Below are 121,896 nucleotides of genomic sequence, written 5' to 3' on the forward strand. Positions count from 1 at the left end.
GAAATTTTAAACATATTTGCAAATTAGTTTTCTAATTAATTCTTGTTGCGTAGATTTTCACATTGAGTCCTTGGAATTTCTAAAACTAACTTATTATTTTGTGATTTTTAAGTTGTTAAAAAGAGCTCTCAAAACTTAAATTTTATTTTTAATTCAAGGACTCAAATTAAAAAAAAAAATAGTTTAACGAGGTAAGTAAAAATATATAAATAGTTCAGATATTTACTAAATTAAGTTAAACCATAAATTTAATTTTTTTATGATAGAATTTAATTAAAAATCATATTCTCTAACATTTTCTAATAAAAAACTGCTGTTGTTTCTTTAAGAATAGTTGAACTAGTTTTTTTTTTTAAATATAAAATACTTGAATCATAATTATTTAACTTTTTTACTACATTGACCTAGTTATTATGTTAATAATACCTTAAAATTAATTATTATTATTATTCTTAACGATATTAATAAATATTAAAAGAAATAGCTTTTTCATTAACTTATACATTAAGTTTAGTTACGAAGAACATTCATGGTAAACATAAAAAGAAACTGAAAATCTCAATTCACATTGTTAAAACAAGAAATGATGAATAAAAGTACATCACAACAATATAAAAAATCTAGAAATATAAATAAGCGAATAAGTACAAACGTGCATATGAATGTGTAAAATCCACAGGAAAATGTTGTATTTAAAACAGTAAAGATGAATTACAGTAAATATAAAAAAGAAGTAAATGAAAATATAAAAAAGAATAAGATTAAAGTAATTTATAAAATATGGTGAGAAAGAAGTTATTATGATAGTTTAAAATGTGGGAGAATCTCTGATAAACGTGGACATGGAAACCTGTTGATGGCAGGTGGAGTCATCTTTTTGTAAACTGTATAATTTCAAGTACCCTGGTTCATGATTTTCTCCGCCAGTCTCATTAGTGAGCTCAAACCCTATATATACGCATCATGTTCATCGATTTCCATGTACAAAAACCAGATCGAGGAAATAGCTGTTGTAGAGTACCCACTATAAAAGGAGAGAGAAGAGGGTATTCAGATTGTAGATTACTAGATTGTAGTGTCACTCGCTCACCAGAGTCTAATAGAGAATAGTGCACAACAGTGGAGTGAAGTGACTGGCACATAGAGAGACTTAAAAGAAGTAACGGGAACCCCACTTTTCCATCTTCACTTTCCTGTTTTTTTACCCTTTATTCACTGTACTTACACAGTACAACGTTTATGTCGGTTTGTGTGAGTGTGTGATAAGGGTCTTTCTTTTGGTTCAGAGAGAGAAAGAGGAATGAGAGAAGGAGAAACGTGATGAGAAACGAATATCTCCCTTCTTGCTGGTTCTGGTTTTTCTATCTCTGGTTAGTGTGTTGTGAGTGGAGAAAAACCCTCTCAGCAAGAGAATTTTTCCATTTCCTGGAAAAGGAAAAGATGATATTTGCTTACCCTTTGTTTCGTTTTTTGTTTTGGAAACAGTGCTTTTACTGTTTTGCCAGATTTGTGTGGATGTGAGATCTTCAATCGTTTTCCCTTCTCTGACTCTCACGAAGACATTGACTACTCTTCCTATTCTCTCTCTCATTCTGCTACTTCTTTAACACAGTTTCTCTTCCGTGATTTCTGCTTCTTCTGACCCTTTGTTTTTTTTTTCTTTTTTCAATTTTCTAGCTGTTTATTTCTCCTGTCCAGTTAAAGTTATATGGAACTCATTCTGTGTTCTAAGTCATATCTCTTCTCACCCTTTTCTTTGTCGATTTGGTTCCTTTTCTCCTTTAGCAGTTGTGGCTCTGATACTGTTCTTTGGTCGAAGCTTTTGTTTCTTTGGGTTCACCTTGCGGGAAGAACCGGAGAAGTATTTAAGTGAAAGATGCAGTTAGTTTGGTTGTTTCATGTTGTTGCTTAACGAAATCGACCCTTTGATTTTTGTGCTTATGAATATTACATTACATGCTCCTGTGTGATTTGATCATACTAATTACTACATTAGAGTTTTTCTGCTGTGTCCGATCATGATCTTTATATGCAGTGTCTTTATCGGTGTATCTATTGTTCATCTATTTTTTGCATGATATTCAAAGGGTTAGAAAAAGGACACTATTCTAGTATGATGAAGGAAAAATATTTTTTGAGTACTTTGAGACTTTTAGGTCCTAGGGTTAGGGTTCTTGTAAAAGAAATGTGTTTTAATATCTTGGAAGCCGATTTCTCTGAAGTTGTGGAATGATGTCGGTTAACTCTACATTCCTTGGCAGTCTGCATGCTAGTTAAAGATGATTATAAATTTGTAATCCTTAATTAATCATTGTTAAGTCTTTGAGTGCTTGACAGAAAATGGTTCCTTCTTTCTGAAAAAGTATACCAGGTTTAGTCATACCCATGAATACTACTTAAAGGTTGCCATAGTATTCAGATTTTGTCACTATCTGCATCGTGTTTATAGCGTTTGTCAATATGAATTACAGTTTCTTCAATCCTTTCATTATTGTTAGTGATTTCCTTCTATGCTTAGTAATGAGCGCATTCTATTTCTGTCGTCATAGTTTCATCTATGTTTGATGAATTTCATCTGGAGTCATATACTACATATGTTGATTTATTATACTTTAATGCAGCATTTTTGCTTGATCTTGGATTAAATTAATTGCCTGTGGATTTCGTGAATGAAATGTTATATGAAGATTCCCACACATTATATATAGTCTTTGAAATTCTAAATTTATCTGTATTTTTGCAGCCACTCAATAGGTATTGTCTCATTTGATGTCATTTTGTTCGATCTTAGATCTGATGGAATATTATTGTTGTAACATTCTTGGTACAGAATTTTCTTATATGCAATGTACGAATTTTGGACTGATAATAATAATAACAATGAAGGTGTAGTGTGAAGAATAGTTTAAGAGAGCTTCCTTCAGTCCACTCATGGATGGGTAGAGGGTTTGAATTATCTGCTGACTCATTCATTCAAACACAATAGAATTGGCATCATGGTATGCTATTGTGAATGTGTGAATGATGCAGGAGGTAAAATTCATCCTTTTCTTGTCTTTGCTTGGACTGAAGGGAGCTCCCTTTTGGTATTTATGTCATTATATATTTCACTAATTATGTTTACTTTTTCTTCATCTTGTTTACCCTCTCTATACATTTTTGCTCATCATTTCATTGATTTCTTTTACTTTTTGGCATGAAAGATATTTCCAATTTCACATTTGAATGTCTTCTATCAAATCTGAAACTAATGGTTTATTATAATCATGATTTGTTATATGGTTGTTGAAAAACTTATTTTACTGCTTTATTTTCATTATTTAGCTATCTCAGCAATAGTTGCAAATTGTCGTTTAAAGAGTTTATTTTGTTATTCTGCTTATTCCCCTTGATTTAGTTCATGTATTGCCAGAACGCATCAACTAGGATGGTTTTTTTTTTTTTTTTTTTTAATTTTTAAATGGGTAGGATAAATTGGCAGGCGAAAAATCTAATTAAGTGTGTTGAATATAACTTTTTTCTCACCTTGTGTTTTTAATTAAGCTGAAAGTTTATTTACATTGTTCTCAAACTTTTAATTACTTTAATTACTAACATATTTACACCCTCTTTGCTTTAAACCCAAAAGCTTAGTGGGTATTCATGTTATTGTTGGATTTTGGGAAAATTTGTGGGATGAATTAAGAAACAAGTAGGGCATTTTTATTTTCAGGACACACTTTAACATAGGGTCTCTCATAACATCCTATTTTGGTTGTAATTTATAGAAAATTTAAATTTAGTGTAAAGATAGTGCTAGTTTTTTTATGGTAACTCATAATAATTTAGAGAAAATGTTCCAATAAATTCTTTTCTATCTTTTGAACTTTGATTGTCAATTTGACCCTTTGTTGTGGGGCTGGTTTTCTTTCTTTCCCTTGGATTTGGGCTGTTAAATTCTGTAGATATACTGAAAGTTTTGGTTTAGGTAACATCTCACCACAGTATTTTTGAAAATTTATATAGATTTTCACTAATCCTTAACAGTATTGGATTAAGGGAAAAAAATGGGTTTGTTTGGTAGAAACATACAAGACATTAGTAATTATCAGTTTGTTGTGTGTGAAAAACAATTTTGAATGTTTTACTACATATGAAGGTAGTGGAAATGGAATTATGTTATTACCTTTCTATCACATGATTTGTCACACAAGATTCTGTATTATGTAGGGTATTATTGATAGTTCAGATTTTGTACATATACATTAAGTTGTCATTATCCTAAACAGTGACGTGGACCCAATATTGTCTCCTAATTATAAAACTACAATATACATGCATGGACTATACAATACTACATGAAAATTGATCTTCCACCAACTATGCCTTAATTCTTTATTGGCTATGCATGTATTAATATCTTCATATATCATTTATGCGAAAAATTGTTTTCATTGTAGCCTTTCTCATCTAATTTATCATGTAATTTGAAGATTTTATTTTTTGATGATTTAGTTTTTATATATATAATTTTAATTAATCTGAAATCAATATTTGAATATACTAAGCTTAAAACCTAACAATCAAACCTCTAATATTTATTTACAAGTTATTGATTTTAAATTCTCGTACTTTATTATTTGAGTCTTAGGAAGTAATTAATATCTAATTTCACCAATTTACTATTTTTAGTCATTATTTAGTGATTATTTAATAGATGAGATGTCATCCAATCATAAATACATGCCTGTATAGTGTCCAATCAAAAACAGGAATATAATAAAGTGGAAGCTTTTATATTTAACATAAATGTATTTTTATGGATTGATATTTGTCAAATTTTAACATTTAAAAAAAAGGTGTTTATATAAAATAATGTTGATTAAAATGTAAGTTTTTGTTGATTAAGACAGTGTTACTATGTAAGATATATTTAAAATAGATAATGAAAGATGATATAGGAATTGATATATATATATATATATATTTATGTGTCCAGTTCTTTTGGATTCCTATATAAAATGGTTTATGTGTGATAATAATTTAATTTTTACTTCAATGTTATTTAATATAGTTATGTTAAGATTATATGCATGTTTACTATTGCTCATTGTTTGTAATGTTTTCATTGAAGTTTTTCTATTTAGAACTTGGTTTAATTTCCAGCGGGATTATTTATAATTGTGTATTTACAATACCTATGAGTCATTAGTTTCATCTTTGATTAAGTAATATATATTTTTTTTGTAATTTTCTCTTTATTTAGTTTAATTTTAATGAACGTTAGAATTGAGGTTCTTCTTTAATGTTTAATTATTTCAGTGTAATTTTTTTGACGAACAATATTAAAATCACACTAATATTTGAACCGATTATGACTTAAGATTATTCAAAAATTATAGTTTTTATTTTATAAAGTAAAAATCTTAATTTAATTATCACTAAAATTTCATATCAAATATGTAAGTAATTTTTATAATGTATTTATTTTATTATTTAGGTGTAATGTAATGGTTTACAATATATATTTGGTTTTGTATTTGATAGAGAGGATTCTGTCTGTCACATGTAGTCTTAACATGTATATCCCACTATGATATCAATGTTGCTATGATTACAATTGAGAATTTATGATGTAATATGTTTTATGTTAAGCTATCAGTAAATGATGACTCTAATTGTAGTAAATCAACTTTTTTATTCTAAGAATAAAAAATGAAGACGTTTTTCAGTGTTAAATCATCAGAAAATTGGAAAGGTATGTAGAATATCCAAGTTTTTCTTTTTTAGTACGCTTCCTTGATATTTTTTATTTTCTCCTATTTACTTTTTACTGTTGTTATTTATTAGTCAAAATATGTGATGAGTACACTAGGTAGACTACAGCTCAAAGGAGTCTTAGACTCCTGAGGAATTATTTATTTATTATATTAGTTTTGGGTCGCTAGAGGGTTCTGAACTCTGTCACAGATACCTCAGAAATATACTACCTACCTACATTGATTGCAGTGTAGTGTCTGTTATATATATATATATATATATATATATATATATATATATATATATATATATATATATATATATATATATATATATATATATATTACTCTTTTACAAAACACCAACAAAAGCAAACCTTGGTCTGTTTTGGAACACAAAGGTTTGGCTCTTAGTTGGAACTCAAAGACTACCATCTGCATAGAATAGGGTCAAGTTAGGCTGTGATTGAACACATTTTACTGTGACATGTCAATTTAAGGTACGTGTTGTTGACAGAACAATCATAATAAAAGGTGCACTATGAGATTGAAAAAAAAAACCCTGGACTATGGATAGATAATAATAAAAAATGAGAAGAAAAACACAGCATTTTTGTGTGCAAGAAATTAAGAATTGGCCTAGCGTGGTTGGTTATATAGTGTCTACTGTCATTGTCTTTTAACTTCCTTTTGTGAAAAGAAAGAAAAATTCTCTGTTGTATGTATAAATGGTCACGATGAACCTTCTAGTGTTGCAGTGTCTGAAATTAAATATTAGACGTGCAAATAGGATCAGAAACGGTGTCTTCTTGTCTATCATAAATGGGATCTAAGAGGTTGGAACTTGGAGCTATAAAGTTCTACTACTATTATCTTGTAAATTTATAAAGTTTAACCTAAACTAGTGATCATATTTACTTATTATTCTTTACCATGGAATAATAGTTTCATTGATATCTTACAAAGAAAATAATAGAGAAATTATTTAGGGTTTGTATGTGTGAGTATTTAGGTTGTTTTGGACTGGTAAAACAAAGCAGATGTTGTATAGGGTGTCATTTTTGGCATTTTTTATGTATGATATTTTTTGGGTTTTTAAAAGGTTTTGGCAAAAGTATTTTTCTTGAGGCAATGTACTTCCAACTTGAGGCAATGGTTCCAATATGAAATAATATTACTTAAGTACGTTTGCATGTGTTTATCTGAACTAACTTAAAAATTAAGTCAGTTTGTTTAGGAGTTCGAGGTGCAAGTACACTTGAACTGGATTTTTTACATTTTCTTCACTGTTTAGTGACTTAATGACGGATGTTTCAAGAAATGCACACTATGTTTATTTGTGCTTACTGTTAATTAAAAGAATTCTCTCGTAAATCTGAAGAGGATTTTGCCCTAATTCTTGGTCTCCATTTGTTAGAATCTACCAATATTTAAATTTTATTTTAGTGCAGGACCACTACTTTTGGCCTGTTTGGTCAGCACTGTTTTGGGTTTCACCAGATTCAGAGTGGATTTTGAAATATAACACTTTATTGCTTGTAGTTTATTCTAGAAAAATATATTTCTTTTATTTTGTCAATTTTATTATTATTTAATAGTACACTACAGAAATATTATATTGCAAGTATTATTAAAAAATTAATGAATTATGTTTATTGTTTTTTGTTGCTTTTATGTCTTTTAGCAGTTAATTCTGAAAATTGATATTTTCACTTGTAATAAGAATAAGTTTCAGAAATCCATGTATATGCTATTAACAGATAATAGAATAGAATGGTAAAATTCACATTGAGTATTTAAATTATTTATTTAACTAAAACTTGTGTATACCTTTGTGGGCAAATGGGTGAATTGTTGTTACATTATTATAAGAACTGTAATGGTTTATCTTCTTATATATGTACAACAATCTCTAATATTATATCGTGTTCTTTTTTAGTGCCTTATATTATATCTACTAAGAAAATATATTAAAATTTTATCTTCACACAAGGTAAACTTTTATTGTCAAATTCTGGTCACTGTATTTCTCTACTGATCTACATGTGGGATGATGCTATTCACTGCAGCTCTAACCATAACTTATTTCCTTTTGGGTTGCATCCATTTTACTTATTTTCTGATAATGCTTGTTTTAATGATTATAATTTTGTATTAACAGTTAATGTAATGATTAAATATTTTATTTGTAGATTATCTCACTGCATCTGGTATAATACAAGAGTGTAAGTTTTCACATATTTTTCCTACATTTGTGGTCCAATGAAAATTTGAATGATGTTGACATGAGTGCATGCATGCATACAATAATTTTTATGGTAATGCAAGTGGGAATGCAGAGAGGAGGAAAGAAGCAGCAGTTATGGGTGAAGGATTCTTGATTTCATAGGGCAAACAGCAGAGGAAGAAAGAGAAAGGAAAACAATAAATATAGGTATGAAGAAAAAGAATCCCATAAAGACAGACAGCTACATGTGAATCCCATGGTAGGGTTTCAAAATGAGCATTCATGGTTTGTTGGCAGAGGCAATAGCATACTCCATAACGTGCGGTGGAATTGTACCCTAATTTGGTTTGGAAAATGACTTTACATAACACTCTTCCATCTTTCTGTGTAGGGGCTAACTTACGGATGCCATGTGTTTTGTTTCTATGTCATCTGGCCAACCAAGATTTTTCAGTCAACATCTTTTTCAAATGTATAACAATATATATAAAATATATAATAAACTCAACATGATTTTGTAAATTTTATATTAGAGAAAATACTAGATTTTGGATGACATTGTCTTTTCCACCCTTTTGGTTTCTCCACTAAAATTTTTGTAAAAGGTTGATTCATGAAAAAAACTAATTTGAAATTTGTCATAAAAAAATGAGAATCTTTTTGATGAAATATAATGTTGGTTTAATACCTTCTTTGATCTCACTTTCGTTGGATAATGTTAATGCAGTCCTTATTTTTAAAAGTGTTTGGAATATAATCACATTTAGTAAAATTTGTGTCTAATTTGTCCCTTCCGTTAAATATAACCAAACGGAGTTAGTGCGTTGATGATCTGGCACCAGTTATTCGCAACGTGTCAATATATTGTTTTGTACGCACTGCCGTGTCAATATATTCTTTTCCTTCACGGCCAAACCCAGTTTTGGGTTCTTCTCATTTCTTTGTTCATTCTTTCTCTTAGACAAAAGTCAATCTTGAGGCTTTTTGTCTCACATTAGAAGCGTACTAGGGGAGCACGAGCACCCACCTTCATCTTCTCTTCACTCGGTTTCTACTTTGTTTCGCAGGAGGGAGACAATGATCTCTTTTACTTTTGTTTTCATTCTGGTTCGTGCCATAAGGGGAGAAGACTTCATTTCTCTTCTCTTTCTTGGTTCTGGGTGGGGGTTTTTGCACGTTGGGGATGTGAGTTCAGGTGGCTAGGATGCGAACTCCTTTCTCACGGCACAGTGAGTCTTGCAGCAGCGGCGCCTTCGCGATGGCTCGATTCATGACGTATTCGTGGTGTCAGAGTCCCTGTTTAATGGTGTTGTCGTGAAGAGTGGACTGACGTTTCGTGGTGTGGTGTGGTCTCCGTTCTCCGGTGTTTCTCCGGTGTTTCTACGGTGACAAGGCTTGCGTGGGGATGCATCGTAGTTTTGAGGATTCATACTATCATTTCTGGTTTGTGATTTGGGGTTGTTCTCGTGGTTCTATTATTCTTTACAGGATGACGACCCAATGTTGAGGGTTTTGATCTTGTAATTTGGGATTTTGATTTTAGGGTTTTCGTATTTGGGATTTTTTCCTTTAAAGTTTTTTTCTTGATTTTCTTGATTTTTCTGATGTTGTGATTGAAGGAGTTGGGAATTTTGTTTTCAATTTGGATTATGGGATTTTCCTGTCCTTGCTTTCTCCTTTTGGAGTTAGGGTTCCTACATTGGGTTTCTAATTCTCATGTTTTTGGGTTTTGGTTGACGGTGGTGATGCAAGTTTGCGGCAATGGGGGAGCTGATGGGTGCGGTTAATGGGTGCCGCAAGGCAAAGTTGGACTGTGGTTGATTCAAAATTTGGACCCATCTTAATTAAACACCATATATTTAGTGAGTTACACGTCAGCATGCACAAAACAATATATTGACACGTTGCCGTGTCAGATCATCAACACACTAACTCCGTTGGGTTATACTTAACAGAAGGGACAAATTAGATGCAAATTTTACTATACATATTCCAAACACTTTTAAAAAAAGAAACTGAATTGACATTATCCAACGAAAGTGGAGGCCAAAGAGGGTATTAATAGAAGAGGGTGTGGTGTAAGATTTTGTAATAAAATGTATGACTATATCTTATGTTGTGATATCAATCATGCTTTTATAAAAACATTTTTAATAATATTTTGATATAAAATATGTGTGGTTCATTATTTATTTATTATTATATTGATGTACTTTAAATTTAATAAAAAAATTAACGCATGTTATATCAAAATATGATAAAAAAATTTGTGTTAATATATCATTATTTTTTACAAAAATCTTAAATATTTCGTATAAACTTGATTAAGTAAAAATTTGTGTTGTTGTTATGATGGTGAAAAGATTTATTTTTAGAAGATTGTGTTTGGATGAGGTAGTTTTGAAAAGTAATTTATTTATTTAAATAATTTAATTTTTTATATTAAAATAATTTGTTTGGATAAGTAATTAATATAAAGAAATTGAAATTAATCTTTTTAAAAAATTATTTTAAATGAATACAATAAAATAATTTCAAATATCTTAAATATTAAAAAAATTTGAAATTTTACATTGTTTCACTCCACTTACAAAAGTTAAGACAAATAAGTTAATGTTAAAGACTTAAATGAGTTGGTTTGAACATAGTTGACTTGGATTTAGTGCATATCGAAGACTGAACTGATTTAACATAAAAGGTCAAGTCGATTTTGTAAGAATAGAAAATTGAGGCGATTTAATATAAGCAAAAAGTTAAATCGATTTAGTGTAGATAGAAGGATGAGTTGATTTAGCCGAGACTTAAAGTTGATTAGATTTGGTTAAGAGTGAAAGACGAATCAAGCTGGTAATGACTGAATAGTCTGAGATAAAGGTTGAAATAAGTTGACTAAGAAAAAACAATAACATCATTGTAGGCCATAACATGACTTGAAACGAAATTAAGGTGTTTTGATTGAGTAGTAATAATAAATTTTAACTGTGACACTTAAAAAAATAAGTCCCAATTTTAATTGTTTGCAATGAACAAATGATCCTTAAGTGAGTTCGTCAAATAATGTCACTTGCAATGAGTATGTAATGTTTGAAGTGACGTTCATGAGCTTGATAACAAAGTGACTCTCAAGCATTGTTGCTTACAGCGAAAATGTAACCTTAATTAAACCTTGATTTTACGACTTTGATACTTGTTCTACACTACCTTTTCCAATTAACCATTATTCAAAGAAAGAATACTTACCTGGTTCTTGACTAAGAGAAAACAGTTTCCAATCCAAAGCATCCTCAATTTGTACACAAGCAAATCAACAACAAAAACTAAAAGGATTTTAGTATTTTATGCTTTCTCCAAACCTTTACTGTATTTAGATGCTTTTTCTTCTAAAACATATCAGACGCTTTCTCAAGATTCACATAAGCATCAACCTTTCTTTTATATTATGTAATCTAAACATTACGGATTAAACAATCTAACTTTTCCAAATTAGAATATTTGGAAGAAAATAAAACTATAAAATTATATAATCTCTACCAAACCAAACAAACCCAACTTTTTGAGGCGCTTGTCGAAAGGAGGCCGCGAAGGAGCCTCTTTTGCTGGCCCATAAGAGCATTACCTCTCCATAGTAATTTTCTTTTTCACTTCCAAAGCTCTATTATATATATTTCATTGCTATCAATTAACATGATTTTTTATTTATAATTCTAGAAAATATGGTTTAGAAAGTAGATATTTATATTATTTTTATATTAATTGTTAGAAGTTCTATATTGAACATTGATAAAGTTATTTTAAAAGTATATTAAATAGGTGTAAATTTTATTTTGCAGTTTTAAAATTTATTTTCTATTTCTAATATAATATCAGAGTGATAAGATATATTTTAATAAGATATATTTTAATAAAATTTATCTTAAAAAAATTTATTGTTTGTTTAATTTATTATATCACCCCGTTATTGAAATATTTGTTGTTTATTAAATATATTATTTCATTTATCATTAGATTATTATATTAAAAATATATAAATGAATATAATTTTTGCTTGTTACATTTAAAATCTACTCTCTATTATTAATGTAACACAAAAATGATAACACTTCTATGCAGTCTCGTTTAACAATTTCCTACTTGTAAAGACCATCGACTTTAGTTATAATCGTTAAAAAGAAGAAGACTAAATTCAATCACAATCTTGTATACTTTGCCAGTTGGGCTAGGCATTTTAGGCCTAGAATTCATTAGATTGGGCCAGATATTTAAAGGTCCACTTTTTATGTCGGATCACATCTTCCTGCACCTCCATGATATCAACCTGCAACTCCACAAACATGTGAAATGACTTACTGCTCTTAATTTTTTTCTCCATCTTCTTCCACTGGTGTACCCCTTCCTCCTTCTTCCTTTCCCGTACCGGCGTCTCTCACCCCCTTCTTCCTTCACCTGCACGACACCTTCTCTCACTTTATTACAATTTAGAATATTTTTTATTTTGTATTATGTAACATAATATCTGGAACACAAAAATTATATTATTGTGTATTTCAAAATTCAAAATAAGAGCGTAAAATTAAAATTTTAAAATGTTTGAGCGTGCAGGATGAAACTAGGGAGGTGCAGGAAGTAGCAGCCTCTCTTTTGTCATGGAAAACTGTATGTGAGATTTACTAGTTATTCTTAATTTATTGAGTGAAGCACATTCCTTACTTTTTTAAGGAATTAAAACATATTCCAGACCAAGTCTTATATTGTCATATTTGGAGACTGACTCTTTTAAATGCTTGATATGTATAAAATCTTCTTTATATGTATATAGTCTGAAATCAAACATAGGTAAAAAAGCTTAACTTTTTTTAATTTGTTTTGGATTTCATTGGAAAAATTTTAACAACAAATGATTCAAAAGCTACTGGTACCACAAGTTTGGAGTGTGAATAGATTATTATTTTTTAGGGGAAATAGTAGTGAAGCTATACCACATGGTATAATCTGGAATAAAAGGTTTGAAGTGAAGACAAACCTTGTATCAGTGATAACTTTATCTCATTTCTCCACCATACAATTCACAACACTTAATTTGTGACGAACTTGTGCTACTAATGCAAGCTAACATTTTCTTCTATCTTCCAAAAGACACCATGAACCCTTCTCACATTTAGTGACAAAAGAGTACTTGATGAAATAGAAAAGAAAGAAAAAAAACATGTCATGCAGTGGTGGTAGCTTGGGTTATGGGGGAGCAACCTGCTTGAGCAATGTTCACCACACAAAGAAGGTGCAGCAGCAATCACTGAGAAGCAGTTTGATAGGCAGGAAAAGTGGTGGAGTGATGAAGTGTTGGAGAGGAAAAAATGGTAATAACAGCAAGAGTTGGAAAAGGGTAGGAGTTGTGCAGTGTAGAGGGATAGGAGACTTCGTTGGAGGAGACTTGATATGGCTAGATATTGATCGTTGGCTTTCAGATGTTGAAGAGCACAAAGCACTTGCAATATACCCTCCTCACGAAGGAGGCTATGAGGGGCGTTACTTGTCACGTCTCATACGTCAGGGCTACTATTTCCTTGACCTCTCAGCTCGTGGCCTTGGTGACCCTGAAACCACCCTCACCAAGATTCACCCTGTTTGCCCTGTCAGTTCTTCTTTTTCACAACACTCTTGTTTATGATTCCTTAACCGAATCACAATCACTTTTAACTTGAAACATTGAAATTTTTCAAATGGTTTCGTGATGAATTTCAGGCTCATGTTGGAAAGCAGCCAATAGCAAGGTGGTATTATCCTCCAGAAGTTGATTTCAGATTAGAATCATTGCCACCAAATGCCAAAGGATTGGTGGTCTGGATACTTGAAGCCAAGGTGTGAGGATTGTGGCACTACTTCTTTACTTGTTTTCCGTTAACAATTTTACTTAACATACAATTACAGGATATAACTCACTGTCATCTTTTGTTATGTGTTGTCTTCCACAGGTTCTCTCTAAGGCAGAACTGCAGTTCCTAGCTTTGCTGCCTACACTTAGGCCTAATGTGAGGGTCATTGCAGAATGTGGAAACTGGTAAAGCTAACTTTTTTAACATTTACTTATTCTAGTTAGATTTTATAGTTTTTCTTTTGTTAACTATCAGTGCTTTCTGCTGCTTGAGAACTTGAATTTGTCTAACTAAGAAGGGTTTGATAAGAACAACATGAAACATAGTACATAAGATTCATTTGTTTTCACTAAGAACTGTAGAACTAAGGAGAAGAGAACAGAATATAAGATTGTTGCATCCATTCTATAACAACACACACCCCAAATGCTTATCAGATTTTTACCTTTGTATTGCTTTGCTTCCTGTTTGATATCAGTTTTATGTGATGATCAGGAGAAAGTTTATGTGGAAGCCACTGAAAGAAATTGCAGGACTAACTAGCAGTGAGGAAGCTTAGTTAGTGGTGCTTCAATGTTGCTTATCATTCCTTATTTCCAACAATCAAGTACAGATATTCATTTTACCTTATCCAATTTAAGGCTTTTTATAGCTCCAGAGAAGTGACATATGAAAGGAAGACACAGATATAGGAAAAATAATTTTCCTTGTAAATAATTAGATTTGTCTGTCATGAGTGACCCTTTAATTCTCAAGGTTTAATTTTGTCCAAACACATACATTTCCTCAAATTCCATTGTGAAATTGTTCAGAATCATTTATTTGATCTAATACTTAGTCCTGTCTCTTCTTCCAGTGTGTTTTAAGTTCTAAACAGTATAATGGTGGCTTTGTTATGGTGTAGTTTCCTGCAATTTCATAAACACTTGAATCACTTTTTATATTCTGTATTTTTACAATTGTTCTACTAATCCAATAATTCTATACTAGAAATAGAGACTAGAAATAGATTAAACACTTTCGAAACAATTTTTAATAATAAAACCGTGGAATCAGATCTAGACTTAAAAAAGATATAGAATGAATCATGATATGTTAACACTTTTTAACAAATTTTTATAATAGATTATTTATCATTATTTTATTTTATTATTTCGTATATTTTTGAAACGAAATGAACATAGTAAAAAAGTTATAAAAAAAAGAGTTAAAAAAACATTTTCCATATACAATATCTATGTTTTGACTCTAACTCTGAGTGGTGATAGACTGCATAACTAGAACCGCAAATTTGAAATTTGTTTAACAAAGATTAAGTTCAAAATGTTAGTTTCTAAACAATTTTAATACTTTGTTCATCTTAAAATAGTTTTATGTTAATTTAATATGGATACAGTAATCAATTGTATCATTAAAAAAATAATACAATATCATTCGTCCTTAAAAACAAGATACATTTATTTAAATTCTACAAGTTATGTTGAAGTGGAGACATCTATGCAAACATTTATTATTATTGAAAGTTCTCTAACATGATATAAAATGCTAAAATATAATAAACACGGGTTTGCTTTTGGTACCACTCCAAAAGACCTCTTATCATTGGAGATATCTATGTGTATATAAACCCTTGACCAGTCCTTATTTCACTCAATGTGGAACTTTGTTTGCACTCCAACATCATCTTCAACTTAAAACAAAAAATATATATATTCTCATAACATCTTTTAATTCAATTCACTTCATCAAATTATATTTCAAAACTTTGAATCATTTAATATTTAATGTAAATTTTAATTATTCTCAGGGTTGAGAATGATTTGATCTTAACATTAAACCAAAATCAATTTTATGTTTTCAACTCATTTAATTGTTGAATGAAACTTTTTTCACATCTAACTACAATAAAGTACTCATTCATCTATGACCATCCACCCCTTCATCACGTTAACACAGCACCTTATAATGTCTCAACAAAATTTACAATCAAGTACAATAATAATTATATTACCATTTTATTCAACAAAAAATTAATTTCAAAGTAAAAATTATTTACACATTTCAGTTCTCTTTACAACAAAATTGTTTAGAGTTACACGAGAAACAATTTATAACAGAGAAAAAGTTGGAACAACCTAAATACTCTAATAACCTAGGGGGAAAACATTCGAACTATCAAGACATAAATCAAAAGGTAAATTAGATGAGAGATTACTTTCATACTATTACATATGTAAAATCTTATAACATTCCTGGAAAATAATAGAAAAAGATAAGATAGAGGGATTTGTGGAATTGAAAAGGACTTTCTCCAAAGAAAAAAAATGATAAAAGCTTAATCTATTTGGGGAAAAGATAAGAAATTAATTTTAAAAAATAGAAAAAAAGAGAGAGGGAAGAGTTTTAATATAACAATTCAATATAACAATAGTTTTCAATGTAACATTTTAATTTGAAAATATATGTATACAATAATTATTTCAATCTACTTATACAAATAACATAAAATAATATAAAAGGGCACATTTATATTATAAATAATCTTATTCTATATCAACCTAGTTTAATTATAATTGTTAATCTAATAAATTCAAATTATTGAAAAACTTGTTCATCAACATTTCACTAGTGAAACTAACTCCTCCATATGTGTGATATACTGTGATTGTTGATCAACCATAATTATAACTAAAAAAACTATAACGAAAAGAATATATATATATAATAAAATATAAAATTGAGATATAATTTGAAGAAGTAGCTATTAAAGATTAAAATCATTTTTGTTAACTATGTGAAGTTAAAATGAAATTTATCAAATCCTTTAACAAAATCCTAGAAAAAACATGATACTAAAAACATCGGAGAATGCGACTTAAACCACTTGCAAACAAATAAATGAAAGTGATTCAACCTTTGTAATTGAAGATCCCATAAATAAGGTTCATATAGGTAAAATAATCACTTATTAGTTATGTTAGCACTAAAATTGATTTCAAATAAATTATATCCATTCTATAGTGTGCGTGAAAATGCTAGATATTACATTAGTGAATAAACTTTGTAATAAAATTCTATGGGGTTTAATAATTTTAGTCTAATAAAGTTTTTAATGATTTTCATTTCCCTTACAAGTGGTGTATGATTTGTAGTATACACTTGATGAAATTACCTATATGAGTGTCGATGGGCTACTTATATGAGGGTCGAGGGACTGCTTACTTGAGATCTTAACAATATATCTAGAACACTCATAAATACCAAGCACGTGTATCGCTTAATAAGCATTAGACAACGATAATGACAAGAATTATGGGGTGTATTATGATTGGTAGACCGCTAACACACATTAAGTGTTTTTGGTTCATAAAGCTTGCTATACTAATTACATTGCATGTTAAGTTTCTCAATGTAAGACTAGTTCATATAACTTGCTATACCAACTACGATAAATCACATCTTATATGAGATCCAAAGTTTTCTTCTTTCGTTCTTTTTATCTCTTATCTTTTGCAATAAATGGAGGATTGTTGTAAAAGCTAATTCTTCTATCTTGTTTTATAACATAAGAACATAATGCTTTGAGTGTTATAGAAAAGGTTCACATGTGTTTTCTGTAACATCACGATTTTTGGGATGTCTCGATTACGGGTAAAATTTAAAATTTTTAAAATCATAATACCATCGCGGAAATCCATTTATATAATACTAAAATTAGTAAAATGAAAGCGAAATAAAATAAAACCCGATTACATGGTTTCTAACACTTAGAGTACAAAAACTTTAAATAACACAAGTCTTTTTTCCATTCTTGCCTCTCTATCATGCATCTGGAGCATCTGCTCCCATACAACCAAAAGTTATACGATCATCGCAAGACACAAACACAACAAATATGGGTAAGCTACCATAACACAACCAATAACAATAAAATCTGTACATATAAAGCAAATGTAACTTAATAACAAATCCATCATCTACAACGATATCCTACTAACATAACCATTTATACACCATGACCATTATCAACATCACCATTAACTATATCATGACTATACCGTCAACGTCATCCTTATCAACACCGTCTCCAAACACATTGTCACTACGAATATCATCACATGTACCTCCATTAGAAACAATTTCATCATGAATCCTTCACCATCAATAACAACCTGAGCCTCTACAATACCATAACTCCATAATAAAAAGAATTAGTCACACTCCTGTATCCTACTTCAAACCCGTAGCCTCCCCACAGATCCCCTATAGCCTCTCCTATAGGTCTGCTCGAGTAGTCCCGCCTACCTGGCTAAGGAATATGTTTCCTGCCACACAAGGACAAGGCAAACACCATTACCTCCATACAAAAAAGGTTCAATACCCGAGCACCACCTTTTCACACAATGCCAAAGAAAGTCTACAACATCTTTAGAGCTCGTAATTCCCAAGTTAGTCTTTCTGATGGAAAATATAAGTCAAAATGAATAACATCACCATCTTTATCCTAAAAAATCACCCTACTAACATAGAAATAAGATAAAATACATTAAAACAAGAACATAACAAATTTTCCAAAATCCAAAAAAATATGTAATTAAGGTATAATGACACTTGAAAAATAATATCATGTGAATTTTTTTACAGCACAAACAATTATCTCCAAAACAAAAACTTAACTCAATCTCATAACATTGTACTACAAAAATATATAATAAAAAAATTAAATACATACTTAAAAAAATTCTTTAATTTGATATAATTAAAATTATAAACTTAGGCTTTGTTCACTTTAGAAGATTGATTTAGGGGAGAGTGAGTGGATGAATTTGAGAATAAATTGATTGTTATTTTTTTGAGTAGATTTGAAGATGAGTGAAAGTCAATTTAGAAGTAAAGTTTGTAAAAACTAGTGTAAGATTTGACCGATGTGACAAATAAAAAAAATTGTTTAATTGGTAAAAATTGAAAATTACACTAGTGCAGCGAGGGGCTTTTACCGCGGTTATTTTTCACTATACGTCGCGGTTTACGAACCGCGGCATATTCAGCCGCGATAGTAAGTCAGAGACTTTATGCCGCGGTTCAGAACCGCGGTATATAAGTTGCAGAATATGTCGCGGTTGTTCAAAGAACCGCGGCCTAAATCCATTTTAAAAAAAAAAAAATTTTTGTCCACTATATGCCGCGGTTGGGGTTACAACCGCGACATATTCCCCTGCAGTTTTTTAAAATTGCAGGTCTGTTTTTGTGATATCCACTACCACAAAAACAGACCTGCATATAGTAATGTCTTGAATCTCTGCAAAAGACAATTCATATTAATTAGTGTATATGAATTCAACATTTGGGAAAAAATCAAAATTTGTTAAAGTTATCAAAATTTGTTAAAGTTAACACTAATGAAGAAATCATGTTAAGAATGTAAAAGGGCATAAATACCTGGAACAGGGGCGGCGAAAAAGCTTGGTGCAACAAAGGGGAATGGCAGCGGAGAGGAATGACAGGCGTTTCAAACGATTTTGATCGGCTAAAACTGTTTTTTATCGTCAAAAATGGGAAATGACCGAACAATTTTGAGTTTAAACGGTGAAGAAACAAGGAACTGAGATGGGTGGTCGACGGGAGAAGAAAACTCGAAGTCCAGAGTGTCTGCGCGAACAAGACGATATTGTTCCAAAGTTTTATTTTTTAACTCTGACTGGGGAATCTACCGCGGTTCACTACTTAACCGCGGTAGAAGATGGCATTTTTAAAATTATTTTGAAACTATATGCCGCGGTTCGGCGGCAACCGCGGTAGAAGATGGCATTTTTAAAATTATTTTTAAACTATATACCGCGGTTGCCCTCCGAACCGCGGTATATTCCTCTAAATATTTCAAATTCGTTTTAAATTTATTTCAACACAACTGTCTCCCCAACTGCCTTTCAGAGAATTTCAGAAGTTACAGGGGGTATATGCCGCGGTTCTCTGGGGAACCGCGGCATATACCCCCTGTAACTTCTGAAATTCTCTGACTGGCAGAGAAGTTGAGACGTTACAGGGGTATATGCCGCGGTTCCCCAGAGAACCGCGGCATATACCCCCTGTAACTTTTCAAATTCTCTGACCCAGTCAGCACCTGCAATAAATTGGCAGGGTATATGCCGCGGTTGTGCAGAGAACCGCGGCATATACCCTGTTATTTAATTTTTTATTCATACGTGGCGTCAAAGGCAATGGTTGACTGGGGTATATGCCGCGGTTTCCAGTAGAACCGCGGCATATATGTTCGTTTTATTTACAAAACTGCCACCGCGCACCATTATGCTGCGGTTTTCGTTGAACCGTGGCATAATGTGCGCTGTAGAAAGCCTTTTTTTTACTAGTGTTATCAAAATATTCTTAATAGTAAAAGTAATATAAAATTGTAATTGTTAATATTATATATAATTTTAAAAATTATTATAAGAAAAGAAAAAAATAAAAATTAATTTTTCACATGAAAAAAAATTCTATTATTATTATTTTATTATTATTATTATTTTATTATTATTATTATTATTATTTTCATATTAGGAATAATACAGTAAGGTGTCATCTCTCAAATTCTTCCTTTCATTTACTCTTAAATCTGTACAAATAAACAAAAGAAAATCCTGTAAATCTATCTCTCCACATATTTTTAAATAGTAAATTTGTGCAAGTAAACACAGTCTTAAAGTTCATATATAATCCCTAACCTTGACTCCCTTACTTCTCTTAAATAATATAAAACTTTTCAAGCTATATTATTTTACATATTGACATGTAATTTCTTATTACCAATCCCTAGACGAGGTGCTTCTCCACGGCATGTTCTTTCCCCACTTCTAAAAATCCTCGCCGAAAAATAAGAGAAAAAAAAAAAACCGAGGTGCCTTTTCTCATTACTACCCTTATGACATTTCATTTATTGCCACTTTAATAGCAGAAAATAGTCAAAGCCCACGAATTTAAGAGAACTGGACCCAAATGCCTGCGCAACAACACGTACTCACCGAGGTGTCCAGCATGCAGCCCAAAACATCAGATGTCCATGCATTGGTCTTCTAATTTTCACCAAACACCGTCTGAGATTTAATTATTTACATCTAACTCATTTATTAAAATGATACCGTAATAATATAGGGATTATTTATTGGATGATAAGTTTACTATTTTATTTCAGCAAGTGGGCTTAAACTGAACATGATTCCTGTCCTATATCAAACCCCAAAACAACAACAGAGCTTGGATGTGACACTTTGATTCTCAGTGAAGAGAAGGTGTTCTCTAACCATGCAGCTTCAATTTGATTCTCAGTTTCTTATGTCTATTCTGTTTCTTTCTTTTGTTGGCTTGTTATGTTATTTGTACACTTCTTTTGTGGACAAGCCAAATAGGCTTCGTTCTAAGCTAATGAAGCAAGGTATCAGTGGCCCACCTCCAACTATTCTGCTTGGCAATATTTTGGAGTTACAGAAAGCTCGCTCTGCCACTTCAAAGTCTTCTTCTTCTTCTTCAAAAGTCCCTTCCTCTCACAACTGTGCTGCTCTTCTCCTTCCACTCTTTGATAAATGGAGAAACGAATATGGTATATGTCTTTCATTCTTTTAATATATGGAGTTCATTACTCAAAAATCATGAATCAAACCTATCAGTAGTAATACAATTTCAAAATTGCAGGGGTATTAGCTGAAATAAACTGCTTAGAGGTGTGACATAGATATATTGGAATACAATTTCACTACTCTCCAATCAAACTATTAATTGCATAAATTTTGAGGAGTATGAGTATATGATATCTTATACTGCTCTTGTATAATCATATAAATGTTATGTTAATGATAATTTGTACCTACAATCAGTATTCTGTTGTTTAGATCCAAGTACATAATGCAGAATTTCTCACCTTCTCCTTGTGGACTGATCTGTACACTGATTTTGCAAATAGTTTGAGTGATTTGAGAATCACCATGCTTCAATTTTCTTGTGTAAACAGGTCAAGTGTTCATGTTTTCACTTGGAGCCATTCAAATAGTGTGTGTGAACCAACCAGACATAGTGAGAGAGGTCACTGTCTGCACATCCTTGGACTTGGCGAAGCCTGCATATCAACTGAAACACATAGGGCCTTTGGTGGGTCAAGGCATTTTAACTTCCAATGGGACTAAATGGGTTCATCAAAGAAAGATCATAGCTCCAGAACTATACATGGGAAAGGTTAAGGTATATATAAGGTTTTCTTTTTCTTGATATTCATATTGATACTTGATTTCATTGACTCTTAACTTGAAATAACTTTATTTGATGTGCTTCCAAGGGAATGATGAATATAATTAGCGAGTCTGCTGTATCTGTGGTAAACTTGTGGAGTAATAGAGTAGAAGCAGAAGGTGGAGTTGCTGACATCAAAATTGATGAGTGCATGAGAAACTTCTCTGGTAATGTTATTTCAAGAGCATGCTTTGGAAGCAATTATACCAAGAGTGAAGAGATTTTCTTGAAACTCACAGCTCTCCAAGAGTTATTGTCCTGGAAAAATTTATTCAGACGTATCCCTGGCATGTGGTACAATACCGTTTTTCCATAGCATCACGAATATTTTTCTGATATTGTCCTTTTTCTTTTTCAATTTAAGAACAACTTATGCATGTTACAGCTACCTTCCAACAAAGACCAATAGAGAAATATGGACATTAGAAAAGGAGGTGAATGAAATGATACTCCAGGTGGTGAAGGAAAGAAAGGAAACTACTTTTGAGAACGACTTGCTGCAAATGGTTCTTGAAAATGTTAAGGACAGTAAGCCAAGTAAAGAGGCCATTGACGATTTCATAGTTGATAACTGCAAGAATATATACTTGGCAGGCTATGAGACAACTGCAGTTTCTGCTACATGGTGCCTGATGCTGCTGGCCGCAAACCCAGATTGGCAAGATCGTGTTCGTGCTGAGGTGACAGAAATTTGCAGTGGTAGAATCCCAGATTTTAGTATGCTTGGTAAGATGAAGCAGGTAAGGATCCTTAGGCAGCATACACTACAAAAACAACTCATATATCCTTTAGCGTAACATAAATTGTTTTATACAAATTCTAACTACTCTATACAAACTCATAATGCCTACACTAACAAATTCATATTCATTTCTGTTAGACAAAGAAATAGCTGCTATGCTTAGAGTATGATACCTAATTGTTTTTCATAGTGATATTACAGTGTAGCATCAAGCATAACTTGCATTTGTTGTGGCAGCTAGCTATGGTTATTCATGAAGTATTGCGGCTTTATCCTCCTGTGACTGTGGTGTCAAGAGAGGCCTTGAAGGACATGAAATTTGGGAACCTTGATGTTCCAAAGGGGTTTAACCTTTGGATAATGGTAGTAAGTTTGCACACAAATCCTGATATATGGGGAGATGATGCCTACAAATTCAAGCCAGAAAGATTTGCCAATGGAACCATAGGTTCTTGTAAGCTGCCACACGTGTACATGCCCTTTGGGGTTGGTCCACGAGTGTGTCTTGGACAGAACTTGGCTATTGTGGAACTTAAGATGATCATAGCTCTCATATTGTCCAAATTCACTTTCTCACTCTCTCCACGCTACGTTCATTCGCCCACTGTCAGGTTGCTCATAGAGCCTGAGCATGGAGTCAATATCTTGGTAAAAAAAATATGAACTGTTCCTTCTAAGTAGCAGTTCTGCTAAGAGATGTAGCATTTTGGTGAAATAAGTTTTCTAAGCATAATGTGTTCACGTTATGATGCATGAAATCTTATAATGCAAAAATAATGCCGGTATTTGTTTCACTAGTTTCCTATTTCAACTTGTAGAAGAAAAGCAATAAAAACACTTATCATTATGCTTCTAGAACCTACAATTATGACCAATAATTTGACAATTTGAACAAAATAGAGTCATTTTCTTATACTCAACATTACTACACAATTATACGAATACATATCTCAATTAATTACCTCATAACCATTATGAGTATCAACACTTTCTCAAAGTATTTCAACCATAAAATCCTTTATAATATTATGGAAATAATAATGACACAATAGCAAAATTTTATTTATACACTAGTACAAAAATCGCGTACAACGTCGAATATTTTGGGTTTTTAACGGTGAATTCGTAAACGACATCATATCAGAAGACGTTAAATTGACGTCAAATTTAAAAAATTCGATGTTAACTTAACGTCGAACTTTGTTAATATATGACGTTAATCACCTCTTTTTTGTTTTTTTAATTAATTGTGATCCTTCTTACAACTCTATGAGACCTGAAGGACAAAAGCATGAAAATAATCGGTCAAAACAAACGAAAATCATACATAAAATGTATTTATCAAATGAAAGAAAGATTAAATGTGATGGTCGTCAAACTTCGTTCGAGAAAAGTTTGAGAAGAGACGAGGGTCTCGCGCTCTAGGATAAAGTGAATGAATTTTCAATCTCCCGCTCAAATTTTTATTGAATTCACTAACCTTTTGACGTCTAGCGCTGGGACATTCGACATTTTATATCCTTTTACGTCGAATTACAATTTTAAATGACGTTTAATAATTGCATTTATTTACAAAAATGTCATCGGTCATTTTTAACATTAGCTATTCAGTGGTTGAACGTTAAACGCGTGACGTAATACGTTGTTTTTGTACTAGTGATAGCAACTTATTAGACACACTAGACAAGGAAAACAGTTTGGAAACCTTCACTAACAACTCTAGAAAGGTCAAAAACTCCCAAACGACCTAAAGAACGTCCAAAACTGATGTGTAGAACTTCGAGTTCGAGATTTCTAATAACTTAGTTATTGTTGGATATCTCGTACCACTGGACGACTCCTTACTATATGACTCATTCCCAAACGACTCCTCATTAGACAACTCCTCACAAGAACACTCCTTCCCATACGACTCCTTTCTAGATGACTTTTTCCCAAACGACTCCTTACTAGACGACTCCTTCCTAAACGATTCTTTACCAAACGATTTACCAGATTTTTAATACAATAAGAGACCAAATAAACCCTAAATGACCCCAAGGCAGTTCCCACAACTGCAAACTTTCCCCAAAACCATGATCTTAAAATTTTACTTGTCAAAACCCTCATTTTATGCCCAAAACTTGCCCTTCTTCTAATTTATCCCAAACCAAAGTTCTGTAAGAATAAATTTGCGTAGATTTACTAAATCTATATTCACAAATTCATCAATAAACATACTTCACATCAGCCAACCAACTACACACCAACATGCATAAGTATTCAATTCAAAACACCACCATTTTCAAGCACCCAATACACAAAATTTCACGATTTAATTAAAGTTCATAAATCAATCATCATACAAACAACAAATATCACATGTATACCAAATCCAAACCAAACAAACTAGTTTCCCTTACTTGGTTGACTCTCCGACAGTTCTAAGAATTATAAAATTCTTCTTACGACTCCAAGATCTCTATTTGCTCTCTCTATAACTGAAATCAATCGGTTAGAAATGAAAATCTCGCCTTAAGGATTTCTTAGGCAGTCTTTGATGTTCTGATAGATGAGTATGAAGTTAGGGTTTCTAGAGAGAAGGTAGAGGTAATTTTAAAAAAAGAGATTTTAGAGATATAAAGCTTCTTCTTGATTAGAAAATTCTAGGTTTAATTGCTTTCTTTGTCCCTACTTTTGGTACAGTGTGTCAAGTTGGTCCAACCTTTTAAAAACGTTTTAACTTCGTCTACACCTGGTAAAATTTGCCTTAATCAAGTCACTTCCGTTAAATATGAATAAACATAGTTAATTGTGTGCTGACATGGAAAAATGTCAACAACTTTTTTTTCTTTCTCCTCAGCTCCTCAGTTTCTCTTCGCCAATATGTTTCTTTCTCTTCTCTACGCCCATCTCTTCTTTGTTCAGTTAATAAAAGTTTAAATCATTTGATCTTTTACTTTCTTCTAAAATAAGTTCTTAATAAAAAGTTTATTTGATTAGTGCTTAAATAATTTTCGATTTGAGTGTTATCCCAAGAATCCCAAGAACCGATTGTAGAGTACAGAAACACAACGACAAACAAGGCTTGCAATTAGGGTTTGGAAATGAAATAGATTGAAACTGGTGTTTTCAACTAATTAAAAAAAAGAACATTGTTTGAGGTCTATATAGGGTTCTTAGATTGCTCATAGTCTCCCCCTGATTTGTCACCACGCTCACAGCTAAAGAAGCCTTCGACGACATTTTCCTCTCACATTGCCTTCTTCACAATGATGTTTCTTCTTCCTTAACAAGCATGTGTGCCCCCTTTCTCCTTCTCCCAATATGCGAGCCATACCCCTCACCTAAAGCACTACCAGTTGAATCGCCTCTGGCAACTACATCAACTTCCATCGGCTATATCCACTATCACACCGAGCTCGTTATCGGGGACACCATTCCATTTTCTTCTACTAAGCCCCAAATCAGGATCCACGCGTAGCCTCCATAGAAGACAACATTGCGCCGCTTGGGGCTTCAGCCGCAACCACGACAGTTCTCCTACATGTCACTGGCATTTTTTTCCTTCTACAGCACCACCGCCATTTCAGCAGCGATTGGAGGTCGCCATTGACCATTGACACTCTTATGTTTTCCCTCTGTGTGATTTTACTCTCTGATTTTTTTTTGGTGAAGATGAAAGATGGAGTGTGGAGATGTTGATGATGGTGAATATGTTTTTCTTATTTGTGCGTGAGGGTGGTGTGCATTGATGGATACGACACTGCGTGAGGAATCTGAAGGAGTATTTGGAGATTAATTAAGGGAGAAGATGAGTTGTGAAGAAGTTAATGGTATAGTAGCTTGGGAGTGGAATGAAGGACAAAATAGCTTGTCTAATTTTTGTTCTCATGTATTGGGTTGGAATTAGTGGATGGGAAGAGAAGAAGATTGGAATCTATTTGTGAAAAATCATGGTGAGAAAGACGACGATGATTGATGGCCATGGAGAATAATAGAGGAGAAATGAAAAATTGAATATGAAGTTGTGGTGATGAAGATGAAGATTGGTTGTGTCTGATGTTAGAGGGGAGTTGGTGTAACGTCCCGGCAACTCACAGGGACCATCGACTGCCCCCACAGATCACCACCAGGCTTTCCAGTGTGCTTTGTCCTCACTCGCACACTTTCCGGGAAAACTTCCCAGAAGGTATCCCAGAATTACTCCAAGCTAAGCACGCTTAACTATGGAGTTCTTATGAGTCAGGCTACCGAAAAGCAAATGCATTTTGGTGATATGAGTAGTCAAATCAATTCCTTTAAGCTATCCTTCAACTGTATAGTCCCATACCTATACAGTCTCCAGATCCCTCTCATTCCGGTGTATGTTCGATTCATCCATGTACCCCTTCCACCCGAAGCTGCCAGGAGCCGCTCCTTGTCTGTGCCCCCTGCACCATGCTTCTTGCACCGGCGTCACTCCCCGCCCTCGTCTCCGTGCCCGGGTGTCACATGCCCACCAGCTTTTGCTCTGGTTCGTCCTCGAACCACACCGTACTGGGAGAGGCTAGGCTCTGATACCATCTGTAACGCCCCGGCAACTCACAGGGACCATCGACTGCCCCCACAGATCACCACCAGGCTTTCCAGTGTGCTTTGTCCTCACTCGCACACTTTCCGGGAAAACTTCCCAGAAGGTCACCCATCCCAGAATTACTCCAAGCTAAGCACGCTTAACTATGGAGTTCTTATGAGTCAGGCTACCGAAAAGCAAATGCATTTTGGTGATATGAGTAGTCAAATCAATTCCTTTAAGCTATCCTTCAACTGTATAGTCCCATACCTATACAGTCTCTAGATCCCTCTCATTCCGGTGTATGTTCGATTCATCCATGTACCCCTTCCACCCGAAGCTGCCAGGAGCCGCTCCTTGTCTGTGCCCCCTGCACCATGCTTCTTGCACCGGCGTCACTCCCCGCCCTCGTCTCCGTGCCCGGGTGTCACATGCCCACCAGCTTCCGCTCTGGTTCGTCCTCGAACCACACCGTACTGGGAGAGGCTAGGCTCTGATACCATCTGTAACGCCCCGGCAACTCACAGGGACCGTCGACTGCCCCCACAGATCACCACCAGGCTTTCCAGTGTGCTTTGTCCTCACTCACACACTTTCCGGGAAAACTTCCTAGAAGGTCACCCATCCCAGAATTGCTCCAGGCTAAGCACGCTTAACCATGGAGTTCTTATGAGTCAGGCTACCGAAAAGTAAATGCATTTTGGTAATATGAGTAGTCAAATCAATTCCTTTAAGCTATCCTTCAACTGTATAGTCCCATACCTACACAGTCTCCAGATCCCTCTCATTCCGGTGTATGTTCGATTCGTCCATGTACCCCTTCCACCCGAAGCTGCCAGGAGCCGCTCCTTGTCTGTGCCCCCTGCACCATGCTTCTTGCACCGGCGTCACTCCCCGCCCTCGTCTCCGTGCCCGGGTGTCACAGTTGGAACGGTGATGATGAAGAGGAATTTTTGGAAAGAAAGAATGAAATGGAAATCTAACATAATCCTTAAAGTTTTGCAGATTTTTTGCTACAATTCTTCTTAGAGATGAAATAATTATTTTCAGTTTGGTGAATGAGAGCTGCAAATATTTTCGCCAGAAAACTAATGGATAGAGAGAGAAAAAAAAGAAACATATGGGCGTAAAGGAGTAGAGGAGAGAAAGAAAAAAGTTGCAAACCTTTTTGCCATGTTAATATACAATTTGTTACCAATAAGGAGTATTGGTAAATCTTGAAGAAATTTGTTTTGATGATGCTACAAGAAGTTTTAGTTGAAGAAGATATTAGAATTAGTTAAAAGCAATTTGTAGAAATTAAATGTAGTAGGAAATTCTTGTAAACCTTGTAAACTTGCATTTTTAACTGCAATAATCGATTATGGAATGGCAATAATCGATTATCACAAAGTCATACAGGAATAATCGATTATCTCTTCATATAATCGATTATCACATTTTGAAAACCCTGTAACGGACTTGAATAATCGATTATCACTTACAATAATCAATTATTCATGGCAGTTGGGAGCTAACCTTTGGCATTCAGTGTACTTGGCTATATATTTTGATTTGGAGAAATAAAAAAAAAAATGTTGTTGAACAGAAGCTCTAGCAGAATACTGTTTGTCAGAGGAAGTTCTCAGAAGCTATAGTTCAAGTTCCCTTGCTTGGTCTCGTGAACAGGAGAGGCTCGCGTTTCGTGTGTCGATTGTCGGAGCAAGCTCTCTTCGAGTTAGCAAGGTGCTCTGCCTGGTCTCGTGAATAGGAGAAGCTCGCGTTTCGTTTGTCGATAGTCGGAGCGGTTCTCTTCGAGTTGGCAGAGTGTTCTTCTTCCGGTTCGTTCGTCGAAGGAAGGTTTATTTATCTGCTTTATTAACTATTTGTTGTAATCTGTTAAACCATTTTTAGTGAAAAAGGTTAATCACTATTTATAGTGATTAACGACTGGACGTAGAATCTTTTGATTCGAACCAGGATAAAAATTCTGTGTTGTTCTTCTTATTCCCTGCACTCATTTTATTTTACGTATATCAACTGTTTGATAAATTTTCTCAAAGAAAATTATTTTTACTAAAAGGACCAAATTAATTTTAATTGTGATCGAACACGCTTTCCACTCTCTTTCAAGTTTTTAATTCCGCTGTGCGACTCTATAATGGTACCGATTGTTCCAACAATTGGTATCAGAGCTTGCTTTGATAGTTTTTCAAAATTTGCGAAAATGGCCGGTCACAATCAAAACCATGTATATGCTGAGGGTGCTTCCATTAACAGACCTCCATTGTTTACTGGTGATAACTATGCTTTTTGGAAAGTGAGAATGGAGATTTTTATGGGGTCTGTTGATAGAGGTATCTGGGAAGCTGTACAAAATGGCCCTTATATTCCTATGAATACTGTTGATGGTGTAGAGACTGAAAAACCTTATTTTAATTGGACTGCTGAAGAAAATAGACGAGCTCAGTTTGATATTAAGGCTCGGAATATAATTTTATCTGCACTAACCATTGATGATTTTTTCAAAGTATCTGTTTATAAAAGTGCTCAGGAAATGTGGAAATTTTTAAGAGTCACTCATGATGAAGTATTGAATGTGGCTAAGTTGACTTGTTCGAACTCATGGTCTACATTAAACTCCTCAAGCTCAAGCGATTCTAATGAGCAAGAAAATCTATGCTTGATGGCCAACGATAAATCATCTGAAAGCAAAATCTTGAAGGAAAAGAAGGACTATCAAGGTTCCTCTTCAAGCTTCAAATGTTATGGATGTGGTGAAAGAGGCCATCTGAAAGCTGACTGTTCAAGCAACAAAAGAAGTAAAGAAAGAAAAGAAAAGAAAATTCACAAGAAGAAGAAGGTTCACATTGCCTCGAAGGATAATGCATCAACCACCTCTAGTTCAAGTGATTCTGTTGAAGAAATAAACTTGTGTTTGACAGCTAATTTTGATGATGCTGGAAGCCAAGTAAGTAATTCTAGCTATGAATCTAATGAATTTGATTTACAAAAGGCGTTTCTTGAATTACTTGATGAATCTGAAACATTGAATGCTGCTTATAAAAATATGAAAAAGGAATTTAAAGAATTGAAATGGAAATATGAAAATGCATTAGATGAGGAAGTCATATTAAGAAACAAAGTTAGTAATCTTGAAACAAAATTGTCTGAATCTAATTCAAATGAAAAACCTGTTGAGTGTTTATCTTGTAAAAGTCATATGTTTAACATTGACATACTTGAAAATTTACTTTCTAAAGCAACCAAGTCTGTCTCACATGTTTTTAGAAGGAGCAATGTTAGAAATAAAGAAGTGCATCATAAAAAGTCTAAAGTTAAGAGAACTCGTAGAGTTTGGGTTGAAAAAGGAACAACTGTAAAAACCAAACTGCATGGTGTTTGTTGCTTCTATTGTATGAAAAAAGGACATACTTCAAATAAATGTAGTATCAAACATTTTGATGTTCCTGATGGAAAATGTGCTTGGATTCCCATTATAAAGTAATTTGTCTCTAACCCTGAGGACCCAAATGAGATTATGGGCACCAAACCTCTCTTGGATGGTTTTGCAGGTTAAGTTCTCAAAAAGAGAGGAGAGATCCATGGTATTATGCTTTCGGAAATAATGATCTAAGAGCAGGAAGTGAATCCATCAAATGGCATTCAAAGCCTTGGTTCGAACTCCATGTGATTGAGCTAAGTGTTGTTTGAACTGTGTTATTGCACTTTGTTCTGGTTATCTTTCTAATTTTCCATTATTTGATTATTGTTATATTCATTTAAATGAGTTGGTTGATAGATTTTCATTGGCATTTTTAGATAATTAAGTTATTTGATGATTGAATTGGCATTTCCGTTTCAAAGATGTTTTCTGTGGAGATCTATTTATATGCATGCCATATGAGCTATGATTTGCTCCACATAAAGCTTGATTACAAACTGTGAAAATCACTGTAGAATAGTCTTTAAAAGCAGTTGTCAAAACTACATTTCCTTGTTTGAGTCAATTTTCCAGTTTTAAATTCTGGTTTGCCAATATTTCATGGATAAAATCCATTGAACCAAGATAAACAATGTTATTGAATTAAATCTGATTACTGCATATTGATGTTTTAATTTTTATATATGTTGTTTTATATGCAGAGTTGAATTCATTGGGTTGAACAGATTGGGATATGAGAGTGCATGAATCATAGCTGTTGTTTTGAAAGTTGTAAATTGTGTTGTCAAAGTTAGTTTTTTGAACTGATTGTGCTAGCTGAAATGCTTTCATATCAAACCTGTAGCAGCTGTGATAATTTCCATTTAAGCTACTGTTGCATTCATTTTAGTTTATAAATTGGTTGCTTAATCATTGATATCTTAATTGTTTGAAAAATGGTTGTTGATTTCGTGGGTTAATTGAGTATGCTAAAAGTTAAATTTGAATTGCATATTTAAGGGGGTATCTTTACTTTATGAACTTAGAAGAGAGGTTGGAGTGTTAGACATATCTTAGAATCAAAATCTATGCAAATTTTTGCATTTTTCGTAAACTTAACGCTTCATAATCGATTATCATCAAGTCATAATCGATTATTCATGCATTAAAATCAATTCTGGAAAATCTTGAGCAGATAATCGATTATCATTATGCATAATCGATTATCATGCAATTCTGGGCAGTAATTATTGAACTGATAATCGATTATCACAAGCCATAATCGATTATCACGCTGACATGTTCAAAAATAGAGTCGTTGGAGCATCCCATAACGGCTATAAACGACCATAAACGGCTAGTTTGTCCATTCTTCTTATAATGTAATATTTATTTTCATAAATAAAATGATCTCTTGATTATATGCATCCTTTGATTAATTGAGGGGGAGATCATATTTAGGGGGAGCCTTCAACATCCGATCTTTTTGCTTCTGATCAAAAAGGGGGAGAAGAATAATACAAGGGGAGAAGTATAAATTATTACAGGTATTGCTAACCTTGTTGTTGTTTGTTAGCTTGTATGTTTTGCAGGTAAGCCAAACTTGCTTTTAAAATTGAATTTTTGATCATCATCAAAAAGGGGGAGATTGTTACCAATAAGGAGTATTGGTAAATCTTGAAGAAATTTGTTTTGATGATGCTACAAGAAGTTTTAGTTGAAGAAGATATTAGAATTAGTTAAAAGCAATTTGTAGAAATTAAATGTAGTAGGAAATTCTTGTAAACCTTGTAAACTTGCATTTTTAACTGCAATAATCGATTATGGAATGGCAATAATCGATTATCACAAAGTCATACAGGAATAATCGATTATCTCTTCATATAATCGATTATCACATTTTGAAAACCCTGTAACGGACTTGAATAATCGATTATCACTTACAATAATCGATTATTCATGGCAGTTGGGAGCTAACCTTTGGCATTCAGTGTACTTGGCTATATATTTTGATTTGGAGAAATAAAAAAAAAAATGTTGTTGAACAGAAGCTCTAGCAGAATACTGTTTGTCAGAGGAAGTTCTCAGAAGCTATAGTTCAAGTTCCCTTGCTTGGTCTCGTGAACAGGAGAGGCTCGCGTTTCGTGTGTCGATTGTCGGAGCAAGCTCTCTTCGAGTTAGCAAGGTGCTCTGCCTGGTCTCGTGAATAGGAGAAGCTCGCGTTTCGTTTGTCGATAGTCGGAGCGGTTCTCTTCGAGTTGGCAGAGTGTTCTTCTTCCGGTTCGTTCGTCGAAGGAAGGTTTATTTATCTGCTTTATTAACTATTTGTTGTAATCTGTTAAACCATTTTTAGTGAAAAAGGTTAATCACTATTTATAGTGATTAACGACTGGACGTAGAATCTTTTGATTCGAACCAGGATAAAAATTATGTGTTGTTCTTCTTATTCCCTGCACTCATTTTATTTTACGTATATCAACTGTTTGATAAATTTTCTCAAAGAAAATTATTTTTACTAAAAGGACCAAATTAATTTTAATTGTGATCGAACACGCTTTCCACTCTCTTTCAAGTTTTTAATTCCGCTGTGCGACTCTATAACGGTACCGATTGTTCCAACACAATTAACTTCGTTTCTGTATGTTTAACGAAAAAGACTTGATTGAAACAAATTATACTAAGTAAAACATTTTTAAAGAGATGATCAATTTAACACACTGTAACAAAACTAGAAACAAAGAAACTAACTACACCAAAACTCTATTTATACGGACTTATATTTTTCTGAAATAAAATAATAAAATATCATAATTTAAAACACTCTACCACCTCTAGTACCTGATTATTGAGGATCTTACACGTTCCATGAAAAAAATGTCAAAAAAGCAAAAAGTCGCCTTCAACCAAAGCACAAATAATTAAACCCCACCAAACAGTACTTTTCACTAGCAATGTAATTTTCAAAGAAATGTTCCAGAATCTATATCAAGTACGAATCTAAGTGCTTATAACTTATTTGGCTGCATATATGTAAATCTTTTTGTTTTTAAAATATAAAGTAATAATAATAATGATACAAAATTAATTTACATCATTATAATAAAAAAATAATAATATAAATAATAATAATTAAATAAATTTATAAAATAATAAGAATAATAAAATATGATTATGGTATAAATAAATTTATATTTTAATAATATTATAATAATAATGATATAATTATATACTCACAAATACATGTCTAGTTATATACTCAAAAATATTAAATGCCAAACAAAAAAAAAAAGAGAAAACGGTGCGTACATCCTATATTGAAAAAATACAATAATTTTTCATTACTTTTTCTAGCCACCATCGTTATAACTCATCAATTCCTACTATATATATTTTCTCAACATGATGTAATGTAATTGAAAAAAACAATGTAACTTGTTATTATCATACATTTTAAGCTGATATATGTACATGTTAAATTTAAACTTCAAATTTATAACAATAACTTATATTCATTTTATTATTGTTTTAGTGTCTATATAACGTTATAATAATATTACATTCTTCATCATAACAATTATATGATAAGTATTACATTTCAACAATATTTTATACTGTACACTAAAAATGTTTCGGTGGATATTTTTGGGATCGAGAGACTAACCTGCTGATGTGACTGAACCGCTCGCTCGCTTCCAAACTCCTGCTATTGGCCGATTGGTGCTGGCACAAACCGATCAATCTCCTTTTTGACGAGGGAGGATGTACCTGCAAAAGATACTCCGACGCTCAAGTTAGGCGTGTGATTTGAAGAGCCTCGGCTCTTAGTTGAATATTTAGTGAATGATTATCACTATTGAGTATTTGAGAGTAGCGTAGAGTGAATAATGCGTAAGTGAAACATACCTGGATTTCGGCCCTGGCTTTGTATTTATAGTTTACCTCATGGATCCTAAGCTGATATAAGCCTAATAAAATATAAACAGAATAAGATATAAAGAGATTACCTGAATATCCGGTTGGTTGTTTGTAACCACTCGGTTAATATTTTATACTGTACACTATGCCCCCCAAGTCTGAGTTAAGCGTTTGGCTTTAGCCGTGGTTAACTATAAGACTGATGAGTTTGAGGGAGGCTACGTTTGCGAAATTGAAAGCGTTTTACCACTCGACCTTCAACATTAACCGAGCGGGATTTACCGCTCGTCCTTCAACAGGAACCGAGAGGAATTTACCTCTCGGTCTTCGACATTAACCGAGAGGGCTTTACCTCTCGACCTTCGACATTAACCGAGCGGGATTTACTGCTCGTCCTTCAACAGGAACCGAGAGGAATTTACCTCTCGGTCTTCTACATTAATCGAGAGGGTTTTACCTCTCAACCTTCGACATTAACCGAGCGGGATTTACCGCTCGTCCTTCAACAGGAACCGAGAGGGATTTACCTCTCGGTCTTCAACATTAATCGAGAGGGTTTTACCTCTCGACCTTCGACATTAACCGAGCGGGATTTACCGCTCGTCCTTCAACAGGAACCGAGAGGAATTTACCTCTCGGTCTTCTACAGTAATCGAGAGGGCTTTACCTCTCGACCTTCGACATTAACCGAGCGGGATTTACCGCTCGTCCTTCAACAGGAACCGAGAGGAATTTACCTCTCGGTCTTCGACATTAACCGAGAGGGCTTTACCTCTCGACCTTCGACATTAACCGAGCGGGATTTACCGTTCGTCCTTCAACAGGAACCGAGAGGAATTTACCTCTCGGTCTTCTACATTAATCGAGAGGGTTTTACCTCTCGACCTTCGACATTAACCGAGCGGGATTTACCGCTCGTCCTTCAACAGGAACCGAGAGGGATTTACCTCTCGGTCTTCGACCTAGGAGTGCTTCCTAGGGAACGGACTTTACCGTTCGGCTTTGAGAGGGTTTTACCTCTGCTTTGAGCTAGGAGTGTTTCCTAGTGAACGGAATTTACCGTTCGTCTTTGAGAGGGCTTTACCTCTCTCCCGAGAGGGATTTACCGCTCGGTCTTCGACCTAGGAGTGCTTCCTAAGGAACGGGCTTTACCATTCGGCTTTGAGAGGGTTTTACCTCCGCTTTGAGCTAGGAGTGTTTCCTAGTGAACGAAATTTACCGTTCGTCTTTGAGAGGGTTTTACCTCTCTCCCGAGAGGGATTTACCGCTCGGTCTTCGACCTAGGAGTGCTTCCTAGGGAACGGGCTTTACCGTTCGGCTTTGAGAGGGTTTTACCTCCGCTTTGAGCTAGGAGTGTTTCCTAGTGAACGGAATTTACCGTTCGTCTTTGAGAGGGCTTTACCTCTCTCCCGAGAGGGATTTACCGCCCGGTCTTCGACCTAAGAGTGCTTCCTAGGGAACGGGCTTTACCGTTCGGCTTTGAGAGGGTTTTAGTGTTGACTATGAAATTCTTGATCGAAATTGGTAACCGATGATCGAGCGTGAATTGCTCGGTTTTGTTCATTGCATAATGAAAGTTTAATAAAATAACAAAAGTCTAAATCAAGAATTTAAACATGACATTAAATAGAGATTTGGATTCCTATCTTCAGTTTATAACTCCGCGAACCGATCGTTCACGATGACGAGCAGGACTGCGACTATAGTCTCGCCTTCGTTCATTCTTCCGATACGCTCGTTCGGGACTTCTTCTTGCTTCTTGTATGTACTTACGGAGGTGTCCTGCCCGAATGAGACGTTCTATTTCGTTTTTCAGCGTAATGCATTCTTCTGTAGTATGCCCCCGATTTTGATGGAAATGACAGCTCTTCCTTTCATCTGCGTATCTTGGAGATGGTTTCGTTTGGAGTGTGAGAAGTTCAGCGTTTAGAGCTTCTTCAAGAACTTTTGCCCTAGGTGTGTTGAGGGTTGTATAGTGATTAAATTTAAATGTTCGGGAAAACTCCCCGCTTTTACTATTATTGTCGAACGGTCGTTTACCGTCCTTTCTACCTCCACTTGCCTCAGCTTCTTGTTGTCGCTTTCTTTGTGAGATTCGCATATCCTCCATGCGGATGAATTCAGCTACTCGTTCTTGGAGCTCCTCCATTGTTTTTGGCGGTCGTGCATGCAATTTTTCAGCAAAATACCCTAATTTTAGACAGGAAGGCAAATTGATGATGATTAAAGATTGACTTACCTCTTTAACTCGTCGTGCAGTTTCCATAGTACAATAAACATTCATTTCATATATATCTAAACATTACCTAAAATAACTATTATAATACATTTTAATATTTAAAAATGTACATATAAATATGTTACAATATATAACATTTTCTTTACATTATTGAACTTATCATTTTCACATTACATCTATATATTAAACTTTAAAATTATTTATTTATATATAATGATAATTATTTTATTTAAAAGTAATAATAACAAATAAAGAAAAAGTGGGCGTGGATGCCCTCGCGTTTCACACTACATTTTTAAATATGCACGCGTCAGGTCTGGGTAGTTATATATATATAGAAATATGTCCATATGTAGACATATGTCCATTTATAGATATATATATATATATATGTAGACACATGTCCATATCAAACCACAATATAACAGAGCTTGGATGTGACTTGAGTCTGCTGAGAAGAGAAGGTGTTCTCTAGCCATGCAGCTTCAATTTGATTATCGGTTTTTTATGTCTATTGTGTTTCTTTGTTTTGTTGGGTTGTTATGGTATTTGTACACTTCCTTTGTGGAGAAGCCAAAGAGGCTACGTTCAAAGCTAGTGAAGCAAGGTATCAGTGGCCCACCACCAACTATTCTGCTTGGAAATATTTTGGAGTTAAAGGAAGCTCACTCTGCCGCTTCAAAGCCTCCTCCTCCTTCTTCTTCTTCAAAAGTCCCTTCCTCTCACGACTGTGCTGCTCTTCTCCTTCCACTCTTTGAGAAATGGAGAAACGAATATGGTATATGTCTTTCATTCCCTTAATATACATGATCGTTTCTACCTACTATCAGTATATATTGTGTTAGTAGTTAGATCACAAGTACATATATATAATGCAGAACTTTTGTAAACAGGTCAAGTGTTCACGTTTTCTCTTGGAACCATTCAAATAATGTGCGTGAACCAACCAGATATGGTGAGAGACTTCACTGTATGCACATCCTTGGACTTGGGGAAGTCTGCATATCAACTGAAAAACCTAGAGCCTTTGTTGGGTCAAGGCATTTTATCTTCAAATGGGGCAAAATGGGTCCATCAAAGAAAGATCCTAGCTCCAGAACTATACATGGACAAGGTTAAGGTATATAAGATTTTCATTTTGCCTGGTATTCGCTGATACTGTATTTGATTGACTCCTAACTTGCAATAACTTTATTTTATGTGCTCCCAAAGGGAATGATGAATATAGTCAGTGAGTCTGCTGTATCTGTGGTAAACTCGTGGAGTAAAAGAATAGAAGCAGAAGGTGGAGTTGCTGACATCGAAATTGACGAGTGCATGAGAAATTTCTCTGGGAATGTTATTTCAAAAGCATGCTTTGGAAGCAATTATACCAAGAGTGAAGAGATTTTCTTGAGATTCGTAGCTCTCCAAGAGTTATTGTCCTGGAAAAATATGTTCAGACTTATCCCTGGCATGAGGTGCAATACAGATTTTCCTTATGGCTCATAAAATATTGTTATAATTGTCCTTTCCTTTTTTCAACTTAAGATTAATTTACGTGTGCATGTTACAGCTACCTTCCAATAAAGACCAATAGAGAAATATGGACATTAGAAAAGGAGGTGAAAGAAATGATACTCCAGGTGGTGAAGGAAAGAAAGGAAACTACTTTTGAGAAGGACTTGCTGCAAGTGGTTCTTGAAAATGTTAAGGACACTAAGCTAAGCAAAGAAGCCATTGACAATTTCATCGTTGATAACTGCAAGAATATATACTTGGCAGGCTATGAGACAACTGCAGTTTCTGCTACATGGTGCCTGATGCTGCTGGCCGCAAACCCAGATTGGCAAGATCGTGTTCGTGCTGAGGTGACAGAAATTTGCAGTGGTAGAATCCCAGATTTTAGTATGCTTGGTAAGATGAAGCAGGTGAGGATCCTTAGGCAGCATACACTACAAAAACAACTCATATATCCTTTAGCGTAACATAAATTGTTTTATACAAATTCTAACTACTCTATACCAACAATATGATACTTCAAACTAATAACTCTAAACTTCTATCAAGTTGATTTCTGTTAGACAAAGCAATAGCTGCTATGCTAACAGAAACAATTCCGATGCTTAATAATTTTTCACAGTGATATTACAGTGTATATTATCTTCAGAAGATGTTGAAAATTTGAAAATAGCATGAAGCATGACTTGCATTAATTTGTTGTGGCAGCTAGGAATGGTTATTAATGAAGCATTGCGGCTTTATCCTCCCGTGACTGTGATGTCAAGAGAGGCCTTGGAGGACATGAAATTTGGGAACCTTGATGCTCCTAAGGGGCTTAATATTTGGGTAATGGTATTGAGTTTGCATACAAATCCAGATATCTGGGGAGATGATGCCTACGAATTCAAGCCAGAAAGATTTGCCAATGGAACCACAGGCTGTTGTAAGCTGCCACACGTGTACATGCCCTTTGGGGTTGGTCCACGAGTGTGTCTTGGACAGAACTTGGCTATTGTGGAACTTAAGATGATCATAGCTCTCATATTGTCCAAATTCACTTTCTCACTCTCTCCACGCTACGTTCATTCGCCCACTCTCAGGTTGCTCGTAGAGCCTGAACATGGAGTCAATATCTTGGTCAAAAAACTATGAACTGTTGCTTCTCAGTAGAAGTTCTGCTAAGAGATTTATCATTTTGGTGAAATAAGTTTTCTAAGCATAATGTGTTCATGTTATGATGCATGAAATCTTATAATGCAAAAATAAGGCCGCTATTTTGTTTCACTAGTTTCCTATTTCAACTTATAGAAGAAAAGCAATAAAAGCACTTATCGTGAACGTGTCTCACAACATATGATCATAAGTTGTGTCAGAATGAGACAAACTTCCAATTATATCGCGTTGGAATTAGAAGTGTATACATTATTTCTCATTCTCTTACTTATTATAAAAATCATGTAAAAAAAATCATGAGTGTAGATCTGTCAACCTATTATCACTGTATATTAATCTTTACGTTATTAAATCCTAAAAATCATGTCAAATGTAGGCATGTGAATCTATTATCACTATATATTAATCTTTACGTTATTAAATTCTATTGTCATCTTTTGTAATAATTTAACAAATGTAATTCTAATATGTGAAATTTCTCCCTTAATTTTACCGAAGAGACACACTTCAAAGTATTTATGAGTATCAAAGAAATTATAAATTGGTGATTTTACATAGGATGATGAGTAATGGGGTCTTAGTAGTTTAATGCATAGTTTTACTAAACAGTCAAAGTTTACAATTCAAAACTTACACATATTAAATATTAGACACTACAAAAGAAAAATTATTTTTAATTAGGGTTATATTTAGTGTTTCTAGGTTTTAACTATTATTAAGTGTGTTACCCACGATTTGACTTTTCTCAAGTAAAATCAGCGTCACTAACAATTAACCACGGTTTCTAGTAACCTCTGAAAAAGCTGCTTTCTTGTGGTTTATAACCCCGATTTTATAACCCCCGTAGCTTTTCAGGAATTTCAAACCCATGGGTTTTCAAACCCTTACAACGTAAGTCATTATTTTTTAATGTTTTTTCTTCGGATTTCAAACCACCAATTTCATCTATTTCTTTTCTTTACTACACATAAATGTTGAGAGAATAAAAAATGATAAACAATAAAATTTAAAAGGTGAAATTAATGAACATTTCAATATATACATTCATGGACGTATGAAATCACTATAGACATCAAAAGGTCCACTAAAAACAGAAGCTTCATTAACTCAAGCATTGATGGAAGAACCAAATTTCGTATAGTTTATGTAATCCTTGGACTCGGTCACCATAGAAAAATATAGCATTGGCTATAGGTACCTGTAACAAAATCAGAAAAACTTCATTTATATCATGCACCATTTCTAATAAAACAATTTTATAACAGTGATTAAAAGATAAGTCAAGAATTAAATCCAATAACAGCAGTTTCAAAATAGCTAGTAAAAGTTTCAAACCTTAACATTAATTTTAATTATATGTTATGAGCAAATAAAAAAGCAGTTGTTTAAAAATGTGTTTGCTTCTCGAATTAAATAATGGTCTAAAAACGAGGATAATTTAGACAATACGATGAATTGGAAAACACAAAACCAAGGGTTTTCCAAAATAGATAAAACAAAAGGGTCTTTTTTATTCGTCCTATCTTCTAATCTCTACGGTACCCATGTGCTCTGCAAGCTCTAGAACTTTCCCCCCATTTAAAACCCAATAGGAAACTTATCATAAAAAAAATTTACTGGGGAATCATAAAAAAAATTCAAATACTTATCAGGGTTTCTGAAAATCTTTGTAACTTACTAGGGATCTCTATAAAACCTCCAAAACTTACCAGGGTTTGAAAACCTCTGCTACGTGTATCCATTACTGGAGGTTATTATAACCTCTGTCAATAAACCTACGTTAAAATCAACATTTTTTGTAGTGAGAGTTGTTTCAAAGATTACAAATTGTTTGATTTTATAAAATTTATAATATGATGATGTTTGTTATTTATACTGGGCTAAATGCTCTTTACTCTTTATTAGTACTAAGTCATACTGACATATTGGGCACCAGAGATGGGATATCCTAGTCTGAAAACATAGTACTGATATCTTAGAGAATGGATCGATTAAAACTCGTTATTAGACCTGAAATAGATAATTGAATTAGAAGATTTTTGGGTTGATGATTCACATAAGTATGACTTATCTAGTTGAACTCTTAGTTAATAAAATTAAAATACTATAAATACAATATTAGTAACAATTTACTTTTACTTTTTATATTAATTAAGGTTTATATTAATTAAGATTTAATTTCAGAGCTCTAATCAAATTATTATTGAACGTCAACAAACCTTTTTGTATGATCTTTTGTAGTAGTCTTTGGAGTGTTGAGGACGAAAACCGAATATCTAAATGTGCAGAGGTCTAAAAAAAAGTCTTTGGAGGAGATATTGGATCCTGAAAGAACATTATTTAATAACTTTCATAAATCTGTCTAAAATAAATGAATAAATTAGGAAAAAGGATGTCTGTATAACAAAGAAAAATTTAAACTTATATATGGTAGGACGTTGTAAAAAATAATGGATCAGACTCAACTATTCAGTCTATTAACCGGCACAAAATAAGCTGACCAAATCAGAGATTTCAGCCAACTAACCAACTCAATCCGGACAGCACATTTGCTGCCCCGTCGAGCCAACCTGCGGGCCGTGGCAGGCAAGCCCACAGTCCGATAATTAAAGGAAGAAATCCCTTTTGATTCGCTTGAATGGATTTAAGACAAAAATTGAAACGAGAAGATGCAGATTCATTCTTTTTTTTATTCATAGCTGAATTAGTATAATTTAAGAGATTTGTGATAAATTGTAATGTTTTTCCTCGCACCATTTCATAATTACCAAAATTTGAGATAATAATACATGGTGCAATCGATTTCAGAAACCTTTATTCGATTCTAATAGTTGTCATGATTTCTTATTATCTATTCCATGTCAAGGGTTATAAATATATAATGATATTGATATTCAAATATAAAATAGTTTGCTACAGTATTCACTCACATCAATAACATGAAGTAAAGTAAATTATATTCTTAAAAAGTTTATTCATAATTATTTGACTTTATTTAAATATAAATTTATTTTATTTAAAAAAAATTGATTTTTTTTCTTTTTATAATAACTTTTACCATTAAATATATTATTAGTAAATATCATTTTATATTATTTTTATCACTAACAACATTTTAGTAATTTTTATTTTTATTAATTAAAATATTTTTTTTATCTTCAATCAAATCTTAAAATAACTTTTACAAATATTTTTTTCAAAATTCACTCTCACTCACTTCTAAATACCATAAACAAAACAACATTCAATTTACACTCAATTTTTTACATTCTTACATTCTCTCTTTCTTAAATCCATCCAATTGAATACACCTTTAAATTAAGAAAACTATATGATTGGGAAGAAAGATTTTATTATCCTTCTCTTTAATCTGTGTGGAAAGAAAGTTTTAAAACTTAATTAAAGAAAATGTTTTGAATTTTTATTCTTAATAATATTTATTTTACTTTAACTAAATAAAAAATTATATTAAAAATATTTATTTCTAAAGATACAAAATGAATATTTATCTTCCGTAATATATAGATAAAAAGAACTAGAAACAAAAAGTAACTATTTCATTATAGATAAATATCATAAAAAAATAAGTTAATTTCAAAAAAGAAAAAATTATATAATAAAAACAAAAGGGAAAATAATATTAGTTTAAACTCTGATTGCTTTCATGAGAATATTAAGGGGTGGATTAGGGTGTATATAGGTTCTCTGAGATTTGTAAAAATGCAGGGGGTAGAAAACAGAGTTTCTCCAAAATGAATCCACGTATTCTTGAAAAGACGAAATCTCGAAAAGGATAAACTCTCCACTGTTTATTGATTCATGATAGTAAGAAATTGTATATTTTATCTTACAGACTTTGAATTTCTGCACATCAGCATGCAAATACTTGTGCATTTGTCATAATTTGAATCAACCTTTTTCATTTGTTCATGCAATGAACATATTTGTAACATTGATTAATTAATATTTTGTTAATGCATGTCATTGTTTTTTTTTTTAAATGTCATTCTTTACAGGTTACACTGTATAAGAACATTAAGAAAGGATCCAACATATATACGTGTATGTATATAAGAGGAGGAAAAATAATACCTTAACCAAAAGAAGTCATGGATGTTGCGGACTCGGATTTCCTTAGTAACAAAGAATTCGATGATGAAGACTCTGAATTTGAGACTGATTTGGAGAGATATTTTGTATTCTCCACTGCCAAGAACAGATTCTTTGGCAGGAAAATACCTCTTCGTGTTATCCTAGGCTCTGGACTGAGTATGCTCCTCTGGCTTTTTTGCATCATTTCTTAGTACATGACATAATTTGTAAATTTCATTTGTGTTGCAAAAATCACATTGAATCTGTTAACATAGTTTGAGGGTGTGAATTAGAAATTACGGTATCATTTTACACAACAGTTTGCAAAAGGTAGAATTTATTGTAAGCCTTGGTTCTTTTTTTCTTAGTTGCTGATATTATACTCTGGAGGAACAAGAAGATCTCATTAAGCGTTCTTGTTGGTGTAACTTTCATATGGTTGTTTTTCAAGAGGATGGATTACACCGTGATTAGTTTCATTTGTGACTCTCTCATACTTCTGGTGGCAATGTTATTCCTACGGAGCCTTTTAACATCCTTCATTCGCATGTGAGTTTAATTCACTCTATCAGTCAGTTGTTATAGCATGTTTTCTCTATTTTAAGGCTCTTAATCCAGCTAATGTAACTTGCTATTAGTAAATTGATATTAACTTTCAAGATATATTTTTAATATTAACTTGCTTTTTTTCCTTTGATTAAAGATTTCTTTAATTAGTCATTTGTAGCATCTTTCCTGTTATATTCATACTTAATTTTGGAGTAACAATTTACAATGATACAACTGTACCTATAACTTCAGTACTGTGCCAATTCAAGACTTACCACCACATCCAGGTGTTGGTTCTTATCTTTGGTAGGATATAACAATGGGATAACTGATAGATATTAAAATATTTCTTGTTTAGTTCTCTTCTCGCTTGCCCTTATTATCATATCTGTCACAGACAAATCAAATTGCCTTGTTAAAGCAGTGTGATTCTTGTTTTGTAAAAGACCAAATTGAGACTTTCTGCCAACTTTGTTTCAAAAAGCCGCCAAATTTGCTTCAAGAAGCAACTTGAGTTAGTTTATTGGTTTCCTTGTTCTTTGTGGTGTGACTTGACACTAGTTTCACTTAATGTGTGTGACAATATCATCAAATCAGTAAAGTGAAACGGATTATTGGTTATATCATTTTCCTCTTATCCATTTATTTTCCTATTTTTCATCAAACAATATTTTTACAACTAGTGTGAATGAACCGACAAGTCCCTGTCTAGAGGGCTTGGTGATATGAGAATTTGTTTTCCCCTATCTCTTCATATTGTGTTGCCTGAATATTTTCATTGTCTGCACACTTATTTAGATTATTGTTTTACACCAAGGAATGATGCTATCTTCCTGTTGATACAGATTACCACCACTTGAATTATCATCATTCCTCTTACCCAAAGGATTGCTTGTCAGTACAGCTATTTCGGTGACACGTATACTTAATAATCTACTCATGACATTTGGGGTCATAGCTTCCGGACAAGATTTGAAGAAATTTCTCTTGGTGCTTCTCAGCATGTTCCTAACCTTGTGTACTCAGCTTGTCAAAATGCTATTTGGTTTTATCTGACAAGAAAGTAATCTGCAGGTCACAGGGACATTAGGAGCTATCTCATTTCTTGACTATCGGTACCCTGCTGCAACTCTAATCTACATAGGTCAGCTACCAAATTTATGCATATATTTATCACAGCAATGAAACATTGAGTGATTCTACTTAAGTGCAAGTTAGTACTAATCTTTTTTCTCCTTTGCTTTGATGGCGCAGCATCCGTGATATTGCTGATAGTTCCAGTGGTATATGAAAAGCATGGGGATATTATTGACATCCTTGCTGAGAGGGTCCTGTTTGAGTTGAATAATCTATATGAAAATTTGATGATGAAGATTTTCGGGAAATCGCAAAACTCGCAAGAGTACATTGAGGATTAGAAGTAATGAAATTCCTTTTCATGCCATGCCATTGATTAACTATGTACAAACTTGTGGTTAACACGTATTATGTGATTAACAGAAATATAATGGGGGGAATATAATTTGATTATTGATCTTAAGAAATCGATTATTATTGCTACCAAAAAAACTTGTGCAGGGTTAACCATTTAGTGTGCAAGAACCATTTTCCATACTCGATTGCTATTGGTTACTGATACAGGCTTCAGTAACCATGCGCATCATCATAATATATTTCCTTTTGGTGTACTATTTGATCGTCCTTCGCCTCTTGCATGCAGAATATGTCCAATTTAGTGTCACTCATTTGCTTGGCGTTTGCTTTATTTCAAAATTCATTGGAAACTTTGTAGTACTGGATTTCAAATGTTTCCATAGAAAAAAAAAAAACCTAAATAGAAAACAAAAGCGCTGTAGAAATTGCTTACAACCTGTTCTGTCGTCTTTTAAGAAACCAAATCTAAATGAATCATTTAGTTTGCTTGATAATTAATGATATAATGTATCCATACCAATATATATACCAAAAAGTTTTACATATTAACGTTTATTAAACATTTGATATACTTTTTCTGTTTTTGATTGAAAGGCAGGATAATGAGCATTTGACTATCATCCAGGGAACAGTTGTTCTTGTTAGCAAGGCCAATATTTGTGAATATAAAGAAACATCATTCAGAAGAAGAATCTAGTCTGACATTGAGGAAGGTAACAGCAATGTCTAGTAGACCATAACAGAGGCAGGCTGTAGTTGATGTCTGGCAGACTCATGGAAGGAATGAATCATGGGAATGGCTTTACAACCTTCAAGAAATGCAGAAAGTGTTCCACTTCGTGAACTACAAAGAAACCTAGTGGTCCTTCTTTCTTTGAAGCATAACTTCATTACACTAAAGAAATATATCTGACCATTTTTCTTTCTGTAAGAAAATGGCATCTTCAATAGGCAAAGGATAGGTCTAGACATATAACACATGAAAAGTAATACCAATTTCCACACTGTTGAATTTACTCGTGAACATGTTCAACTTCATATATAATAAAATTTGCAGACCTCCGTATGAAATCAAATAGCCCAACACTTATTTGGCTTTTTTTCTGCTATTATTCGTACCACAGTGGATCTTGTAAGAATAAAAATAGGAGCATCCCCTGAGAAACTACCTTTAGTCATCTAATGATAACCTATCTTTTATGCTAAGTATTACAGTCTGTCAAGCCATTATGGAGTTTATTTTATTACGTCCCCATTCAGTTTGTGCTGTTTCACATAAGGAGACAGAAGCTATGGAAGTTGGATACAATTACTGGAGGGTAGAACAAATTACGTTCAGTTATTTGCTTTATAAAAGCAATAACACTCCTCAATTAAATAAACCTATAAACCTATGCAGTTTTATATTTCTTTGTTCCACTCTCTCAAACTTTTTTTCAATAAAATAACCTACAAATTGGTATCAGAGCTACATTTTACGGGACCTGAAAAATGGACGTTGAAACAAGTTTCTCTTAAGTTGCTCCTCCTATCTTTGATGGAGATAGCTATGATCTCTGGGCCATAAAAATGTAGAACTTCTAAGAGGCTTTGGATCTTTGGGAAGCACTGGAAGAGGATTACGATATTGCTCTGTTGTTCGACAACCCTAGTATAGCCCAGATAAAAAACTACAAGGAAAAAGAAACCAGGAAAGCAAAGGCAAAGACATGTTTATTTTCTGGTGTTTCAAAACTAATTTTCACCAGGATCATGTCTCACAACACAGCAAAAGCAATTTGGGACTTGAAGGAAGAATATGTAGGAGATGAGAGAATTAGAAGCATGGGATGAGAGAATTAGAAGCATGCAAGTATTGAATTTAATGAGAGAATTTGAGCTACAACGAATGAAAGAATCTGACACCATCAAAGAGTACTCAAATATGTTGCTTGGCATTGCCAACAAAGTAAGATTGTTGGACATCGCTTTTTCTGATTCAAGAATTGTTGAAAAAATTCTTGTATCAGTACCAGAAAGATATCAAGCTTCTATAGCTACCTTGGAGAACACAAAGGATCTATCTAAGATCACTTTGGCAGAGGTGTTGCGTGCCTTACAAGCCCAAGAGCAAAGAAGACTTATGAGGCAAGAAGGATCTGTGGAGGGTGCTTTTCAAGTCAAATTCCAAAGCAATGACAACAAACACAAGAAGAAGCAGAACAATGATACCAGACCTGGAAGATTAAACAAGATCAACAACAAGAGTAATAATACTCAGGTTTTTCCACCTTGTCCTCATTGTAAGAAAACCAATCATCCACAAAAAAAGGTGCTGGTGGAGACCGGATGCAATGTGTTATAAGTGTGGGCAGCTAGGGCACATGGAAAAGATTTGCAAGTATCATCAACAACAAGGAGAAGTTAAGGTTGTTGAGGATCAACCACAAGAGGAACAATTGTTTGCTATTACATGCTTCACTACCAATAGCTCCACAGAAAGTTGGCTAATAGACGGTGGTTGCACAAACCACATGAGTTATGATCGAGAACTCTTAAAGAACTTGACAAAACTCCACTTTCTAAAGTCAGAGTAGGTAATGGAGCATATATTGCAGTAAAAGGCAAAGGAACAGTGGCAATTGAAGGTCAAACAGGTTTGAAACTGATTTCAGATGTTTTATATGTTCTAGAAATTAACCAAAACCTGTTGAGTGTTCCTTAATTGCTTGAAAAAGGTTATAAGGTGTTGTTTGAAGACAAAAACTGCATGATTAAAGATTCACCAGGCAAGGAAGTATTTAAAGTTAGAATGAAAGGAAAAAACTTTGCCTTTTACTGCAATAGTGAGAGTCTTAAAATTAATAGTTAGGTCTTAACAATAAAAAAACAATGTTTCAAGAATTAAATTAATTTTGAAGACATAAAAAATTGAAGTGCAATACAAAATTATAAAAGTGTGGGTTCTTATAAAATCTGGCCATTACAGCAAAACTAGTAAAAATACAATGAGTTGCTTAAAAGTGATGTGGCATGGTGGGACTTATTTAAAGTACATTAAACCTTGGTTTTCTTAGCAGACCCTTGATTTTAGATATAGGGTTATTCAGGTTCAGAATTTTAAGGGGCAGTGGATGGTGATTGGACAAGGCTCTGAATGTTTTAAGGAAGCCTTAACATACTAATGGACAAAAAAGGTATAAAGTGAGTACATTTGAGGTAAGTTCATTTGATGAATTGTTATTTCAAGCCTCACAAGCAAGCTTTAAATAATGTAAAATTGGGAGCCTTAGAAGTCAGTCTATTCAAAAGATAAAAAAAATATATTAAGTTGCACGCCTTCACATACATTTCTAGAAACAGAGAACATCAATCTCATAACAATATACATACTTAGCTCATTTGATAGACATAAAATGCAATTCCTACAACTTAGATCCTAAGGGAAACACTTCAACTTAAATAATCATACTGCCTCCCAAAAATACAAAACTGAATGCAAATTTAGCCTTCTTTAACTACCATCCAGCTGCACTTGAACAGAAACATTAGAGAAAAAGATTTAAGACTACCAAGCACTGAAACAGTGTTGATAAAGACTATCTTAAGGCTTCACCTCGTTCTGAACAGGGGGCAAGAAGGGTTCCCACCATCCAGATTCATATTTGGGATAGGGTGCCACCCATTTCTCAGGCTTCTCAAACTTCAAATCAGTAGGAGTGAAAGCTAATGCTTCTTCTAGGCTCTCAGCTTCAAAACTGTCAGATAAAACTCGGTCCAGTCTCAATTTCATGAACCTGCCAAAAGTCCAAAACATACATAGGGACAGAATTACAAAGTGGATGAAGCATTATAAACTGGCATTTGATGCTGTTTTGATGATTTTCATTGCAGCAATTTTGTTGATCAAACACTGCTTCTTTCTTACACCATTATTTCATGTTATATCATTTGAAACGGTGGAGATCCTATCAGCAGAACACAAACACTAAAAGTAAAGGGAGGAAAATATATAGAAACCCACCCTTTTACCACATTTAACAACTGGCAGCTTTAAGATTGTGAAATAAAGAAAAAAGCAAAATGATCAATTCTTGCTTGAGAAGTGAGAATCACCATGATGCAAGCATATAAAATAGCATCTATTTTCCCACATAGGCTTAGATTAGGTTGTCGATCATAGGTGGCTAGGGATTTGTCTACATAGAATGGCTTCCAATCCAATCCACTGTATGAAAACATTCAGAGACACACATAACTTACATATAATATGAAAAGATTTCCCTCCTTTCATAGTTTATGATATCATCATATTTTCATTTATACTCCATAGCTTAAAGCACTTATAGAATCAATCACTGAAAAATGAAGAGTTGGTGTTCTTACTTGATCCAGGTACCATTGGTTGACACAAGAGCAACAGCAGGTCTCTTTAACCTCTTGGTAATGTTAGGGAACTTATCCAAGAACTTAGGCTCAATGACAAGCCAGAAATCCTGTTCTTGATTACGCTCCCCAAAGAGACGGATCCGCTCAAACAATTGCTCCTGGAAATGCTCCTCCTCATCCAACATAAATTTTGCATTTGCAACAACAAAATAATACTTGTTTGCTTCATTCTGCAGAAGACAAGCCAAAAAAAAAAAAAAAACAAAAGTTAATTGTAATGCTCTGACAGTGTAAAACAATGTTAATCAAATCACCCTACATGTGACTTTTTAAGGTAGTTGTGGTCAAATTTAACAAATTGATCATCTGTGATTAGATGACAATCCATCGCATATTTTCTTATAAAGCAATTATCATCAAAACCAATTCAAAAACTACACTATCAAGCGTTTCTCTGGTTACAAGGATAACACCCCTCAGCATAGAACAACTCAGGATAACATAACAAAGGAAAAACATCAAAACTGAAAAAAAAAAACAAAATTGAGCACAAATTCAATGTGGGGTTGGAGTGGGAGAGAGGAACAAACCTTGGTGGGAGGATCAGAAGAGTTGAGCTGGTCAGAATCAACAGATGCAACAGCTGTGGTGAAGGGGCGTGCACGTGGTGATTCCTTGAAGGAAGAGAGAAAAGTGAAGCTTTTGTTGGTGGGAGACACCAAACTCATGGGAGAGGAGTAAGTCCTGTTGGAAACACTGTGCCTTCTGTGTCCATTGGCTGAGGCAAGAGTGGTGGCATGGTGTTGTTGAGCATGGTTCTGAGCCACCATTGCGGTTGATGAACCCAAAGTAAGAGTGGCCATACCAAGCATCGTGGTCTTGTTCCCTCAACACTCTTCTTCCAAACTTTTCCTTTTTCTCAGAATCTCTTACGTTGGGAGAAGATAGAAAGAGAGAGTACGTTTGTGCTGAGGGCTTAGAAGAAGAAACGAAGGCTGCGAATGGCGCATCGACAGTGGATAATGGGACAAGTTAAGAGATATCAACGACAACCTTATCTAGTTATCTAAATCTACCTATGTTACCTCCCTTCCTGGTTACTTTCCTAAGTATTTAATTACCTAAGTTTCCATATAATTATATTATTATAATAAAAAAATTTAAAACAATTAGTTTGGGTACATAACAAATAAAATAATTATAATATTAATCTTCTTTACTATCTTCATATTTGAGAAGTTTTATGTTCTTGTCTAATTCATTATTTTATATATTTCTTACTTTTTATTTTGATCAATTGAGTTGTAGATATAACAGATTCATTTAAAATATTATTTATAATCGGTTTTATTCATTAAAAGAAAAAGAAAAAATATGCATACGGATCGTGTTTTCAAAATTTAATATTTTACATTTGATATAGTAATAAGGCATAAACTAGAGGTGTTAACAATAACGAATTTATTTTCATACTTGAAACTACCTTATAAAACACCATTACCTAAACATAAATTAATTAGGATCTTCTTACATAAGTGTGTGTTAGCTAGGTGAAAAAAAAAATACTCATTCGGTTTCAAGATATCTATGGATTTAGTTATATAGAAAATTTCAAATTGACATAAAAAGGTGAAGTTATTTTGATAAAAAAAAAAACATGCAATAACTTTAAATTGCATAGTTAAATAGAAGTAGTAACTTTATTACATATTTTCATTAATTATGTACTAAATATTATGAATATTGTTTTGTCGACAATAATGAAAGTAGTTTTGGTATTAGTAATACTTTTTTGAAAATTTAACAAATAAAATAAAACTAATTTTTTTTATTATTGAGTGTGACTATGTTAGGCGAGTCTTGTAAAGACCAGAACAAAATTTAATATCGTAAACTTGATTACAAATTTATTAAAAATAAAATTAAAAATACTCGTTAAAAATCATAAATTCAGATAAAATTTACATGAGCATTTCGAACACCCTCTAATTAACAGTGGTGTAGCAGAAGCAACATTTTTTGTACGTATATTAGGGGAAATTGAATCAGAAATTATGATCAACCAGGAACATAAATGCGACACAACTTATCCATAAAGTAATAACTAAAATTCTAAATATGTGATTCTAATAATAAAAGTAAATCAACTCTTTCTTTTAATTCAAGTGGTTAAATAAACTTTATTTTTCATCCGGTATGAGTTCTGCATAAAATAAAAGTATTTTGAGAATTTTATTCTTGTAAACAAGTGTATTTAATTCGATCTTCCATTGTCCAAAAGCTTTAACAAAACCACATTTTTCCACATAAAAGTTTGCATTCATCAAACATAAAACAACAATTCAGCACAACAAAATTCTAAGCTAAAAAACACCTAATCTGACTTTTCAACAAAGCGTTCAAAGAGGTTAATAAGTTCTTTCAGATGATCCTTAAACACATCTACTTCCTCATCCTGCTGATCACCACCAAGTAACTCTGTGGCCTTAGTTATTGCAGAACTGATCTTTTCCCTGTCTTCTGAGCAAACTTTTGAACTGAAATTCTCTTTTTCCAAAGCTTTCTTTATCTTGTAAGCATAGTCATCAATTTTATTCATTGTTTTGGCCTTCCTAAGGAATTTCTTATCTTCAGCTTTGTATTCCTCTGCTTCTTGAATCATTTTATAGATTTCTTCCGCTGACAGTCGATCTACGTCATTGGTTATGATGATCTTATTGCTGATGCCAGTTGTTTCTTCCTTAGCAGAGACAGATAGTATACCATTTTCATCTATGGCAAAGCACACATCAAAAGGATGGTCCCTAGGAGCTCGAGGAAAGCCAGAAAGGATAAAAGAACCCAACAAATTGTTATCACTGGCTCTTCTTCTCTCACCCTCGTAAACCTCTATTTTAACAGATGATTGGTTATCTACAGTTGTCAAATATTGATGCGTCCTCTTCACAGGAATAGTAGTATTCCTTGGAATCATTACACTCATGATATCTCCCTTTATTTTAATACCAACTGATAACGGTATTACATCCAGCAACACTACGTCTGGAACATTCTTAATACCTACACTCAACAAAGCAGCCTGCACAGCAGCACCATAGGCTACAGCTTCATCAGGGTTTATGCTTTTGCACAGATCCTTTCCCTCAAAGAAATCTTGCAATAATTCTTGAACTTTGGGAATCCTAGAAGACCCACCAACAAGAACAATATCATGCATACTTCTCTTGTCCATTTTTGCATCAGCAAGGCACCTATCTACTGTCTCCATACACTGGTTAAATAGCTCCATGTTGATTTCCTCAAATCTTGCACGAGTGATTGAAGAAAAAAAGTCAATGCCATTAGATAAACCATCTACTTCAATTGTGGCAATGACAGCATGTGATAGTGTCCTTTTGGCCCTCTCACAGGCACTTCTCAACCTCCTTAACGCTCTAGGGTTTCCACTAATGTCCAACTTCTTTTCTTTCTTTATTTTCTCCACAAAGTAGTTCACCATTCTGTTATCAAAGTCCTCTCCTCCAAGGTGAGTGTTTCCAGCTGTTCCCTTAACTTGAAAGATCTTATCCTTAATCGTTAGGATAGAAACATCAAAAGTACCACCACCGAGATCAAAAATGAAAATGTTTCTCTCTCCAACACGATTATTCCTTCTGTCAAGACCGTATGCAATAGCTGCAGCAGTTGGTTCGTTGATTATACGTATGATGTTAAGGCCAGCAATGGTTCCAGCATCTATGGTAGACTTACGCTGAGAGTCATTGAAATAAGCAGGCACAGTAACCACCGCATTCTTCACACTGGTTTCCAAATAGCCCTCTGCAATCTCTCTCATCTTCACCAGGACCATGGATGAAATTTCCTCAGCACAAAATTGTTTCTCCTTACCCTTGTAGTTAAGGGTGATCATAGGTTTGTCATTAGCACCAGCAACAACCTTGAATGGCCATAACATCATATCTTTCTGAACAACAGGAACACTGTATTTTCTACCTATCAACCTCTTGGCATCTGAAAAGTTTTACAAAAATGTTCACCTCGTTAGATAAAAAAGTTACATGAAATAATCATACAAGGAATGCACTAATAGTTGAAAGAGTAGAAAATATACCAAAGATAGTGTTTTGTGGATTGGTGGCAGCCTGGTTTTTAGCAGCATTACCAATCAACCTTTCATGGTCTGTGAAAGCAACAAAAGAAGGAGTGGTGTTATGGCCTTGGTCATTATGAATGATATCCACTCGACAATGATGTTCACGCCACACTGCAGCACAGGAGTAGGTTGTGCCAAGGTCGATTCCTATGGCAAGTCCCTGATCTTCTTTCGCCATTGCTTGCTTTCAAAGTGAGTGAAGACTGATATGGATACTCTACACAGGAATTGAATTCTAAATTTAGAATACTACATGATGATTTTTTTATATAACTGTGAAATACGAAAATCACCTTAAACACTTAAAGATGTATTAAATTACTACATCTGTTCATCTTCGTCTCATGAAATGCAATTAAGCATAACAGTTTAGTTAATGGAAATCATGACTTTAATTATTCACATATAACAGCATCTTCTCCTTTACAGTTTATATGCAGTGTGGAAATTGGAAGGCCTTCAAGTTACATCCATTCATTTTCTTTTTTAAGAAGGTAGTAGTAATATGGTTATGCTAATTTATGCACAAATGCATTGGATTAGATTTTCCAAAAGTTTGTTTAATTAATTAAAATCTTAAAACATAATAAATATTTATAAGTTGATTTTAATTTGGTGTGATGCTTCTATTGTCAAAGTTTCTGCTATATCTTTACTTTTAGACTCTTCATTACTTCATTTATTTCTATCACAGCCAGTTTTTCTTTCTTTCTCTTTTTTGTCTTCCTCTTCTAAAATAATACCACAACATTTGTTAATTAACTTATTTTATTTGAATGAGACAATTTAAATTAGCATTTTTAAATCATGAATAATGAATACATATTTTATAATATTGTAGAAAGACTTGTGAATTTATGCAAAACATGTAAATGAACATGAAAAAAAAAACTAAAATATTAATGCAATAATAATATAAACTTTTATAAATTGATAGTTGAGAGAACAAGAATGTAAATATTTTCTCTTCTTCCATGCCTACATATTGTTTTCATTTAAAAAAAATTAATCAGATTTTAAAATATTGAGTATTCAAATTTAGCTTAAACAATTTATTTTGAGATAAAGAAAGTTAGATATTTATTATTTTTATATATTTCATTTAATTATATTTATTTATTTTATGTTCTATTATTATTTTACTTATATTTTATTATTCTGTTTATTTAATTTATTCATTGAGATGTTCATAACCTTATTTTTGTATTTATTATTTTAATTTATTAATTTTATTTAGTGAGTGTTTGTAGGCTCACGTTTTTTTTATTTGTTTTGATTTATTTAATTAATTTAGTGAAGTGTTTATAACTTTATTTTTATTTTTTATTCTAGTTATTTAATTTATTTAGTAAACTCTTTACAACCTTATGTTTTTTATTTATTATTCTATTTATTTAATTAATTTAATTTATTTAACAAAAAGTTCATGACGAAACCTATTACAAGTGCATAGTCGCACCATAGCAAATAATAAATAATAAAAAGTTGTGCATGACAACAACTTTTTCTTTCATATATCAATCAAACATATATAAAAAACACAAGAAAATGTTGAGCATAAGGAAATGTAAAATAAATTATTTAAAATTTGTTAATACTAGTTCCACTTCTTTAATATATTAGTAATCGTCTCAATTCCACTTTTATATCAAAAAGTAAAATCATTAATAATCATTTCAATTTCACTTTTATATCAAAAAAGTGAAGTTATGTTTTAAAAAGAGTATAAGATTACTAGTAAATTACATTTTCTACTTGGATATAAACATCTTTTAAATATTAATTTCAATTTTACGTTAAAATTATATTTCCTAATATATCAATGAAATTAATCCATAGTAAACATGAAAATTAAATACTAACATAAATTAAAAAAACATATATTATTAACAAAACAAAATTTCACCCTTGACAAAATTGTGATAAGATAAAAAAGCACAATAAAATAAATCATTTCATAAATAAAAATTAATATGATACAAAGTCAACTTTTTGAAAAAAAAAAGTTGATACTATATATTTTCTATAACTTAACTTAAATATAAACTAACTTCTATTTAGTAAAAGTATATTTTTTTAAATTCAGAGTCTACTGAAATTTGTTATGTTGTTTGTCTTCAAAATATACTAATTTTTTTATATTTACAAATATATTAAAGGTACACACTAGAAAGATAACACAAATCAATAGAATCCAAATTATAATTTCTTCTTCTATAATTACCTAATAACTCTTTCTCCATAAGTTTAGTCAAGAGATGCAACATGAGAACTGGTAAAATACACAAACCTTTGAATTTTTAAAACATGAGTGAATACTTGACCTTATGCAGATAATGACCTGATATCAGAAATGCTGTGTGTCTAGAATTATTACAGCAAGACCCGTAAACAGAGTAGTCAAAAAAGCATATAAAAAATACAAACACACTTAAAACATCTGTAATCTTAACAGATAAGTGAATCTATGAACTTCTGCAGATGATCACTTCAGAGCACAGATGGTTGTTGTTTGTCATTAAGTACACAAAAAGATTCACAGACTAAAACTAATAAAAAATGCATAATACACAAAATGTAGAATCATTGTTGCCGATGGATACATAGCCAAGCTCAACATTGCAGTGAGATTGCTGATAATAGCACCCAAACAAAGGTGATGGTTACACAAGTTCAATGTATGCCATAGGTGCATTATCACCTCGTCTTGGTAGGGTTCTTATAATTCTCGTGTAACCCCCATTTCTTTCACCATAACGCTCTGGCACCTCTGCAAATAAAGCATGTACAATCTGCTTCTCATAGATGAACCCAAGGGCTTGTCTCCTTTTATGAAGAGATCCATCCTTTGCTAAAGTTATCATTTTATCAACATACTTCCTAATTGCGCTGGCCCTTGCTCTGGTGGTCTTGATACGACCATATTTGAGGAGCTGAGTTGTAAGGCCTCGAATGAGCGCACGGCGCTGATCAGGTGGCCTGTTGAGTTTGGGTACCCGCCTCCCATGTCTCATGGCAAATACTCGACCACCATTGTCAATAATGGTGAAGGAGTGATCAAAGCCGGTGTATTCTGTAACATGGAGATGAAATTGGAATTGATGCCAAAGGAAACAGGACTACTATATTTCATAGTATAATGGGTACAATTGGGAAGCATAGATTATTCACTCAGAACAACCTCAAAGGCAATGTTAGAATATGATTTCTTCACTTTATCCAACAAGAGGAAGAGGCCTATCAGATCAAGGACTACTTTTTTATGGTTAAATCACATGCACTGTCTGTAGGAGAAAATTTAATTTGAACCAAAGACATCCATAAGATGGTGGAACTAGCTTTCTCATTAGATGTCTTTTTCACATACAAGTTTAAAATAAAAAATCTATAATTAAGGAGAACCAAGCATATACCACTTTAACCAGCCATACCACAAAGACTGCTTAATTTGAAAACACATTTTTGTACTTTTAGAAATTCTTAAAAATACTGCATCATTTTCACTTTATTTCCAATATCCAAAGCCATGTGATTGGTGGATAGAGTTTCGAATGCATGTATACTAAACTCTTGAGTAATTTATTTGTAGAGAAAAGTATTTACTCACCCAATCACAAATCGTTATAATGATGAGTTTGTCAAATTTAACAATAAATATTATACAAGTTACATTTACTACGATCACTGGTTAGTATTGCAAAAAAGTGCAAAGAATTAAACTCAAATCAAAATACAAATAACAACAGTTAACTAAATTTGAAGGCTTAGGCATCTAAATGCTAATGGATTTCAATATCCCAAAAGTTCCTTTCACAGTTGTAATCAATAAATCTAACACCAAATGAACCCTCTTTTCCTCACACAATGCAATGCTCTCCACAACGGATTCAATTATAGAACTATTTAGAGTTTTTCTGTGGACAATTGATAATTGTTTTAAAAACGATAAAGTATAAACAAAACATCAACCAGAAATGAAGATAAATCAACGAAGCAATAAGTCTAATTGACACAACCCTGTTGAAGAAGATAGCAAAACAAAACCGAGTAATAGCAACGCAACGCATTAAAAGAAAAGCAGATAGAAAGGGGAATGGGTGGTTGTGAGTGAGTACCTGAAGCAGAAGAAGGAGCGGAGAAGAAGAGGGGGTTAAGAGGGGTTAGACCGGTGAAAGTGGTGAGAAGGGATTTGGGTTTGGTTCGAGAAATTCGGAGTTTCATTGAAGAAGACGAAGAAGATGCGGCAACAGAGAAGCGCACTGAAGAGGAAAGTGAAGAGGGAGGAGTAGAAGGAGAGGGTAAAGCAGAGCGCAAGGAAGACATGGACCACCTGCTATCGCTGCTCGTAGCCATGACTGAAACTGACGCCATTGTTGTGTGCGTTGAGCAACACCAGAAGTCCCACTCTCACTAGATAACGAATGTGGATAGAGAAAACAAAGAGAGAGAGTGGTGGGGAGAGGAAAAACTGTTTTGGACCGGGCTTTAAGCCCATAGTTTTTCTTCGTACCTTATAGTTTCTTCTAGGACTGGGCATAAGTATCTAAATTATACTAAACTATAATAAATTATAGTTAATTATATTTCTAATAAACTAAAAATAATTGAACTACATATATTATATATAAACTGTATTGTTAACAGTTCAGTTATAAAAATCTGCAGTTATATCAATTAACTAATAACCAAATCCTTTTAAGATCATCAAGTCAATAAAACTCCTTACTCTTCCGTCGCTTTTACGAAAAATATTTTATTTTGAGTTTTAAACATTGTTCTTTTGTTTTTGTCTTTAAGATAAGTTATATATTCTTAGACTTTATACCAATCATATAAAATATTATTTCTATTTTTATATGTTATCTATTAAAAAGAATCATATTTAAAAAAAATCATTTATCAGAAATTAATGTAATTTTAAGAATGGATTATTGAAAGTTTGTTTGATTTAAAACGTTTACTCTTAAACCTCCGAAAAATACTTCAGATTTATTTCAAACTTATTGTATAAATAAAATTAAATAACTTTATAATATTTTCTATAAACAAATAATTAAAATTAACATATAATTCTAATAAATTTTATTTATTTTTGGTTTTCCTTTTATTCTTTTCCCTAACTTTCTTTCTTCAAAACTTATGTCTAACTCTCAGAAAAAAAATATATTTAGTTTAATAATAAATTATTCTTACAAAATATAAAATACATTTAACCTTTTAAATTATATTTGTCTCAGAATCTTTCATTTTGTTTTATATCATAAACTATAAAGACAAATTAAATATATAATTTAGTTTAATCATAAAACTAATTTTTAAATAATTTGAATATATATATATATATATATATATATATATATATATATAACGCTTTTATTTTTAACAATGATACTATATAATACAAAATATTCAAAATATTTATGGTCAAGAATAATTTCATGTCAATTTTTATTTTTTAATAAAATAAAAATAATAATTATGAGATTAAATAATAAATATAATGAATAATGATTAGATAATCAATATTAAGCAATTTATGTTGTCATGTTAAAAAATTAAATCGAGATGAAAAGGTAAGTAATAATTCAAAATTATAATTATAAGATTAAATAAAATATGCAAAATATATATATTCTTTACTAATAACTAATTCATGGTTCAGTTTATAAAGTTAACTGAACTACAAATATAAAAGTTCAGTTTCTCTAAACTGAATTAAAAACTAGTATAATTTAGTTTTTAGTACAAGTAGTTTAGTTTTTATAGTATAAAAAAGTATAAATAAATTAAAGTTCAGTACAATTACATTAACTATGTCCAGCCTTAGTTTCTTCAGGTATCTGCATTAGTATTTGAAATGTTTAACATACCCTTAGGTTATGGAATTAGGAAACATGTTTTTGTATACAATCCAAAATATGTGTTCGGATCTGAAAAAATTTCTTATGTAATTTACAAATGCATTTCAGAATTCAAACATATTTTCCAATTTTTTAATTTAAAAATATATTATAAATTGTGTATTTTAAAATACATTTTCAAATTTTCAAATTGCATAATTTAAAATGCTTTTTCAAATTGCATAATTTATCATATGTTTCAAAATTTTAAATATCTAATTCCTAAGAATATATTTTTAGATTTTTTAATTACTTAATCTAAAATGTACTTTTTAGATTAACATGTAGAATGTGTACTAATTTTTAAATTTCATAATTTAAAATATATTTTAAATTATACTATCTATAACATTTCTAATCCATGGATAATTGATCTTTTCCTATACCTGTTATAGAAAATAGAAAAATTTTCTCATATCAAACATGTTCTGTGAACTGTACTTCTCATTTTAACAATACCATTTGTTTTTGTATGAATTTACGGGGATCGAGAGACTAACATGTTCTGACGTGTCTTCCTTGCCTTTGGCCACCTGAAATGCTTGAATCGTCTGTCCTCTTTTAATCTGGGCCGCCTACTCCCTTGCAATCGCTCGGTCTCCTAATGCTAACAGTTCGGTCTTTGGCGTCGACCGATCGATCTCCTTCTTGACGGGAGGAGGTACCTGCAAAAAGCACTCCAACACTCAAGTTAGACGTATGGTGGAAGAGCTTTGGCTCTTTGATTGAATACTCAGTGAAGAGTTATCATTATGTGAGTATTTTAGAGTAGTAGAGTGTGAGTAAAGCGTACCTGGCTTTTGGTGTTGGCCTTGTATTAAAATGACATAAGCCCAATAAAATATAAACAAAATAAAATATTAACAAATTTACCTAAAAATCTGGCTAAAAATCTTATTAATATCTTTAATCAAATATCCTCGATCGATTATTCTTTGATCATTTTAATTTATGTCGGGCCTCTGACCCAATAACAACTAAAGTGTTGGTCCAAATACCATTTGAAGCAGTTGATTAGCGTTGTGGGCCCAATTACGACCCAATGCCCTTGAAAACCAATTGACCGGGTTGACCAATAACGGATAGACCGATTGGTCATATTTGATGACCGTTCGGTCAATATGTCATACAATACATTATGCCCCCCAAGTCCGAGTTTAATTGTTCGACTTTAGCCTTGATTAACTAGATGACTTACGAGTTTGAGGGAGGTTGTTTTTGCTGCAATGGAGAGTGTACCTTTATGTGTTTGTTGAATGGTGGTTTGAGGGGCCCTCTTTTCAGAACTTTTTCCCGTGCAGTCGAGAACCATGAGAGCAGGACCGTTCGGTTGAGGAAGATAGTTAAAGATCCCCCTGTTCGGTTTATTACCCAGGGCTGCTGAGTGAATGAAGCGAATGCCCGTTCGACTTTACTACAGAGGGTTGCTGGGTGATTGGAGCAAATGAGCGTTCGACTTTACTACCCAGGGCTGCTGGGTGACTGATGTTTAACGTCCAGGTGTGCTAGATGACGGGAACGACCGATCCACTCGGTGTTTAACGTTCAGGGTTGCTAGACGACGGGAATGACCGACCCGCTCGGTGTTTAACGTCCAGGGTTGTTAGACAACTAGTGAGTTGTTTACCTGTTGTTGCGTTATACCAGCATTCATTTGTTGAGAGTCCATTCGGCCTTTGTCCATGCCTTTTTCAGTCCAAGACTATTAGGCTTTATTTATCCCTGTTTGATGATAGACCGTTCGGTCCATTTTATAAGGCCATATTAGATTCCACAAAGAACGTTTGTAACCGTTTGGCTTTGACGTAGGAGTTCTTCCCAGAGAACGAGCTTTACCGTTCGGCTTTGTACTAGGAGTTCTTAGAGAACTTCCTAGTGAGAGGGCTTTACCTCTTTGCTTTGACTTTGACCTAGGAGTTCTTCCTAGGGAACGAACTTTACCATTCGACTTTTCACTAGGAGTTCTTGGAGAACTTCCTAACGAGAGGGCTTTACCTCTTTGCTTTGGCTTTGACCTAGGAGTTCTTCCTAGGAAACGAGCTTTACCGTTCGGCTTTGCACTAGGAGTTCCTGGAGAACTTCCTATTAAGAGGGCTTTACCTCTTGGCTTTGTGACTTTGACCTAGGAGTTCTTCCTAGGGAACGGGTTTTACCGTTCAGCTGTGCACTAGGAGTTCTTGGAGAACTTCCTAGTGAGAGGGCTTTTACCTCTTGGCTTTGTGGTTTGTAGGATCCTATCACCTACACTGAAAAAAATATAACAACTCGAATTTTACATGGTGAGAAAAAGAGTAGTCAAACAAACCAATGCATTAATGTCAAAATAGGTTATGTTATAAGGTCGGTCGGTCAAGCAACTAAGACCGCTCGATCTTTGGTTGAACGTTTGCAAGTCAAACTGAGGAAGCCACATTAATATGTGTCTCGGATGAGTTGTAGGTGTTTTATGCTTTGTGACCCTGTAAGTAATATCTTTCTGCATAAATTTTCTCCGGTCATATGGATAAGAGCGATCAGCGTGAGGCCATGGAAAGTCGAGTAGTTGAGGCCGAAGGACTGAATACCTGATGGCCGAATGGTCGAGCACCTGTGAGGTCGAATGGTCGAGCACCTGTGAGGCCGAATGGACGAGCACCTGTGATGCCGGATGGCCGAGCACCTATGAGGCCCAATGGTTGAGCACATGTGAGGCCGAATGGTCGAACACCTGTGAGGTCGGATGACCGAATACCTGTGAAGCCAAATGGCTGAATGCATGTAAGGCTGAGTGGCTGAACACTTGTGAGGTCGAATGACCGAATACCTGTGAGGCTGGATGACCAAGCACCTATGAGGCCGAATGGCTTAATGCTTGTAAGGCTGAGTGGCTGAACACTTGTGAGGCCAAATGGCTGAATACTTGTGAGGCCGGATGACCGAGCACCTGCGAGGCCGAATGGAATCTCTGTTTGGTAAGTCAAACGATTTGTAGGGGTTAGGTTCCCTTCTATCTCGACCATTGCAATTTTGTTGGTTTGAGGCGGACCGCTCGGGAGGGACTCGTTGCATCCTTAGCACCGCAATCTCCTCTGATTCAAAAAGGTACCCGCATATATTTCTGATATTTACATCAACATTATTGTTATTGATAGTTATCTCTAATATAATAATCTCTCTTATTATTTTAATCAAACCAAAAATGTTTCGGTTACAATAATTAGATAACTATATTTATAGTTATATATTTTAATATCTATATTAAATAGTTATTATAATATCTTTTATCAATCAGATATTTAGATTTTACTGGCGTTTATCATAAAACTCAAACAATGATATAAAATAATATCCTGATAGATTTCTTATTTTCATATGAAATATTCATATTTCAAAAATACTTATCTTGTTGATGATATTTCACGTAGAGATGATCACCCATGTGGTGTAGCTTTAGCTTTGCTGAAAGTTCCTAGTGTTGATCCGTAATGATGTTGAGACCGAACACTCGTCTTGTTTCCTTGCAGTTTCAATAGGATGTCGCTCGGCTTGGTGTGGTTGGACGGTTGGTGAATGCAGCCGTTCAGATTGGTGTTGTTGGATGGCTGTTGAATGTAGCCGTTCGGAATGGTGTAGTTGGACGGTTATTGAATGCAGTCGTTCGGAATGGGCTCGTTCCGCCCTTAGTGCTGCAATCTTCTCTTAGCGTTTCCATTGCATATCTCTGATCTGTTCCTTGGGACTGTGTTGCTCCTCCGTGTTTCTCGTGGTCATCATTGGGTTTCTTCAGCTTGCTCTTGGCCCCACGGTGGGCGCCAAAATGTTTCTGTACGAATTTACGGGACCGAGAGACTAACATGTTCCGACGCGTCTTCCTTGCCTTTGGCCACCTGGAATGCTTGAATCGCCTGTCCTCTTTTAATCTGGGCCGCCTACTCCCTTGCAACCGCTCGGTTTCCTGATGTTAACCGTTCGGTCTTTGGCGTCGACCGATCGAACTCCTTCTTAACGGGGGGAGGTACATGCAAAAGGCATTTTGACGCTTAAGTTAGGCGTGTGGTGGAAGAGCTTTGGCTCTTTGATTGAATACTCAAGTGAAGAGTTATCACTATGTGAGTATTTTAGAGTAGTAGAGTGTAAGTAAAGCGTACCTGGCTTTTGGTCCTGACCTTGTATTTATAGGTGATCTCATGAACCTTAAAATGACATAAGCCCAATAAAATATAAACAGAATAAAATATTAACAAACTTACCTAAAAATCTGGCTAAAAATCTGATTAATATCTTTAATCAGATATTCTTGATTATTCTTTGATCATTTTAATTTATGCTGGGCCTCTGGCCCAGTAACAACTAAAGCATTGGTCCAAATACCATTTGAAGCAGCTGATTAGCGCTGTGGGCCCAATGCCCTTGAAAACCATTTGACCAGGTTGACCAATGACGGATAGACCGATCGATCATATTTGATAATCATTCGTTCAATATGTCATACAGTACACAATTTATAATTATTAGGACAAGTCCCTTTTAAAATTGAAATACCTAAATTTATGTAATAAATTTATTTTTCTTGTAGTTTTTAGGTTTAATACCTTTGTAGTTCTCCCCCAAATCACGAAACTTTTCTCAGGCTACCGCGCTACCCAGATTACCTCCGCGCCTCCGCCATCACAGGATTTTCTCAAGTCGCCACTGCCAACATCTCATACTTGCAAATCAAACAAAAGCACCCAGAAACGGAGAAAGTTGAATCGCACCACCCAAACCGCTAAGTCTTCACCGTCAATAATGTCGCAAGCCACCCTAATCTCGAACTCCATTCGAATCTTCATTCTCGCACATCAGCCATGAATCATCCAAATCGAGAGCTTCATCGTTAGCGCGACAATCCTTGTTGCCGTCACACAAAGCTCTAAGGCCATCACATTCTCCAACTTACAGAGAACCACAACGAAATCCAGAAAAATCCCAAATCAAAGAAACCCGCTGCTTGCCTCCACCGGCCACCATGAGTGCTTTACACAACTAGGTTCGTCTTCTGCATGCTACCATGAGCCGCACAATTCGCGAAATCATCCTCCATTGAAGCAAAACCGCGAGCAATGTTTTCCTTCTTCTCGCAGCACAAGCGCATGAAGGTTTCCCCCAAATGCAGAACCCTAATTTTAGGCTGAAGGTTGAAAAAAGACTAAATTGAACAAAAAAATACATTCTTTAGGACAAGGTGGAATAGAAAAAAAAACTGGGACCAAATCGAACACACCTAACAAAAATAGGGACAATCAAAAGTATTAAACCTAGTTTTAAACGTATTCTAGCAAATTAAAAAAAGTGTAAAAATATATTTTCTACTTGTCCTTGTTCTCAATGTCTCTACAAATTAAAAATAGTTTATGAAATGTTAATTAATTTAGTTTAAAAATTTAAAACTTATGTATATATTTTATGAAATATATATAACTAAATCCAATATAAGCAATGTCTCAAACCACAAACTCTAAATTATTTAAATGAAATATTTTTTCCAATACCTTGAAATTGATAAATCTATTGCCAAGTTCTAAGAAATATTTATTTGAACTGATTTTTTCCCCAAGTCTGCTACAGTCAAATATCACTACTAAATATTAAATTTCTATGATAGACTATATTTTATTTTAAAATTAAAAGAGTAAATTCACGAATATAAAATATAAAATTGAAATTTGTATAAAAATCCTGATTTATTTTATATATGAAGATACAAGTTAAATATTGGTCGAAGTGGTTAGAAGATGCAAACAGTGTTAGTATCCTGCATTGGCAAGAAGATTCCACATCGGTTTTTGACACATTCTTCAAAATCGCTACGAATCCGACCAATTTGGTCATCCTCCATTAAGGTAAACATCGATCAACCTTTTCTCACTGCAATTTCTCGCTTCTCCAATCACCATTGTTCTTCTCTTTCACGCAGATGGCTGCAGAAGAAGACTACACTTTTGGGCCATACAAGATACACCACACTGAAGTGTTCTACTCCACACATCTCTCCTACGCCATGGTCAACCTTCGTCCTCTCCTCCCTGGTAACAAAACATGACACTGCCTATTTCTTCACACACCCATGATTCGCTTCGTTTTGCGTATCCTTTTTCACTTTCCCTTTTGTTTTTTATTGGTTGATTATTCAGAAAACAATGAAGCCATAAAAAAATATGTTTTCTTTACTGTTTGGTTTATGAAGTTGGTGCCTTTATTGAGATTAAGAAAAACCCATTTTTATAATTTACTCGTCTTTGTCCCTTTGCAGGTCATATCCTTTACATGGGGTTCAATTCAATAACACAGTGATGGGGTGGGATGATAGATTCTTTTTGGTAGTTCGAGATTGAATGAAAATTTTAATTGGATCTACTTCGGTCGATTGAGTAATTTGAATGTGTTGTTGCAAATTATTTAGTACCCACATTAATTCCTTTAAACAAAATATTCTTTTAATTGGGGGAATTTCCAAATATGGTGATGTTAGGCAAAATTGGGTGAATTTCATAGCTATGTTTTTTTTTTCTAAAAAAAGGGGCCTTTTTTTGGCTATAAAAGGTTTTTGGATTGGCCATGACTGCAATTGTGGCTGCAATTTCTTAAGGATCACTGTGAAACTGCAACAATGATCTCAATTTAAAACCTTGTTCATTTGGGTCGAAAAATCAGTAACAAGCACAAACATATAGTTATTCTGAGTTTGGTTGCATGCTGATATTGCAGTGCATTGCATAAGAAATGTGCAATTCCAGCACAATATGTTGTGCGGTTTTCAGCCCTTGACGGCAATGGACATTTTAGGGAGTCTGTTTATAGGACTTCTGTATTTTATCAGTGCCTATTTTTGATTTATGGGTTTATCATGTTTTATATAATTGTTGCTAGATTATCCATCCGTGAAGTTAATTGTTTGATATACCATATCTAGGCATAGGGGATTCATTTGTGTTCTTCATGCGTTGATTTGAAAGAGTATGAAGTAGGTTAGACTTTGGTGGTTATATTTGTTTCACAGTTAATCACTAGAGATTTTTTGCATGGTGTAATATTATAAGCTTGATTACGAGCAGCTATGTAAATGTTTGGCTTAACAGTTCCTACATGTGCTCGTCTGTCCAAAGCGTGAAGTTAAGCGTTTTGTTGATCTCACTGCGGATGAGACTTCTGATTTATGGCTCACTGCACAGAAAGTTGGTAAGCAGCTTGAGAGCTACCACAAGGCTTCATCACTTACTCTGGCAATCCAAGTAAGACTCATTTGGAGTATGCTCAGCTTGTTTAATAATTTATCTTGTAACTGCTTTGGATTAAATTCTTTCTTCTTTTACATGAGTTTACTTTTAAACATTTTTTTTTTCTAAAAGAGGATTTAGTTCATATTTGTTGTTCTGTCCCAGTTGGGCACTGTGTCACAAATTTGCAATCACGTAAAAACGGAGTCTACCTTTGACCAAACTAGAAATTAGATGGATACTAACCTTTTTTTTTGTTCTGTTTTTTCTCTTATTTCTTTGTTGTTGTTTACCTATACTTGGTTTCTCTCTTTTCATTCTCAATTCATTATGTACACAATAACACACTTATTTGTTAGCATTATTATAGTAAAACAAAGGGTGATGTTTTAGAACTTATTTTCCTATTTATGCAAATGCATGACTGTTTATTTATCGTTTCAGTTCTTTTCTATGAATATTCTTGGTTGGTATACTTATTTTTTTCGGGGCTCTTGTTTGCCGAATGCCAAGTTAGTTAAGATGTGAGGATAGAATGTGCATTTTACTAGTTCTCTGGATAATTTTTTCCAAGTTACTTATTGTCTAATAATTTGTAGTTGTCTCATGGTGAAATTTGTAAATAGTTGTGATCTACAGTATTTGATGTTAGGCAAATTCCCTATCGATGAGATGATCAAATAGCGATACCAAGGGGCAGTTCAATTTTTTGATTTTTGAGCCGGCAATTTAATGTTCAAAATTGTACAAAACTGACATAGAGTATTGATAGATGAAGTGGTAGTTTTGATAGATGAACACTATCAACATCATTTATGGTGCTATATTTGAAATGTTTTTAAAAATTCCCCTACTATTACACACTGTATTTTTGGATGATATGCTACTTGTGACTCTGAAAAATGACTGAGTTATCTTTCTGTACCTCAGGATGGACCCCAAGCAGGACAGACGGTACCCCATGTTCATATTCATCTTATCCCTCGAAAAAGTGGTGATTTTGAGAAGAATGATGAGATATATGATGCAGTAGGATGGATTTTTTTTTCTGTGGCTATGCTGCTGATTTAGTATGGTGTTTTATTTGAATATGATATGAGCTTTATCTGCTGTTTGTCATTGGTTCAGATGGATGAGAAGGAGAAGGAATTGAAACAAAAGCTTGACTTAGACAAGGAGAGGAAAGACAGAACCCTTGATGAGATGAGTCAAGAGGCAGATGAATACAGACAACTTTTTGTATAACTGTTGGCTTGCTGTAGAAAATGAATATTGTGTGCATCATGTCCAGATTTTCTTTGTGCAGACAACAGTAATGCACTTCCTTGGGGTCACTGAAAATTTTATGCAGCTGATTTAGATTATAGAGGTTTGAGTTGCGCTGAACCATACAAGTCACAAATTCTAGTCTTCTGGGGAACTTATTATTTACTGTTACATGTAGCATGGAACTAAAGTTTCAAAGAATGGTGACAATTTGGTTCTTATTCAAATAATAGCATTTGGTCCCTCTTTTTATTTTAGCCTTAACTTTGCTTGGCAGTGTTGAAACTAAAGTTTCAAACAAGTTATTCTTGTTTCCATTCAGAAAGCAGGTAAAAATCTTTAGTTGAGAGAGACGCACAAATCTTTTCATAATCAATTTTTTCCTTTCTGCTTTCTCTTGAAGATCCACAACGGCCACCAATCACATGAATAAATTAAAATACAAAAACGGGGGAAGAGGGACAACTTTAATGGTAGAAGTTGGCTGTAAGATTGAGTTAAATCTAACTTAACAGAATTCTAGTTTCTTTTCAGACCATTTTATAAGTTATGGTCAATGGTGAACTTCTTAGGATTGAAACTAAAAGCAGTTGCTTAGAACCAGTCATCTATACTCTGATTTAAATACAATGCATACTCTGATTTAAATACATTTCAATTATTTTTAGTTGCAAAACCAATTTCAACCCTTTGCTTTTATCCATCAAAATGCAACACAATTATTTTTTAGTTGCAACTGAGTTAACCAATTATTTTTAGGCATACCCTTCTGAAATTAAATTGCTTATTTGAATGAAAATTTTTATAATCTCTTAAAAGAGAAAAAAAGAGTAAATTATTAAAATTGTAAGTTAAGAGGTTTATTTGTTTAACTTTCTAAAATGTTTATTTTTAGTTTGTGAAAAAAATAATTTTTTTATGGAAAAAAAATACTTAGTTCTTTTTACTTTGTTTTTTTCTCTTAAAAATAGATATAAAGAAACCTTTCGAACATATTCTAAAAAAGTATCTAAGTCATGTTGTGAAAGAGGAAAATCTCAATTTAAATGTTATTCATAAAGGATTAGGTGCCACACAATTAACAACCATTGATTGACTTAACCATTCCCATATTTAAAAATATTTTTGGGAAGACTAAAGGAGGAGTAGGTAAGAATAAATTACAAGAAATTGATGGATAAAACTAGTCCACAGATTTTGTACATCTATAAATTCAAAGCAGATTGCATTTTTATTGCATTCTGTGCATATTTCTGATACATTAACCGGGTGCATTATTCTCTCCCTTGCCCCTTCCATTAAGGTAAGATAGCATCCGAAAGTCATAAAAAGTATAGCCCTTGTTATTTTATTTTTATCTTTATGCATTATTGAGAACAACAATGTTGTTAGATGGCTGTTGAATACTATGATTTTGGGCCTCACAAGATCCACCACAGTTCAGTGTTCCATACAACTGATCTTTCTTTTGCCTTTGTCAACCTGCGTCCTTCTGTGCCAGGTATGCTGTTCCTTTATATTTTCAATTCTCTTACAATCATGCTTTATTATCTATCACCAATGTTCAAAGTGACATAATCATTTTCTTTCAACCATTGTTTGGTAGTGTTATGAAATTCGTATGCATGCATAGAAAATAAGAGATTAGGCGAATTTAGTTTGAGACAATGCTTTCGTAAGCTTTTCATGTCCTCCTTTTCTGAAATAGTTATAAAACTGCAATTTTATTTTCATTCTATTCTTGTTTCGACGACCAATATATGAAATAATGAAAACCAACAAAATCTTATGATTCAGAAATCTTCTGCATAAATTCTTGTTTTCGATCATAGAACTGCATAAATTTGAGATTAATCAAATTATTCAAAAATCTTCTCTTTTTTCTCTGTGTGAAGTCTTACTGGTGTTAATAATAGATTTTAATTTAAATTTTATAAATGACTTCCACTTTTGAATCATTTAACTCGCTATAATAGATTTTTGTTATCCATTTGCAGGTCATATCCTTTTTAATAGGATGTTAGCAACACATTCTGTGTTTTATATGATTAGTTGAGACACTGCAAAAAGCAGCTAAAGGAAGGCACTCCATAAATGATCAGTCACCATATTAGCAAATTTAGCTTCGTTATACAATTACAAATTTACAATGGTTACTATTGACTTTGAAGATCCATGCGATTAGATAATTACTAGCTTTCAATACAAGAGCGAACATGAGTTATAAAACTAGTTTGTCTCATTAGGGAATCAGCATGACATAGTTTGCATATACCTTCAGATTACAGTATCCATATGAAGAGAACAAAAGAAGAACCACACTTGATTTAATAATGGTTTCTTATAGTTGTTTGCTTGAGAGCTCTAAGAATTAGGCTCAAAACTAATTTTGTACAGTAAAATCTCAATTCAATTAGCCATTTGAAGCTGAACCTGTTTAACTTAACAGTATATATATACATGTTCTTGTCTGTCCTAAGCGCGAAGTGAAGCGTGTTGCCGATATCACTGATGAAGAGAATATAGATTTATGGTACATAGCTAAGAAACTTGGTAGGCAGCTAGAGAGTTACCATAAGGCCTCATCACTTACATTTTGTATCCAAGTAAGACAACTGAAGAAGACTTTAACTATGTGTTTTTTAGTTTCTACCAAGTCTCATAGTCATTCTCTTGTAATTGTCTAAGACTTGCATGTTATGCTTCGACTATTTTTGAACCTAACAAAATCATCTTCATGAATTGTAGGATGGACCTCAGGCAGGGCAATCAGTGCCTCATGTTCACATCCATATCCTTCCCCGGAAAACTGGTGATTATGAGAACAATGATGACATTTATGAGGATGTAAGATGAACATTTTTGTTTTACCTTTTAAAAAATTTGTCTGTTTTTTGCAGGTAGATCTGATAATGTAACTTTGTTGTGATGTTTTCTTTATTGGATGATGCAGATAAACGAAAAGGAGAAGGAGTTGAATCAAGCACTTCAGGTGGATAAAAAAAAGAGAGACAGGAGCATTGAAGAAATGGCTATTGAGGCCGATGAATACAAGAAATTTGCCTTTTGATATTTTTAGGTGGCACCGAAAACAAGAAAAGAAGATTACAAACTGAAAATCCATATAAAAATGTTCTCATCGATGGAACATAATTTGATGGTTCTGTGTTTCATAATAAACATTTACGTTGTCTAAGGAGTTCGGAAAAAATAACGTGTTTGAAGTTTTCCCTGTTGTTCTTTAGCCTATTTGGACAATTTCATGTATGCACTTCTCTGAGATAATCAAGAACTTGTCAAGCTTTGGCCAATTTTTTTTTCTTTTTTTTCATTTTATGCTCGAAGATGAACCTCAATACAAGTCAGAAAAAGCATAAAAATTGAATTCCGAAATATGATTTTAGTTTACTTTGTTCTAAAAATTTCACATACGAATCAATTCTCAAAATTGTCAGGACCTGTTTGGGGTTCAAGATGTGATAAGGTAATGATCTTATCCTACTGAAATCAATTGTTTGAATGAACAATATGATATGAATTCCTAAAGCTTCCTGTAAAACTACTGAGATTGAACAAAAACAGCAAGTGAATAAAATTGAGAAACACAATGATAGGTTCCTAAACGGAGAACCTAATCAAAAACTCTCTTCCTCGCATAAAATACACAGAAAGAAGGAAACTGAATTCTATTCACAGTAAGAATCACTGTATAGAATGGAAACCGAGGCTTAACCCTCTTCACAGGTCAATACCTGTCAACAAATCAATTCATCAAAAAGTCCCTTCTAACTATACAGTCAATCTATTTATACAATCCTCTCCCTTCTACCCTAATCCCCTTTCTCCTTACTCTATATCCTAACAATACACCCCCTGCAAAATAACCTTGTCCTCAAGGTTAGAATCGGGAAGCCGATGGCATTGTGATATGGTCTGATCATAGGAAGGAACCCGCAGCTACTACCTGCACTCAAAAGTTTCACTACTTTTTACATCATCAGTTTCAATTGGGATTCCATGAGCAGTGGCAATAAACTGAATCCCACGTTGTGCAATTGTGCTTGCAGCCATTGCTTCATGTTTTGTACCAATCTCATCAATTACCATAACTTGTGGCATGTGATTTTCAATTGCTTCTATCGATACCTGCAACTTCAAGTCTGGGGGTTTGGGTGGTGGTCGAAATAAGAGACCGAATTTATGGGACGCGCCACTGTACATCAAAATTAAAGCTCATTTTCCCTCAATTTCTCCTTGCAATTTCATCTTTTTGGGTTGCGTCAGGCCCCCAGCAGAAAACGCAGAAAGCTTCATCTGCATCTGAGCCAACTCTGTCTCTGCCTCTGTTCCATCTTCCTCCTCGTCCTCAACCATCATCAACATCCTCAAACTTCTTTCTGGGCATTGATGACCTGGGCCGAAAGCCCCTCCACACTTGAAACAACTTTCCTCCTTCCTACGTTTCGCAAACGGTGAGTAGGGTAAATTCCCAGAATTTCTCCCTCTGTTATCGAAGTTTGACTTCGCAAGCCCGCTCGCCTGTGTCACCTCCTTGCGCACCGACCCACTATTCTCCGCTGGCCTCGTTCGGTTCTGGGTTTGTCGACTGGGTTCAACCCACGACGCCACCCCGCTCGGTCTACTCCAATTCGTCAGGTTTCTTCCCATTCCTCCTCCTCCGGTCTTCGCTCCTCCGTTAAGTTCCTCCCCATCCTGTGCGATTGGCATCGCGGCCATCAATTCCAGAGGATCGAGAAGACGCACCTTGTTACGTATCGGTTCTTGCAACCCAGCCTCCACATCCCTTGAGATCCGCTTCGCTACCATCACTTCCTGCGAGTCATACGGTTGGACTTGGTTCCGAATGTCCTTTTGCAATCCCGCCAGAAAATATCCTGACAGCTGCTTGTCCGGTACCTCTTCGTTTGTCCTGACAATTTCTTGAAGTCTCGTACATACTCGTCTACCGTCCCCGTCTGTTTCAACAAACGCTCAACAATTGTTCCAAACCTTATCACCATAGCTTTCTTCAGTCCTTCCCAAGAAGGATTCTTGGCTTTAGCCTTCCAGGCTTGGATCCAATAGCCAACACTTCCCTTCATGCTATTGTATGTCCGGCGCACTTTTTCTTCCTCTATCACCCCCTGGGTCTCAAAAACTGTCTCCACCCTAGCAATCCATCCCATAGGATCAAACCCTTCGAAAGTGGGTAATTCTACCCTTGTCCTCCAACTGGGTTGCCCTTCATGGCGTTCACCCCTTGCCTCTCCCACTTCCTCCTCTTGCCTCCTTTTGTTCTCGTTGACGGAGGCTTGGCTGTCGTCCGACGTTTGGCCCTCCTGGTTGCTGGTTCGCCCACTCAACATTTTCATAATTTCTTGCAAATCTTGGCGTATTGCTACGTAATCTTGGCGTATTGCTGCCATGTTCATTCTCAGTTCGCTGGTCCTCCTCTCCAAGGTATCGTTTCTTCCTTTCATGCCTCCACCCTTTCTTGATTACTTCTTGATCCCTTCTTGATTTAGCAGTCTCCTCCCAAGCGGATCCGGCAGGTCGGACCAATTGATAAGTTCCTAAACGGGAAACCTAATCAAAAACTCTCTTCCTTGCAGAAAATACACAGAAAGAAGGAAACTGAATTCTATTCACAGTAAGAATCACTGTACATAATGGAAACCGAGGCTTAACCCTCTTCACAGGTCAATATCTGTCAACAAATCAATTCATCAAAAAGTCCCTTCTAACTATAGTCAATCTATTTATAGAGTCCTCTCCCTTCTACCCTAATCCCCTTTCTCCTTACTCTATATCCTAATACACAACCATCAATAAAATACAGGTATCGTATTAGACCAGTGCAGATTACCAAAATCAAATTCAAGATTCAGAATCAATAGAAGAGATTACCAAATTATGTAGCAAGATTTCTTAAACAACCAACCACACAATCACTGGTTCTCTACGCTGCGAGATGAAGAAAATCCTCCCCAAATGCAAGCCTCTGATACGCTTACAAACCCAGAATGCCAATGAGAAACTCAAATAGCTAGGAAATGATGAAAAAGAAAGAACGAAAGCATTAACATGACCATGTAGCTGAAAAAAATTATTTGAGTGGGATTTTTGTTTAGAATGCACTGGACATCGGTACCCAATGCTTGAAAATGAATAAACACAAGCACTAAAATTTGATGGATTTCCTTCATTAGATACCTTCACGTGATTCATTGGTTGTCTTCCCTACAAAGACCAAGAATTGAAGAAAACTACAAACTTCTTAAATTGAGACGACATTGTAGAAACTAGATAAGACGAATTCAAGAATGAAAATCCCAATGGAGAAACTCATAACAGGCACGCACGATGTTACTCGACAGAGGTGCAGAGAAACAAGAAGTCAAAAAGCCCTAAGCTCTTGCTAATTACAATTACTAAAATGAAAGAAATGACTCCGAAATCTATTTCTCAATACGGCTACAAGCAAAAATATTAATTCAGAACTGCGATGCAAAAGATCAATAATCTTGCAACACAAATTGGGCAAGAACATTGATGCTTTCGAAAGAACAAGTTCAAAATTCATTTGTGAATGGAGAAAATAAAAAAAGACAAAATAAATCTTTGTAGAAAAAAAATTGAAGCCAAGTAGTCCTGAGCACTTGCTAATTACCACTACGAAAATGAAAGGAATGACTCCAAGATCTTTATTTTCAATTTAGCATCACCAAAGTGCACAGACACTATCATAAATTCAAACTGTCAGATCATAATTTAATCCATTTGTCATGATCATCAGGTAAAATTGGACATTCTTTGGTTACGCCCAATAAGAGAAATAAAAATCCAACCAAAAAGTTTTCCAACGACGAATTAATGCAAAAGAAAAAAGTTAATCACCGGCCACTGTTTCCACATAAATGTAAAGAACAGGAATTTCAAGAAAACTATTACTGGTAACAGAGGAGGAAGTATAGTTCGATTAAATCAATACAAGAATTAAACAAAGTATAGAATAATAAGATAAATTCAAGAACTGAAAAAAAAAACAATGGACAAGCTCATAACAGGACGTCAATGCCATGCAGCAGAATAAATTAGGTTAGGCTTTCTAAACTATCAAGAACACCAACAAAACTCAATCTATATAACAAAGAAAATAGGACAAAGCTGAGGGAATATATATAAAAAGGGTGAGTGACGGCTGAGATTAATCGATGGGTGGAAAATAAACACTTTGATGATATTTAACAATTTCTTATTAATATTGTTTTTTTACTTTAGAAGACATAATTCATTAGCTTTTCTTGTCCAGAAAATAAAAATTTTAGGACTGTTTTATTTGAATTCAATTTCTAACCTTTTGAATTTTACACATCATGTAAAAAATTTTGTACTTTTATTGAAAAAAAAAGTTATTTCGTTGAAGTAATATTTTAAACAACATTTTTCACAAAATTACTTTTAATATAATAAGATTCATAATTTTTTTTATCAGTTATTATTATTTTAGATTTTAGAGTAATACATTGTCATTGCATAACGTTTATATTAGTTTTCTTAAAGCTACATTATTAGTTTTTTTTTTTAATTTTATTACTAACCTCAAAATCACAATTCTCATTCCTCTCATACCCACAAATCTTCATCACAAATTTGCAAACATTACACAAACAAACTATGACTTGCATCAAGTCAACACCACCTACGTCTGTTTTGCCTGTTCTTCTTCAGCCATCTCAATTCATCATGCTACAACCTACACCTATTCCATAAACATGGCGGTGTGTGAGGTGCAGTTAGTAATTATTGAAGTGCAAGAAGCAAAACTCTCACCTGTATGACATGAAATCTAGCCCAGACCAGGTGAGGATCAGGCCCAAAACTATGTGTGTGTCCAGTTGAATTGGCGGGAGTGTAGTATCAGTTTATTCCGATATCAATGTCAGAACTTTGAGGCTTCCGACTTTGAGACCTTACGGTGGTTTCTCTTCCTCTCCTCCCCAACATGGAGACCGTTCCCTCTGTTCTCAAGGTAATCATAGTCAACACCTTTACCTCTACCAACCTCGTTTTACCGTTTCATTAATGAGAAAATGATTGGTTGTACAATGCCGTTAATCCTTTGTAAGATAACTTCAATACCCACTTTCCAGTTTTCAGTTTCGTTGGTGGGATTGAAACAAGTTTTATTTTTTGTTGGTGCTTTATCTAAATAATAAATAATTAAATGTGCAATGGAAATTGTGTTGGGTTGCCCTATCAGTATTGTGAATGACGTGTTTGAGGTTTTGAGGGTTTTATCATTGTTGGACGCTGATGTCTTTTCTACTGTTTTCAGAAATACTTTGGGTTTTCTCATTTTCGGCCTTATCAGAGAGAAGTTATTGAGAAAATTATCGAGAGAAGGGATTGTTTGGTAGTCATGGCTACTGGTAGTGGGAAGTCCTTGTGGTAAAGCATCATCATTCCCTTTTTTTCTCACTCATTCTGTTTTTTGCTTAATTGGAGAGTTCAGAGGTGAACGTTATTTTATTTCTTAACAGCTATCAGGTACCTCCCTTGGTTGTTAAAAAGACTGGGATAGTTGTGAGCCCTCTCATATCGTTAATGCAAGACCAGGTGAATTGATTAGTTCTTCTGAATGAGTCTACTTGTTTTACTTTTTTATGCTCTCAATGCCTTTCTGTACATGTCAATAGTGATTCTCTAATAAGAAGAGATGGAAAAACAGGTGATGGCTTTAAAACAACGAGGTATTAGAGCTGAATATCTTGGAAGTGCTCAGAAGGATTTCACTGTGCACTCTAAAGCCGAACGTGGTCAATTTGACATTCTGTTCATGACTCCTGAGAAGGCATGCACAGTTCCTACCAGGTAATGGATTAAATACATGTCTAACATTCAGCTGGCAGATTGTGGCCTTTATTTTGAGTGCATTTCACTGAAAAGTAATAGCTTTTAAAAATGGAAGTGTCGTGGAGCTATTCTAGAAGTTACATGACTAGTTCACTTCATAAGTTAATTATCTTTTTAATTTCTGAAATTATATCGCCGATTTTAGTCCATACCATGTCTTGTCTAATTATGATATTCTGTTCACTTAACTTATTTTTGTAGTTTCTGGACCAACTTACTAAAGGCTGGAATTAGTCTTTTTGCTGTTGATGAAGCCCATTGCATATCGGAATGGGGACATGATTTTAGGGTGGAATACAAGCATTTAGACAAGTTACGTGAGGTCTTGCTTGATGTTCCTTTTGTTGGTCTAACTGCGACTGCTACTGAAAAGTAAGCATCTTTTGCTTTGGCCTTTGGTGAAGCATATCATTGCTGTACTTTATAATGACTCTGATACACATTTTGTGCCTTTTTTATCTTGTATATATATGCTCTCTAATTATTCATTGACAAATTTGTTTTTAGTTTCAAGTCACTGTCAAGATCATGGTTTTTTACTTTTACATGAACTTTACATCCATGCTTTGCTTGCGTTGGATTAAAATTTTAGTCCATTTCAGCCTTCTGTCTGCCTGTCTATTTATCTATTGTCTCTCATGTTCCCTTTCCCTTTCCACAAATAACAGCAAGAACGGTAAATGTTGGAGAATGATAGAATTATAAAATGAAGGTAGTTTGACCTATAAAGACTAACCAGAAACTAACTCCCTTTTATTTTATTATGTCGTCAAAATAATCATAAACTGATAAACAAGGGAATTAAAACTAATCTCGAGGTACTGAAATCTATTTATGAAGTTGTTTAGGGGCAATATGGGAGGGAAGGAGGGCCAGGACTTGAATGTATTGGGGTTCGAAGTAGTGCTTCTGTTCTACAGCATTGATTTGTATCTTCCTCTCTGATCTGGTATTCTATTATCCAATTTATAGATTTCCAGAGATAGAGGACTTTTGTTAGTAAACATCACATATTGTTCTATGTTCTGCAAGTAGCCTATTAGGTTTCTTAAATTTTTAAAACAGTGATGTTTGTTGCAAAAATAAATTAGCAGGTTCTGGAGTGATTAAACCACCTCTACAGAATCCAAACTTGTTTCTGTTGACATCAGTTGTATAGGGGAGGGCTGCTGAAGGTCTTGTAAGATATTTTTTCTTTAAATCTTTTCTGGTACAACGAATCCTGCAGTGTTTTGCATACTGTGTACTTCTGGTGGTTTCTTTCTCTTTTTTCTTTTCCATTTTACAACATCTTCTCATCACGAGGAAAGAATTTTCTTACCTGTGTTGAACGGTATCATGACTCGTGAGCATAGGAACGGATTAAAATTAATTGATATTTCTACTTTGTAAATTAATTAATGAATTTGTGATACTTCTTTCTGTTGCATTATCGTACTTCTTGGTTCTATTAATTGATAGCATACTGTAGCTTTATTTAGATTAAAGAAAAACACAGTCATGTTAATTTGTGTGCTTTATTTCCAGGGTTCGATTTGACATCATCAGTTCCCTGAAGATGGATAACCCTTATGTTACGATTGGTTCATTTGATCGCACAAATCTTTTCTATGGTGTCAAACTATTGAACCGTGGACAATCTTTTATTGATGAGCTTGTGCGGGAAATTTCAAAAGAAGTTGCTACTGGTGGTTCAACAATAATTTATTGCACAACAATCAAAGATGTAGAGCAGGTAATGTGCTAGAAATGTTACAAATAAATCCCAAACTAGTTTTCTATCTCGTTCTTTGTTTAAGGATAATGGAAGATTTTACACGACTCAGAACACTTAGTAAACTATGATGAAGGGACAGATTGCTTGATGACTCATTAAGATTTTTTAGTTATTACAAACAATAATTAAGGTGGTGCTGTATTGTACTATATGGGATATTCATTCATTATTCAAAAGACAAACATGAGAACCTTCAACAAATTGTTTAATAGGAAAGAATTACAAAATTCATGCTAACACCAAGTGTGCCTTCTTAGATATGGAATATATATATATAGATAGATAGATAGATAGATATAGATATATATATTTGCATGGAATTCCCTCCGAGTATAATTTGTTCATGACCTTTCACTATATCTGGTTACTTATCACGATGGCTTGTCAAAAACTGATAGTCTATCTTTCTGTTTTACCTACTGAACTCTTGTTTTCACTTTTGTTGCCTAAATTCTGTTCGTCTGCAGCCTTTTTAAAGTTTGTATCCTGATATTTATTGTTTTAAATAGGTATTCAAGTCATTTACAGAAGCAGGCATTGAGGCAGGAATGTACCATGGCCAAATGAATGGAAAAGCTCGAGAGGAGTCTCATAGGTGAATGTTCTTTCTTATTTTAGAACATGAAATAAAATTTCATCTCTGATCACTGTGAAGGTGGAGCATATTCCTTACCTCCCTCCTGTTCTCTAATTTTTGAAGATGCTTCAATGTTTTGAACCTAACTAAACTGTGTTCTAATTTATTCACAGATTATTTGTTAGAGATGAACTGCAAGTCATGGTGGCCACCATTGCTTTTGGCATGGGCATAGATAAACCTAACATTAGACAAGTGATTCACTATGGTTGCCCTAAAAGTCTAGAATCCTACTACCAGGAAAGTGGACGATGTGGTAGAGATGGTATAGCTTCTGTTTGTTGGCTTTATTACACAAGAAGTGACTTTGCAAAGGGCGACTTTTACTGTGGAGATGTAAAATCAGTATGTGTATTTATATTTATCTGAAAAAATTTGGCTAAGGATTTATTTGTAGTTAAATGAACATTGAAGCTGCTTACTTCTTGCATATTGTCCCCATATAAGTTATCCCCATTCTCCTACCTAATATTTAAGTCTCCAATGTACCAGGAAAAACAAAGAAAAGCTGTTATGGAGTCATTGCTCGCAGCTGAACGCTATTGTGTGCTGACAACTTGCAGAAGAAAGTTCTTGCTTGAATACTTTGGGGAAAAAATTTCAGCTGATAGATGCGGTTTGCCTTTTACATAGATGCTTCATTATTGTCCTTGTAGAGTTAGAGCTTAAACTTAATATCATTGTTACTTCATTGACTTTATAGAATTAGGGGAATCAAGAATAGTATGTTTAATCCTAATACCCCTGTAAAGGTGGATCATGTGTGTCATATGCTCCCAAGGTTTCTAAATAAGATTAAATCTAGGTTCTCTAAGGGACTTACAAAATGAAACAGCTAACTGGACAAGTTGACACAATAACAATCTTTATCATGCCTGAAACTAACCTTTTCTTATTTAGTTTACTCCATTTCTATTTCTTTTATACGTGCTTTATAGGGAACTGTGATAATTGCAAAGTCTCAAAGAAGGAGCGAGACATGTCAAGGGAAGCATTTCTTCTAATGGCTTGCATTCATTCATGCAATGGCAGATGGGGCCTTAATATGCCTATTGATGTCCTGCGCGGGTCTCGAGTAAGATGTTCAAAATTAAAGCTAGGAACTGTTTTCATTTCAGTTTTAAAGAATTCATTCCCTTTTTGAGTTCTTGTTTGGTAGCAGTAATTTCTTATTCCTTTATTTAATCATGTACATGTACTTCCTTTTTTTTCAACTGTCATTGTTATCCTTGTGTTTTGACTAACTATTTTTTTCTTTGGTTGTTTATCATAATATCTATAGGTTGTTTAACTTTTCAGACAACTGTGCCTTATTTTCTTTAGTCCTTTTCAAGTATAAGTGTATCTAACTATCTATCTACTACTATCAATTAAGTGTTTCAGGGAAATAATTGAACTTCTACAAACAGATCAAAGTTGGTGTAAATTTTAATAATGAATCTGTAAATCTAATTTTGAAGCCTTTTTGTTTAATAAAATTGAAAAAATGCTATTGGATTGCTATACTGTAGGTTAGCACTACAACCTGTACCCATCATATGCTGCATTCTTGATTAAAAGAAAAGAAAAAAAATACAAACGTGGGGGGACCAGTTATGAAACCTTAATTGAGAACTTGACAGCAGACAATTTGGAAATTTTGTGTGATGATAGGTCTAAGGATGGGAAGTTTTGTTCTACAGAATGTTAAAAAGAGTACTCAAGTAATGATTCTGTCACAATGACTAAAAACCATGAACTTTACAGTTGCACAAAGAAGAAAAGAAAGAGAAAGTACCAATTTATCTTCCATCCACTGATGGAAATTTATTACACTAAATTTAGATATTTTAAACTAACAACTCACATTACTTCATTTATATGATCCTAAAATTGTTCAAAAGGAACATTCCGGTTATTCAACTGCACAAAAAGCTCCCTTAGTTCATGATGACAAGGTGGTTTTTAACAAACCTATAAATCCTGTTTCCTCTTATTCATAACGACAAACATTGAAGCCTTATTGCATAAGGAGTCTGATGTTACATGGTAGACAAGCATATTCAAATCCTCGAGTACCCACAAAATGATTTTGAATCTAGCAACTTGGTACTTTCTTTTTGCTGTCTGTAGATACTGCACTCTGCTTTAAGAATACCCTCTACTTGGTATACTCTAAAAGCATAAGTATCATTTGGTTTTCATTAATCCTTAGCTTTACTGTTGCCTTTAAATTTATTTAGTCGTTCAAACTGTTGATAGTTGTATTAGCTTGTAACTTGTAGGCCAAAAAAGTTCTCGAGGTTCAGTTTGATAAGCTTCCACTTCATGGGCTGGGGAAAAATTATCCAGCAAATTGGTGGAAATCACTTGGGCATCAATTGATTTCTCAAGGTATTGAGTGGAAATAATTTACCTAGTTACAATCAAGAGTTATGTTCAAACAGTTCTGTTGATTGACATTCTCAGTTCAGGGTAGTTTGAAGTATGTAGCGCAAAGCATTTTCTGTCGCTCTGTATAAGTTGACTGCCTGTTATTTTGGGTAATTTCAATCATTAGAAGGCAGTTTTAACATTGTAAACTACTTGGTTTGTAAACGATTTCATTGGTTTTGAAAATGAAATCACATTTTCTGGTTTTTGTTGCCTTGTTTGCTGTCCCTTGTATTCATTTTTTAAGTCTTGTGTATAATTGGATTGCAAGCGCTAGGTTAGATGTTACGAGATCATGTATGAAAGTTTGCCTTTTTCTCTTTGATTATCTAAGTGAATATGTTACATAGAAGAAAGACAAGTGACCCCTTTTATTTTTCATTTTTTCTACTTCCATTTTTGTTCAATGCACAGAGGGTGTGGGTTTGTTTCTTCCTTCAACTGGAGCTTTTTGAGCTAGTAGCAGTATCACTATACGTCCATGCAAAGAAAAAAATACATCTGAAAATAATTGGCATTCTTTTTTCTGTTTTCAAACATAATTAATTATTCAGACATTTCATGCTATTTATTTGGTACTGGTAAGTCTATTTCTTGCTTCAGTATATTTTACATATTACTATTCACAATCTACATCTAAAAATGACAATCCTTTATATTACACAGTAAATTCTATTGGAAGAAATTTCTAGATGCGATTTATAATAAACTCCTATTATTCTACAGGTTATCTGAAGGAGACTGTTAGTGACGTATACAGAACTATAAGGTAGATTCTTCAATTTATTTGGTAGATTGCAGAAGTTATTTGAATTCCTTTTATGCCACATGTTACCTAAATGTAGGATGAAAAAGATAATTATCGCACGGATACCTTTGTGAAAAATAATGATTCCTCAAGGAGGAAAAGTTTATGGATAATTATCACTGGGATTTCGGGAGTCCAGCCCTCTTGCACTTTCTAACATTACAAAAACTGTTCTATCCCCTTCCAACTCCATTTTTATCCTCCCCCTAACTACTAGTAATTATATGTTTCTCTTATCCACCTCATCACCCAGACTGTTAATACATCATACTTTTGTTATAATTTTTTATCATTGGGACCTAAAAATTTAAAAGCATATCTATTATGCAACATTTGAGTTTCTTAATGTTTTAGCGTGTTTCACAACTGAAGCTATAATTAGACGCAACATTTGTTCTTCATGAACCAGTGTCAGTTCAAGAGGAGAGCAGTTTTTGGCCTCTTCAAGACCAGATTATCAACCTCCTTTAGTTTTGACATTGACTGCTGAAATGCTTGGAGAAGAAGATAATGGAAACACACAAGACGAATTTAAAACTTTATCCACTTCAGAATTAGATGGTTTTTCAGAGGTTGGTAATTAAGTGGTTTTATCTTTATCCAACATCTTTTCTCTCTTTCCTTTTCTTTTAATCATCAGTGAAGCTTTTTGAGTAAGTAGTTGATAATTATATGTATATGTAAGATAAATAAGCCATTTATTCATAAAAGGTAAAAATTTCTTATAATTTTTGTCTATAAGTGAAATTATATTAATTCTAAATCTTTGTGCTGTACTTCTCTACTCAGGCTGAGAGAAAGCTCCATCAAATGCTTTTGGAAGAAAGATTAGAGCTTGCAAGAAGTGTTGGAACAGCTCCGTATAGTTTTTGATTTTTAACAGTTTGTGAAGGATATTAATTCTTAGTTTCTTTTATCCATAGTTTGATCACAAAACTGTAATTCCGTCTTTGTAGATATGCTATCTGTGGAGATCAAACGATCAGGAAAATTGCTTTGACAAGACCGTCTACAAAAGCAAGACTAGCAAACATTAATGGTGTAAATCAGGTATGCCTTCAACGTTTTCAATATGTCTGGAAACTGGGTCAGACCTAATGGTTCAAGAAGAAAAAGCAGGAAGATGTCAAAATTCATCAAAATGGCTTTAGTAAACAAATTATTTTATTAATTTCTTAATTCAGCTTTAGTTAATATAAAATTCTTGGCAGCAATTACGTCTATGGAGAAATCTCCCAATTGCGAAGGTTTATTGAAATAATATGAAATGGCTTGCTAGATTTCCAAACACGGGGATAAATTATTGATGCAGGCAGTGTGAACTAGTTAATCCTCTTAATGAGCAATCTCTTGGCAGTAGTTTACCTTCCAATGATCAGTAATCACATATCAGACCATGCTGCTTTGTGAAATTTGTTTGGCCTGTACACATGTCTTAGATAACTGAAGCCATTTTTATTTTTACCTTCTGTCTTTGTCATTTGAAATACTAACTTCAAACAACGTTGTTCAGCACCTAGTGATGAAATATGGAGATCATTTTCTTCAAGTTATTCAGAAACTGTCACAAGGACTAAACCTATCATTGGACGGGGAAGAAAGGGTCCCAACGGCTAGTTTGCAAACTAATACAGTAACGAAAGTGTCTCCACTAACCAACAAATCCAAGAAGTTGACATCAGCGAAGTTTGAAGCATGGAAAATGTGGCATGAAGATGGTCTTTCTATTCACGATATTGCTGTATGTCATTCGTATCTGCTGTTATTATTAAAGATCTTTGCTTCACAATTTCATTGTATAATTTCATGACATTGTTGTATGTCATATTAGTCTGTTGTTACTAAGATCCATGCCCACATGTTTCATTGGGTAACTACTTTCTCTACTGACTCCTCTCCGTAATCTCAGAACTTAGAAGTTAGATCGGCTCCTATAAAAGAACAAACTGTTGCTGAATATCTACTGGAAGCTGCCCAAGAAGGATTACCTTTTGATTGGGTTAGATTCAGCAAGATGATAGGACTCACTCAAGAGATCATGTCAGAAATTCAGGGTGCTATTTCAAAAGTTGGATCTACAGACAAGCTGAAGCCTATAAAAAATGAATTGCCAGAAGATGTGGGTTCGGATTTCCTACCTTCATGATTTGAGTACATCATGTTATTTATGCAAATAATATGGTCCAATATATTTCATTCTACTGCTTTATCTTCAATGGTGGCAACTTCATTATTTTAGGTTTACTTGTTTTTATTTCCTGAAAATTATTCGAACTTGTAGGTAAGAACTGCTTATTGCTTCATTGAATTTGAGATTGAATAATTTCTTATGGTGCAGATAAGTTATCAGCACATCAAGACTTATTTGTCAATGCGAAACTGTGGTATATCCTTGGAAACTAATCAGTCTGGAAGTAACCAAACCGGGAAAGATGACGAACTTGCACACAATGCTTCAAATTTGTCAGACTGTACTTTAGAAACATGTCCTGACAGGCAATGTGAAGATGACATTTCTGTAAAAGGTTTGGCTGAACAAAGTGACATAGAAATGGATGAGGTACCTTCTTTACCTGTCAACGGTTCTGAGGAACAGAATATTTCAAATGCCAGGGAAGGAGAATTCACAAGAAAACGACAAAGGGTCAGTGAAACGGAGGAAGTAAACTCAACTAGATTGAAGGCTACAGTGAGTTCTGTTGTAGAGTGGATGAAGAACCTTGATGAAGGGGTAAGTGGAGACTTGTTTGTTTTTGACGACTTTCTCTCTCTCTCTCTCTCTCTCTCTCTCTCTCTCTCTCTCTCTATATATATATATATATATATATATATATATATATATATATATATATATATATATATATATATATATATATATACACACACACACACATAGACTCAGACACATATATGTGCTTTGCTTTGTGATCATAATTGTAGGAAAATGTGTTGTTTATTGGTTTCAGGCTACGTTGAGCAATATTTTGGAACACTTCAATGGATCCAGTGAAGATTCTGTGGTTGAACTGCTCAATTGCTTAGAGTGTGACTTTTTAATATATAGGAAAGGGAACGTGTACAGGGTTTTGTAACAGTTTATGCATCGTATTTTTGTAGATCACGCTTGTGAAAATCTATTTCTTTGTAGTCTGTTGCATTTTCACTACAATGTTAACTGCCTAGAGTAATGAACATACTAGTCATTTCATAACAGCTCCAGGTGTTTAAAGGTAAATACATTTTTCGTTTTTCGGTTTATTACTCGTAGATTTCGTATTTTATCCTATTTCTAACTTTGATCACTCGTTTTAATTGTTCCCATTTAGTTATAACAAATTTGTAGTTATTCATATTAAGTCTTGGTTTCATAAATCCATTGGATGAATGACAAACAGTAGAATTTGATGTATCATTAGTTTATGTAATTTTGTAAAGGAAAAGGTTTATAAAATGACATCGCATCACTTTTGAAGTTTTTATTTAAATATATAACTCAAACAATAAATTTGGACATGTTTTAGTTCTTGATGTGATTTGATCTCTCAATTTAATAAATTTAAAGATGTAGCATTAAAGCTTTAAGGATTTAGTTTGTCGGGCACGTAGGTTGTCCAAGCACCTTTTACTACGAATTGTTGAACTAGTGAACTTTATTTTCAGTCCAGACCATTTGAGACATTTATCCCAACGGTTAACAACAGAACCGTGGAAACAAAAAACGCAACCATGAAAGATTCCTGGATTATGCCAACCAGGGACTCTTCCGCATTACTCATACTCAACAGATGGAATAGAACATAATCTCCATGCATTGTTAAGAAAATGAGGCAAATAAGAGGCCAAAACTATAGTTAGTTTAATCTCTCTCCCCACCAACACTAAAACAAGGGGAACAAAGTTAACTATAGTATAAAGAATTGCAAATCCTCCTGAAAATGTTAATCTCTATGTAAAGCATCTTCAAGATCCAGTTCTACCCCTATGCGATTTTTTAAAACGGTACTAGCATGTAAAGGTGTTTTGCACTTGCACTGGAGCTCCTTGAATCTCTCAATGTCAAAATTATGCCTCTTGAAAAGCTTCCTCTGCCTTGAAAGAAAAAGCCTCTTCATCAAGTCTTGGTAAGTAGGGTCTCTTGAAGTGAACAAAAAGTATGCATAGCCTATGACCAACCCTGTGGTTGTGGTAAAAAATGCAATTGGCTCCATTACGTCCCATGAAAATTCCCAGAATGTTAGCCTGAAAAAGAGGCTCACTGTCACTACGCTGAATCCTAGTCCAGACCAGAGGATGCGCCGCACCTGCCTATGTGCCAACACATCAATTTCCTCTTTCTTCTCCTGCAGAATCTTCAACTCCTCCCTTATAGGATCGTTCTCAGCAGTCAGTGCCAGCGGAACGGCTCTGCGAACCAGATCCACCACCTGAAACACACAACATTGCCATACAACACAAACATAATCAGTGAATTTACAAAACTTTCCACATCATCACAGAATTGAATTGCATATTACTTTCTCTAATGTCATTTTCAGCAACAAAAATGGCGGTTGACCAGATAAAGGTTATACAAACAAACATACTGCTAAGATTCTGCAGACAGTTTGTACCAGACCAAACACACCATAGAGAACTTAAGGAATCACAAATTATTTTCTACTGTTGTTTAGGTTCTGCTGTGGTTTTAGTTTGATGCATAGTTTGAAAAGACTAATCCTGCATTGAAACAGGTTTAGGCATGATAATCAATGACAAACAGCTGGAAACACAACTAATTAGCTATACGTAATAGTATTGGAAGTTTTCATGAACACTACTCCCTATTATGTTTCATCAGTGAAATGCATCAGCCCTAAATCAGTAAAGTTGTTCAACTTGGAACCTTTTTGCATAACTAGCACACAGAAGACTAACCAAATATTACAATTTTGCACTTGCAGAACCAATTATAATTTATAAGACCTCTATAGAAGCAGGACATGACTATTTTGCCATTTCTAATCTTCTAAGATGAAAGACACGGATAAGTCAACAAATTTACAGGGCAAGAAGAAAAAGAAAATTAAAGTAATGTTAATATTCTACAACTGAAAACAAGATTCCAGAATCCAGATAGGTTGGATCTGAATCGTTCACGTCATTGAGACTATGCAATGAAACAATTTGGAGCTACAGAGTTCTTGAAAGCCAATGTTCTAAACCCAGTTTGTTCTCTCTATTTCAGAAGAAAAAAAATAAAATAAAATAAACTGTAACTGACTTGATCAGCTCTACTACATAAAGCTACAATGAAAGAGAAAGCAGGCATCATAAAGCATAAAACTAAGAAATTATATTTGAATCGTTAATTGATAGATGAAAAAAATAACTCCCATCCACCATGGAGTTAAGCCAAAGGTTGAATCATGAAATTATTTCAGGTTGAACACGAAGAGTGCTAGACATGCAGGATAAAAGGGTGGATGCTACACAAGTCACAACCCATTCAAGATTTTTCCTTTACAAATTACATGTAATATTTCCCTGTGAAAAGAGATGTGAAATACATGGGTCAGGGAGGACCCTCACACACTAAAAGGCAGGAAAAAGAAGGCAAGACTTGATATCTATTGCACCTATGGTAGTTAAGTAAATATTCTGTTAAATACTTAGATCCGGCCATGCTTTTCGTGAGCCCCACAAACACAAATTATGCTCTTATGCCAGCATAAACATAAGCAATTCAAATCAATCCAAATATCTCACCTTATCAGGATGCAAATACACTTTGTCCCGGAAGAGGAGAACAACCCCAGCCTCATCAAGAACCCTAGCAAAAGCTGCAGCCTCTTCAGGACTCCTGGCAATCCCCATGCTCTCACAGGCCTCAAGAAGCTCAGAATAGCAAATAACTTCCTTCCCTTCCATACCAAGCTTCATCTTGAGGGACTCCACATTCACCAACCTCATAAGCTTCTTGGCTTCCGAGAATGATATAAAATCTTCTCTTTCATTATCATTACTGACACCCCCACCCCCAGTTGAAGTTGATACACCCCTCTTTATTTGATTCAACAGAAAAGATAAGGGCGTCATTTCACCACCACCCCTTCTTCCACCACACATCAAAGGAGGATCAAAAGGATGAAGCTTTTCCCTATGACCATGACTAACACTACCAATTGCAGATACCCTTTGCCTTAGAAAACCCCCACCAGCACACCACCGCCACCTACCCCACATTTTCCCAGAACCCAGATAAAAAAAATCCAAACTTTATGAGAAAAACACCAGCATCACAAAAAATCGACACTGGCCAGTAAAATCACCACCGTGAAAAATCAACAACCTTCATCTCCCCTCTCATCTGAAACATTCAAAACATAATGGTCACTAAAACCGGTGCTCAAAAGTAGCAACTTCCAAAAAAGGACTGGCAAACAAGTATACTTTAATAATAAAAAAATCCTAAGAAAGAGAGAAAGAATCTTTGTGTGTGCATCTGGAAACTTTCATAAACAAAAAATTACCTTCAAATAGAGAGAGAAAGGAAAGAAGGAAAGACAAAGTAATCGGAGAAGGTAAGAGAAAGAAGAGGAGAAAGTGGATTACGACGGATTTGCTACGTAGAAATACTCGTTAGGTGTGAATCGACGTCGTTGTCAACAACTTTGGGTAACGGTTATTAACGGAGAAAGGCGGAGGATAGGGTTGATGAGTCAGACAGGGAGTTGTGTGGGTCCCAGGAATTAGATTGAAATTCATGCACACGCCATAGACTCGCTTGTCACTTGTCTGACTTCAATGTCTCTGTATTGGGTCCATTGCGTGACCTTACAGTTTTAGAGGTCAGATTAATCTAACGGTGGAGGTTAAATGCTACAAGCTTCCATTTTTATGACAAGAGTGTCATTTTCTTTTTTTCTTTTTCAGAGAATTAATTGGAATGAGGTTTCAGAATAGTTAGAAACTATTGCGGTTTCAAAAGATTGCGTGATAAATTATATGACACATTTTCTTTAATTCATAATTTTTTTTGTTTAATTTCAATAAATTTATATTATAAAAATTTAAAATATTTGAAATGATTCCGTCGAGATTTAAGGTCTTACAATCCATTAGATACAATTAAAAAATTGTTTATTTTGTGAAAACGTTAAATAATTTTGTTTGATCTTATATTTTGAGCATTCACTTTTATTAAATATTTAGATGGAAATTTATTGGTCTAATTTAACTTAATTAAGATTGTTATAGTTGGCCTCTCTAAACAAAAGGCCTGTGTTTTTCTTTATTATGACATATATATATATATATATATATATATATATATATATATATATATATATTAGTTTATTAAAAAATAATCATGTTTAATAAAGATACACACAAACAAAATTTCACCAAAAAATAAGTAAATAAAAGTTTAAAATAAATTTGGAAGCCCTTTTTTAGAGCCATTTATTAAGAGATTAAAAGATGGTCGGTGATAAAATAAGTGGAGTTCGAAATATATTTTTTAAGTTTGAAACACAATATTATAAGTAATTCAAACTTATTTTTCCGCACTGATCTTTAACTCAACTATATTCAAGTTTTCTTTAATATACGTTAAAAAATATCTCTGATAATTAGAAGATTATATAATTATTTTACACTATGATTATTTGATGGTGAATATGGAAGTTGAAGACGAAGAGGTTGAAGATTATGGACGAAATTTCTACTCCATTTCATTAACCCTAAGTGATTGTATCATATTGTAATTGTAATTGATTACATCAACTTCTAATGGATTCGTTATTATTTCATTATTTATTATTTTCTTTTTAATTCTAGTATATTAAATAATTTAAAAAATCTATAGATATTATTTTATATTACTTTTACAATTAAGAACAATTTAATAATTTATATTTTCTATTTATTGAAAAATCTTTTTAATTTACCGTATCAAACAAATTTCTTACCTACTTACATGAACTTTATACTATCAATCACCTGTAAATTTAGAAAAGAAATAACACATAATTTATTCTTAAAATCCTCGTAAATTCATTCACTTTTTTCTACAAATCATTTATTTTAAATGAAGACACCTTAGTTCTAATTTTTATTTCCCTCAAAACAATATATATATATATATATATATATATATATATATATATATATATATATATATATATTATTTTTTACCAGATCACCCATATATTTATTACTTTCACACCCATGTTTACAGTAAATAAATAATGTTATTGAAAGATTTAATGATAAAATATTTGCGTTATTTGTATTGATAAATGCTTGATTCAGTATATTTAATTACTTTAGATGATTTAGAAATTGAGATAAAACACAAATTATATATAATTCTAGAAACAATTTAAAAACTGTAACGGAGTTTTCAATTTTAAAATGAATAATATTTTAATTCATTTTAACAAAAGTTAATGTTGGAAAATGAGTTGTTTGTAAAGTAAGATACCTTTGTTTGCAGCCTCGAAACCCACAGTATTTTATATGTTAGATTGATTGACAATCAGATTTTTTTTTCTATTTTTGGAACTTATTTTGTATAAACCAAATTTTTTAAACATCACCAAAATCAGCAAATTTTTTAGAAAATGTAAGTTATATAAAATAAAATAAGAATCGATATAATTTAAAACTTCACTGAAATTGTGTCAGCCGAAACAGACTTTTCAAGGCCATTCAGCCTTCCACAAACTACTTATGGCAAAAAGACTCTTAGGTCAAATATATAACAAATTCAACTTTTGTATAATGCAAGTGGTCCTCACTGGTCGGTATTGTAATTAATTTATGTATCAAAATAGTTATGTTTATATCTCAAATATATCAGAATTAAATATAAAACGATGACCACTTTTTTTATTTACATGCTTAAATATAATTTTGGTTTCTTTATTTTATTTTTTATTTTTTATCAAAATTTTATGAAATAACATTATGAAAATTTATTATTACAACTATTCTTCGCTTTAAAGTTTGTAATTTCATTATAATTTCATTCTTAAAAAGTATCTCCAAAAAGAAAAATATTAATTAGAAAAAAAGAAATTATTGCATAATTAAAGTACTAATTCCTAGATAGTATAGTTGAATTTAGTAGGCATGTATTAAGAAAAGTTGAAACATGGATACAAACAAGGAACGTGGACCTGTGTTTTAATTTTGGACAGGGGACCGCAGAAACAGTTGTCAGATTCAGATCATGCTTACATCTCGTCAATAATATTAATTTCATATAACTTTTTAATGGTAATGTATAAATAAATAAATATTACAAAATTTAATTAATATCAAAATTAAATTCAAATATTTTACTTTAGAATTAACAACAGTAAAATAATTTTAAACAATTAATTAATAAGTTTCTCGATTTAAGATATATTTTTATTATATGTTAATGCTGATATTTTTGTTAGATCCAGAGGAGTTTTTTTTTCTTTCTGAAAGGTAAATATATCAATTATAACTTATTATAACAATGATAAATAATTAAACATACATATATAATTGGTTATTAAAATAATTGTTTTAATCACTCCGGAGAGGTGGTTTCTTCTTTATCAACTAAAGTGAAATTATAACAAATAAAGAATTTGATTGTGGTCGGAAAGCAAATCCAAACCAAAGATTTCTAAATAAAAAAGTTATCCAAAAAATGTTGAGATATTGGATTTCATTTTAGTGCTTCTTTTTGTTCATATTCTTTCTATCCATATTTTAACTCCGTTACAGATTGACATTGACTCTGTTTGGACTGTTTCAAACATGAATAGATTCTTGAAACTGTATCAGACTTTCAATTTAGTCATAAAATTTAAATAAATAAAAAATAAACGTGTGAAACAGAAATTATCTATAAAGACATCTTATTTATTTACTAATATTCAAGGACTGATTGGAAAAAAAATGCAATTTAAAAAGACCGAAAAGATCGTCGGACCGAAAAAAACATTATGCCAAAAAATAAATTTCAATTATATAATTTGAAAGTTAAAAGAATCTTCCAAATTACAGAGTCTAAAAACTTTCTTTTTATGCAAAAAAGTAAAAATGACTTAATTGTCCAATCTAAAAAAAGAATAAGATTCAAATTGGCCAATTCGAGAAGTTTCTTTAAACCCAAACAAGCAGTTTCCCCTGTGCTAAAAAGATCATTCTGGGAAATGCTAAGTACTTCATATCTTCCCAAGAAATAATAAACTTTTTAAGACACCCAGAATTAGGCTAATGCAATAGCCTTACCATATCCTCATGTCATTTTGTGGAATAATAAACAGTATAGGAATGAAACTGAAGCATGAGTTGTATTCAATCCAATGTCATAATGGTAAACGACAAGGTATGATAGATGCTACAGAATTTTTGAACCATGTAATGATATATCTTTGTGGTTTTAATTTTAACTTTTGCTTTCTTTACTGATTCAGAATACATGTATGTAATCACAACAATATATTCAATTTCTAAAAGGCAAATATACAGCATATACCGTACTGAATCTTTTTAGAATGTTAAGAGGAAAAAAAAAAGTTAATCACAACTGTACTAAATGAATTCAATGGCCATTTAGTAGGCTCACTTGCCATGCTTTGCTTTTGAAAGAGTTTTAACCAAACCCTTGGCAATCTTCCAGAACCAAAACAAATTCATAATCGTCAACACAGGAGGCACCACAACCAAGGTATAAAACCCCAATGGGAAGATCTCATTGACCTGAAATTAGGGAGAAAAACGTTGGATTTTATTTACTAAATCATAATCAAAAGGGAAATTGTGATGTATGTTTGACGAGGAATCAGAGAAAACGCTCGCCTCATCAAAATGGGTCCACATGTGGACAAAAAAGAATATGAATAGGAAAATCCTTGCAATCTGCAGCACAAAAGATATAAAAAGGGTTAAAGCAAAACCACCAAGTAAATTTGTTCCAGACTTCCATCATTACAATCATTAGAGTGAGGGTCAGATCACAGCAAAATTTGAACTCTTTTCTTACATATATAAGAGCTTGTTTCTATTTGGGATCAAACAGTATGACAGAAGTGAACAAAATTTTACTTTGAGAAATCAGAGCATTGAAATGTGTTAGCACATGACATCATGCAAATGGAGGTAGCAAAATAAAACAAAAAAACTCTTAGCAGATCAGTGAAGGCGCATAAGTTGCAACCACCACTATCACCACTACTCTTACTCGCATCGCTACAACCACCATCTACGCATGCCACAAGCGTTGAGCTATTGTCACAGCCCTTATCATCAACACTCACTGTGACAATCTCACCACAAAACCACCATTGTTGTTATGGCTGCAATTAATGTTGTCACTGCAAAAACTATTATTATCATTATTGTGCTACTATCACCATTTTTGTTGCCAGTATGACCACAACCCATTACCATTATCATTGTCACCATTGTCATTGTTATTACCATCATTATGTTCACTACTGCCAATATGACCACAACTCATTACCATTGTCATTGTCACCATTGTCATTGTTAATACCATCATCGTGTTCACTACTGCCTCTACCTTCATGGCATCACTATCGTCACTCTTAACACTACTACAATTGACATTATTTCCATTGCTGGCACACCCACGCCCAACTATAGCCACTATCACAATGGTTATCATAATTGCGAGTAAACTCATTGGAGTTTACAAGTCCACATGTACAATGTGGGTTAAGTCATTGGTAAACTCATTTTTTAATTTAGAGTAGACACCAGAACTCAAGGCAAACTCATGCTAACTACCTAGTTTACTTTGCTGGTTAAAAAATCAACCCAAAAAAAACATCCTTTTGGTGTTTTTTTCGGTGTTTAGGACCCAACAACCCTAGCTAAATTTTGCATCTTGATCCAAAAACGAAGAACCTTCCTATCCAAGGGATGGAAGGCAGAAGCCTGCCCCCTCTAGTCAAGGAGTTAAGGCCTTGCAATGAGTAGTCAATATGTTTGCTTTTCTCTCATGCTTGTTTTTGTTCATGGTTTCTTATTCTGGTGGCCAAGGAATATAGGAATCACACCAATCCATCCTGAACTTGGTGGTTAAATGCTAATGAGGTGACGACAATATTTGTTAATCCTCCTTCCATTTTGTGTATCAATCTAAATATGAAGGCCTCCAAAGTCCAGCTTTGCTTCTTCTCTCCCAATCGCAAATCACACTTTTCCCTCAAAGTAACAGTTGCAGATTTCTTTCAATCTCACTAATGAATTGATTTGTATCTATTCTAAAACAACTTGGTGGAGCATTGAAGCTTTTGTTCCAATGAAGGCTCTATTTCGGTGAAAGGTTATGTCCGTTCTGTGATTGGGTAAATGGTTGATGTCATATTGGAAGTTATTCTTTTCCCTATTTGTCATTTGGTTCCAATATGTTGAAAGTTCCTTTGCACTCTCTGTTGTTGGCTGGTTCATTCACGTAATACATTGCAACCCATATTTAAACACCATAACCTACCTAATTTGATTTTTTAGAAGCCTCTTAAAGCTCAAAGAAAAAATTATAAAAAAACCACAAGAAACATAAGCAATTCCTTCAGGTACTACTATAGTAGAATTCAAATTGAGACCAAAAGTATATTATACAGTACCAACCACCCGAAGAACAATGCAGCGCCATTCCAAACGTAAAGCTTGGAGCTCTTAAGACCAGCAACGTCCAAGTGCCTGTACATGCACAATTAATGTAACAAGTCAATGTTGACTCACGTTCATTAGATGACAGAGTTAGAGTCTGAACAACAATTACCATCTTAGATTTACAAAAGGAGTTGTACTCTCAGAGAAAAGAACCATAAGGATGTAGATCTGTCCTTGACCACTCAGCAAAGATTGAATAATTGAAAACATGGACAGCCCGTGGTGTAAAACCTAAATACGAATGAGTTTAGTTTACCACCTTCTAAACAGAAAACCTAGAGACCGAGAGCATTCATTACTTACGTATTCCACACCACCTAAAGCTGGAAAATGCCAAAGAATCATTGCCAGATCAGCTAGAAAATAACCTATAGAAATCTGTAAAAAAGAGAGGAAAAGTATAGAAGACAAAATCACAAATAAGCCAACAGGACAATCATTACTTTACAAGGCAAAACAATAATGTTAACAACAAGAATAAGAGACAGAAAAACATATCAAAAAAGAAGAAACAGAAAAATTAAGAAAAGAGTGACATGGCACTAAGATTAAGAATGCACCAGCATCATGTGCATCAGATCAATATGGAACTAAAGGGTCGCTTGACATTTCTAACCCTGGGTCCCAACAAGTAATATTTACAGTGCACAACTTGAGGGGTACACCAAGCATGCAGGAACCTTTTCTCTTCCAATGAGCAAAACATAAAATGATTTATCCCTCTTACATTTATTATGAAAGCTACACAATTTAGAACTGAATGCTCCTCAAGAAAAGACAGGTTCATTCTAAAAGCACTGCAACTTTAACAAATCTAGGCTTCAGCATTCAGTACTTGGTACCTAAAGAAGATTAACAGTAGAACTACATGAATATTAAATAATAAACAGAAAATACTACAATAACAAGTAATAGCATTCCCCTTTTCAGTCTGTATATTTTATCCGTACCCTCACATGCATCATGATCATTTTAGCCCAAACTTAGTTAGAAATTAGAATGAAAAAGAATTTAAAATCAACATCTGATAAATCAAACAAGTTAAATTTTGCTAATATTGTCTTCAACATACCCCCAGTACCGAATTTGAGAAAGTGGATGATCTATTAATAACAAGTTCTTCTTGTGAATCCTTTTTGAAGATGTCTGATAACACCAGAAAGTAAAATGACGCAAATGATACAAACAGAGCATGAACAGTTGAGAATCCCCTGCATGGGCAAAATGTCCAAAAGTTAACATAAAAAGTCAATCATGAACGGAATAAATTAAAACAAATTTTTATACAGTTCATTTTACCGGTTATTCCATTCAATTTTCTCTGCTCTATTCAATTTGCCATATCCCGCAAACAACAGGGAACTCAAATTGGCAGTCAATCTATAAACCTTCAAGAAGGACATGAGGAAAGGATCAAATGTTAAACATAATAATCTCCAAGACTATAGATCTTTTAGTACCATTCATCTAAACTGACCACATATATATATTTCACAAGAGCAACTAGAAAAGGTAACGAAATAACACTATATGAATGTATAAAAATCCAAAACGTTAAAACTTTACACACTCAAATAACCAAAAGTGTTAAGACTGAGGGATGTGGAGCTAAAAAAAATAGCTAGAGTTCATTTCTACCAAGACAAAATATAGTGAACCAGAAATTACTTTCAAATACATTTTCAGATTGTTATTAAGTGAAAATCCAATTGGATTTGATAGCCATGAAGCAATAAACTCACTCAACATAATTTCAATATATATACTGAAAAGCAAAAGCATGCAGATCTAGTGAATAGCATTAAACTCTAATGTTAAATATAATCTTCAATTGCTATGTTGACACTTGACAACAATTTATGCATTAAATATTTTGCTAACTAGTAAAGCATCCAATTTTCCTCTGGAATTGTTGTTAAAGGAATGAGGTCACCATCTATGAAAAACTGTATTGAGAGTGATATGAAGTAAATAAATAGTGAACCATGTTTATTGAAATGAAGAAGTCAGCAGAGCACCTAAAAAGAAATCTTTCTATCTTAACAAGAATGAGACAGTTGCAGCCTCAGTCCAAGGATATCCCAAAATTACCCACTTGACCCCGTATCTACAAAGCCTTTACCAATTACTTAACCATAAAGAACGGACACGAATACAAGCTCCTCCTATTCAATTGAAATACATGTTTTGCTTCTTCACCACAGACCACATAAAAATAGGCACCATCATTTTAAAGATGTCTACTCCTCAAATTGTATCCTAAACCTATAGTATTAGTATCAAAAGACTAAGAGCGATTCCTAGTCCACGAATGTCATATCCCATAACTGATCCTGCTTTTGGATAATAACATGCATGATTGTCAAATACCAATTTCCTCATATATATTTCTGCATTGAATCTTCATCTGCGTCATCAACCATCTTATTTCAATTTAAGTAAAAAGCATATCCCTAATCCCTCCCCACCCCCCTTCCCTCCTTTTTTTCTTCTTTTCCTTGTGATCCTCTGAAAATGATATTCCATTCTGCTCCTCTATCAATACTTCAAAATCCTAATTTGGTCCACAGAGAAAAAAGAGGAATTTGCAACATAAAAGACACTGAGAAAGTGATGAAAAGCTCATTTACTTACAATAACACAGAAGAAGACACCAGTGAAGACAGACCCCAGCCATTGAATTTCTTTGGTTGGGGTAGCAACGTCATAGGAGGAAACCGAACCAACCAGGGAACCAAAATAGAAAGTAAATCCCATCCAATCAACTTGTTGAAAGTGCTAAACTGCATCAAACACATAATGCATAAGTGCCCCCACAACAGCAAAGGAATCCCATTGGAAACAAACAATAGAGGGTGGAATCCCCACTCAACAAAAAACTGCAGCAAAAAAAAAAATTCCCGTGAGTCATGGAAAAGGAAATCTTGTCTACAATAGTTGCCTGTTATTTCATTTGCACCCACTTCACGTGACTTTTAGCACAAGTTGATCAATCAAACCATGATGACCATAGGAAAAGGCAATTAAGAAAACTTCTTGGCAAACAAACCAGACAGGTAACAGGACAAAGGGAAAAAGTCAATTTATTACATCATGTTCATTTTAATATTAATTGATATAAAAAGAATAATGATGATGATCATACACAAAATCAACATCATACCAAGAAGAGAATAGATAAAGAAACAAGAAACACAAGAAGGATCAAGAATAAATTTTCTTAAGGAAAAAGAAAATGAAATAAATCGAAAGAGAATAATTAGGTGACCCGTTAGAAGCAAGTACAGTCATTGAAATGAAGCTTGAAACTTTAGCACAGAGAGAAAAAGATTGAGACCTTAGCTGAAATGGGATACTGATCGAGACCAAGAATTGCGCAAAGAAGAAGAGCCTATTCGGCCATCTCAACGGAACATCAAATTCTTCCTTATGCCCAGTCAAAACAATATGACTAATTGTACCCTTTCTCTGTCAACAGAGTAATAATAATTAAAATCTACCAAAAAAAATTATATCATTTATGATTCTGGCCCAACTAAAAAAAGTATTGAATTTGATAAGAAAATTATATTTACAAGTTGTATTAAGTAATTTTTATTAGGGTTACAATTTTTTTTTACGGGAAAATAGGAGTGAAATTAAACAAAATAAAAAATTGAAAATAGGAGAGAAACTGGCTTTACAAAATTTATTTTTGAGTTTTTGTTTTTGTGAATGAAAACTCAAACAAGAAAATCAATAGCTATTCAAAAGTATCATATTCTTTAAAATTAGTTACCAACAAAATTGACATCAATGACAAAATTAGAAAAATTACTACTAATAAGAATAACTACAACATTAAACAGGTAAATTTTAAGAAATTTATTCAACAAAATATACCCAATTTATATCCTAGAATAAAAAGGTTGATAAGACTGTTATTGTTTTGGTTCAGAACATTTCTTAACATGATGTTAAACTTCTTATCTTTCTTTTCTGTATTTGACCAACAGTGTTGTAATTATTTAGTAATATATTTAGATTAAATAAGACATTTTTTTAAAATGTAAATTATATAAAAACACGTAACCATTAACTCTCTTTTTTCATTATTGTATGAACAGACAAAGTAATTTAAAAATATACATAGTCGATGTCATGTTTTTAAGTAATAATTTACTTAAAAGCCTAAAATCTGAGTTTTAGATGCTCCGAATCACCTAAACCAAACCTCAATATTCTACTTAGAAGTTCACATACATATAAGCTTTGGCAGGGAAAAATTGCAGCATCTATGCATGTGGAAAGAATTTGGTTATGAGCATAAAATATTGTAAGCTTAAATTGTAAGCAAAGAGGGATTCCCTACATGTATAAAATAGAGCGTTGACGAAAGAGAAAATATGATAAAATAAAGAAGAAGATTAAGAGAGGAAGTGATTGAGAAGATGTGATGATGAAGAAGAAGAAGAGATGAGAATGATCTTCATCACATTGAGTTAGAATAATGGTTTCCTGAGGATTGTTGATTTGGAGCATGGCTGTGTCTGTGGTTAAACCAGAATACTGTAAGGGAAACTAACCTTCTTTTCTGATGCAACCATTAATAGTTTGAATCCCAACCACACTTTCTTTGGTGGCTAATTCAGAAGCTTTGAACCCACAGGTTCCTCTGCATGCATTAACACTAATTATTCGGATCATTGCTTCCAAAACTCTCTCCACAAACACACAAAATACGTACTACTACTTCTCTCGCCCACCTATTCTTCTTATTTATCTCACTTTTCCTTCACATTATATATAGCATATGCTGTGAAAAGTAATAATAATATATATATATATACACACGCGAAAATCAAATTAAATTTTCATTTTTATCTATTTATTTCTTAATCTAATGATTACACGTATGTATTTATTAGTATCATCAAATTAGAAAACATAGCAAAAATTTAAAGTAATTCGCTTAATTACACAAGAAACAAAAATGATAAAGGTATTTTATATCAATTATATCAAATGAATTTTCAATCATTTATTGTTTCTCCCAAAGTCTCTTAAGAATTCAGTAACTAGACAATTTTTTGGAAAAATTGTCTTAAATTTAATTAAAAGATTAACACTTCTCAAATCAAATATATACATCCTCACAATATCGAACTTGTCCAACAACTCTAATACAATAAAATGAGTTTCGTATACATTAATGATTCTTTACTCGATTAGATGCTAAAAACGTTCATTTCTTTCACCACTTCATACTTTCAATTATATTATTTGGTTATGATAAGAGCTTACATATCTTTTCAAATTTCTTAACTTAATACTTATATTACGCATCAACAAACGTTATAGTACTTTCAAGATAATTACGGGTTTTGTACATTATATCAAAACAGCTAATGTGACATCCCAAAATATATTAACCACATCATATAAGTTAGGAGTCAACATTTTCAACAAAGAGATCAGTTAGAGTATGACTTGCAATTAAATATGAAATTACAGTCATCCAAAACAAAAATACAGAGTTTTCAAACTTAGACAGTTTAGAGTATTTAATATCCAAAGGTTTAAAATATCTAAATTCTAAGTAGATTGTGCAGCAGCATCATTCTCCTCCAGCTCTTGCTCCAGAGGTATTTTCTCAACAACATCTGCTCCCATCCAAGAGGATGATCATCGCAAAGAAAACATACACAAGCAGCACACAACACAGAAGAAAGGGTGAGCTAGATAAACAGGCAATAATCATATTGTTCACTCAATTTATAATCATCATGCTTAGTACATATAAAACAGTTAATACATAACACTTTAAACCATGACTCAAACACTCACGCGACTCATCCGGATTAGTATAACTGTCGAACTATTGGTCGTCTTTGCACTTGCGTAGTTCAGCTGGCACTCCCCAACACTATGCAAGGTAAATCCCCCAAATCTGTCTATGTCTAAACTCTAAGACTATAGACGAGGACCTCCCTCTACTCTCACCACTTACACTGCTCTCCTCTATCTGAGTATGAACAGTGCTTCGAGTGTAGGGATAAACATACCAGTTCAAAGCTCCATACAGTTATACAGAACAACATCATCACCCCACACATCACTTTCGTCATCTCTCCCTGAGATGTCCTCTTCATATTCATTTACATCATCATACAACATCAACCATGTCATAAAAACAACTTATACATTACATACTTTCACAAAACCATCACTTATTAACACAAATTTCTTTAGGACTTTTACTGTTCAATACTTACGTAATTCAAACGGCTTGGAGACCCTCACCAATGGCTTCGGAAGGGTCAAAATCCCCCAGAACGACCTAAAGAGCGTCCAAAACAGACATCCGGAACCCCTCAAAACCACCTAGAACGCTCAGGATCACTATCCGAGAATACCAAATTAGGACGAACGCTTACAATAACTATTACACAAAAACCGAACGCTCGAGATCCAAAATTGTGAATATCAGATTAAGACCGAACGCTAATTGATCACTAACACATGCCCAAGGACGAACGCTAATTGATCACCAACACATGCCCAAAGACGAACGCTAATTGATCACCAACACATGCCCAGAGACGAACGCTAATTGATCACCAAGACATGCACAAAGACGAACGCTAATGATCACCAACACATGCCCAAAGACGAACGCTAATTGATCACCAACACATGACCAAAGACGAACGCTAATTGATCACCAAGACATGCACAAAGACGAACGCTAATGATCACCAACACATGCCCAAAGACGAACGCTAATTGATCACCAACACATGCCCAAAGACGAACGCTAATTGATCACCAAGACATGCACAAAGACGAACGCTAATGATCACCAACACATGCCCAAAGACGAACGCTAATTGATCACCAACACATGCCCAAAGACGAACGCTAATTGATCACCAAGACATGCACAAAGACGAACGCTAATGCTCGCAGTACACAAGACCGAACGCTATTTGGAACGAACGCTTACCTACCGAACACTATCAGGTCGAATACTGTTTGAACGGACACTTATAGACTGAACCCTATCAGGTGGAAAACTGTTTGGGCGAACGTTTACCTATTTAAATTACTATTTGGACGAACGTCACTTTCGAAATCTGCAGAATTTTGCAGAATCACAACCACGTCTCCAGAGCCCCTTTTTCATTCCCTTTTTTCCCAGATTTTCATCAAAAAAACAGAATATCACAGATCTCAAACACAGTTTAATATTTCTACAATCAATAGAAACAGATCTAGCTCCCCTTACCTCACAGTAACCTGAAACAGTACGTGTATCCACTCACTACCCATTCTAACTATTTCCCATAGTTCTTACTTTCTCCCAAATTGGTCACCGGAGAGGGTTCAAATGTCTGAACGCATCAGACTCACCTTCGGCGCTAGCACATATGACTAGTCACAACGTACTGGACCAGGCCAGGGCTGCTCTATGATCAGGGATGTGCCAACTTAGGTTTTTAAGTCCCCTCTATCCTACCAACAAAGAAAGGCTTTTAACAAGTTATGATTTAATTATTTAAGTTATTAAAACTGTCCTACAGTGTTCTAGACATCAAATACCCAATTATATATATCACCCTTCCCCTCACAGTAACCTTAAACAGTACATGCCCATATACATGCTATCATAGAGCACTTACTCCAAACTCTCCAACCAGAATAATTTCAACCAAACATATTAATTTCAACAGAGACCCTTACAAACATAATTGTCACATGTACTAGTTCAACACCAAAGCATAAATTATTTAAGCACAATTCCACAGTCTCAGTCATAATTATCCAATCAAAATAATTCAAACAAGCACATCATACAGCTCCAAAAATATAACTAGCTCCCCTTACCTTGAAGTTGCGCAGTATATCCTACTGGGGTGCCCTAACAGTACCCTCCACACATAGCGGAGCTGGACAAAACCTACAGATCACCAAATTGGTGATAGAACATAGCTCCTAGAGCTCGAATAGACAGAGAATGGGAGGAAAAACGTACAAGGCACGTGAACCCAGCAAAATTGCATGCCCTAGGTTCTAGAACAGTGAAAGAGAAAGGAAAAGGAAACATACCGTTCAGAATGAAGAGAAGCGTTCGGTAGAAATGAAACCCTCTACTCCGCAGACACTTAGGTAGCACCAGAATCAACTTTCTATGGTTCAAGGTTCAGGGTATCTAGAGAGAAGGCAGAGAAAACTTTTAGGGCAAGAGTTTTTTTTTAGAGTGAGAAAGGAAAACAGAAAGGAGAATCTGACTTTTGGGGAAAGACCCTTGCTAAGGTCATGTTCCCTTCGTTTAGGCCTGGCTGTCTCCAACTGGGCCCAATGACCTTATAATTTTCTAGGTCCTTACGGCTAATCTCAATCAATCACATTTATTATCACTAGTAGAATATTTGCTTTTAAAATCGCACTTTATACTTCGGTTTATAACAAACCGGTGCCTAATAAAACGCGATGGCAAAATTGAAAATAAGTTTAATTTATATGCCTCGGTTTCATGATCACCCGAAACATAATGGTGATATCACCTCGCTGCTCTCAAAACCGGTGTCTAAAACCACGTCTACTGTTTCGGTTACTCCGAAAACCGAAGCATAAACCCTACGAAATAGGTATACTGCTTCGGTCTCTCTCAGAACCGAAGCATATACACACTGCCACCTCTACCACAAAATAGGTAAACCCTCTACTCTCGCCCTCTGCCATCTCGCACTCTGCCCTCTGCCCTCTGCCCTCTCGCCTCTCGCCTCTCGCCTCTCGCCTCTCGCCTCTCGCCTCTCGCCTCTCGCCTCTCGCCTCTCGCCTCTCGCCTCTCGCCTCTCGCCTCTCGCCCTCTCGCCTCTCGCCCTCTCGCCCTCTCGCCCTCTGCCCTCTCGCTTCTCGCCTCTCGCCCTCTGCCCTCTCGCCTCTCGCCTCTCGCCCTCTGCCCTCTCGCCTCTCGCCTCTCGCCTATCGCCCTCTCGCCTCTCGCCCTCTGCCCTCTCACCTCTCACCTCTCGCCTCTCGCCCTCTGCCCTCTCGCCCTCTACCTTCTCGCCCTCTCGCCTCCAACATCAGGGCACGCCGCAAGCCGCCGTTCAACCCTTGTCGCAAGTCGCGTTCATCCCTTGACGCAAGCCGCCGTTCAACCACGCCGTCGGCCGCTGCCGTTCCACGGTGCTCGAGAGAGGGATCTCCTCATTGCAAGCCTTTCATCGTCACGGTAAGCCTTCTCACTCATAGATCTATCCTTCATCTCCATTTCTTCTATCCTCCTTTAGGGTTTCTTCTCCTTTTCATCATTTCCCTTCGATTCCACCGATTAAGGGCGGCGACGGCGACAGTGGATGGAGGTTTGCGAGTAGTGGCGAGGCTGTTGTTGTTGTTGGGGTCGAGGAGGACGAGGCGTTTGCAGAGGCATGCGGGACAGAAGCCGTTTGCAGAGGTGGAGGGATGGCGGGCCTGCGGTGGTTGGGGATTGGAGGAGCAAATTTTTTCCTGTTTCATCTCTGAGTTTCTTCTGTTGTTGTAATATTGCTTCTGAGTATGTAATTTTGTTGCTTCTGTAGAGAGAAATTGTCTTGTAATATTGCTGTTTCATCTGAGTATGTAACATTATTGTTTCATCTGAGTATGTAATTTGCTGTTTCATCTGAATTTGAGTATGTAATTTGCTGTTTCATAATTTGCTGTTTCATCTCTGGCTTTCTGTTTCATTTTTAACAGTTTTTCAGTTTGGGGTTGTGGAGTTTGAACTGAAAAAAAAATCCTACTACCTCGGTTTAGGTTCTGACCGAGGCCGTAGAATCAGAAAACTAACACGGTACTGCCTCGGTTATTCAACAACCGAGGCATAAATTCCATCTTTTTTAACCCGGTTCACAACCGAAGCATAAAACTTACCCTTTTTTACCTCGTTGGTATATACTTCGGTTGTAGAACCGGTGTCTATAACCAAAAGCAACCGGTGTCATATCCTCTTAATGTACTAGTGTATATAATTCATATAAAATATTTAATCTAAATAAGTTTTTATTTTTAAATTAGAAACTAATTTAAAATCAATAATAATAATTAATTAACAATACAAAAAATTCCTTAACTATGAAAAATTTCTCGGTATAATAAAATTTACGAATAAATTTTTTATCGATGAAAATAAATTCGATTTAATAAATTAGAATTTAAATTACTGACATAAATATTTTATCAATAAATATTCCTTGATGAAGTTTATAGATAATCTAGAGGTGGTAGAATGGGGAAGCAGTGTGAACAATGTAAAGAGGACAGCGATACTAGTGTGTTGACGACAACGTCAGTAGAATGACTGTAGTGGTGGCAGTGAAGGAGAAAAAAAAAGAAGAGGATGAGGGGGAGAGAAGGAGGAGAAGGAGAAAGAAGAGAAAGATGAGAAAAAGAGAAGTCGGTGACGAAGCTGGAAAACACAATAAATGAACATTTATTATTAAAGAAGAAACTTGATGGATCAGTGGAATAAATTCGATCAACAAACTTATAATAATTTTGAGTTTATTTGTCTTTTTATAATTTTTTTTCGAGTTTTTTACATAGCAAAATTAGGCTGTTGTTTAGTAGGTTTGGAAAAAATCACAATACGCAAAATTTTTAAATTAATATGGGGCGCGTCATTGATCTAATATTCAGTTTTAACCCATTAGAATTAGATTGTAGCATATCTAGAAAGGAAGATTTTGATTGAATTACGATATTCTTTATAAAAAAATGATTTGTAATTTCATTAAATACCTGTATATGTTACAACAAATAAAATAGTAGAAATAAAATTTTAAAAAGAGTAGTTTTTTTTATTGGTGATCACTAGTATACTAAAGGAAAATGACAGCGGTTATTTTCGCCTATAGACAGCGATTCTGCAACAGTGCTCGCCCTTGCCGAACAGTTCTCGCCCTTGCTGAGCCCTAGCTGCGTCATCGCCATTCTTTCGCTGCCATCGCAGTGCCCTTGTCGTGCCCTCGCCTCACCATCGTAGTGCCCTTGTCGCGCCCTCGCCTCACCATAACCGGCTCTCCCAGGTTGGTTGTCTACGTGAAAGGAAGAAGAAAGAAGCTTGAAGCAAGTTGTTGAGAGAACTCTTAAAAATGGCAGAGAAGAGATTAGGAATAGAACTGCTCGAGATAAATGGTAGAGAGAAGAGATTGGGAATAAAACCTCCGAATAAGGTTTGTTGAGAGAAACCAGGAATAGGGAAAAAAATTGGTGTTTCCCTTCTCTGCAATACCAACCTAGAACCAGTGAGAAAGTGGAAAGAAGATAAATGGCAGAGAGAAGAGATTGGAAATAGAATCAAACCTCCTTTGCCGCGAATTAGAACAGAGAGAACAAGAGGAACAAGAACCCTAGGTTGGAAAGAAGAACTTCTTTGGAGGTGCGAAAAGGAAGAGGAAGAACACTACGCGAGAAAATGCGTTCGTGTTAGTGTTCTGAATTTGAACTTACGCAAGGGCTATTACCTCGGTTAAGGAAAAGACCAAGGCTGAATGGTACTATAGGCCTCGGTTCGCGCCTAAACCGAGACATATTAATGCCTTGAAACGTTTAGTTCACGCCTAAACCGAAGCTGAACAATCATATTGCCTCGGTCCCCAGATAACCAAAACTTATAAGTTCGTCATAACTATGAAAATGTCACCGCATATTTATATGGTTAAAAAAACATTTTTTTACTATGAAAAACCTGCAATTTATTATGGGTCTCTAAAAGCTGGTTTTTTCTTTCAAACAAATTAATTATATCAGAAATTATTTTCACGAAATTTTAAAAATAAGAACGACTTTCGTTATGATTGATTACTTTAAAGTATATTGCTGAGAAATTTAAAGTTATTCTTCAACGTGATTAATATCTTGTATTTATAATTGGCCTTGGCATCAGCAAAAGGTGAGTGAGTGCATGCAGCATAGAATCTATTCATGTGGATAGAATTTGACTAACATAAAATATTGTTAGCTTAGTTTCACAGCAATGAAGTGGAACATTGCCTATTGCAGGCTTCTTCATCTCTATATAATATAGTGTTGCCCTAGGCCTATATGTATCATCATCAAGGAAAAAAAGATTGAAAAGATATACTATATATCATTATGATGAAGGAATACACAATATTTATACAATATACTGGGGCTGTTTTGGATAGTGATAACAGCTACAGTGCAGGAAGCTTAAGCGTTTCGGAGCCTTCACGATCATCATCATCGATATCATGCAACCAAAATAAAGGTACAAACGACTCATTTAAAAACGGTGTCAATGGGAAACAAAACTTTTCTCATGCAAGCCTTAATAGTTTCAACCCCAGCCAAAATTTCTCTCATGCCACGTTTCAAAGTGTGGCACATTCAGAAAGTCTGCGTTCATCTACAAGAATCGGCACTAGCTATTCAGATTACTCCATGCAAAATCATTTCTCTCTTGCAAGGTCCGCAAATTCAGACAATAGTGACTTTCCTACCGGCCCATCCATTGTTGTTGCTCCCATTATTCATCATCATCATTATTATCGTTAATGGTCTATCCTTTTGTCAAGTCGTCAAAGGATGTTATATATATATATATATATATATATATATATATATATATATATATATATATATATATATATATATATATATATATAAATTTATAGAATTCTCTTATGTGAAGAAGAATAAACACCTTCTGTCATGAATGAAATAAGATATTCATTTATCTGTTTTCTTTTTTCATATATTTACCATTTTGCATTATTATCCAACAACATATATTTTCAAAGAAAATGTGTGACTTAAAAATGAACAGAGTACAGTGCTGAGTAGCTATCATAATTAGTTCCAAAAGTTAAGAAATTTCCATGTAGAAATTCACAATCCCGTGTGTTGACCTTGAAACCATTAGAAGAGTCCAATAAAGAAACCTGTAGAGAATTATGCCGACAATGATAGAATAGTAGCTTTCTGTATATACGAGAGCTTCGTTCTTTGGATTAATTTCTTGGTTGGAGCCTTAAAAATCATAATGGTTGTTAAAATACTAATGTAGAATTTGAAATATATATATGTAACATTTTGACGTGCTACACAATCGTTTTACCTAGCTACCATTTGACTTGTTCTCATACTATATAATATTGTTCACACACCTAACCATCATATAGATGGCAATCAAACCCTTAAAACTACATTTCTAAGAGCTAATAATATGATGCTGATGCTAAACCTCAGCACACCTCCTTGGAGAATATCCCAGCCTAGACCTTTTCATATCATACAGAATGTGAAAATTCTGCTGTAGTAAGTTTCCAATAATTGTGAAATGAGAGTGATGTGGACTTCCCATAATTGCCAAACAAATAACTTCATCCAGTTCATATTGGTAGAAATAGTTCTCTGCTGGGAAATTCCATACAGCCCCATCTGCAAAATGAATCCCAAAGTCAGGCAGCTCCACTTGCAGTGCTCCTGACACATTGTAACATGGAGCCATAATAAAATCATCTGCAGCAACCTGTTGCAGTTTAATGTTTTTCTCAAACGCTTCTTTGATGATACCATAAACTGGGTCAGGGAAGAAAGTCAAGGTAGAACCTGAATCAATAATTGTACCGCCACTAGCAGCACCTTCTGATAACCAATGCCAACTTTGTTCTGGAATATCAAGCCTTTCCCCACCAACCATGATGGACTTTATTTGAAGATAGTAAAATGTATCATCTGGAGTTTCTTCTCCTGCAAGGAATGAAGTGAAGTTCATATTGTGGTTATTCAATAGCTCCTTGTCTTCACCAAAGACCAATTTGCTGCTAGTACTTGAGTTGCTGAATAGGTCAGTGAGACAATAAGAAAATGAGTGACCATAGATAGATTGAAGCTGTGAGAAAAAGGAAACAGGTCCTCTCCCAAGTCCCAACAACCCAGAAGCTCCATGAAAAAAGCCTTTGTTCCAATGACCACAACCAAACATCACATCCACTGCTGGCTTAAACTTTTCCTTCCCATTAGGCCAGGTGAAGTTTACAGTAAATTTTTCTAACGCAAAATCTCCTGTTGTGTTTGAACCATCAGCATATTCATAGAAATAAGGACATGTTTGGTTTTCAACTTTGCAAGGCTGAAGAGGGTCCGGGGAAGAAACCAGTTGGCACAGGGGATCATAACAGCTTATGTTCCTGTAAGAGCTAGAGTTCTTGGGATTATAAAGGGGTCCGTTTTGTTCAAAACAATCATAACAAGGGTCACATTGAATCCAACTGAGGTCACTGCCAGTGTCAAGTATCAACCAGACATGCTTAGGAGGTGTTCCTACAAACATGTCTATGAAATACTCTCCTGTGCCAACAGAGGCCCCAGACTTTAAGGTTGCCATGATGCTACCTGAAAAATCATCTTTAGTAGATTCCAACGATGCTATAAAAGCATTAGAAAGGCTGTTCTGCTGCTGGATGGAGACACTTTCCTTTTTCTCTGTGACTTTTCTATGAAGAGTCTGAATCCTGACCAAATCCCTGGTCGCTAAGTTCAGTGCAAGTGTTTTAGGCTCGTTGCCATGATTCATTGGCCTGCGCCTTAGGCGTAAGATTGTTGACCTTTGGTGAGCATTTTCTGATATATCATCGACTCCATCCTCTTCCTTGTTCAAACTAGTTGGTTCTGAACTAGTGGCTTTCGTGTAAGATTCTACGTTGGTGAGAGTTGGATCATTGGTGTGATCATTTTGATAATCAACTTCAGTGTATGTTTTGAAAGTGACATAGAAAACTGAAAAGAGGACCAAAATAAGGTAAACTTTCATGATCACAGTACTTCTGACTCCTTTTTTGATGGCATATACAAGAAAAGTTAACAAAACAAAATTGAAGTTCTAATCCGAATGCCTATAAAATGCGAGTAGACAGTATTTTCTTTCAATTCCTTAGAGACAAGGAACAAAATCCAGAAACAGAACAACCTAAGACAACAATTCACTAGAAGTTGCTAAAACATAACTTATTTAAAGGTCTAAGGAAGAAACACGTATGCCAAACAAACAAATTAATGGGATCAATGAAGTTTTAGGCTTTTAACTGAAGATAGCTTTGCTTAGGTGATTTGATTGCAGTGTGAGAGTTAAAAGCAGGAGAAAGTGATAAGTTCAAGGTTGAAACTTTAGGTAGTCCGAATTTGGGGATCATGTTGGCCACACTGAGTTGACAAGGACTTTGAAATCAAATTTTGTAGGTAACTTAAGACAGGTCATATATTATTACTTTTATCAAATTGAACAATTTTGCATTGAATTTCTGCCAAAGGGTTTTCGTTGAGAAAGTCTCAGATTACAAAATTCCAAATTCAAACGTCCCATTTAAGATTCTGTAATCTGCTTGTATAATTTATTACATAGTCCTAATACAAAAACCAACATAGGACAAATGAATATAAATAAACATTGACTTTAGTTCCTTTTTCTTGTTGTCACAAAAGCAAAACAGATACCTAATATTTGACTATTTCATGAGAAGAGCAAAGGTTTTCACACTGTTGGAAAGCCACTTCATTAGCTCAGATAAAATAATAATGCAGATAAAAGTTGCAGATTCAAGTTATGACAACCATTTGATAACGTGTGAAGTTTTTTTGTGAGAAATGAGAGAGGCATTGAAATTTGTATGAAACATGCAAGGAAGGTCCATCTTGAAATGATATATCCCATATTAAAATTCTATGTGTCATGGTAGGTTAAAATGTGACATAATTCAAGCCAAGTGGGGGTTTTCATGTTGACATTTGAACCTTAACCCTTTCTTTCACCAGTTTTCTTCTTTTCTCATTTGGTATATTTCTGAATTTGACACATAAAACACACCAAAAAGTCTTCTGATAAATATTAATGATAGTATCTTTCTTTGTTTATCCTTTGGATGCTTGAGTTTGAAATTTGCATAAAAGACAATGGTTTTAGTTCACAATGGTATCTATAACCTTTGAGGTTGGGATTGCTATTCTTGAACACCCCCCAATTGTTTATTCAGTTCATGCAAATCATCAAACCAATATCCATTCAGGTTGGAATTTGGTTAAGAAAAACTGACATATAATAGATTGGTTTGATCTGATTGGATATTTAAGTGAGAAATCGTCACTGTAATAAAAACAGTTGACATTAAAAATTTATGTACATTTATAATCTTACTTTAAAATTTGACAGAATGATTTATATTTATTTTAAACTCTTTTATTTAAGAAAATTATAACCAAATTTTATTCAAGAAATTAATAATTTTTTATTGAATACCTAACTTACTTAAGTTGAGTTTATACCTACCCACCATATCAGCTAATCAAATACTTATTTTAACTCCAAATTACGTTAAGGTCACAGTAATTTTAAGGAGTGGGAACTTGACAATTTCTTTTAGCCTCTTCATACATTTTTCTTGGCAATTTTATGTAAAACAAAATTCATTTCTTCACATTCCTGCCTGAAAAAATGGTTGACAGAACTGGCATCGTTTCTGCTCCTTTGCAGCACCACGGTCTCCATCTCCGATTCCGATGGAAACGAAAATTTTATTATCTATTACTTAATTTTTTTTTACCAATTTCAAAATAATTAATTATAACAAATAATACTTCATCAACGTTTTTCTAAGAAACTCATGCTTGAATTTAGATACAAAATGTATGAAATATTTCAAATAATTTTTATGAATTTGAAGCAAATGTTAGTAATTAGAATTTAATAAAAGCTTAAGAGAATTAGATAAATTTATTAACCTTTATATTCAAGAGATAAAAGAAATTTAAAATCAAGTAACCTACGTATGTGTACATTAGTACGAGTATGAAGAGTATGATACCTCTACCCTATGTCCGTTTAGGAGTTCTAGATTGATTTTTCTTAGGTTGAGTTCTTTAACATTCAGTTCTCAAATATTGAGTCCTTTTAGTTGATCTTTTCATTGAGTTATTTTTGGTTGAGTTTTTTTATATCAAACTTTCCGTGATAGAATCATTTTTAAATAAAGTTCATTAGCTGTCTAATTTAGACTGATCAGTTATAATATGACCGACTAGTTATAGTATAATAAGATTAATAATGATAATGACGAATTAACCTCTTAATACAAATTAAAATATGATAGAGTCATGTTTAGATTGACAGAGTAAATACTCATCACAGTTATTATATATAAAAATTTCAGATATAATTTTAATATAATATATATTGATTGTTAACTAAAACATCTCTATTGACTTTAACATCGGAATACTTCTATATATATATAACTTTAAACAACATTAAAAAGATGTTGAAAACTTACTTAATCTACAACATAACCCGTCAAGTATCAACAAGTCGAACCAAAAAATTTCAAAAATGAATTTATTTTATATTTTATATTTTTATTATTATTCATTTACCGTGTTTTTAAAATATACACTAGTTTTATATATTAAAATTAATGTATTTTAACAGTTAAGTAAAAATACAATATTAAAAGTTCAACAGAAAATCTGAAACCGTTCAAAACTGTTTTTCAAATAACAAAAATCTATATTGAATTATTAATTACAAGCATGTTAACAAACATGCTTTTATTACGATGTTATGTCGAAATAAATAGGTGGTTCATCATTGGTTTCCATATACATAATTAGTTGTATACATTAATTTCAGTTAATATATCGATGTTGTCTTTCACTACAAAAATATCTAATTAAAAAAAATAACGTAGAACATAAATATATAGTAAAATAAATTGAAAAAAAAGTGAATCATCATATTTTTTCCCAAAAGTATTCTTAAATGTTCTGAAAATATACATAGAATTTGAACTTTTCTTTATTCGAAGCTTTCTTTTTTATTCTCAAATCCATGACAACCGTTCATTTGTATTTTTTTTTACACGTCTCTGTAACGACTAATCGCTAGAAATCAGTGTTACACGAAAGCCAAACAAAAGCTGATAACACCAAAATAAAAATAATTATTTAAGTTTAATATAGTTCTGACCCATAAGAGTATTATTTTATTTATCTTAATTTATACAAAAATATAGTTTTATCCTATAGTATACTTAAGTATCTGTCGAGTTTAGTCTAGATACATTATTTTGTGTAAATATTTTTAATTTTATCAATCAATTTAAAGTAATAATTACAAGAAGTATATCGAGAAGAATGAAAGAATATCCTAAGCCATTTTTTATTTTATTTTAAAATCAATTATAGATTTTAATTAAGTTAAGAAAATGCAGCCAACAGTGTAAAAGGAAAATTGGATTTTAAAGGGAATCACATTTGTTTGATAGAATTTGGCTACTAGATATACAGCAGATAAGGCTCAAAACAGAAACAATTGGTCAGGTGTTAGCTTATTTTCTAAGCGATGAAGTGACAACATTCCATATGCTGCATAGTTTGACAGTGTATGAAGTTACTGATTGATAAAGTAGAGAGAAGAATAGTGGGTGGTGCATATATTCTTCAATCAAGAACGTGGTTCTATTCTTGAAAGAAGATGAAGATAGTAAACCTGAACAACCACATCGTACATATGTTTATTCCATTGTTCAAGTATTTATTAGAAGCTTCGTTGCTTCCTATTTCCAACCCAAAGACAAGAAAAATAACACTGGTTTCTGGGTAAAGGCTATCTGCAGAAACAAGAAGATGTTGAGTTTAAGGCAGTCAAGTAAATTTCCTTTATGCCTCTCTTTCTTTCCATTGTAAATTTCAATCCATTTTTTGTTCATGCCGTTATTTTTCATTGTAATTCTTCTTCTTCTTTTCTGAACATAGGTTTTCCTTTCTCCAAGCCTGAGGGCAAATTCTCTACTGAAGGTACTGTTGGTTCATGCTTCTGTAATGTATCATAAAGTTATACATGCATTGGTTGTTAATAATATATGTTTTTTTTTTACTTATTGCAGAGAGTCGATTGGCCTATGCCAAACTAGAGAAAGGTACTAATCCCTTCACCATAGGAAGTCATAACTCTCATCTTTATTTTCATCTACACTCTACAATACTCATATTTTGATTAAAAAATGTAATGATTCAAAATTATTAGTCTTCTTGTTTCTAATTTTATCATTCAATATATTACATCATCATGTCATCATATTGTGTTTTATCATCCATAATAATCATTTATTAAAACTTTAACATAATTTAGATTCAATTTCAGAAATACTCATACATTGAGATGAATATTCATGTATCTGTCATGAATTTTCTTTACATTAAATTTAATATCAACAACAACATTTTTGTTATACAAAACTCACTATTCTTATTCCAAACTACCATGACAGAGTTAATTCTTTTTTGTCCTTTAAGTCACAATATTATTTAATATTGATTCGTAGACTGAAATCTCCTTCGACTCTCTACCTAAACCTTATTCTCTATATGAGTATGAAAATGTAGTATAATCATATGACTTCGTTCTCTAGATTCAAACTTAATGCAATCATACCTTATTGAATATACTTCTTCTTAAAAATGAGCATATTAATAAAATTCTCACAATCATAATATATTCATATCATATTATCTCATAGGTTTGTGGTGCTGAAGCCTAAATTCTATTCATTCTCACGCATACACCTGCTCCAAAAATTCTCATATCATCTATTCTTATTAAGTCATAAAAAGTCGTCATAAAAAATTTCACACCACATTAATCAAGTTATAATCATATACTAATAATTCAACTCATTCTTTAATATTAAACACAAATAAACCTATAAGACTCTAGTTTCAGATACGTATACATACGATGTCGATGTTTTTGTAAAACCTTGTACTTGTCATAAAGTTTTAATACAATAGATTCAACATTAACAACGATATTTTTTCTTTTACTTTTAATTAGACAACTCTATATGGAGACCTAACTTTTACACTGAAATGTGAAAATTATTTCTTTTAGCATAAACAATTAATTGTAAATCTCATTGGTCTATATTTCAATAATACTCTATAAAAGTTGTAGCATACTCTAATGGTTTGTGTTATTGTGATCACAATTTTATCAAGATAACTTAAGAAGAAAAACTAGTTGACACTTTAAGTTATTATTTAATTTTTACAAAATCTTTTTTATTTATAATTTATTAATTTACTTATAAAATTATGTTTAAATAAAAACTTAAATATAATTAACATAAAGGAGAATGTGAGATAAAATCTCTTTATATTACACGTAATATTTGTCCTATCTCATTCAAATACCAATAACACTTAAAATAAGCTTAAAGATTCATATATCAACTCTCATCTATTTACACTCACTTCAAAAGTAGCAATATAACTCTAAATGGGAGGAAAAATTAGAAATGTCTAAAAATCTAAAAAAAAGTTAAGTTATGCTACCTAGCCAAAAAAATATAGTGACCCAGAACTAAATTAAAGAGAAAACGTTCTCTAATGATTAAACATGTGATTCTTAAGATACCTACAAATAAAACTTCAAAAAAAAAGAACTTAATAAATGAAAAACTTATTTTAAAAAAAATTCTGATCAGATTAGATATGATTGATTTATATATAGTGATCTCCTAAGTAATAAACTATGCTCAGAAAGAAAAATGATAGGAAACAACTTCAAAACTTAGAAAGTATAAAGTATATGGATAATACGAAAAATTAAGTTTTAAAAATAAATGATTAAATAGTTAAAATTTTACTTTATATTTAATTTAAAACTTTAACATTTGTCTCATTGAAAAGTATGGATTCTAAAATATAAAAACCAGCTCTTATATCAAACACAACACACAATAAAAAAAATGTTATATTAAAGAAATGGAATTTTTTTAATAAATATGAAAATTATTTCACGGATAATCTTATAAGATATATATAAGAATACGTTAAACATAAATAAAATAACATAAATATGTACATATTCAAAAAATTACCTAAAATATGTCCAAGTTTATTTTTTTATATATAACTGCCATCACATAAAACTGAATAAGAAAAAAAAAGAGAGAGGAAGATATAAAGAAGTTTATTCTTTTAAAAATAATATTTTCGTATTATTTTGAACTAGGACATGGTTGAGTGAACTCAATTAACATATTGATGCATGCTTTAATATTTTTTACCTATATAACTTAATTGCAAAATCTTATATGTCATGTCTTTTTACTGATTGTAGAGTGGTCCCAGCTTATGAAATCGCTTCCAGGTAATAATCTTGCTTTCACCATTATAATATTATTCAAAGCATAATATATACATATTTACTGTTTTTTTAGAATAAAAATAATATTCTATTTTTTTTTAGAAATTAGCTTAAACCAATCATAAGTAAATACAATATCTTTTGTTCATAAATCAATAGTATTGCTCCCACAACTATTATAACAATGATTTATTCATTAAAATATCATTGTCACATCATATTCCTTACCTTTATAAATAACACCATGCATTTTTCTGATTTTTCCAAAAATTTAGAAATTACACACATATTTCTAATTGTTATTTGTGGTTTATTTGATATATTAAAGATAGTTCATTATGCTTAGGCCTATTATATAAGATCTAATAAAAATATTTCATATTTTGTTTACCAGTATTTGATATTTTAATTTTTTGATTTAGACTATAAGTTAAATTAAAAATAACTCTGGCTCTACTCTCAATCATACTGCATAAGAACCTTTTTCCTTGAAACAATGATTTCTTGCCCAACCACGATAGTTTGCCCAACAATTTTGAAATATGTTATTCCTTCAAACTCAAACTCGCACAAAGAATTGTCCCCTTGTTCAATGACACACACCCTAGAGGTATACTCGTCTAATGAAGCCTTAGATTACCCAACAACCCCTTAAACTAAATTCTTTTAAATTCGCCTAAGACTACTAGAAGCTTGTTTCACCAGACTAACACAACAAGTCTTACCTCACCCAACAAGTGTAACCATTAAAGCTCACTACATTTGGAAATTTTATAGTGAGAGACTTGTTCGCCCAATGAGTCTGCATGAAACTAAAAACTTACTAGATGTATCATATAAGCCATTTGGTCCCTTTAGACACTCTTACACGTTTCTTAGTTAAAAAAAATAACATGTACAAAATTTTAAGTGCCTTATATGAACTAAATTGACCAACAAGATACATCTTAGATAAATTAAAAACCACAATTCACATCATTAGCACAAGTTTAAATCAATCAAGGTTGACAAATTTCACTCACATTACAAATTACAAATTTCAAATTTAATCAAACCAAATCACAAATTAATCAGACATACAAATTCACCCTTGCTCCACTTATTAGATTATACCAAAACAAGAAAAATCATACATAAAACATTATTAACTTTCCTTACCTAGAATAGAAAACCCCTAACTCAAAGGTTCCTAAGGCTTTAGTTCTTACATGATGATCTAATTACACAAAGAAAATCTGAATTAGAAATATGATCATATTCTTATGACCATAAATAAACAAAGATTCACTTTGATCTACTTTTTAGTCACATGCAACTCAAATTGTTAAATTTATTTAAAAATGAACAAAAAGTGAATATACTTTATTTTTAACACTAATAAGTTAAGTGTAAAGCTCGTCGTAGATATCTTTTTATAATATTTTATCTTCAGACATATGAAAGATGAAATTAAAAATTTAGAAAGAAGACAAATAGAAGTTTTAAAGAAATAGTAATTTTTATAAAATAAAATTCCACTAATAAAATTTCTATTTATAATTTAACACTTTAAATAATAAAATAATTAATCTTTTTAAAACTACTATTATTTTTTACTACTTTCTAGGTCCTAGGATGAGAACAATAAAAAAAATTAAGTTTAAAAGTAAGTTTTAAAAATAAATTATTAAATAGTTAAAACTTTAATTTAAATATAATTTAAAATTTTAATATTTATTTCAATGAAAACTATGAATCAAGAACAGTTAATACCAAACACATACACACTAAAAAATGTTATATTAAAGAATGGAATTTTTTAATAAATATAAAAATTATTTAATGAATAATCTTATTCATATAAGTTAAATATAAGATAAATTATCGAGTATCATTAATAAGTTTTTCACGATAATTCCAGTAAAAAAACTTGAAGACAAAAAATTTATAATTTTTTTTATAAAATGTTTTTATTTTTATTTTTTAATGTTAAATTTAAACTCAAACTTAAATTTAACTTATATGATCAAATTCATTAATTAAAGTATATAATTTTTTAAATTATTAATCCTTTAATTTAGAATTATTAATTACCAATTGAATAGTATATTGATTATGATATTTGAACATGACTTTGCTAAGTCAACTAAGTATTCTGATGTGGAATGTTCAGATGCAAAGGATAATGATGAAGAAGATGAGGAGTCTGAAGGTGAGGAATCTGAAGTCGAGGAATCTGAAGCTGAAGAATTTGAAGCCGAAGAAGAATCTGAAACTGAGGAATCTGAAGCCGATGAATCTGAAGTCGATGAATCTGAAGTTGAGGAATCTGAAGTCGACGAATCTGAAGTTGAAGAATCTGAAGCTGAGGATATAAATTCTGAGGAATCTGAAGCCGAAGATATAAATTCTGAATCTGATGCCGAGGATTCAGATGAAGAGCCACCAAGGTATGTTCATGTGTTCATAACTGGCTTAACTGTCGATCATTTCTTCTTATATATTTCATCAACTTTTTATATGAATGTAGGAACCTCACGGGTATCAATCAAAACATGCGTAATTTGTCTATGCCGAGGTAAAAACTATGTAAATTAAATATTTAATGTGACCACAAAGTTGTGTAATTAATAATTAACAATTGATTCTACATTTCTTTGTTGTTTTGTTGTTACAAACAGACAGGACAAAGCAAACTACGCATGAATGAATATTCATGGTTATGGACTCGCGAAGAAGGAGAACTTCTCATAATGTTAATATGTAGCATAAACTACAGTCAATGGCTGTAGCTTAATTAGAATAAATTGCAAACTCAAACTCAATACCTCTACAACCTTATCGTCATTCTCTTAAATAATTTGAGTTTAATGTTGTCGTTTAATATCTATACAATCGACCATTAACTTGGTTTGGATGGTGGTTTGTTAGGTTATGTGGTATAATTATTATTGTGTGCTTCTATGACTGTTATATTATCCTCAATACCTTTTGGCAGTATTCTAACTCTACATGCACATGACTCATCAAATTTTATTTGCCTTTTAAATGAAATGCATCATTTTCAAAAGCTTTAAGAATTCTAGATTAAGTGTGTTAGAATTTGAGATAGACAATATGATTGTTTATCAAATTTATTTTAAACTATATATCCTTGATTTTTTAAATGTAGATTAAGTGTTCTAAAATTTATTTCTTATTTAGAGAAAATATTTTTTTTTTCGACAAATACAATCGTCTATATATATACGATTAGAATATTGTTTGACCAGTAATAAATATCACAAAAATAGGTTTGTGAATTACTAAAGGAAACTTTTTAGTACAAAGAAAAGAGGAATTTTTCAAGGAAATTTAAGTTTATGAATTGTCGCAATATTCTTTTAATAAACTAAATTTTTCTTTCTTTTCTTTTCTTGTAAAGATTATAATTGTTGTCTCGTATGTTATTGGAATGATCTAAATAAAGAGAAGTATGATTTTCGACTCAAGTAATTGAAATGTAAATACTACTATCAATGTGAACTTAACAAGACGAAAATTCAAAAATATGAAAATTACAATAGTAAACTCTTGAAAGATATTATGTTTCTGTTCATTTTTTAGGTAAAATTTTTCTATATTTCCATACATTTTAACATGCATTTCATAAAATTATAAAATAATTTATTTATTTTTTCATATTTTATTGAAAATTCAAATATAAATCTAAGTCTTATGTTAAATAAATAAAAAAAATAAATACTACATAAAAATAAAACTTATTATTTTGGATAAAAAATCATATTTATATTTTATGTGGTTGAACTCAATTTTTTTAATTAAAAAATACATTTTAAATTGTTAATTTAAAATATATTTTTTATCCTGCAAAATGTAAATCATATTTTTTATATTTCAAGATATGCAATCTAAAATATAAAATTTACATTCTAAAACGTGTATTTCAAAACGAAAATCCTAAACCAAAGATAAATTTAGAATTTTAAAATACAGGGGGCGCATAATGAAATTATGGAGCTGCAGGAAAATTCGGCCCATTTTTAGTGTCTTGGACTTGAGAGGGAAGACTTGATAGGAATGGGCACCCTATATTTCCTCCACCTCCCCACACTATTTTAAATACAATTATATCCTTAAGTTAAAAGAATTTTTACTTTTATCCTATTTTAAATAATTTGAAACCCTAATTTTACTTTCTCAGCATCCACTTACGGAATTCTCTTCCCCTTTCTCCATTTCCGTTTCACCTCCCCACCTCTCACACTTTTTGGTTTGAAAGCTTCCATTGTCGCCGTGATGTGAAGGAGCGTCGCCGCCATGGTGTGGAAGAACATCGAGGAGCGTCCAGAGCATCAACCAGCGTGAGGAAGTATACATCAACGGAGGTGACATCCTTCAACGGATGTCCCCTAATAAAACAAACCCTAAAATAAAAAACGTAACCTTTAAACGGAGGTGACATCTTCAAGGGATGCCACATCCGTTTAAATGTTACGTTTTTTATTTTAGGGTTTTATTTCAAGGTTTATTTGAATACGCACTGGAGGAAGCACGACACGCATTGCACCACGAGAGCGACACTGTACCACGAGAGGGAGACTGTTTGATAAAATTAAAAAATAATAATCCTAAAAATAAAATTTTACTAAAGGGCAAAATAGTAAAGAGAAGATGGATGGAGAAAAGGACAAAATAATAAAAGGAAGGTGAAGAAAGAAATATGTGGTGGTGGAGGGAACAACACCCATAGCAATGTTTGTTTGGTTTCACTGGACTTCCACTTTAGGTTTCATTACCTTTATTCATAATATAACATTAAATATACGAATAAATAACATAGAACACAAAAAAATAAATGTAAAATAAATTAAAAAAAAGGGTGAAACATGTTTTTTTTTTCAAAAGTGTTCT

General features: G+C 33.4%; 16 protein-coding genes across 18 annotated transcripts; 10 read left to right on the top strand and 6 right to left on the bottom strand.

Annotated features, from left to right (window-relative positions):
- Nucleotides 1-13,036: 13,036 nt before the first annotated feature.
- LOC108342439 (NAD(P)H-quinone oxidoreductase subunit N, chloroplastic) lies at nt 13,037-14,682 on the top strand. The gene is made up of 4 exons (XM_017580214.2): nt 13,037-13,594; nt 13,705-13,821; nt 13,935-14,020; nt 14,331-14,682. Exons 1-4 carry the CDS (start codon nt 13,169-13,171, stop codon nt 14,392-14,394), a joined length of 693 nt encoding a protein of 230 aa, XP_017435703.1. The 5' UTR covers nt 13,037-13,168; the 3' UTR covers nt 14,395-14,682.
- A 6,263-nt stretch (nt 14,683-20,945) lies between these two features.
- Nucleotides 20,946-23,648, top strand: LOC108341901 (cytochrome P450 714C2). Its single transcript, XM_017579575.2, has 5 exons — nt 20,946-21,429; nt 21,838-22,064; nt 22,159-22,406; nt 22,498-22,852; nt 23,092-23,648. Exons 1-5 carry the CDS (start codon nt 21,135-21,137, stop codon nt 23,515-23,517), a joined length of 1,551 nt encoding a protein of 516 aa, XP_017435064.1. The 5' UTR covers nt 20,946-21,134; the 3' UTR covers nt 23,518-23,648.
- A 13,693-nt stretch (nt 23,649-37,341) lies between these two features.
- LOC108341189 (cytochrome P450 714C2) lies at nt 37,342-39,817 on the top strand. Its single transcript, XM_017578850.2, has 5 exons — nt 37,342-37,723; nt 37,839-38,065; nt 38,158-38,405; nt 38,501-38,855; nt 39,154-39,817. The coding sequence occupies exons 1-5, from the start codon at nt 37,423-37,425 to the stop codon at nt 39,577-39,579; spliced, it is 1,557 nt and encodes a 518-aa protein (XP_017434339.1). The 5' UTR covers nt 37,342-37,422; the 3' UTR covers nt 39,580-39,817.
- Nucleotides 39,818-43,646: 3,829 nt separating this feature from the next.
- LOC128197594 (reticulon-like protein B1) lies at nt 43,647-44,262 on the top strand. Its single transcript, XM_052879777.1, has 2 exons — nt 43,647-43,869; nt 44,061-44,262. The coding sequence occupies exons 1-2, from the start codon at nt 43,710-43,712 to the stop codon at nt 44,243-44,245; spliced, it is 345 nt and encodes a 114-aa protein (XP_052735737.1). The 5' UTR covers nt 43,647-43,709; the 3' UTR covers nt 44,246-44,262.
- Nucleotides 44,263-45,130: 868 nt separating this feature from the next.
- Nucleotides 45,131-45,760, top strand: LOC108341526 (reticulon-like protein B3). Its single transcript, XM_017579201.2, has 3 exons — nt 45,131-45,231; nt 45,316-45,385; nt 45,496-45,760. The coding sequence occupies exons 1-3, from the start codon at nt 45,181-45,183 to the stop codon at nt 45,657-45,659; spliced, it is 285 nt and encodes a 94-aa protein (XP_017434690.2). The 5' UTR covers nt 45,131-45,180; the 3' UTR covers nt 45,660-45,760.
- A 1,722-nt stretch (nt 45,761-47,482) lies between these two features.
- On the top strand, nt 47,483-48,251 carry LOC108341527 (uncharacterized). Its single transcript, XM_017579202.1, has 2 exons — nt 47,483-47,935; nt 48,030-48,251. Exons 1-2 carry the CDS (start codon nt 47,483-47,485, stop codon nt 48,249-48,251), a joined length of 675 nt encoding a protein of 224 aa, XP_017434691.1.
- A 705-nt stretch (nt 48,252-48,956) lies between these two features.
- Nucleotides 48,957-51,095, bottom strand: LOC108341828 (uncharacterized). The gene is made up of 3 exons (XM_017579479.2): nt 50,634-51,095; nt 50,041-50,273; nt 48,957-49,451 (listed from the first exon to the last, which is right to left on the bottom strand). The coding sequence occupies exons 1-3, from the start codon at nt 50,913-50,915 to the stop codon at nt 49,259-49,261; spliced, it is 708 nt and encodes a 235-aa protein (XP_017434968.1). The 5' UTR covers nt 50,916-51,095; the 3' UTR covers nt 48,957-49,258.
- A 1,322-nt stretch (nt 51,096-52,417) lies between these two features.
- On the bottom strand, nt 52,418-54,374 carry LOC108342648 (heat shock 70 kDa protein 4). Its single transcript, XM_017580442.1, has 2 exons — nt 54,155-54,374; nt 52,418-54,054 (listed from the first exon to the last, which is right to left on the bottom strand). The coding sequence occupies exons 1-2, from the start codon at nt 54,372-54,374 to the stop codon at nt 52,418-52,420; spliced, it is 1,857 nt and encodes a 618-aa protein (XP_017435931.1).
- A 2,169-nt stretch (nt 54,375-56,543) lies between these two features.
- On the bottom strand, nt 56,544-58,673 carry LOC108341894 (50S ribosomal protein L17, chloroplastic). The gene is made up of 2 exons (XM_017579560.2): nt 58,312-58,673; nt 56,544-57,269 (listed from the first exon to the last, which is right to left on the bottom strand). The coding sequence occupies exons 1-2, from the start codon at nt 58,565-58,567 to the stop codon at nt 56,860-56,862; spliced, it is 666 nt and encodes a 221-aa protein (XP_017435049.1). The 5' UTR covers nt 58,568-58,673; the 3' UTR covers nt 56,544-56,859.
- Nucleotides 58,674-65,821: 7,148 nt separating this feature from the next.
- LOC108341840 (bifunctional bis(5'-adenosyl)-triphosphatase/adenylylsulfatase FHIT-like) lies at nt 65,822-68,854 on the top strand. Its single transcript, XM_017579495.2, has 5 exons — nt 65,822-65,957; nt 66,032-66,145; nt 67,200-67,346; nt 68,262-68,360; nt 68,460-68,854. The coding sequence occupies exons 1-5, from the start codon at nt 65,850-65,852 to the stop codon at nt 68,574-68,576; spliced, it is 585 nt and encodes a 194-aa protein (XP_017434984.1). The 5' UTR covers nt 65,822-65,849; the 3' UTR covers nt 68,577-68,854.
- A 952-nt stretch (nt 68,855-69,806) lies between these two features.
- Nucleotides 69,807-71,908, top strand: LOC108342601 (bifunctional bis(5'-adenosyl)-triphosphatase/adenylylsulfatase FHIT-like). The gene is made up of 5 exons (XM_052879275.1): nt 69,807-69,900; nt 69,990-70,100; nt 71,057-71,203; nt 71,346-71,444; nt 71,551-71,908. The coding sequence occupies exons 2-5, from the start codon at nt 69,990-69,992 to the stop codon at nt 71,665-71,667; spliced, it is 474 nt and encodes a 157-aa protein (XP_052735235.1). The 5' UTR covers nt 69,807-69,900; the 3' UTR covers nt 71,668-71,908.
- Nucleotides 71,909-76,259: 4,351 nt separating this feature from the next.
- LOC108343536 (uncharacterized) lies at nt 76,260-86,405 on the top strand. Its single transcript, XM_017581881.2, has 19 exons — nt 76,260-76,629; nt 76,936-77,048; nt 77,141-77,216; nt 77,329-77,471; nt 77,715-77,885; nt 79,041-79,248; nt 79,800-79,885; nt 80,041-80,272; nt 80,420-80,543; nt 80,866-81,002; nt 82,192-82,300; nt 83,066-83,108; nt 83,557-83,719; nt 83,937-84,007; nt 84,104-84,197; nt 84,661-84,888; nt 85,057-85,266; nt 85,486-85,878; nt 86,114-86,405. Exons 1-19 carry the CDS (start codon nt 76,603-76,605, stop codon nt 86,237-86,239), a joined length of 2,754 nt encoding a protein of 917 aa, XP_017437370.1. The 5' UTR covers nt 76,260-76,602; the 3' UTR covers nt 86,240-86,405.
- A 533-nt stretch (nt 86,406-86,938) lies between these two features.
- On the bottom strand, nt 86,939-89,844 carry LOC108340926 (calcium uniporter protein 6, mitochondrial). 2 transcript variants are annotated; one of them, XM_017578494.2, is made up of 3 exons: nt 89,657-89,844; nt 88,893-89,493; nt 86,939-87,571 (listed from the first exon to the last, which is right to left on the bottom strand). In XM_017578494.2, exons 2-3 carry the CDS (start codon nt 89,367-89,369, stop codon nt 87,086-87,088), a joined length of 963 nt encoding a protein of 320 aa, XP_017433983.1. In that variant the 5' UTR covers nt 89,370-89,493; nt 89,657-89,844; the 3' UTR covers nt 86,939-87,085. The 2 variants fall into 2 exon arrangements, with proteins under 2 accessions (XP_017433983.1, XP_017433984.1); XM_017578495.2 differs by lacking the exon at nt 89,657-89,844 and having other exon boundaries at nt 88,893-89,632.
- Nucleotides 89,845-93,592: 3,748 nt separating this feature from the next.
- On the bottom strand, nt 93,593-100,511 carry LOC108341004 (uncharacterized). Of its 2 annotated transcripts, none has more exons than XM_017578602.2 (10): nt 100,379-100,511; nt 99,151-99,281; nt 98,448-98,596; nt 97,113-97,201; nt 96,886-97,024; nt 96,117-96,191; nt 95,923-96,044; nt 95,765-95,840; nt 93,972-94,031; nt 93,593-93,872 (listed from the first exon to the last, which is right to left on the bottom strand). In XM_017578602.2, the coding sequence occupies exons 3-10, from the start codon at nt 98,568-98,570 to the stop codon at nt 93,735-93,737; spliced, it is 822 nt and encodes a 273-aa protein (XP_017434091.1). In that variant the 5' UTR covers nt 98,571-98,596; nt 99,151-99,281; nt 100,379-100,511; the 3' UTR covers nt 93,593-93,734. The 2 variants fall into 2 exon arrangements, with proteins under 2 accessions (XP_017434091.1, XP_017434090.1); XM_017578601.2 differs by having other exon boundaries at nt 98,448-98,692.
- An 8,279-nt stretch (nt 100,512-108,790) lies between these two features.
- On the bottom strand, nt 108,791-110,984 carry LOC108341529 (aspartyl protease family protein 2). Its single transcript, XM_017579203.2, has one exon. The coding sequence runs from the start codon at nt 110,617-110,619 to the stop codon at nt 109,042-109,044; it is 1,578 nt and encodes a 525-aa protein (XP_017434692.1). The 5' UTR covers nt 110,620-110,984; the 3' UTR covers nt 108,791-109,041.
- Nucleotides 110,985-114,371: 3,387 nt separating this feature from the next.
- Nucleotides 114,372-119,951, top strand: LOC108342616 (uncharacterized). The gene is made up of 7 exons (XM_017580409.2): nt 114,372-114,501; nt 114,609-114,650; nt 114,740-114,772; nt 116,977-117,006; nt 119,156-119,432; nt 119,513-119,560; nt 119,664-119,951. Exons 1-7 carry the CDS (start codon nt 114,480-114,482, stop codon nt 119,686-119,688), a joined length of 477 nt encoding a protein of 158 aa, XP_017435898.1. The 5' UTR covers nt 114,372-114,479; the 3' UTR covers nt 119,689-119,951.
- Nucleotides 119,952-121,896: the final 1,945 nt, after the last annotated feature.

This window comes from Vigna angularis, chromosome 6, assembly GCF_016808095.1.
Source record: "Vigna angularis cultivar LongXiaoDou No.4 chromosome 6, ASM1680809v1, whole genome shotgun sequence".
NCBI lineage: Eukaryota > Viridiplantae > Streptophyta > Magnoliopsida > Fabales > Fabaceae > Vigna > Vigna angularis.

Coding starts and splice junctions, on each gene's coding strand:
- LOC108342616 (XM_017580409.2), top strand. CDS start 114,480: ATGTTGAGTTTAAGGCAGTCAA. Junction 114,502..114,608: donor GTTGAGTTTAAGGCAGTCAA/GTAAATTTCCTT, acceptor TTCTGAACATAG/GTTTTCCTTTCTCCAAGCCT. Junction 114,651..114,739: donor GGGCAAATTCTCTACTGAAG/GTACTGTTGGTT, acceptor TACTTATTGCAG/AGAGTCGATTGGCCTATGCC.
- LOC108341894 (XM_017579560.2), bottom strand. CDS start 58,567: ATGGCGTCAGTTTCAGTCATGGCTACGAGCAGCGATAGCAGGTGGTCC. Junction 57,270..58,311: donor CGCTCCTTCTTCTGCTTCAG/GTACTCACTCAC, acceptor TCCATGTTACAG/AATACACCGGCTTTGATCAC.
- LOC108342439 (XM_017580214.2), top strand. CDS start 13,169: ATGTCATGCAGTGGTGGTAGCTTGGGTTATGGGGGAGCAACCTGCTTG. Junction 13,595..13,704: donor AGATTCACCCTGTTTGCCCT/GTCAGTTCTTCT, acceptor GATGAATTTCAG/GCTCATGTTGGAAAGCAGCC. Junction 14,021..14,330: donor ATTGCAGAATGTGGAAACTG/GTAAAGCTAACT, acceptor TGTGATGATCAG/GAGAAAGTTTATGTGGAAGC.
- LOC108342648 (XM_017580442.1), bottom strand. CDS start 54,374: ATGGCGAAAGAAGATCAGGGACTTGCCATAGGAATCGACCTTGGCACA. Junction 54,055..54,154: donor TCCACAAAACACTATCTTTG/GTATATTTTCTA, acceptor AAAACTTTTCAG/ATGCCAAGAGGTTGATAGGT.
- LOC108341840 (XM_017579495.2), top strand. CDS start 65,850: ATGCAAACAGTGTTAGTATCCTGCATTGGCAAGAAGATTCCACATCGG. Junction 65,958..66,031: donor TTTGGTCATCCTCCATTAAG/GTAAACATCGAT, acceptor TCTTTCACGCAG/ATGGCTGCAGAAGAAGACTA. Junction 68,361..68,459: donor ATGATGAGATATATGATGCA/GTAGGATGGATT, acceptor TCATTGGTTCAG/ATGGATGAGAAGGAGAAGGA.
- LOC108343536 (XM_017581881.2), top strand. CDS start 76,603: ATGGAGACCGTTCCCTCTGTTCTCAAG. Junction 77,049..77,140: donor GGTAGTGGGAAGTCCTTGTG/GTAAAGCATCAT, acceptor ATTTCTTAACAG/CTATCAGGTACCTCCCTTGG. Junction 84,008..84,103: donor AGAAGTGTTGGAACAGCTCC/GTATAGTTTTTG, acceptor CCGTCTTTGTAG/ATATGCTATCTGTGGAGATC.
- LOC108341529 (XM_017579203.2), bottom strand. CDS start 110,619: ATGAAAGTTTACCTTATTTTGGTCCTCTTTTCAGTTTTCTATGTCACT.
- LOC108341189 (XM_017578850.2), top strand. CDS start 37,423: ATGCAGCTTCAATTTGATTATCGGTTTTTTATGTCTATTGTGTTTCTT. Junction 37,724..37,838: donor GAAATGGAGAAACGAATATG/GTATATGTCTTT, acceptor TTTTGTAAACAG/GTCAAGTGTTCACGTTTTCT. Junction 38,406..38,500: donor AGACTTATCCCTGGCATGAG/GTGCAATACAGA, acceptor TGCATGTTACAG/CTACCTTCCAATAAAGACCA.
- LOC108341828 (XM_017579479.2), bottom strand. CDS start 50,915: ATGCTTGGTATGGCCACTCTTACTTTGGGTTCATCAACCGCAATGGTG. Junction 50,274..50,633: donor CTTCTGATCCTCCCACCAAG/GTTTGTTCCTCT, acceptor TGTCTTCTGCAG/AATGAAGCAAACAAGTATTA. Junction 49,452..50,040: donor ACCAATGGTACCTGGATCAA/GTAAGAACACCA, acceptor GACTTTTGGCAG/GTTCATGAAATTGAGACTGG.
- LOC108341527 (XM_017579202.1), top strand. CDS start 47,483: ATGAGAGAATTAGAAGCATGGGATGAGAGAATTAGAAGCATGCAAGTA. Junction 47,936..48,029: donor ACAAGAGTAATAATACTCAG/GTTTTTCCACCT, acceptor AAGTGTGGGCAG/CTAGGGCACATGGAAAAGAT.
- LOC108341526 (XM_017579201.2), top strand. CDS start 45,181: ATGACATTTGGGGTCATAGCTTCCGGACAAGATTTGAAGAAATTTCTC. Junction 45,232..45,315: donor ATTTGAAGAAATTTCTCTTG/GTGCTTCTCAGC, acceptor AGTAATCTGCAG/GTCACAGGGACATTAGGAGC. Junction 45,386..45,495: donor TGCAACTCTAATCTACATAG/GTCAGCTACCAA, acceptor TTGATGGCGCAG/CATCCGTGATATTGCTGATA.
- LOC108340926 (XM_017578494.2), bottom strand. CDS start 89,369: ATGTGGGGTAGGTGGCGGTGGTGTGCTGGTGGGGGTTTTCTAAGGCAA. Junction 87,572..88,892: donor TGTATTTGCATCCTGATAAG/GTGAGATATTTG, acceptor TGTGTGTTTCAG/GTGGTGGATCTGGTTCGCAG.
- LOC108342601 (XM_052879275.1), top strand. CDS start 69,990: ATGGCTGTTGAATACTATGATTTTGGGCCTCACAAGATCCACCACAGT. Junction 71,204..71,345: donor CACTTACATTTTGTATCCAA/GTAAGACAACTG, acceptor CATGAATTGTAG/GATGGACCTCAGGCAGGGCA. Junction 71,445..71,550: donor ATGATGACATTTATGAGGAT/GTAAGATGAACA, acceptor TGGATGATGCAG/ATAAACGAAAAGGAGAAGGA.
- LOC108341901 (XM_017579575.2), top strand. CDS start 21,135: ATGCAGCTTCAATTTGATTCTCAGTTTCTTATGTCTATTCTGTTTCTT. Junction 22,407..22,497: donor AGACGTATCCCTGGCATGTG/GTACAATACCGT, acceptor TGCATGTTACAG/CTACCTTCCAACAAAGACCA. Junction 22,853..23,091: donor TGCTTGGTAAGATGAAGCAG/GTAAGGATCCTT, acceptor TTGTTGTGGCAG/CTAGCTATGGTTATTCATGA.
- LOC108341004 (XM_017578602.2), bottom strand. CDS start 98,570: ATGGGATTTACTTTCTATTTTGGTTCCCTGGTTGGTTCGGTTTCCTCC. Junction 97,202..98,447: donor GTGTCTTCTTCTGTGTTATT/GTAAGTAAATGA, acceptor TCCTTCTTGAAG/GTTTATAGATTGACTGCCAA. Junction 94,032..95,764: donor CATTGTTCTTCGGGTGGTTG/GTACTGTATAAT, acceptor TTTGTGCTGCAG/ATTGCAAGGATTTTCCTATT.
- LOC128197594 (XM_052879777.1), top strand. CDS start 43,710: ATGGATGTTGCGGACTCGGATTTCCTTAGTAACAAAGAATTCGATGAT. Junction 43,870..44,060: donor TATCCTAGGCTCTGGACTGA/GTATGCTCCTCT, acceptor TTTTTTTCTTAG/TTGCTGATATTATACTCTGG.